Source organism: Seriola dumerili, unplaced genomic scaffold (genome assembly GCF_002260705.1).
Source record: "Seriola dumerili isolate Sdu_G_001 unplaced genomic scaffold, Sdu_1.0 BDQW01000319.1, whole genome shotgun sequence".
NCBI lineage: Eukaryota > Metazoa > Chordata > Actinopteri > Carangiformes > Carangidae > Seriola > Seriola dumerili.
Genome location: NW_019174574.1, coordinates 1,643,790 through 1,774,732, shown reverse-complemented (window position 1 = coordinate 1,774,732; position 130,943 = coordinate 1,643,790). Strand labels below are relative to the sequence as shown.

General features: G+C 41.0%; 4 protein-coding genes across 5 annotated transcripts in view; 1 reads left to right on the top strand and 3 right to left on the bottom strand.

The window, feature by feature from the left end:
• Positions 1–12,887: 12,887 nt before the first annotated feature.
• eps15l1 (epidermal growth factor receptor pathway substrate 15 like 1) lies at positions 12,888–58,459 on the bottom strand. The gene is made up of 26 exons (XM_022759019.1): positions 58,418–58,459; positions 57,591–57,632; positions 57,053–57,142; positions 52,085–52,132; positions 51,698–51,793; positions 51,419–51,487; positions 51,020–51,145; positions 50,181–50,240; positions 47,306–47,548; positions 45,823–45,980; positions 44,794–44,950; positions 43,850–43,912; positions 40,835–40,920; positions 36,561–36,633; positions 36,097–36,258; positions 35,620–35,817; positions 33,366–33,545; positions 28,635–28,740; positions 28,235–28,285; positions 25,494–25,630; positions 24,231–24,294; positions 23,393–23,538; positions 22,940–23,033; positions 17,430–17,588; positions 13,702–13,718; positions 12,888–13,056 (listed from the first exon to the last, which is right to left on the bottom strand). The coding sequence occupies exons 1-26, from the start codon at positions 58,442–58,444 to the stop codon at positions 12,910–12,912; spliced, it is 2,799 nt and encodes a 932-aa protein (XP_022614740.1). The 5' UTR covers positions 58,445–58,459; the 3' UTR covers positions 12,888–12,909.
• Positions 58,460–61,071: 2,612 nt separating this feature from the next.
• Positions 61,072–73,181, bottom strand: LOC111231859 (UV excision repair protein RAD23 homolog B-like). 2 transcript variants are annotated; one of them, XM_022759118.1, is made up of 10 exons: positions 72,994–73,181; positions 71,076–71,157; positions 70,364–70,443; positions 67,746–68,200; positions 67,132–67,178; positions 65,739–65,866; positions 65,542–65,659; positions 63,543–63,727; positions 62,899–63,045; positions 61,072–61,797 (listed from the first exon to the last, which is right to left on the bottom strand). In XM_022759118.1, exons 1-10 carry the CDS (start codon positions 73,060–73,062, stop codon positions 61,684–61,686), a joined length of 1,425 nt encoding a protein of 474 aa, XP_022614839.1. In that variant the 5' UTR covers positions 73,063–73,181; the 3' UTR covers positions 61,072–61,683. The 2 variants fall into 2 exon arrangements, with proteins under 2 accessions (XP_022614839.1, XP_022614840.1); XM_022759119.1 differs by lacking the exon at positions 70,364–70,443.
• A 2,390-nt stretch (positions 73,182–75,571) lies between these two features.
• On the bottom strand, positions 75,572–82,185 carry LOC111231847 (calreticulin-like). The gene is made up of 9 exons (XM_022759102.1): positions 81,979–82,185; positions 81,124–81,225; positions 79,733–79,936; positions 79,455–79,549; positions 79,151–79,360; positions 77,817–77,930; positions 77,557–77,700; positions 77,316–77,408; positions 75,572–76,462 (listed from the first exon to the last, which is right to left on the bottom strand). The coding sequence occupies exons 1-9, from the start codon at positions 82,070–82,072 to the stop codon at positions 76,247–76,249; spliced, it is 1,272 nt and encodes a 423-aa protein (XP_022614823.1). The 5' UTR covers positions 82,073–82,185; the 3' UTR covers positions 75,572–76,246.
• An 8,825-nt stretch (positions 82,186–91,010) lies between these two features.
• The window catches only part of arhgap39 (Rho GTPase activating protein 39), an 86,141-nt gene continuing 46,208 nt past the window's right edge, over positions 91,011–130,943 (top strand). The window contains exon 1 of the mRNA XM_022759040.1: positions 91,011–91,021. Within this exon, the coding sequence (XP_022614761.1) occupies positions 91,011–91,021 (11 nt within the window). The remainder of the gene's footprint in view (positions 91,022–130,943) is intronic.

Genomic DNA, 130,943 nt, shown 5'->3' with positions numbered 1-130,943 from the left:
ACACACACACACACACACACACACACACACACATACACATACACACACACACACACACATACACACACACGTACACGTTTTTGACTTTGTTTTCTTCTGAAATATTGGAGTTTGACTTTTTCAAGACAACAACCTACTAAATGACTAAAGGAAAGAATGTGAAGAAAGAACCTGAGGATGATACTGATGATGTGTTTGTAGACACACACAGTCTGTAGTAACAGGAGCTCCTGAGTAGATGAAGAGTAACAAGCCAAAAAGAGCAAGTAAAAATTTTTTTTTTTTTTTTTTTGAAAAAAGGAATTTTTGTAAAATTATGAAGAAATCCAGAGGAAAGAAGATTAGAATAGTAAAGTCTGTTGTTTTTTCCTCTTTCCTAACATGAGGTTTAGGGAGTTGTATTCTACATTCCAAACATACCAAAATGTCAGACTCAATTCTAGAGTACTGTGTATGAAATGATGCACAAGACCTGTAGATATGCTGGTTTGGAGGTTAAGCAAGCAACAGGTGAGTCATTCTAAGAAGCCGGTTCCATCCGGGCCTGAGCCCTGAGCGCCCAGCCGGCAGCACCCGGACTGATGCTTCCAAGCTGGGACAGAGCGACTGCCAGAGTGCTGTGGCAGCTGCCTATAAATACAAACATTACATTGACATAATTACAGAGGCTCGATATAGATGGAGTCTGCGTCAAGGGCACAGGGGCGAACCACAGTGAGTGGGAGGGATGGAGGGGTGAAGAGGAAGAGAAACCCTGTCTCAAATAAACTGAGAAAGAGCCACAGGCATAAAGGAAAGTTGTTTGAGGGACGAGTGTGTTCCGCTCTGCAAGGAGAGATGAACGATGGGAAAGATAGGGGCAGATATTGTTACCACTGCACGTGAGGACGGCTTTGTATCTGTTTTTATTTGAACAGTCACAGTTCAAAAGATGAAGTCTGGCACATTGTCTGCTCAGAAATCTATTATTTCACATGCGGAACAAACGTGACACATCCTGATTCTGTGCAACCAGAGGATTTTTCACCCTCCTGTAGGAAGCAGTTGTTTAGATGACAAAGATCATGTGTTACATCACAAGTCAGTGGTAGAGAGCCACAATACAGAGATGTACAGATAAGAAAATGAGTGTTGTATCAAAGTCCACTGGAGTGCGATGGAGGAGACAGAGTTTGATCCAGCACAGTAAAGCTCTTCATCAACCTTATTATGTTGCTCTGTATTTTGCAGGCAGGCGTGAAAACACTTCTGTAGCTTCCTGACTGTGATGCCACTTAAAGCTGTGACTGGTCAGCTGAGTGTGGGCTTTCTGTTTTCATTCATCACACAACACTGTGTTGTGAGGAGAGACTGAAAGTGTGCGCTGTTGTCTCAGTTTGTGCAGTTCGCCACGGCTCACCCTCCTCCCTGTGACTACGGGCCAGATGAGGTGAAATACTTTTGCCTTTACATGTGGACAGATGACAGGTTGTATGCCTTGGTTCGATTGAAGCACACTGAGGTCTTTAAGGGGCTATTTGTAAGTTCTCTCTGCTGCAGCGGTGGTAGTGATTGTCACCTGACAAGAGCTGCGTTTGTGTTTTCAAGTCAAGAGGTTATAATACGTCCTCTGAGCAGAGCTACGTCTTCAGAGCAGACTGGAGGCTATAATTAGTTACTATCTGAAAGTCGGTCTTGCTGGTTAAAGCGCTAATGAATAAAGTTTGATGCTGAACTCACAACATGTCTCAGTAAACAGCTGTTACTGCTAACGTTAGCTATGTAGCAACTGCTAAACATACACTTAAAACATGACACAATCAGAGGCTGGAAACAAGCTTCAGGTGAGTTACATTCATTTGGAAAAGAAAAGAAAAGTAAAGTTACTAGACTGTCCATCACGTCACCTGCTCTGTCATAACTGACATAAATAAATGATCCTTCAACTGTAAATGTGAACGTTTTCATACAGTTGATTCGGATTGTTAATAAACACATAAACTCTCCATTTCACACTTGCACTGCTGCAGCAGTCAGAAGGCCTGTGTTTATTTTGGGTTGTGAAAAGCCACACAGCTCTGTGTCATCTCCAGGATGGCCCCATGCCAGCCCTGAGAAAAGAGGAACCCCCCCCCCACCCCCTCCTATCATTAGTCCGTTTACTCAACTGAAAAATCAAACGTTCTCATTTCACTTTTTTCAGCTGGGTGCAGGAGGGTGGCTGCTGCAGAGCGTGGGAACATCCGACCTGAGGGGGTCAGATGGTTTACATGTTGGTTTCTGTGTTCCCTCAGATATGCAGCCGTGTGTGTGTGTGTGTGTGTGTGTGTGTGTGTGTGTGTGTGCCCAGATGGATGCAGGCAGGTAAGAGGACAGAGACTCCTGCACACTGTGGTGTGGTGTGGAGGAGTGACCTGTTGCCTGCCCAGGTTTTATTTGGATTTGAGTGGAGAGACTGAATTTTAATCAGTGAAGCTTTGGAACCAGCTGTTATATGTAATGTGGATGCAAATTATAAATACAGGTATTTTCTCAAATACCTGAATTGTACCTTTCAGTTTATTTGTCCAGGTTCTGAAGCATCTGTCTTTCAGATTTCTGCCTCCACCCCGGTGCAGCGGAGGTGTGGTACGGACAGCAGGGACCGTGGCAAGAATTTAATATATTGAGGTCATGAGTCAAAATTTCCTTCTACACGACCCCGCCTACCTCAGAAAATTCAATTATATTCAATTAGGCTATATCTCCTTTTTGCAGACAGATGAATGTTCCACTCGAGGATACTAAAACCTTTTATTATAATTTAATGTCTCATTTATTTATTTAGCCTCAATCAGCCTTAAAAACTCCTTCATGGTTAAAATGTGTAATTATGTTTTATGTGTAATAACAGATTTGCAGCGATACGATCAAACATGAGTCTGGTACCTCATCAGCAGCTCTGTATAAACATCAGGGCTGATTCTTTGGTAGAAACTAGTTCCAGTGGACGTCGTGGCAAGTCGTGAGAAGTCTGTGATTATCCAAGGTTACAGGCACTGTGCTGCTAAATGTGTAAATGTCAGTGTTCAGTGCTGAGCAGCACAAACAGACGTACTCAGGGAAAACTGGACACTACATAACCAGCAGCAGCTTTAATACATGTGACACAAGGTGTGTCACACTGTTTCTCAGCCTGTGTCGCTGTGGCACAGCTGCCGTCCTCTGACTGAGCCTCCCTCACTTTTCTGGCTCAGTTCAGCTGATTGAGAAACAAAAACAGGCTTTTATCTGGTTCTCTGATTGCACATGAACTGTTGTACACACACACACACACACACACACACACACACACACACACACACACACACACACACATTTCCAGTGAGGGCCAAACACAAAACAACTCGTGCACCTCAGATATATAAACCTGGAGTGTGTGACAGTGAAGCATTCCTCCCTATTCCAGTGTGAGCTCTGATGTTTTCAGTCAGTTAGAGGTTGTAAACAAGCTCGAGAGGCTCTTGTGCAACTCTATATCTCAGCAGACCTCCCCACCTCACTGTTTAACTGCATATTCTGCTCCAGCTCAAACACAGCACTCTCATACAACCAAGTGTGGAGCAAAGTGAGACCAGAGTGACCCAGAGTCATCCTCCTGACTCCTCCTGTCAGTGGGGTCAAAAGGTCACTGAGAACTGAGACAAACTGAACTTTGCATTTGAAACCAAAACTGTGATTCTTTTCAATGTTTTTGAGGCTCAACCCTTTAGTTAATCACATACTGAGATGGTTGCTCATCCAGGGACTGGAGGCTAAGACAAACTTGGTGTCATGACAGCTGAGTATTTACCAGAGAAGTCAATGAGGAAACCCTCAATGGATATAAAAACATATTTCTTGTGAAATTCAGTGAAGCTGTGAACTTGAGCTTCAGTCAACTTTATCTTATCTGAGAGATTCCCAGAGCCACAGGTGCCCAGCACTGTCTGAGGAAAAGTGGGAATTCTATTCCTGGGAAAAGGATGCCATCTACTGGAGACGGCAGCACTGCCGAGACCAGCAGGGAGCTCCGGCTGGAACCCGGGCCCTGAAAGCCAGAGACATGTTAGGAAGTTAGACTTTTCCTACAGTTTCCCATGTCCATCCACTCATTTCTCTCTCCTTGACGGAGTCAGGGAGGAGGGTTGTGAGGGAGAGGAGAGGAAGGAGTCAAGGGAACACAGACAGAGGGAGAGGATGGAGGAGGACAGACATGGATGCTTTTATTGTGCTCCCTCTCACAAAACATGAAAGATTTTTAATCAGCATCTTATTTTTTGAGTTGTTTAAACAAATATTATAATGTAAGTGTTCAAATGAATGTACAGGAATATTTTTTAACCACATTTAACCGGAGCCTCGTTTTGTTAACTGAGTCAGTACAGTCATGAACTCACCTGTATTCATTCATTCTTCAGTCCACAGCTGAAGGTGTGGCCGTGCTGCTTCAGGTGCCAGTGAGTAAACATCTCTGTGGATCACAGTGAAGTTAAACACACATCTCACACATTAACACACTGTACAGGCCTGATCTCAGGTCCTGCTGCAGAGAACATACAAAGCTGACTCTTGAAGGTTACACCCCAACAAGAAAACACAAATCAGAGAAAGTCTCCAAGCAACAGCCAGACATGTTCCAGCCTTGAATCATGGCCGGTGAAGAGCTGTGGTGTGTTCTAGGTCAGTGTGAATTTCACCAGCAGATTAAATGAGCAGGATTCAGGTTTTATTGGATCCAGGCTACCTGCCTGTGTGGAAGGTTGGGTGTGTGATTCTCTCTCTCTCTCTCTCTCTCTCTCTCTCTCTCTCTCTCTCTCTCTCTCTCTCTCTCTCCCTCTCTCTCACACACATTCCATTTTTGTGTAAACATGTGAAATCAAATATTTCTGGTCAGGTTTGCAGACCTGGTCTCTGAGCAGATCAGGTTTTCACTGTGCAGAGGAAGAGTCTGCAGTCAACCAGCAGCTGTGTGAGACCGTACTTCCTTTAATGCTAACATGAGCATGCTAACATGCTCACAGTGACGATGTTAACATGCTGATGATTAGCAGATATAATGAGAGTGTCAGTGAAAAATAAGCATCCTCCTCATGTGTTTGTAATGATGGAAGAAGTGTCCTTGGTAATCCTGTAAAAAGGTTTATTTCTTGTAAACAACAACAACTTACCATTAACTCACTGCTTCAATGTTACATGAGTCTGTCAGGAGGATTTCAGACTGAGCTCCGTAGTCAAAGTCAAAGTCTCTCTCTCTCTCTCTCACACACACACACACACACACACACACACACACTACAGAGTAACTTTCTTCTAGAAACTAGAATCACCTCCTCATGGTTGTCTGCCTCCTCCACTCAGACTAGTTTCAGGTTACATCCCTGTTTATCCAGAGTCATAGAAAATATGAACCATTTTTGTGAAATGTGTGAAGCTTTCATTAATGGCTAAAAAGTGCTCACTGAGGTCACACTGACCTTTGACCACCAAAGTCTAATCCTTTCGTCAATGTTTGTGTGAAATTTGAAGCAGTTCCTTCAAGGCGTTACTGAGATATCGTGTCCACAAGATTGAGACGGACGTACAGACAACCTGAGAACAATAAGTCTATAGCTCCGGCTGTCACCAATGTGGAGACATAAAAACAGACCTATAACATAGAGTGTTTCATTTCTCTGATATCTGTATTTCCAAGCTTTCTCTACAGTGAAAGGAATAAAAAAGTGAGCCTTTTATTTTGAAATAAGCCCTAAAAAATAAGCCCCCCCCCTCCATCATGCTATGAAACACCAGAAATACTCATTTTCACCCATTAGAAAATCTAACTCACTTTAATTTATGGTTTTAGCCCAAATGTAATTTCATAATCTGACTAAAAACACTCACCATGTAGAGTTTGTGTGTAACTGAATGAATGCAAATAAACTCCTCCTCAGTCTGTTCAGAGGACGGTGACTTCAGGGGTCAAAGCAACGCTGAAGCTTCAACTCTGGACACATTCTCTACTCAGAGAAACTTCTACTGGATGCTGTCAAACGAAACTAGTCCTCAGTTCAATTTTCTGTGGCTCTCCTGGGACTGAGTTGGCCCAATGCTGGAGCCTCCTGGACCCTCTGACCTCCAGGTCTGCAGCACCTGAGCTCCTTCATCTGGGAGCTTTTTCAGGAACTGTTCTCTGAATAGAAAGTGAGCTGAAACTGACAGGCATGACAAACACAGGCTAAACCAGCAATTACCCTGCAGCTAGTGTTATTTCCATCCATGTGTGTGTGTGTGTGTGTTCAAAGCCCTCAAGCAGTGAAGAACATCCCTCTGTTTCCCAGAATTCCTCCTCTGCACAGTCTGAGTTTCCACATGGAGGACACAGGAGAGTGCAGCCGTGCTGATGAGGCTGGAGTGGATGCTCTCGGCTCAGAGGACGGAGGGAGAGATGTTTACCCTCCAGTTCCCTCTGACCCACATTCCCAGTTAAAAGCCAATAGGCTTTTCATTTCCTTCTCTTCATTACCATTGGGTAAACACCAACCTAGCAAGGAATTTCCTGTTATTCCATACGGAGACAGTTAGCATTCGCTAACATAGCAGACTGCTTGGGTTTCAGCTAATACGTCCAGAAATGGCCGTTGTGTTTGCACAGCATTCATTTCACACTGCACAGCTGTATCCTTGAAATGGAGCTAAGTGTAATTTACTGCACATTGTGTCCGTCTGTGAGGGACAGACCTGTTACTGTGGGGTCTGCGGCTCGTGTTTAAGCTCTTCTTCTGCAAATCTATCAGAGAGCAGGACGTCTGAGTGTCCTGTCTTATTATAAGCTAAGAGGATGCTGCTCATTTAAAGGATGATTTTGGTTTATTACTATAGTGGATGTTATTCTTATGTATGTTCAGATCATTTCCATTGACTATGATAAGACTGTACCCACCACCTGGTCTAATGACCTGTCAGAGTTGACCATCTGTTTCTCTAACTGCAGGCAAGTTACGTTTTCCTGTCAGTCCGTCTTTACATGAAACTGTTTCCCAAAAAGTTAAATTAAATACAAAACCAAAAAAAAATAAAGTAAAAAGAAAAATCATATTCCTGACTGCATGGAGAATTATTTAAATAGCATTTAGACCGTTATGTAAACAGTTAATTGAATATGAGGCTGCTGCTTAAAGTCTCAAGAAGCTGCTGCACCAGCCAAATGTTTGTTTATGTAGGTGCGCCCACCTGCTCTGCTGTAATACCAAATCTGATATACAGATGTACGTGTAGGGTATCTGAATCTGAAAATGCTATTTCAGCCTTAACCAACCCTGAACTGAGCTATGTCAGGTTCTCATCTCGAATGTGGAACCACTGGTGTTGCTGCCTGTATGCAAATGTCTGAGTCCTGTGAAGCGTCTTTTGTTTTGATTTAATTTTATGTGAATTTCTTTTTGTCAGACGTTCTTTTTTTCCTATGGACGCCCCCATGAGCTGTGGCCTTAACAGAGATTGAATGAATGAATAAATACAATGTAAGCACAGCGATCCTCAGACACCTGCAGAGATCAGGTAGTAAAATACGATCCACCTTAATCATGTTAGTTCAGTAAATTAGCACAAGATGAACCTTCAGGGCCCCTGCAGTTCTGGGGCAGTTACCAGCTTTGCCTGGTTGGTGAGAGACTGGTTAAGCAGTCTGTAACCTGTGGTGGATGTTTACTTTATGTGTGTTTCTCACCTGTCTGAGAGGCAGACTTCCTCCTTCTGTTGATGTCACCATGTGAGAACGGTGTTATTGTCACTGATGGATCTGATAACCAAAACTAAGAAAACTACAGTTCACTCAGAGCTCTGAGCCCCACCAAGGCCAAACAATCCTCCACACTGAGTCAGATCCAGATTCTTTTCAGAATCTGCACCATATTCTACAAACTCTGATCAACACCATTAATGTGTCTGATTTCTCACATCAAGATCCAATCCATCCAGATTTCCCTCCACCAAGTCTGGTGCTAATCGGTTCATTACTTTTTGTGTGAATCTGCTGACAAACAAATAAACAATTAAATTTGATCTATATTTGTCTGAATCAGGACAGACATTTTTTCTTCAGGTCTAGACCGTCTCTTTATAACAGACCGAGGTGAGACTTTTTTGGCAGATGTAATAAAACATCAGGATCATTTCAATGTGCAACATAGTGTTTCTGGTGTAGTCATCATCAGGGCTGTGGTGAAGATCAACATACACTCACACCACTGTTTTGTTTTGTGCTGTTTGCAACAATGGAGTACTGTAAGTGGACCTGTGGGACACTTTGCACAGTAAAATGTCAGAAATGTGTAACGTGAACATGCAACACAAAATTTTCCAGTTAAGACAAAAAAAATGGATTACAGGACACATTCTGAAATATCCTGCTCCTGCATTGTTTCCTGTGTAGAGCAGAGCTTTAAAACAAACACTGGGGACACAGACTGGTTTTCACACTTCTGTTAGTCAAGTCTGAGAATATAACCCTGGTGATGTCACAGTGATGTCATCAGGTTTATCTCAGTTTGTCTGGGAACTACAAACTTAAAGATGATGTTACAAACTGGGGGTGGGGAGTTTGAGGGAGTGAGCCAAATGCTGCATTATGGGACATGTACAGAGGGACAGACAATACCCTGAGGGTAAGGTGTCTAATGTTTTTGTCTTAAAATGAGTCAGTCTTTACTTTTGTGAAACAGTCTGACTAACATCAGACTGATCTGTGACTGGACCAACACAACAGAGCAGTCTGACATCTCTCTGTCAAACAGGCTCCTGGAGACACCTACAGCAGCAGGAACTACCACAGAGGAGGTGTTGAGGACAGGTGTCTGTCTGTCTGTGGACAGATGTTATCACCATGACAACATCACAACTGTACAAGATGCAGTCATGAAACTTTACAGGTGTGTGGTTGAGATCAAACTGAAGGCTGAGTGTGACGATGGTTATGTTCTGAAGATTGAATACAGAGTACTCCTGTTATAATGTAGTAATGACCACAGAACAGCTACATGCTGATGGTCTCTGGATTTTGCAGGAATCTTATTCTCTTCAGCCGGTCTCCTGTGACAAATGACGCAGGTCCAGTGTGATTGAACTGAAATGTTTATTCTAGTAAACAGTACAGACCATGTAGAGAGGATCACTGTTCAAAAGAAACCAGTATCTGTTCTCTCAGCTATTAGTGTAACTGTCAGTAATCCTCTTCAAGTTTACTTCTTCTTCTTCACTTTTTATGGGACAAATATAATAGACATGATACTATACACACTGTATACACATTGTATGCATCTCAATAAAGACAGCTCAGATTATTTCACCTTCGTGTGAGGAAGGACAGCTGAGGAAGGCAGGAAAAGAAAAATCCAACAGGCCTCAGAAGAAAAAGTGAAATGAATGAAATGAGTCCCAGTCAGTCCAGGCTGCTCACTATGAAGCTGCAGCACATGAGTACAGACAGAATTAAAAGGCTCCTACCTAAATGAAATATCCCCCATGAGAGAGATGAACATAAGGAATTTAGTCATTTTTCAGCCGTTACTTTATAAATAGCTCTTTTTTTAAATAGTAACATTGCTGCTAATTTAAAATATTGAGTAATGAACATTGTGTTACCATTTTCTCCTGAAACAGACTGAGACCATTTAGGAATCCAAGGTTTTCAGATTCTGCAGCGAGCGGGAAACGTCCTCCACAGAGGCGGGACAGAGCAGGTGCATAAATAAACATGTTAAAAACAGACGCTACATATCAAAAACATCAGACTGCTTTCACAGATTACACAAAACAACAATAAAAATAAACATTATCTATTGCACAACGGAGGTATCAGATGACAGGTACAGTATGAATGACGGTACCGGTGTGGACTCGTCTCTCTGAGCAGCACGCAGCAGGCTGAGCTCACAAACACGTCAGACAGATGGATGGTCACAGGTCACACTGAAATGTGTCTCTAGCATCAAATACACGGCCAGATTCATCATATTGTAACTTCCTGTTTTTATCTTACTCATTTTAGACAACTTTAACGTTTCAGAACTCTGGCTTATTTTGTTCAAAGAAAAAAAAAAAGATTTGAGAGAAGGTTAAAAAGCCAGTATGTGTTTTATGACTCACGTGGAGCTGCGTACAGCTCAGAGGGAGGAGCTCACTAGCACCAGGACACTGTCTCCTACAGGAACACACACTGTAACAGCTACAGCAAAGTAAAAACTCATGATATGTAAACAAGACAAAAATGGCAGAGAGGCAGTTTACACTTCTACCTGACAGAATCAGTGAACATCAACTCCAGCACCTCTGTCCACTCTGGGTGAATTCACATTACAAGCAGTTAAGCATTTTTCCTCAAGACAGACAGGTGAGCGATACCTGTTCAATACTCCAGTCACTGAGCTCCTCAGTCTTCTTCACTGGGGAGGAACAACAGAACTGAGTAACGTGCAGTACCTTCTTCAGAGGCTTCACACTGTCTCAGCTGTTAATAATGATCCTTTGTTAAATTACAGGATTAAAAAGTATTTTGTTTGTCCTTCAGTTAAACTAAAGATACAGCTTGTTATCATTCTACAGAGGCCCAGTCCTGATCCAGGGCCATCATATTATGGATCATAGTCCTAGATAGATACACGTGTGATGTAGCCATTTTGGTAAATTAGGCGTTCATTATATCTGTTATGAACATATGATCAAACAATTCTAAACATCTGAGGCAGAGTTCAACACATCAGGTCTGTGTAGATGAAAAAACATGATTGAAAGTCCTGACCCACTCAGTGCTGCCCCGGTGGATGGAAACTATATTACAGACTCATTAGTCCAGCTCCCAGCGGCAGCTTGAGTCACTCTGCTGTGAAGAAAAGCTGCGTCATCTGTGATTTTACTAAATTTCTTCTTTCTCGTTGTCATTCTTTTCTGCCTCAGACGCTGTTGAGAAGTTGTATTTTCTAAATTCTTCCTGTAACAAACTGAACGAACATCAGAGATGAAATGTTCCAGTTCCGTCACCAGACGTCCAGCAGTGCATGATGGTCCTGCTGCTGATGTCAATAATCTAATACAATCTAATGTAAGAGCAGGTTATGGTAATGACTCAATGACTCAAACATCTCAATCCGTCATCCCTTAAAGTAACGTGGAGGAGAACAGGTGTGCTCTGAGCTGATCAGGTGTGATTGGTCACAGAACAGACTCAGAGATATAAAACATGTGAAGCAAAGGGGTTCAGAGTCCAATCAAACTCCAGAGTCAGGTGATCAGTCACCACTTCAAGTAAAGGGACAACCAACAGAACAACAAGGTGAGTGGTTAAATCCAAACTATGACACATCAGAAAAAGCACTTTTTCACATATTTCCAGTTTCCAGCTGAAAGACACCTGAAGTTCCAGCGTGAGCCTGCTGGTGTGTACAGCACTGAACCACAAGACACAGCACAAAACAACCACATGGATTCTGATGATCTTTTAAAACAAAAACGTGTCAAAAGAATCACATTAATGACGACAACCAGCTCGTGGAATAAACACAGAGTTAAAATCCTCGCTCTAAAAAGAAAACAAGGTCAAATGTAGAAAAAATAAGAAATCTTGCCTTTCACCTGGATGTGGTTCACCTTCACAGCATCGGGATCAGAGTACAGCTTTTGAGAAGAGGCATAGTTTATCTATGTACACTGGACAGCAGGAGAGAGGGCACAGGAGGTCATCACAGAAAACTCTCCACACGACAGCCTCACACTCTGGACACAGAAAATACATCTGTACAGTTTCTTACTGGATATGTTGACACTTGAAACTCTGCCTGCTCACATTAGAGGGAACCAGTGTTCCAGCCATATTAACCAGAGTGAACATATGTGAACATATCCCACTAATGTTGGCTTCACACAGGAGCCGGGGGGGGGGTCATTCTAGATGCTCTGGACCAGGGACCAAGGGTTCTCAGGGCAGAGAGCAGGCCCCTCCTGACGCCCTGGTGTGGTGTAAAATTAAAAAGAAAACTTAATATTTGGGGAACCTCTGCACCCAGAGTCAGAAGAGAGGATCAATAACAATTTCATTTCAGTACTCGCAGTACAGAGTTTAGCACAAAGCAGAAGGAGAGGTAACCAGGCAGCAGAAGTGAAAACAAACTCAACTAATATGGACCGTCTCACTTCTCATCTGAGCCTAGATCAGTGGCCCCTGATTCTGAAAATCAGATTGAACTCAACTGAAAATCCTCGATCCTGAGGAGTGGAAATCTCTCTGTGTCTGTATCAACAAACACTGAATGTAACACCTCAGTTCCTGCCAGAAAAACAGCTCAACATCAACACTAACTGACAGCCTAGATCAGCAGCCCACAGATGTCTCCATGTCTCCATGTCACACCTATCCATCAGGAGAAATCCACTGGCAGTTTGGATTGTGTGTTATTTTTCTGGATTTGCTCTTAAGCCGCTGACAGCAGCAGCTGTTGACGTCAGTGTGATTCTCTCCATCATTGATGAAGGTGGAGAAGAAAAACAACACGCTGATATACAAACTGTCAGCTCATCTTCTCAGTCCATCACCTTACTGTCCAGCCACTATAGTGCATATACACAGTGCATCCGTTTGTCTCCTTTGAACCCCCCCCCCCTCTCCGTCCGTCTCTTCATGTCAGCAGGAGTTTTGCAGTGATGACTTCTTCGTCTTGTTCTTTAATGTCAGGTCGGACTCGTCTGGAAGCCCTCTCTGTATCTTCAGTGAGTGTGTGGGGGGGTGTGAATAATGGAGGTGCAGGTGTCCGTCATGTAGATGTCAGTCATGTTGGTCTACACGTGAGCCTGTGTACGCACTGTGTGTGTGTGTGCATGTGTGTGTGTGTGTGTGTGTGTGTGTGTGTGTGTGTGTGTGTGTGTGCTGGGGGTTCCAGGTCATGCATTGGACATCTCGGCCTTGCTGAGGGCGATGGCGAGCTCCAGGTCCTCCTGCTCCTGCTGTCTGAGCCGCTTCAGCCGCTCACGCTCCGCTCGCTCACTCTCCCGCTTCGCCCACTCCAGCTGCTGAGCCTCATTCCCAAACTACAGAGAGAGGGAAAGAGAGACATGGAATCTGCCTGTTGTACTCCATTGTATTATACTAAAAAGCTTCCGGGGGCCATGTATGTTGACCAATAATGTCAAAGATGTTTGAGGACATTTAAAAACAATATCATCGTCTCACAGATTCAAGTTTTTAGCCTAGAAAAAGTCCCTCTCACTAAATGTCTTGGTCACAATATTTAAAGGTAAATAAATAAAAATCAAAGGATCCTTATTTTAAATGTTTGTTTATATTGGATGCAGTAGTAAATCAGTATGTGACACATACTGATTTAGTTGCCAAAGTAGGCAACTACATGTTTTTGTTCATGCTCAATAAAACCGAATTTTTAAAAGATCATATCATTTGTCAGACCATTTATCAGATTTTTTAAACTGTCAAATATTGATACTATTATTGGCATTGACATTCAGGTGAGTTCAAACTAAAGTAAACATCAACAATGAAACAACAATGTGACATGCATCATGTTAGAAACTGAGCTTTTTAATTCAGGTAAATGTCTTTTCCTCATTCAGCAACACATGATGTGAGATCTATTAACACAAACACTTGCCTTTACACTCATTTATTCAAATACTGTGTGATCAGATGTGAATTTGACTGTGTGTTCAGTCTCTTACCTTAGCTTTGTCAGGTCCTGTCAGAGAGGTGGATCACAGAACAGACATCTTATCAAGCAGAAACTCAACTCATGGATCTAGACTAGTTCACAGGACGTCACAGCACAGACACACACACACACACACACACAGACACACACCACACACACACACACACACACACACACACACACACACACACACACACACACACACACACACACACACACACACACACACACACTGAAGGGAAAACTGCAGAGCTCCTGTTCAGCCCTCCTCATCCTCTTCATCCTGTTCCATGCTTTTGGAATCTACTTGTTCATTAAAGTAAATCATGAATTATTACAATGCTAACGAGCTACTGACATTGTAGTAGACACCTGGTGCCAATAAGGGCCACAGGTGAGACTCATGGAAAGATGAAACAGAGCTGTCAGTGAAGCCCTTCAGAGAGAACTGAAGGACAGCAGCTGAGCAGGACTTCTACAACAGCAGTGACAGATGCTTTATCCACTGTGACAGAGAGATGAGATGTCAGACTCTGTGTCTCACCATCAGCAGTTTATCCACATTCCAGGATAAGTCTTGTTTTAATGATTTAATGATATCACTATGACGACTGACTGCTTCACCACATAACACTAATTCAGATTACAGACGTCAGACACCTTTTTTTCCCTCCTGATACAGATTCTGATAAACTGAGTACTGCTCTGAAACCACTGCACAGAAATAAATGAAATGAACAGCTGTACACTACTGACCCTGTATGGATGTGATAGGATTGCTGTTGTTGTTGTATGGCTCATGTTAAACCCTTTGTAAAACATGAACAGATACATGGATGTCTTTCTTTTATTTCTAATTTAACTGTCAAAATTATTTATCGTGAAATAAATAACACTTCCTACACTACACATACTGTACTGTACTCCTTTTCACTGTTGGGACTTTCCACTGTAACATGTAGCCAAATTGCTGATGTTTAGTAGATGGCTAACTTTACACAATTTACTATAAATCATTTCTTCTTCACTGCTCTAAAACTGTAGCTGCCAGTAGCTGCACAGCACAACATACAACATCCTATGTAGACTACTATTTTAGCAGCGAAGAAGAATTGATTTCCAGGAAAATTTGCCTGTTTATTTAGTTTATATAGTGTAGTGAGTGAGTGTGAGTGAAGCGTATCGAGGATGTGTGTCGAGTGAGTGTGTGTGTGTAAAACAGCTCACCTCAGATGAAATTACTGCTTCATCACAGGCATTTAAAGATATGTAACGTACAGTGGAGTCATTATTGGACTGTAAAGTAGTTCTACTGTAGCACTGAACTGGATGAACTTAAGTTTGAACAAATCAGCTGTCTGTCATACTGAGACAATAAGGCACAGACAAAAAACTGGAGCTATTGTTGCAGAGCTGGGTGATCCTCATTCTGCAGAGTGTAGGAGCATCTAACTATGATTCACAAAACCTAAAGCTACACTCCACAATCATCTGGCCACTTTCAGCAAGTGAAATTAAAGAATTCTTTTTGTGTCTGTTTGGATTTTGTCCCCATCACTGCCACTGGAAACACATTAGGAAGGAATCTTTTTATTTTAAAGCCTTTCAAGTATCACTTAAAAAAGTTTTTAAGTTTGAGTTTTAAAGAATACTTTATGTTTAGAGGCCAGGCTGGGATCAGATGGTTCTGTTCCAGAGGACTAAAGATGCTTTCACAGTGTGAGCTGTTGCCGCAGCAACATCTCCAGCTCCCGGCTGTAATCCTAGCAGCCTGCACAACATGCTGTTGCTCTCCACCAGCCATAAAACAAGGGAAATAGTTAGCAACATGATATCATTAACTAATGCAGCAGGTTTTGCTAACTAGTATCACTAAATATTTATTATCTCAGATCATATCATCATGAAGCTGATGTTGCTCCAATACAGCTTCTCTTCAAAGTGAGCCACTGTGGAGAGTTGAGAAAGTTGAACCATCATGAACTATGAGTAGCTGCCCTCCTTCTCCTGTTGCTGTCTGAAAGCACCTTTACATCCGGCAGCTTTAGTAGGACATTTAAGAGGAACAAATAAGAATATAATTTAATAAACATATTGTTATATAAAACTTGCAAGAACTTATCACACTGGTAACACTACATGTCTCAGTGTTTCATGGTTTGTAGATTGTTCCCTGAGGCTCCTTGTTCCAGTCAATAGTAATATACAATATTTCAAAGAGACTCTACATGAATATTTGTTTTAAGTCAAGCTAATCAATCATCATGAATAATTATTAGGTTCATCTGCAGTGAAGCAGTCAGTCTGAAGTTTTTGTGAAGCAGAGCGAAGCAGAGTGTTGTCAGGTTGCAGAAGCAAAACTACAGTAAGATAATAAAACAAAGACACGCAAATATAAAGCACTGAACAGTTACTAGCAGCAAGGCTAACAGTGAACTGAGAGAAACAAACACACACACACACACACACACACACACACACACACACACACACACACACACACATACACACACATACACACACAGCAAGTTAATGCAGAGGAGACAGACTTGAGAGCTGAGAGTTGAGTAGTGATACTGCTGTGTCTCATGTTAGTTATGTCTGTCAATCAGACAGAAACATCATTCCCTGTGACTAATGCTCAGTATCTGAGGGACTGGTCGGAGCTCCTGCAGTTATTATTTGCTGATGGGTTACAGCAGGTTTGAGTTCTGGTCCAGACTGTGAGCATCATGACACTGGGCCCTGAGCCTCTGTGAAAGTCCGGGGAAACCCTGACAAAGCTGCAATATTCTTTCTACCAAAACAAACAAACCACAAAAAGGGCTGACACCCTTTCCTGCACTAGAGGAGGCTCTGCTCTGCTGCTACACAGCTTTAATATCAAACTGCACTTTTTAAAGTGGGTTAAATGATGTGTCACAGTGGTGAACGGGGGTAAAGTTAGGTCTAATTTCTTTCTCATTTCTAGTCATATCATCTCTTTGATTGTCTGCTGCAGTTAAAATGGGACTTTTTAATACAGGGACACAGTTTTATAAACTCTATGAACTGTCCTGTAATTAGTCTTCACTTGTTTCAGCTGCTATTTAGATCTGATCTGTCATTGTTCTCACAACAGTGTGGGACAGCTTTTAACCAGGGCTGAAGTTTAAAGAGATACTCCAGCACTGTTCTGTCAACACTTTGTATTTCAATAATTTATCACAATTTATGGTTTTACATCCTGGAACTATTTCTTCATGAACAATAGTTTACAAACCCACCCAGGACTTTCCTCTCTGGCTACAGTCCGGTCCATCTGGTCTGATCAATTAATTTGTCATAAGTAATTTTTTAGTCTCTCAAATGTGAACATCTCCTCGCAGTCTCCCTCTTCCATGATAATAGACTGACTCTCTTTCCATTTTGAACAACATAAGACATTTGAAGATGTCACCATGAGTCTACATGATTACTCAAGAAAATATTCTTAACTTTAATCGACAGTAATAAGAAATTATGAAAACTGTTGTTAGCTGCAGTCTAATCTGTATAATGATAACTGATCAATGGCCTTTACATTCACACCTTGTATTAATGAGCCTTCTCGTTATCTGACCTATCAACGAACAGACTCATGATCACATGCCGTGCTCTGTGGCCTGGTCTAGACTCTGACACTTAAACAGTATCACCCATCTCAGCTTACAAAACTCAAGTCTGCAAACCCTGAGGGAAAGGCTTTAGGGGCTTTACTTGATGAGGATGGGGCAAAAGGGTCTTTGCCGCTGAACGGGTCTCCCAGACCCTTTTTACTCTGAAACGGGTCGATGGCGTCGCTGCCAAATGGCTGGAAGGGGTCGCATGGTTTGGAAGGGTCAGCTGCACCAGGCATGCTCACTGGTGTGCTCTTACCTGAGGACAGAAGAGACAGAGGTGAAACATTACTTTTCATATTATCCCTAAGTTTGTCTTTTCTGACATTGTCATGTGACAACAATGTAACAACTGGCTGGAGAGTAAAGAGTAAAATCTGAATTGCTAATGCTTGATTGAAAAAGATCAGGAGGGCCACACAGATATGTGCTGTTACAGCAAAAAAATAACCTGCTGTGTGGTGATGAGGACATCCTGAGAGTAAAAACAAAAAATGAGGACAGACACATTACAGGTTTAAAGTCTCACGTATCTCCAGAGGATGTCAACAGACCAAGTGCATGTGTTAACTGATAGGTGAGAGAAATACCATGACTCATCAATGCAGCTCTCATGAGCATTTCTCACCATAGTGAACTCATGTTGTATGTTGATAAGGCAAAATCGGACTGATGTGATCTGTTCAGATCTGGAATAAAATTCTCTGGTTCTCACAGATCTGCCCACGCCCTGCTTCACCTCCGTTCTCACCTCAATGATACCTTCCAGCTTTTGAAAGCCACACTAGTTTCACCTCCACACGTGGCAGACCAAAACAATTCATACTGAGACTTGTCTTTAAGCTATCACATGCACGGCTTCATTCTCCAAAGAAAGAAACTATATAAAAACAGCTGGTAAAGGAAAAAACACACACAGCAGAAGACCACACCCAAAGGACCAAAACCAAAAGTGATACATTTATAGACCACGGAACCATTCAACGGTTTCCTGGTACATGACTTGGTTGGGTTTCTGCCCACATTACCAACTGATGGTTCACCAGTTTACCAACTAAAAAAACACACCACTGTCGCTCCTGTTCCATATATACATATACATATATATATATCTATATATAGATATATATATATTTATATTTATATTTATATTTATCTATTTATATAAATTTAATGTGCCCAAGAGCAGATGTAATAAATATTGGAAAACAGATAATATTACCAGTTAATTAACAAGGAGTCTCAGATTTTAGAAAAATGAAGTGAAATATTTTTTAACATAACCTGACTGTCACAGTCCTACATTAGCTGTCGGGAAGACAAAAGAGAAAAAACAAGAATTTTGAATCTTAAGAATTTAAGTTCTTGACTTGAAATCAATTCATAACCCTAATTATTTTAAGTGCTCTAATAAATTTTAATACCTCTTACACTCTATTGAAGACTCTTTATGGACACCTCTAATGTGTCAGTATAACTGCAGACTCCCTGCAGATATCCTTGTAGAGTCCAGAACTTTAGTAAAAATAAATACAAACTTAATCTTTATTTAAAAAAGCTGTTTATCAGCCTCAGTGATGCTGGACAACCACAGTTGGATCTAATCATGAGCTAATCAGTACTAAAAGTAATCCTAGTAAATGGCAGTTACTGTTATTAACAGGGAGCCGATGCTGGGCCTGGCAGAGGATCGTGAGAACTTTAAGAGTACATCATGTTGCTTGTGTAGGTGTTAAACCACAGGACCAGTCAAACCGTTGTCATACAACATACACGTACGCATTTAGTCTTATTACCCAGATAACCCGGCTGATTGGGGTGAGCAGTTCATTTCACACTCCACGCTGAGCAAAAACTGCATGCCTGGCAATCAGTTTTTTCCTCTTTCAGTAAGCTGCATGCACACACACACACACACACACACACACACACACACACACACATTCACACTTGAGAAACCACAATCATGAGCTCCACCCTGTTTTAAAATAATCCTCTACATTAGTGGCATCTAATTTTAATGCCTGCCACAGGGGTACACATGCAGCATGCACTATTTTATCTATTGGAAACTGTGCAGATGCAGCTATGTGTCCTAAATAATGCCAGTTTATCTGCAACCCCACTCACACCAGCTGATGATAGAAAGTGACAGAGCGTGCGTGTGTGTGTGTGTGTGTGTGTGTGTGTGTGTGTGTGTGTGTGTGTTTGTGTGTGAAAGAGTGAAATGGAAAATATAAAAACTCCAAATTGAACAACAACTGTTAGCTTGGTGACAGTGGTGGCACTCGCTCGCTGCACACAGCCTGCAGCCTGACCTTCTCTGAACCACTCACCCTCGTAAACACACAAACATTCACACACACATAAAGGGAAGAGAGAGGAAGCAAGTTTGGGTGTGTCTGCAAACAACAGGGCAAGCAAACCACACATCATCGCTCTTACGACATCACCTTCACACAAACAGCAGAGCAGCAGTTTGTGAACAATTATGACACAAAATGTAGAGAAACCAGAGGAGAATGAGTGTGAGGTGCAGGCCTCAATACGGGAGCATCACAGATGCAACTGACTCCTCTCTCCAGTTACCTTCTATAACCACTGAGTCAGCAAGCATGTGAGTAAGTGTAGCAGCAAAATGTGGCCACATTTTAGGCTGAAACACAGAGAAGGGAATTCTGGGTAACTGTAATTCACATACTATGAGAAACAAAGTCACACTTCTCTGATCATGACATCTACTCATGAACAACTTTTTGAATTACTTCAATTTAAAGAATTAAATCGTTTAATTATCTAGTAATTATTTCAATGTCATTCATATAGGCCAGAAACCTAGAAAAATTATCTTTATGAAGTTTAATAAGCAGTGACAGTCCAAGGTCACAGTCTGACATTCGTCAACATGCAGACTGCACCATCTCTCCTTAGTGACCAACAATTAATGCCATTGATTTCTTATGCAGGAATTAGTAAAGGATTAGTAAACTGCACATACTGTATATACAGTATCTTTCTTTGTAATATAAAAGCTGTCATGTATGGATCGACTACATGTCATGTACATGCGCTGCTGAGATTCAGTGTGTGTTATCACTGGGCTCAGATCAACACTGAGCTGTGATGTTTCCCACTAAATGTTATTTAGTGTTTCATGGGAGAGAAGACTGTTTCATCTCTTGTACATTCAGGTCAAGTGAATTTGACACCACATTTCTATAACACAGTTCATCACAAGTGAACACACACACACACACACACACACACACACACACACACACACACACACACACACACACACACACACACACACACACACACACACACACACACACACAATAATCGAAATCACAATACACCGCCTTGCAGACACAGAAGCTTATTTCTGGCTTGATGTAAAATATATTGTATATGTCTGCTTTGATAGATTTTACCTGCTTCCAGTTCACACAGTGTTTGACCTCTGTTAGTCTAAACTGGCAGGTCTTTCCTCCCTTTTCCTCCTTCTGTTGCACAACAAGTGCTTCTTTTGTGTAGCTTGTTAACAGAACAAGAGCTGTGTGTTCACCCACAATACCTAAAACATGGAAAAAAGCACCTCTCATAAACTTCAATATGACATACTACAGTGCACATCACTCCCTGCCGGTTGCGTGTTTTATTTGAAAATCAACACAGTGCATACAGTGTGTGACAGCAGTGGCTTGCCAAGCACGAGAAGGCTTTTATCTTCTCTGTACCCACAATGACATTCTTTCCTGTTGACAGATCAGAGCAGAGACTGTACCTTCAAAATTGGAGGGAAAAAGAAAAACAACTGTACATGACATCCAAGTTCAAAAAGGTCAGAATATCTTAGTTTATTTTATCTCTTTTATTCTTCTATCCTGTTCTTCTCATTTGCATTCGATTATTGAACTTGTTTCAAGGTTACAGGTCTTTTCATAGTGACTTATCATGTCTGTGTATGAGAGCTGAAAAGAAACAAGTATGATAAGTTGTTTGTCAAACTAATATTCCCAGATTTGCATTAGATGTAGATGACTTTGTAAATGAAAAGATGTCAGTGACTAAAAACCTGCAGATGCTGACTGTGGTGCTGACCGGCCATGATAACAGGATACAGAATTACTGGTAGACGACAGAAATCAATCACACTCTGATTACTTATCATTTTAGCTTTTGATCAAACTCATGTCCAACATAGTATATTATGAGAATCTTGTGTTCAGACTCTCAGGTTGATCTGGAAAACATGGGGCCCATTCTTGGACCATTTTAACAATAGATAATGACTATGAACACATCTTATACCATGTCCATCATGTTCTGTACACTTCATCACTCATGTTTGATAAATCAATGTACACACACACACACACACACACACACACACACACACACACACGTTGTGTGCCAACCAAAGCCAGCAGTGTTTGCCCAGCTAAAGCTAAAAATAGACATCAATTAGAACGATACCAAAGTGGGTGCGATATCTCTCCTCAAATCTCAGAACAGCATCCTGTCCCATAGAGGATCTGATAGTTACTGTTTGTAATGTACTGCCTTCTGGAGGCTGCAGTAGGCTAATGTATCGAGAACCTAGGTGGACTACCAGCCGCTCTATCTATCATTTCTTATCATTTTTGTGGGCGTGGCCATTGGGACTTGTCAAGCAGAGGAGGGAGCAGCACTTTATGGATATTTATCCACATTGTAGATGATCCTGGGATCTTTGACGGGTGATGAGCTATAGCTAACTACAGATAAGCATGCTGGTCAAGCTGCCCTTGAGTCAGCGTCCTCTGTTCTGAGATCAGTTATGATACTGCAGCATTATTATACACATGTGCAGATGCGTGTGGAAACTGAACTTTTATTCCTGAGTGTCAACAGGCAGCAGAAGCAAACTACACTGTGATTTATCATCTCAAAAACCCTGCTCCTGTAAGATAACCTGCTACTCATACTATCTTGATGTTTCATATTCATTCAATTTACATATTTACAGTTACCCTTGCAACATAATACCCAAGCCTGTTGATTCTCTTCTGCTCTGTAGTTATCATATTAATATCTTTTAACACTTTGAATTTCCTTTATCATCTCAAATTGTTTCTCTCTACCTTTTCTTTTCTTTTCTTTATAATTTATTTTTTTTCTAATTCTTCGTTCATTCATTATTTGTCTGGTGATGGTCAGTGGAAACATCCTCTGCCTTTTAATTCGTCAGCATGTTTGTATTAGTCAGCAGGGTGGTGATTCTGGGCATGATGGTGATGTGGTAATCACACTAAACAAAACCTATCATGCATCAGGTTTCTGATAGAGAAAGCCAACATCTTCCTTCCCTTTTAAGCTAACCTCTGTTCCACTAGCTTCGGCCAGGATATGTATGATCGTACAGAAGATTTATCATCAGTCTCTGGAAAAAAAAAAAATGATGATGTTTTTGTACAATTTCTAAGCTAAATGATTATCTATTATTATACTGGAAAGTCAAAGTAGATCACCTCATTATCTTAACACAGACACAACAATTATTTTGTTAGCCTTCAATGACTAAAGCTGTGATAAGGTTCTGACAGGGCCGAGGCTTTTGACACTCACCACTGGGTGGTTTCGGTCTGGGGGGAACACTTTTCTTCGGTGGCAGAGCGGGCGTGTCATTCTTCCTGCTGAATGGGTCGTCCACAAAAACTGACTGGCAAGAAAGAAATAAGAACAATATGTGCTTCTATTAGCAATAATTTCATTCTAATATAATCTGAGAGCCAGTGACATCATGTAGGTTATGTAGAGTAAATAGAAATGAAATGACATTTTTTTTTTGGGGGGGATTTTTTTGCCTTTATTGTGATAGAGACAGTAAGAGAGAGACAGGAAGGTTGGGGAGAGAGAGGGGATGACATGCAGCAAAGGGCCACGAGTCGGACTGGAACCCATGGGCGCTGCGGTTAGGACTAAACCCATGTGGTACGCACTCTACAAGGTGAGCGACCAGGGCGTCCCGATTGCATTTTAAATATATAACCTTATATATTTAGTGGGAGTCTTTGTTACCTTCTGGTAGTCTGGCAGCCAGCTGGCTCTGCCTTCAAACGGGTCTCTGGGCTTCGACATGTGGCTGAAGTCTGCGAATCCAGCGGAGCTGTTACTGTTGCTGCTGAACGAGCTGCTGCCAAACGGGTCCAACGTGCCAAACAGGTCTGAAAATCACACAGACACATTTACGATCACTGACCAGGTAATGCAAGTTCAATGCCTGGCTCCACCGGTCTGCATGTCCAAGTGTCCTTGGGCAAGATACTGAACCTCAAACTGCCCCCATCATCCCTGTGTGAGTGTGTATGATAGAAAAACACAGTATGCATTGAGTGGTTGATAAGACTTGAAAAGTTACATGAGTGCAGTCCATTTAGCAAATGTTAGCATGATAGCACTCTGAACCTGGATGCTAAACAATAACCTTGCAGAACCTCTGCATGTTAACATTGTCACTGTGAGCATGTTAGTGTTGTGATGTTAGCATTTAGCTTGGTTAGGGTTGCTTTAGTAAATAAAAAATGCTTTGTATTGTCAGCTGGAAGAAAACATGATGTATAACTGTGACAGTTTATTACTATGGTGTTTCTAAGCAGCTACAGACCTGTTACAGACAAAATAACATGACAATTCACTAATTTGATAAAAAGTCAAACAGCCCATTCAAGTACGGAACATTTCCAAATGTCAGGTCTGCTGTAAACAACGCCCACTGATGCCATCATAGAAACTGTTCACACCGGGGCAATAACATTCATGGATGTAGTGTTGGCCTGTGGCCGGTCCAGCAAAATAAAGAAACTACATGATGATCAGAGACAGATCAGATGTGGTCGGACAACAAACTAAATCCTACCTGGTCCTCTGGGTTTTGGGTTACTTGAAGAGAATGGGTCACTGCTTGTGAAGTGACTGGCTTGCTGCAAGAAGCATAAGCAAAAATAAAATGTTAATTTATTAATACATTCACTCAAATAGCAGCCAAACTCATACATTATGCCTTGGGTGTTTTTACCCAGATTTTATTTTTTTTTTTATTGTTTCCATGTTACTTGTTTGCCTCAACTGCAGAATCAGTGCTACCACAAATCTCACAGATTCTTACAGAAAGGAATAAGAGATTAACAAAAGCCAGGAAAAACTATTATTCTCCACAGCAATCTTAACACCAACAGAGGGAACTGAGCACACAGAGTGTAATGTCTCAGTGTTTCTGACATTAAACATAGAACAAATAAACAATTGGAGATTTTAAAATCAAGGAATCATGGAATCTTAAATCCTAAATTTAATCTTAATGTTTGTCTCATCCAGCAGCTGAACTCACTCTGACCGTCTCTCAACAATGGAAATGAAACATTGTTCAGAAGGTTCCTCCCACAAGTTCCACAAGTTCCCATTAATGTGTGTCACTTGCAGGTTTCACTTATTTTCACCTGTCCAGTTCATCTCAGACCAGCTCCATGGGTTTCAGGTCTGGAGACTGGTCTGGTCTTCATCATGCGAAGCCTCCGTCGGATTCTGTTCTAATTAATGTTGTGGCTCATTATGTTGCTGTAAGATGAAGCTCTGACCAACCAATCTGTCCTTGTTACTGATCTGTTTCTCACCAGTCTGACAGCAGTATACAGAACTAATAGTAATAATAATACTAATACTAATACTAATAATGCATCAGAGGGTTTAGTTTGTACAGAATTAGGGTTTGTCAGTCATCGACCTGCAGGACTTTAACTTTCAGAGTTCAGATGTCATTTCTTCCACTGCTGCAAGAAAACTGGAACTTAACCAATTTCTTCATTCCTGAAAAACTGTTTTCAATGAAATTCATGTGATTTTCAGTTTTTGGTGACCTCGTTTTTTTCCCTCAAGCAATTCACTGCTGACTGTTGTATAATTTAAAGTTCATCACTGGACTTGAGCTGCTGAAATTTCGACACTATAAAAATTTGGGAGTTCTAATTCCTTTGACCACTAATGCCCATATGTTAAGACTACACAAGGCTCCAGGAGCGAGGCTCACACCTCCACATGATATACAACCACACAGTATTCAGGACAGTGTGGTACCTTACTTATACAGTTATATATGTTCTAGCCTTTGATCCACAACAAGTACCTTGGAAGGTAACGTAGCACTTTTACTGAAAGGGTCTGGCGTGGAGAAAGGATCCATCTTCGTGGTCTTCTTGAAGAAATCTTCTGACGAAGCTTTGAATGGATCTGTCTCTTTGAAAGGGTCTCCTCCAAAAGGATCTGCAGCAGACACGATGGACAACATCAGTTTTCATAATTCTCACTGTTGTTTCTCTAACTTGATCTTGATTCAAGAGTTTTGTGAGACGACTGGAAAGGAGCAATTGAATAATAATGACTGGGTGACTGATTAGACATTACTGTTGATGTGACTGGCCTCATGAATGAACTGAACTCCACAACACAAGGGCCTTGTTGCAGGTGAGATGTAAAAACCTTGTCAAGGCCTTCATGAGGAAGTTGACCCTTCTTAGTTTTAAAGTGGACAGCAACATATTCACCCACCTCCCCACACTGCAAGAGAGAACTCCTGGGGGAGGAGAGAGTTTAAGGAGAGAGTTTGTGGATTTCAAACATGGGAAGGTAACATGCTTTTGTTTTCATTTCCTTTCACACTTGATGTGGACAATGATATTAATGATATGCAGCTTGATCTTACTGATCTACACTCTCATGCTGGCAGAGATACTACACATCTCTCAAAGGGTCCGGCTCAGAGGATGCTCATTCTTTATCTCTGCATGTGTACGGCCCTGACAGCATGGCAGACTTCAAATTATTATTAATAATAATAATAATAACTAAATATAATATAATAATAATTCATTACAATTATATTTGCTTTGGATTACTAAGTAGATGAATGAAGGAGAAAATGATGGTTTCAATATGAGAAAACACAAGTAAAGGCCAAACAAACAATCATGGGCTGAATACGGTGGAGCAGTGGGAATGAGCCTGAGAAAGTCAGTGTGCTCACAGAGTGTTTCTGGTTGTGAAGTTCATGGCTGTGTTAAAATGATGATTTCTATCACTGATCTCCATCTACTGAGCAGAGAAGTGAAACTCCACAATATCACTGAAGTGTGACAGAAGCCACAGTTGCTCACGCTGTTGTTTCATACATGATATCAAAAAAAAAAAAGAAAAGACAAGCCTGCCACCCACAGACTGTAAATAAAGATGGACGTAACCTCCATGATGTCACCCGCAGGTTTCTGAAGAGTGGTTTTGAAGCTCAGAGTGAGCTGTTCCACTGTCACCATCTTGGCAGTGTCTGACTCCGCCTAACTCCAAACGAATACAAAAATGGTCAAAGAGGTGGGGCATGGGTGATACCATATTTTATAAATATATTTATCCATATTTTATCAAAAATATACATTTAGGAATGTATAATGTTGACATTTTGGATTATACTGTATTGTACTTTGAAAAATGTTTATGGTTTTATACTTGTTTGTATGTTTCATTTATTTGGTCACTGAATAATGTGGATGCTTCCAGATGGTCTAATTTGTGCATGGCTGGACAAAAATATTATAATTGAATTATAATATTTCACTCAGAATTATTTTTTTTCATTCTCAGATTAGTTCACTTAAGGAGCAGGGGACATGCTTTATTGTGCTGTAGATTTTGGAGTTGGCCATTAATCAAGTCTTTATAGTATAGTGGCAAGACAGATGTCACTTTGAGTGAAAGTCATGTGACAGCTTGGAGTTCACCAAACAGTATTTAAAGGACTCTGAGAGGCAGGCAGGCAGAGCTCCAAACTCTGTGGCACTGCTCATCACCTGGATAATACCATCCCTACGGTGAAGCATTGTGGGGGCAGCATTGTGCTGTGGAGGTGCTTCTTTGTTGCAGGGACATGAAGATCTGGTCAGAACTGAGGAAAGGTTGAATGCAACTAAATACAGAGAGGTCCTGGAGGACCACCTGCTCCAGGGTGCACATCACTTGAGATTGGGATCATGGTTCACCTTTCAGCACAGCAATGACCCCAAGCGCACAGTAAAAACAGAGCTGGAGTGGCTTCAGGACAAGTCTCTGAGTGGCCGAGTCAAAGCCCAGACAAGATAGCAGTTCACAGCATCTTCCCATCCAGTCTGATGGAGCTTTAGAGGATCCACTGGGAACCAGAATCACCACCTTATGGTTGTATCCCTCCACCAACCAGTCAAGCCGCAGGAGATATGGTCACACTCCTTACAGCATTGAATAATGGCCAGAAATGTTCTTACAGAACATTATGTCACACTGAAGTTGACCTTTGACGTTTGGATATAAAAAGCTGCACTTTACAGGACTACTGTGTTTAAGACACCTTAGAGGTCCTTGAAGTCACTAACGACCCCTGTCCTATTACAGCTCTGTTTGGAGAACCCTATGATGTCTACTCTTTGAACAAGCCCCAGTGACTTCTGTACACCGCTGCCTGAAAAAAAAAAGGACAAAAAATAAGGTGGCAAACTCGGTGCAAAAAATTACTGAATGAATGTGTGAGTTATGGCCAAAAACATGTTTTGTGAAGTCATCAAACATCCAAGTGAATGTTTGTGCCAAACCTGAAGAAGTTCTCTCAAGTTGTTCCTCAGATATCACATTCAGGACAGACAGACAACCAGAAAACATAACTGCCTCCAGTCACAGCTGTCGCCAGGGTGGAGGCAGAAAATGGGACAAACTGCCACATCCAGGTGAGCAATACTTACCCAAACCTGGAAGCAGAGGCCTCTACACGGATCTGAATTAAGGGTCTGAATATTTTTTATAAACAACAGATTTCAGTTTTTAAGCTCCTTTTCCCCAAGTAAATACCTGTGGTTGCTGATGGCTGCTTGGCAAAGGGGTCATTTTGGAAAGGGTCACCTACAGGAGAAGAATCAAGCAGAGAGGGAAGAGGAGGAGGAAAACAAAGAGGTAGAGAGGAGGAAGACAGAAGACAGTCAGAGAGCTACTCGAGCTGAAAACAATAAGTAGTCTGGAAGAAAGACAACTTAAGATAAACAGTAAAGAGTCAGCTAAGAGAAGATAGGAGAGTAAAGGAGAGGCATACTGTCGACAGTGAGAGGGTGAGGAAGACAAGGGGAGGCAGAATAACGGATGGCAGAGGAGAGTCACAGAGTAGAAGAAAATTTAAAATATATATCCTGAGGAAAAGAGATAGAGGATCACTGAAGTATAAAAGGGAACAGTGGAAGTAAAGGGTGATGATAACCTTTGAATGGGTCTGTGATGAAGGGGTCTTCAGAGTGAAAGGGGTCAGGGGGAAGCTCCTGAGGCTGGCTGTTGAACACTGATGGCTTCACTTTGAAAGGATCCTCCTGTGGAGAGAAGAAACACACGTAACATTTTCCTTTCCTGCACAGGTATATCTTGTCTAAACTGTCAGAGTGTAGGTCTAAGACTAAAAACAGATTCTTTATAAGAAACACACAACAAACACAATGTCTACAATAACACAATATCAACTGAGCAACTAGTGTGTTGTGGTTCGTGTTCATTAAATCTATATTTAAACTTAACAATAAGTGAATCTTTATTTTAACAACTGCATTCTTTGTTAACAGTGAATGTTTGGCTGCATTTACCATTTTACATCTGTGTGTGTGTGTGTGTGTGTGTGTGTGTGTGTGTGTGTGTGTGTGTGTGTAAATGTGGAATGTGGAAATTCTTCACATGCCATGCAGACTCTGTGGTGGCCTCTACGTTGTTATGGTTCATTAGAAGATCTATACTGTGTTTCATAGGAAACCATGACTCCAATCCCACTGTTGCTCCCAAATATATATATTACACACACACACACACACACACACACAGACAGACAGACAGACAGACAGACAGACAGACACACACACACACACACACACACACACACACACACACACACACACACACACACACACACACAAATATTCCCAGATTATATGAAAACTACTGTCAACTGTGCTAATTCAACATATTTGCACTAAATAAATCTTCTATGTGCAATTCACATATGAACTGACACCTTTGAACCAAATGAAGCCTGAACAGTCTGAAACGACAGGAACATGTGAATCTGTGTGGAATGTCAGCTGTGTGAGGGGCTGAGCCAAGCTAACGATGTTATTCTGAGTAAAGTGAATAAAAGCAGAGCTAAACTGCAATCACATTGGAGCAGAGGAACTCTGCAGGGAACTCAGTGTAGAGTCAGGGAGAGGAAATAATAACCAGGGTTTTCAAAATTGAGGTTGAAATGAGAAAAATGGCAGCTGAGGATTAGGTCTGCTGCACTTTGCAAACTGCTCTAATCGCTTGTCTAGATGATAATAGGCTGGAGCAGAGAGGATGAAGAAGAGAGGATGAAGAAACTATAAATAATAGAGGCAGAAGTGGGAATGTGGGGCTAAAATACTATAATATGGTGTACTTATGTAATACATTCTGAGATCATTTAGGTTTAGTATTGTGTTTTGTCCAGCAAAAATCTAAATAACACCAAAATGGAACCAGTCAGGCAGTGCCCACAAAGAGCCTGGAATCAAAAGTCTGTATTGATTTTATCTTACTGGCATTATAAGTAAACTAGTGCTTTTTGCAGACTACATAGTTTGACAGGGTGTTTCCTGAATATATAACAATATTAAGTGTGCTTCATCAAACTGCTTGCAACATCCAATTGTGGTGGCTTACAATAAAAACAACAACAAAAACTGACAATCCGACACTGACTCCCAATTTTCACTGTGAACACTACTATATTTATCACTTTTCATGTGTACAACACTATGAATGTCGTTGAGGAGAAACTGTCTGAAACTGTGAGCCATTATCATCATATTACAATTGGTTTTCTTTCCAACTTGCCTTCCAGAAAAACACCTATCAATGCTTAGACTTTCAGGGGCCTCCCCCTACATAGTGGCTTAAGGTGTGTGGTGTGTGCGAGGCGGCTGTGGAAAGTCTTGGTTTTCATTTTGGTGCATGTGTGAACAGGTTAAACCGACATACTGGCAGGGCAGCAAGTGGCTGCATTGCATAGCAGCAACATCACATAAACTGACATCATCCACTACAGTTTCTATGTCTAGGCTGAATCTGAATATGACACAGACATGAAAAAATATAAATATATTCTTAACACTTGTAGCAGCTGCATAGGGAGACAGAGACATTTTAGTGACATTTCTGTCCAAAAAAAAACAGAAATTAATTTTTAATATTCCAGTAACCTGCAAACTCTATGTAGAGAGACAGAGCTGCAGCAGCAGACAAACAGCAGGTGTGAACACACACACGTGATTTTCCGCAGCAAGTCAGCCACATCAGCCGATACGATCACGCAACATAGGCAGTGTGTTCCCAGGGAAGTATTCAGACCCCTCCAATTTCTTGCTTTATTCTGTTGCAGATTTAAATGTAAATAGATAATATTACCCAATAATCTCTATTCAATAATGACAAAGTGAAAACATATTTTTAAAAATGTTTTCAACTTTATTAAAAATCAAAAACTGAAATCTCTCATTTAAAAAAAGGATTCAGGCTTAATTCAGTACTTTGTAAAAGCTCCTCTGGCTGCAGTTACAGCTCTGAGGCTTATTGGTTCAGTCTCTACAAGCTTTGCACACCTGGATTTATTATTGTTTAAATTGTAATAAATTATTTTAAGCTCCCTCAGACTGGATGGGAAGATTTTGTCAATGGCCATCTTCAGGTCTGTCCACAGATGTTCTGTGAGGTTACAAGCTGGGCCACTCTGGGACAGTGAGAGACTTGTCCTGAGGCCACTGTTCTCCTGGGACCACTCAAAACTTTAAAAATGACTTTATAACCTTGCTCTATGCCTGACCACAGAGAGTTGCCCAAGCTTAGTCTCAGTCCTGACATGCAGTATGAGTTGTGGGTCCTTATATACACAGGTGTGTCTAATCTATGTCAATCAATTCAATTTGCTACAGGTGAATTCCAACTGGGCTCGAGACAAATCTCAAGGATCATTAAAGGAAGATGCGCCTGGCCTCGACTTAGATTAGATTAGATTGATTTTTATCAATTTAAAATAAAAAAATTAAAAAAATTAAAAGGTATCATATGCAGGACTTCTATAGACTCATAAAAAGTATCAATCATCACTTATGAGCCACCAGATGTGTGTGGAAGTTTGTTTGTTGCACATATAGAAACTCAGTCCACCCGTCACCTTCCTGCAGTTATGTAGTAGTACACTCCAGGGCGTGTCAGTACACAGTGTTACTATGGTTACAGGTGCAACATCACGCATTTATGGTGAAATAGACTTTCAGCCTGACAGGACAGACTGCTTTCCAGACTGGTAAAGAGAGGTTAGGTCATTTATTCCAAACCAAACCAAAGACAAGGAAAATAATAATACATAACAATATGTTTACTGGATGGATGTCAAGTTCACTACTGGTTGCTGGCACTACAGCCTTCCCTCTGCACTACCTCTGGGGTCACAGCTTCCAGCAGGAAACAGTCAGCTATCTCTCCCTCCGGCTGGCTGCAGCTCTCCTGACTCACCTTCAACAACTTAATAAGGACAAATATGGATTCAGCTAAAATAAATAAAAAGCTTTCAGTTCATTTCTATCTCAGAGAAGAGGTAAATTTACACTCAGATACACACACTTTTATCCTTGCGAGGACACTCACTGACATGACCCCAACCTTAACCAACACAACTAAATGTCTCATCTTAACCAAACCCTTAACCTGAAGTTGTGAGGAGCAGTCAGACTGTCCTCAATCCATAACTGTATAACTCAAACTGGTCCTCACAAAGATAGTATAAGTACACACACACACAAACACACACACAGGGAATAATCATGTCTTAACTACAGTTCCCATGATTAGGGGGCTACAAACAGGAAGAATAGTGTTGCTATGGAGTCAGTGAGTTGATATGGGCTGTGGGACAGAACTTTTGTTTTTTATTTTTTTCCATTAACAGCATGAATGAGCTTTTCGCAGGTTCTGTTTAGAGTTAACTAGCTTTTTCTAAGTGCATTTATGGACATCGGAGATAATACATTTTTTATGTAATAAATAAAACTATCATCTGTCTCTTTAAATCTGACTGATATATAACTCCAAGACAATTACATTTGACAAAAATAAATTATGGTAACTCCCCAGGAGCTGTGTCTCACAGCTGCTGCTGCTGCTGCTCCAGCTGTTGGCTGTGCTGATAAGTGAGGCAAACTCTGATAACTAACCTCCTCTTGTTAAAAAAAACCAGCATACACGTCTCTTTCACCTCACACAGAATCTTTGCCTCCCATGTTTCCACTCTGTTCAGCTTTGCTGCGCCCTTAGTTTGAAAACCTTCTCTCTTCTAGCTGCCATGTCTAATACTGATTCTTTTCCTCAAGCTGTATTTTCCTCTTTGTATTAGCATAAACAGCCATCTTGTGCAACATAACCCAAGTGTTCCAGAAGTCCTTTACAATGACTATCTACTACATTACCTGCCATACTGCTTGAAGAAGTCATGCATATGTAACAGAATAAATACAAATAGTGTTGCACCCCTCCCAAATGCAACACAAACAGCTTCATACTACTTGGTCTCTACACTGGTTACAAATACGTTGCTATTTTTAGGGGTCCTGTGTTACTTCTAAGTAAAATGTAAGTTATTTGAATACATAATTAGTACTCTTTGAATAACAAGCTTATGTAAAATAAATAAGTAGCCTAAACTAAAGAAAAATGTTTCCACTGCTGACAGTCAATATAGTGTTTCTGTTCTTTATATTTTGCAGTGGTGGGCTGCATCAAAAATCCATAGTGTTTACTGCCCTTGTCTGTCTCTGTACCGGCCTTCTCTTGTCTTTCTGGGTCTTTCTAGGTCTGCCGTTCTGGGTGTACGAGAGCATGTGTGTTCTGTGACACTTCACCAAACAAAGCAGGTAAAAGTTGTGATAGAGTTCCTGACCTGTGCTGCTCTCACCATGGCTAGGAATCCTCCGTTCTCTCTGTCACTGAAGCCCTCACTCATGTCAGCCAGGTTGGTCATACTGCCGCCATGGGTCCCATTCAGGGTGCTGTTGTACTGCTCGATGCTTTTAGACACTTCCTGTTGGCTGTCCTGAATCTGGGACAATTTACTGCGAGCCTGCAGGACACACAACACACACAGTTCAATAACAGGGGCACATGAAAGCTGATGAACCTGTTGGAGTTGAACCAATACACACATACATTCACATGTCATCTGATAACAGCAGGGAGACCTCATTCACATCTCAGGTGTACTGCAGTGTCAGCGGTGTTTACAGTATGAATGCAGAGGAGATGCAACAACCACAGTCAGCTGAACCACATGAACAATATCTTGAAGAGTCAAGTGGTGTAGTAGTGGTATTGGTATCAAGACATGCAGATACATTTGTTTTGATCTGTCCAGGTTTGTCCCATTTCTTCTTCTGCACCAATGAAATGAAGTTTTTTGTTTGTGGTGCTCACTATAGGTGTACTGAATAATATTTCAGTGCCATTAACAGACTCCATGCAAAGTCCTGGTTACTGTATATTCCATACATCACAGTACAACAGCAGTTTACCTGAAAAAATTTGGCCATTTAATAATCAGCCCAACCTCTCACTCTTCATCAAATTTCTTCAAATATGGCACTTTCCCATTGTTGAAGAGATCGGCCCCCCAGAAGTGTTTTTACAGAACATTATGATATCACAGTGAAGTTGACCTTTGACCTTTTGGATATAAAATAGACATTTGTGTTCAATTGCGTCATAATTAGTGAATGAATTTTGGCCAATAAAGTGTTTTGTGAGGTGACAGTGATTTTGACCACTAAAATCTAATCAGTTCATCTTTGCGTCCAAGTGAATGTTTGTGCCAAATTTGAAGAAGTGACCTCAAGGCGTTACAGAGATATCACCTTCATGAGAATGGGACGGATGGACAACCTGAAACATTAAGCATGTAGTGCTTGCTGCCTCCGTTGCAGAGGCAGAAAAAATAGTCCATATGAAAACTGTGTTCTGTGGATTATTCCACAGTAATGAGGAAACTGTAGAAAGAAATATTTGTCATTTTTAAAAGTTTTCAGTTCTGTGAGCACCACACATGAACTCCATCCTGCTCTATTGTACTGGGGTAAACTAATTCTCACACAACTAAGATGAACACAGTCACAACACCAATATTGTTTGATTGAAGATGCTGAGGATATACTGCAGGAGTGACTTTAGAAGTTTTGATACTTCACTAGGACCTGGTGGCCTGTATTACCCAACTTCATGAAAACTCAGTTGTAACTCACATGAATCCAAGCTCACCACAGCAGCTCTTCTCTGTTGAGAAAGAGAACACCGTCTTTCTACAGCCACCTTTGAGATCTAGAGACCTTGAGTCTAAAGCTTTGGGCTTTACTTTACTGTTTCCTCTTTGTATGAATGAGATTGGCATGAATTCAGACCTATGATGTTTCTGGTATATGACATGCACTTTAAACACTTTTAACAACATGAAAATCAACATGACTGTTCCTAGAAACAATACGACTGGATATGAGCTAGGAAATGATGAACTGCAGACACTCCTCAACTCTCTATGTGATCTTCTGGTTGGAAGAGGGAGCAGTGGCAAGGTACAGCCTTCAGTCTGTGTCAGAGTGTAATCCATAATGGATGTTATGAAAAAAGAATGGGCCAATTACAAGCCCTGTGTGTCTGCATTCAAGATGTGTATGTTAGCTGCAGAAGGTTCAATGGTGTGTGTGACACAGCAGCTACAGCTAAATGACACACCAGCTCCAGATAAAAGACACACACACACACACACACACACACACACACACACACACACACACACACACTAGTTGTGCTTCTAGCTTCGTGAGGACACTAGCTATTATGATGCATTCCTTAGCCCCTTACCCCAACCTAAACCTGACTCTAACACCAACCCTAAAACCAAGTATTAACCCTTAAACAGCCATTTGGACTTGTGAAGACCAGACAAAATGTCCTCCCCTCCAAGGTCTAAAACTCAAACTGGTCCGCACAAAGATAGAAGTCCAGGTACACACATGCGCACACACACACACACACACACACACACACACACACACACACGTACGCACGCACGCATGTACGCAGGCAGTAATAAAGAAGCAGATTATAGAGTGCACTGGCGCCCCCTGTTGACAGGCCTTGTGTCCTACCTGGTTTATCTCATCCTGTGTGGCCTTCAGAGACTTGATGATGGTCTCCAGTTGGATCTTCCCTGCAGCCAGGCTCTGCTCCAGCTGGTTCTCCTCCTGCTGCAGCCGGCCCAGGTCGGCCTTTGCCCGGCTCAGTTCTTCCTCCTGGCTCTGCAAGTCTGACTCCTGGGAGTGGATCTGACTCTGGAGGGTCGAGATCTGGAGGCAGAGGAAAATGAAGAAATGAAAATAGGATCTGAAATTAACACTGGGCCATACCAGCACTAGGTGGTAAGTTATTGAGACCATATGCAACCATTTCTTCCCTTCTGCACCATCTCAGCTGAACAGTTAAACAAAACCAGATTCCAAAATCACCACCATTAACAATAACATACATTTAATAAGTACATTTTCATTATTTAAGATTCCGTGGTCCCTGTGCATCACAGTGTTTTTAGTTTCACCCGAAACCCCAGTTCCCCCGCTCTTCCTCACCATCTGAGACTCTTCCTGGCACTTCATGCGGACTTCATTGAGCATGTCTTCTAGTTTGTGTTTCTGCTGGTCCATCTCCTCCAGGCGTTCCTGGGCATCCTGTTTCTGAGCCTCCAGCTCTTGCAGGCTGGCTGTCTCTCTGTCCAGGTCGTTCTGCATCTCCTGATGGGAAATTAATTTAAACAAGTGTCACATCCAATAGACAAGTGTTCACCATATTACAAGCAAGTAAAATAAAGCCAAGCTGTTGTGTGCACTACATACACACTGCAACCACAGGCCCTGTATAGAAGCGCAGTGTGTTTGTGTATGAAAGGCAAAGAGCAAGCAATTATGGTTAAAATATTATAACTTAGAATATAGAAATAGAAGGGTGATAGACCACAGTGTCATGATTCAATATTAGTTTAAACAGCCCACATTCAACAGAGCTGTGTTTACACTGTAGCTGATGTAGCTCTCACCTGAACCTCCGCACTCTTATATCTGATGGCCTCCTCTGTCTCCCTGATGTCCTGCTCCAGAGTGTACTTCTCCCTGAGACACAAACACACACACACACGAGCAAAATTATAACAACAGAAAAGAAAGTAACTTCTATCCCTCTGCTGTGCACACACATCAACAAGTCAGAGTCATAAGACACTGGACTGGGATTCTGTCAAATCTTTCATGACACAAACAGAAAGAAACTAAAAACTGTGACTCTGTGTGATCAGTGTGCCTTTCTAATTACTTAAATTCATTATCTGAATGAATAATTGATGACTTATGAATCAAATTAATCAAAAACACACACGTCATCTAAACATGTGTTGTGTTTATATATTCAATGGAACTGGAGAATGGAGAGACAGAATAAGTTGTGTCCAAAGCACAATCAGAAGATCAATACATCAAGCTCAGTTCCCAGAGAGAGAGATAGAAAAGCAACTTCGTCACAGATACAGAACTCATTAAATAAAGAACAAAAGACTCCGATCAGCAGGAGTCCTGTCAGAAGAAGCTGTCTTGTGGTGGATTGTAAGGAGACTCACAGCAGACAGAATGATATCTCAGTGAATTAAACCCACAGTGAAACATGTTGGTGGGAACATTCAATCCATTGTATATAGGCCACATTCACATGGCGGCCATTTTCCACTGACATCACACTAAGGGTTGGAAGCCCTTAGTGTCTCTGATTAAATCCTGTGTGAGAATGACCAGGTGGTTGAAGACACTGGAAACACTGTGAGGTAATTTTAGGCTAGCAAACATGAAGTTTGCAATTATCATAAATGTCAATGTTAGTGCTGCTAAAGTTGTCAGATGAGAAATCAGTTCATTGGCTTGTGCAAACGTTTAAGACTAACATTATACAGCTTCATGATCAACCTGTATCAGTGATACAGTAATGGCATCAGAGAGAGTGCATCACTGCTAACTTAGCCTTTCATTCCTTTATTTTATCTTATTCTGAGAACCTTGTTCTTCACAAAACATGACAATCACCAGACAGTTCACACTTTTCAGTGTTCCTTCTCGATGCTTTGGTTATTTGCAGTTGTCCATCATGTTCAATATGTCCACACACAAAAGGGGAGAATTACTCCACCGATCCTGAAGGCGGGTAACACCACTTGCTTTTAAGCTGTGTAACAACCCTCATCTGTGACTGACTATACTGGAACTTTATCAGTACCAATTGCAATATACATATCCCGCCAATGGATTAGATAAACAAAGAGAGAATAAAGATAGAAAATGAAGAAATTAATAAATAAAGTTTAAAAAAGTTACAATAATGAAATATTCAGAGGGGTGGTCGACACCTCAAAACTCCATCCCTGAGTATGTTCCATTCCTTTGTTTCCTTGCATTGTCTTAAGACACCGTCTCAACTCGTCAGATAATTTGATGTTATGGATGTGATTCATAAAAATTTGTCAGATTTTTTGTCAGATCTTCCTGTTTCTTCAGAGAATTAAATTTTCTCTAGTTCCAAATCTTTCATTACTTCTCTCATTACATTCAAATGTGTGGGTGGAGTTTTCTGTTTCCAATTTAGTAAAATCAGTCCTTGTGCTAAAAGGCTGGTGAATGATACCATATCACGCTCCCTGTTATTTCTTACTAGGCTTTCATTGTTTTATTTGTTGTGAATGACTGAGGCTTATTCTCGGCGTTTCTGATAGGTTTGACGTTGTGAGTTCATATTAAATGACAGTTGGAAAACCGAGTGACACACTACAAACAGTTTTGATTTGATTTCAGTCAAAGTTGAGGATGAGGGTAACCACCGATGTCAGGGTAAAGGCATCCCCTAGTAAAAACGAACCTCCCTACAGAGAACAGGTTATGACATAAATTATCAATAAGAAGAGGATCTTGTTTTGTTCTGATGATTCGTCAGATTCTCTACGTTCATATGACTAGCATCCTGGACCAGAGCAATACGACATCATCCTCTCAGTGACAGAATTTGAGCTTCCCATCCACAGCATGATGTCAGAGGATAATGGCTGCTGTGTGAATATGGTCTCTTCAAGACTGTTTTGCTACTTTTTGAGTAAGACACCTGCATGGAACTGACTCCACCCTGACCAAGGAGAAGTACTAATCCATTCTTCAGAGACATGCTCCACCTTCTGGTTTGTATCTTTGTAGAGAAACAGGATAACGACCGCAAACACACCTCAAAGCTTTGAAGAACTACTTGAATACACACACAGTAGGATCTAAAAGTCTGAGACCACTTTCCCATGTACAAATGTGAAAGTATGTGATGCCGACTGATCACCTCTATGCAGGAGCAGTGGAGGACAGAACCACCACTCACTCACTCTGTGTGTGTCACAGTAGATCTGACAGAATACCAGTCCAGGGATATTCAGTGGTTTGTGTTTTTACCTGAGAGTATTCCACTGGGTAAAGGCAAGAGTGCTGAGGCAGCATGGAGAGTAAGTGGTGAACAAACAAAAGATTGATAAAATACACACATCAAAGGAAGAGTGGATGTTTGGCTGGGCGGATGGAGAGATGGATGGATGGATGGATGGAAGAAGGAAGAAAGCAGCAGGATGACACAAAGCCAAGATGAGTGGTTCAGCTCATCCACATCTGTTAGTGCAGCTTTCCTTTTCAAGTGTGCATTTTATCACAGGGGATCCAGTGGACCATCGGTATACAGTCTATACAGAGCTGAGGGCTCTGTGAGGTTAGCTCTGCTGCTGCCCATTGTCTCTGGATATCAACATCTTCCTTGTAAATCCATGCACTGAGGGTCTGGCTCAGTACCCTCACTTTGCAGTAGACAAGTACTTGACACACTGGGACATGTGTGCTTACTGAAGCTCTCTCATAGATTGTTATCATACATGGCTCAGTCAAGCTCAGAGGATTTGCTGGTTTGATTTTAACATAAAAACTAAGGAGTAATACAACTATCAAAGCATTTAGATCAGGAGTTCTCGAGGCACACCCACTGTGCTTAAACGTTCGATAAAAATGTATGTAAAATAATCATAAATCATCACTGAAAATAAGACGATGGATGTCAAGTAGCTAATGCTGAAAACAATACATCAGTTTATATTAAACCTGAATCTGACATGTCATAACTTCAACTTACAGGTGCATTACAGCCAATAAATGGTGTGGTGTAGTGCCAATGGGCTCTGAATCTTACTACAGTATTAGTGCACATCAGGTGTGGGTTAAGTGTACTGTGACAGCATTTTTCAGAAGTGGACACACTTGTTAGTATATGTGAGAATATAGTGTGTGTACTGTGTGGTTATCGAGAAACACATTTTCAATGCCTCAGAATTTAGCTAATTTGCTAAAGTGTGACTTCATAAAGATGAAGGCTGACAAGGACAACAGGAGGTTCTTCTGTTACTGTATGTAAACACTGGAGTTACAGACGCATTGTAAACTGCCACTGAAGCTGACTCAGACACCTTTTTAGGCTTATAAGGTTTAGGAAATTGGAAACTTTCCTTGTACAAAATGTAATGACAATGATGATCAATTTAAAAAGGTGACAAAAAAACACAAATGACTCCAATAAGTGTCCACCAACAGTCCACCCTGTCAGAAGACGTTTATCCTGTGAAGACTTGCATTCTGTGTGGGTTCATCGGGATTTGCCAGGGTGAAAATGTCTTTTATCCAAGTTTAAAAATTGTGCTGTGATGCAGTTTTTATGAAACCAGTGAACTATACTAGACTTTTTCCATCTTGTGATCATGTTTTTAAAAAAGGCAGGTACATTTTAGTTTATCTAATTGTAGTTGTTAATTTGACTTTTTTGTTTGTTTTGTTTTTTTTGGTTCTGAAACACAGACATAGCTACAAAGATTCAGGTCCTATAATAATAGTTAAGTCAGTGTCTTTCAGTAAAGATAGTGATAAAAGCCTGGATGCAGATGATGACAAAGGATTAGTGATGGAGCTAATGTTAGAGTGACAGGAGATTTGACACATCAGCAGGTACATTCATCACAGAGTGAACAGAAGCTAACAGTGAAACCAGAATTGAATTCCAGGCTGCATCTGGTAAATATCAAGGTTATTACTTACCAAAAACATGGTAACACTGCTGCTACTGTTACTGTTGTTACTGCTGTTACTGCATTATGCTCTAGCTAAATGATTCATTTTCTGTGCAGCTTTAAAATGCTGTTAAAGTAAAAGCGCTCACACTTCTTGTGCTGTCATGTTAGTCCGATGCCGCAGTGACACTATTTGTTACCTCTGTAACTGGGTTATTTCCTGACTGATGTCATCCAACTCCTTGATGCCAGTGAACTCCCCTGACCCCACTGAACTAGAGCTGTCCTGTAGAGAGAGAGATGAGCAGAGAGAGAGAAGGAGAGGAGGAGGAGGAAGACAAAACAGACAACAGGTTGGCAAAGTAAACCATATTTGTTGAAGAAGGTGGGTTGATGAAATGGCACCAACTGAGCCATGGCAGACCAGGCCACAGGAAGGACAGAGAGGTAAAGAGAGGACAGGAGAGAAACCAGTGGTCAATAAGAGGAGCACCACAGAGGTGGAAGCAGGTGGGGGCTGGGCCAATCACCAACAGGTGGGGGAGTGTCACCACCTCTGCCATGGAGAGGAAAGATTCAGGATTTTACAATTTTATGACTTATATTTTTTCACTTCGAGAACATTCAAAATGTTTTCATCATGGTGCTTCAATGAATTTCCGGAACTTTTCTACTAGCATTTCTTTGTGATGCTAGTTGCAGAGAGTAGAGAAAAATCAAAGACCACAGCCCTTAAAAGCTGGAGTAGTATTAATGGAACTATACAGTATGCTCTTGATTTGATTGATCAAACTTATTTACACCAGAGCCACAAACAGCTGCCACAACAGACTGTACCTGCTTTGTCAGCGATACTCATTCTTGAAGTAACTAAATATAATCTTGAATCTTCCCTTGATCAGCAGACAGTTGATGGGGTGAGACTGTCACTGCACTGCACTGGAATAGAGAGAAACTCTTTTCAAATGCTTTCCAGTAATCAGCCTGAACAACCAGCCACTGAAAGCATTTATAGCTCATACAGTGTAGGTCCATGTTACCTACCCACAGCTTGAACATTATAGCCTGAGAGAGGAGGAAGAGGGAGAGGCAGAAACATCAGCAGCACAAGAAAAACACCACAGTACAACAGTGCGCAGTAAATGTGACTGGGTGAGTGATCATGATGTCACTGCTTTACCTCTCATCTAATTAGCCACTTTCATGTCTACATGTGTCACATTATAAAGTTGTGACAGGAAAGAGTTTGTGAGCCTGCTTTTCAACACTGATTGGTCAGAACCAGGGGTGGGCATGAGTACTCGAGTACTCGTTGTTGACGTCATTTTTTGAGTAGCGTTTCACTACTCGTGCACCTGCGCACATGTTGTTTTGGCTACATTAGTCAACTCAGTTGTTCAAAATAGGTTCTGCTTGTGTTTCCAGCCGGACACGGACTTCCCATATTTCTTTTTTTTTTTTTTTTTTTAGTAAAAAAAATATATACATACACATACATACATATATATAATTTGGGAGTAATCGAGTACTCTTTCATAAGGTAATGAGAGTACTCGAATATTGAAAGTACTGAAAATCCCCATCCTTAGTCAGAACATGTCACCTAATCATCTAAGCCATAAGTACAGACAAAGTTAATATCACACAGCAATCATCAGCAGTTATCATCTTTTGAGCAATTAAACATTCACAGTGCTGGTGGAAAAAGTAGGTGAACCCTTTGATTTAACAACTGGTTGAACCTATAACCTGAAACCAGCTCTTCAGTAGCTGCTGATCAGAGCTGCTCAATGTTCAGGAGGAAGTTTGGACCATTCTTCTTCTAGAGCTGCTTCAGTCAGACATGTTCTCAGCATGTCTGGTGTGAGCAGCTCTGCCCTCAATCCAGAAGGAGGATTTCTGTAGTAGATTTACTTTGATGTTTAGGGTCACTGTCCTGCAGCTTCTCCTGAGCTTCAGCAAGTGGACAGACAGCCTGACAAAATGAATTTTCCCTTCAGTGATGTGGAGCTGTCCAGATCCAGAGGCAGCAGAGACCCAAATCCTGATGCTCCCTCCACCCTGCTCCACCTGTGGGAGGATGTTTTGATTTTGGTCTGCAGAGCCCTTTTTACACCACACATAGAGCTGCATATTCTCCACAAACAATTAAACCTACGTTTTCCCAGTAGTGTTGTGGAGAGGTGAGCTACTTGGACTGGACAACGGGCCCTCGGTCCGCGATGAGGACAGTGGTTCAGGTTGGAGGATCATTGCAGGTGAACAGAAAGGAAGGAAGAACTCCTGCAACATCCTCATGCCTCGTTCAAATCATGGAGTAACAGCTGACCAATCTGCGCTGGCCACAGATGGAGGACATAAAGTGTTGATAGAAGGAGCCATAGCTTGATGGTGTCCGTTGGCTCTTACGGAAGCAGGATTGCAGAGGCATCACCAGGATGTACCAGAGCCTCATCCATCAGAGACATGAAACTGTTACAGAGAGTGGAGAAGCCATGTCCCCCTCTGAGCTGTGGTGCATCACCTCTGAAAAGACAGCTGAGACATCAGGGTGGACAGCAATCGGGCCACTGGTGTAGCAAGACTGGAGGACTGGACAAAGGAAATCTGCTTTGCCTGGGCAGCAGCTATAGAAACGAAGCCGTGGATCAGCTGATCCTTTTTCAAAGTTCCAACTTCAGGATATCCTCCTCTTACTGTCATTATTGAAGTTTGCAGTCCACACACAGCCATTATAGCTGAATTCAGTTCAAGAACAACTCACAAAATAACATGACTATTAAAATAGAAAACTTAAAACCAGGTAAAAGTCCCATGATGAGACCTGCACAAGACAAGTCCTCAACACAACTTAAAATCTACAAACAAAACACAGCTAAAGTCATTCATCCAGCTAAAAGATGTAGGTAAAACGACCAAGGTCTAAAAATGTATTAGAGATATGACTGAGCCTCTGATATAGACACAAACGCGGGGGTTTATTAGTTAAATTAAATCATGTTTGTTCATAAATGTAACTTGGATGAAGCTCTGACCATATTTCAGGATTCACTTACTTTCTCTGGCTACTGTGGGCAGCTTAGGCACATTGGAAAATTAGTACAGCTCAAGAAACAGGATGTCTACAGACAAAACTTCACACCTTAAAGCACCAATATGCAAAGAGCAGGAGAAAGATGAGAGAAGAGAGAAGAGAAGAACAAGAATGGACTCACCCGTCTCATCTCAGACAGAGCAGCCATCTCTGATCCAACTGGGGTCATGTATCCTGACATACTCTGCAGCCACAGAGAAATCACTTAGTTTCTGACTATGATGATAACAACAGGAACAGTTATAACATCCCACACTTCTTAAGACATGTTGAAAAAATCATCAGTCCTGAACAAGTTCTGTTCTTTTCCTGTGTTATCTAATATTAGTATTATCCCACGTTAATAGGACTCTGGTTTAGCAGCTGACAGTCATACAGTCATACTGACGACATGAAAAAGGTTGAATTAACATTTCTATGGTGCTCTGAAGAAATGATGATATAAAGACCACCTCTGCTACAAACACAAAAAAATGAATTACTCTCTGGGAAGAAGAGCAGAGGTGCTGTTGTATGATATTTCCCTCCACCGAGGACATGATGTTTTCACCTGTGTCTGTTTGTCAGCAGGAAAACGTACTGAACACATTTGCACCAGACTTGGCGGAGGGATAGACCAGGGAAGACACGTTACATTTCAGGACAGATCCAGATCGTTTACTATGAATCTGAATGTTTTTCTCTGAAGTCTGATGTGTTGTTTGACACTGGCTCTAGTTAATGAGTGTGCCTATTGTTTAAGCCATAAAGTCATAACGTAAGCACAGGGGATAGTAATATTAACAAATATTACATGTCTCAAAACACATAATACTAATGTTGAATGGATGGATGCATTTATATAGTGTTTTTATGCAATGCTCTTTACAATTTTCCCTTTATTCACCCATTCACACACACACACTCATCCTGCCACTCACACCACTCATGCAACGTGCTAGCCTGTCCTGAACCATCAACCCTATGATTAGTGGAAGAGCCACAACCACCCCATGAGATACACAAACATACAGGAAGCTCCCTAAGCTGTAGTGAACATGCAGTGTTTGTGTGTGTGGGACCTACTGGGACAGGAGTGCCTCTCTCAGAAGGGGGGATCATGTCAGCCGTGAGGGCCTGCGGAGGGTCGATGCCCTTGCTGACTTTCTGCTGAATGAGATGCATGGCGAGGGCAAACTGCTCCCTGGTCAGCTTGCCTATCTGCCTCGTGTCTGCCAGAGCCCTGCAGGAAACAGCAGGCAGTTAACAGATAGTCAACAGACAGACAGTCAACAGGCTCAGTTGTACTGAGCAGACTGACCACAGTGTGAATAAGAAGAATAAACTGCTGGAGTTCATAAACTCTCTTCAAGATATCCGTTTACCTTTCCACAACATTTGAAAAAGTGAACTTCTCCATGTTGCATGTTGCAAAACTGAAGTCAAAGAATCAACTGTGGCTCATTTATTTGAATAAATATCCACAATGAAACCTTCAAGGTCACCTTTCACCTTTATTGCCACTGGTTTGCAAACACATTACTATTAAGCGCTTAAGCACTAAGATGAGGTGATAGCTGAGATGAGGGTAAGTGAGATTTGTTCTAATATGTGACAGGGTGTTAAATTTGACCTCTGACCTGTTGAACATCAAATACTAAGCATGAATGATCCATTTTATAAAAAATAAAAACATTTTATGAACACTGGTAGATCTAACGGTACCGCTGTCTTAATAAGGCACCCTTTATAAATAATGGCTTTATCAGTGGTTAATAATAGATTTGCTTGAGTTTCATGGATCAGTGTTAAGGCATCAATAGGAACAACTTCTGGGTTGTCAGGTTGTGAAAATCCACTCGAATGATTAGCTCATATGAACACTTATTTCCAGAGAGGGAAAAAAAACAGCATTCCCACCTAACACAAAATTTCTTCTCATGACAGGTGTATAACTGATCTTTAAAGCATCAGTAAATGATTTATTACCAGTTATTAAAGACATTACTTACAACCTAAAAATCCTTTATAGAGGCTGTCTTATTAGAGCGTGATACCAGACTAATAATAAGCCAAGAAATAAATTATAGCAGGTATTAACGAGCTGATCTCTACCATATATGGGCAAGGACATTCTGAGAAAGTCCAGACTGCATGAAGATCTCCTTTACTTCCTGTCCACTGACAAAACCATCCAGGTCAGCATCTGTCTTCAGGAAGATGTCGTCATAGCGACCACGGTCTGACACTGGGACCACCCAGTTCACCACATGCTGAGACAGAGAGAAACTTATGTTACACACTGTATAAGCTGTCAGGATAAAAGCAACTGATGTTAGTGTTCTATGGAGGGAGGTTGGACTTTCTGCACTACAGGCTTTTCTGTGCGCAACCACCTGTGAGACGTTCAGGGAACATCTGTAAATTGTAGCCTGTATTGACAATCTGCAGATGAGGTGCACCTGTAAATTGTTTATTATTATTTATGTTTTATTTATGTCTTTGAGTATTTCAATATTTTTTCATATTCCATGTGTGAATATTCTTTAGAATTAAAAGGTCAATGCTATTTAAAAGGCTGTCCTTACATTATTACAGTATTATATTATTATATCAGTGGTATTTCAGTGGTCTTGACAATAACATGGTTTAACACACTTATTTTTGGGAAAATATATCATCCAACTACAGTGGATATCATGACAGGCCTAAATATGTAAATCACTGAATCATATCAAAGGCTCCATTTAGTTGTTTATCCACAATGTCAGTGTGTGTATTCGAGTGTAGTGTATCTGTTGTAAATAACTCAGTATATGTTTCCTACCCAGACCCGGTGCAGCAGATCTTAGAGATCAGTATCTGATCCAATCCGGGTCTATTCTAATGGATCAGTATCAGTTTAAATAAAGCCATTCAAAGTCCTTCCATTGATCCTTTCTCTACTGTACTACACTGTGTTCTGCTCCCCTCAACCTTCTGCTGTTGCAGTGTGGCACTCCTCTACCACAGCCAGGTTCTACAGTACAAGTATTTGAAAATGTGAGAGTGTGAATGTGAAAAGTATTTGGGTGCATCAGTGATGGATTCTGTTCTGACACCTGGATTGGTAAAATACACTGATTCACTGAGCTCCTCTTGGCTAGTTGTAGGTTCATGCGTCTGTACTCAAAAAAACATCCACTCTTTTACAACACTGTACACTGTACTTCTTCTTTTACACGCTGTTATAAGTACTGGTGTCTTACCGATTTTATGCTTTCCTGATTCATTTTTCACGTACCCAGTAATTAAGGATAATATAGGGATTGGAATATTCCTTCCTTCCCTTTATAAAACTAAAACTAAAACAAACCTGTTACTTGCCTTTAGTTCTGGACACAAAATCTATATGGATTATCTGCTCTTACTGATACTGACTGAATATTCAGTACATATTTCACTCACACTATGTATATTTAGCCCACAGTCAGCCTTGATCAGAGCTGAGTAGTTGTTGCTTAGTAAAATTCCACTTCTGGCTGTTGTTAATTTATTTCGATTAGATTTTTTCATTAAAATGTTTAACAATGGTTTGTGTATATCAGTGTAGCGTTACCTGTCCAGACTTGAGTGTGTGTTTGGGCGACAGGCTGCCAGTGCTGTTGAGTGAGTTCATGCTGCCATGGGAGGGTGTGGAGCGCAGCGAGTCTTTTGGTGGTGGGGGGCTTGCAGGCAGTCCAGGCACAGAGCCAGCCACTGAGCCCAGACTCTTCTTCCTCTTAGACGGCGGGATGAGGGCAGAGGGGAGCAGTGCAGGAACAGGCTCCTTCTCCAGGGCCCTGTACACCAGGTGCATGGCCTGGGGAAGCACGTCCTGCTATCAATACTGTCGTGTCCCCAGAGGGTGTCTTATAGAAGAGACTGAAGCTGCAACTTGTAGATTCAAATGAATTCACAATCCACAATCCACACTTAGGCACATCCACTATACCATAATACACATTCACTGGCTGCATATACTGTATATCTTTTATAAAAGTCATTATGTCACAAACCTTTTATCAGTCAAATAAAGAATCAAAAACTGATCAGGCTATACAAAACCAAAGCTGAACCACAACACAATTACAACAGAATGCACGTATTTCAAGTCATTTCAATGTTTCACTGTTTTTGCATCAATATGACTAATTATGGATTATTGAATGTTCACTGATTAAGGTGAACCAAATACTTGTTTTCAAATATCTGACATATGTGACAGCAGCTTTAAATGTGACTTGCCTGAACAGAATCAATAACTGAATCCATCAGTTGTTGTTGCACAGGCGCCCTCCTGTGGCAGAACTGTGCAGATGTGCTGTCGAGCACATGGAGCTGTGCAGTCAGTAGTAAACAGCAAATAGATGTTTTAAGAGGCACGTTGTCAGAACAGAGAACTTTCCAGCATCCATGTGGTGTGAGTTGTGTGTGTGTCTCTGGTATTTCTGACTGAACAGATATTTATGTCTTTCACTGCCTTTTGGTTGACAGATGTTAAGCTAATCTACTTACCATGTGGCTAGTATACACTAATGCTAGTGTCACAGCACGTATCAGGTGTAAGTGTTAGATTAGAACAATGCTGGTTGTTCTGTGTGGTGGAACATTGTTTGCACTGAAACTTAAAGGAGCAGTCAGTAAGTGATAGATTCCTCCCACATGATGGAAATTTAATTTGTACTCCAAGTAAGAAGTCATTTCATTTGAGTGTATTTGGTTATTTGAAGCCTTGTAATATTTGGCTTCCTTGTATTTGTTCTTGTCATAGACCATACATCGCTCTCTCACATGAAGCTTTTCAGAAGAGTTACGCGAGTCTGAGCACCATGTGTTCTGACCGACACCCTGAGGCGAACATCACTGTCATCCACCTACACAGTCCTAAGTAATCACTGATCCAATAATTCTATTAATCATTATGCAGCACAAAGACATACAAGGCTGTTTGTGACTGATATATCAACTTCATATAGGAAAATACACTAAGCAGACACACCTCCCTGTTAATGCACATATCTAATAAGCCAATCATGTGGCAGCATGTGGCTTGATCAAGAGGTTCAGATGTTCAGGTGTTTCCTCTACATTCATTTAGCAGTGGCGGCCCGCGCGGCCTTGAAAGTGACGTCACATCAGGCACCAGGTCAGAGACAGAGAAGTGTAGTCGTGAGGAATAAGGCAGCGAATTACCGGAGAAAAGGTAGACTTATTAGCCAACTCAGTGACGCTGAAAATCAAGTGCTCTGAGCCTGGGTGCAAACTTTGCCACTGACTCTACAGCCCCATCTAGCTGATCTTTATATGTTTATTTATTATTTTTATTTATTTAATGTTATTGTTTTATTTATTTTTTACTTTTTACATTTTCAACTGGTTAGAGTTGAAGTAACATTTATTTTTCACAAACCAAAGGTATTTATTTTTCTTGACATTGTATATGGCTGAGATATATATTGTAAAAGTTCAATGGTAGCGATAAAAGCATTTTCAACTGGCCAGCCAATAAATAGGTTTTGAAAGTAAAATCTGCTGTCAACTGCTCATTTGGTCATTTGTGTATGTGCCCCCCCCCCCCGGAGAGCATGCCCCCCACTGCTGAAAAAAATCCTAGAGGAAACACTGGATGTGGTATAAACACAATGATAAAGAAACGTGATCTAAGTGACTTTGAGCAGGGAATGATTGTTGGTGCCAAAGAAACAGAGGGACATTCTACACAGAAGAGCATGTCTGAATGACCAACACATGGAACATTAAAGTTGGTTGGTGAAATCGGCAGAGACCACAGCAGGTTCTACTCCTGACCACTGAGCTCCTCACTACTGAGAACTGGACAGTAGAAGATTAGAAAAATGTCACCTTGTCTGACGGATCCTGATATCTGCTGCGACTTTCAGTGGTAGAGACAAAATATGGTGTAAACAGCATAAATCCATGGATGTATCCGGTCTGTGGCAACGCCTGAGGCTCATGGTGGTGGTGAATATTTTCTTGGCACACATTTGGTCCCTGAGCTCTGTTTAAATGCCACAGCCTCCCTGCATGCTGTTACTGACCATGTTCATCCCTTTAAGGCCACAATTTACCATCTGGTAATGGCTACCTCCAGCCTGATAACACACCATGTCACAAAGCTCACATCGTCTCAAGCCGCTTCCACCAACATGACAGTGAGTTCAGTAAACCTTAATGATCTCAATCCAATAGAACATGTTTGGGATGTGGTGGAACGACGTCAATATGGACCAGAATCTGTTTCCAGCACCTCATTGAATCCATGAGATGGAAGAATTCAGGCTGTACTGAGGGACTAGAGGGTCCTAGCAGGTATCAGAAGGCTGTACCTAATAAAGTGGCCACTGCATATCTATCTAGTTATCCACAGTTAGTCCAGGCTACAGAGAATAAAAATCACATACAGTAACAATGAAGAAAAAGATAACACTCACCACTGCAAACTCATCTTTGTCCAGATGGCCATCTTTATCTATGTCACTCAGGTCCCAAACCTAACAGCAGAAGATAAGCAGGAGGATCAATGAGGCTGTTCAGCGTAGTTCCAGGAGAAACTAAAATATCACACATATCTACTTAGCTTTGAGCTTTATTCATCTTTGCTTTCTCAGATTAGTTTATAAATGTATCAACAGTTCAGCTCCAGAGTCTCTCTCCAGATATATTCAAAGACAAGACAGTAACAGAGTAACTTGTTTCTCTGCATGGTGAATGACAGCTGTAAACTATCACAACAAAGATCTAAATTTGGACAATCAGCTTTTTCCATAAAGAGCTGTGAACACATCACCAACTGGAATCAAATTAACTCCAGATGCTCCAGTGCTAAAATCAAAGCAGAGCTGTACCCATTTCTAGATAACTGACATCTATTGTTAATTGTCTTTGTTTGACTGTTTGTAGTTTGTTGTTGTCTCTTTTTAGACTGAACATCTGTATATCTTTAGCTAATCGTAGGATATTATCAATTTTGTTTTGTGTTGTTTTTGCTTTTGACTGTTTTAATGACATTACACAAGTAAAAGCCCAACTAGGGACAGGAGTGGAGAATTAGCAACAGCTATGAACTCTTTGTACAACACATTAGTTCCATGCTTTGTTTTGAAACTATGTTAAACTGCATCGTCTAAATCAAATCAACAAATAAACTTAAAAAAAACTAAACTACACACTATAAATCCACTTGGGAAAAAAGTCAGTCATGTTACTTCATATATTAATCATGGAAACAAAAAGTGTGATGTAAGACCTAAGAGACAGTTGAAGTCAGTACCTTCCCAAGGATGTCCAGAGGTAGCTTGGAGTTGATTAGGACTGGTTTGACCTTCTCCCCTGACAGCAGCCCGTTGACTGGAGCCAGACTTTCAAAAATCCCATCAAACTTACTCTTTTCCTCAGGCTACACACACACACACACACACACACACACACACACACACACACACACACACACAGTATGTTACACTGAATGAGCCTGACTGTCTTTTAACTTAACAGAGGAGCTCATGCTGATTCACAACTGGAACATTTCAGTGTAAAACTTCTGCTGGACTAATACCAAAATATACTAAAATGTTGTATCAGTAAGACTCTCATCTCTCATTACCAAAATGCGTGTGTGTGTGTGTGTGTGTGTGTGTGTGTGTGTGTGTGTGTGTGTGTGTGAACACACCCTGACAGCCCAGTGTAGTTCAGAGGAGGCAGAAGCTGTGCTGCTCAGAGATGGACTACTGGTGTCCTTCTGAAATCAGACAAACAAAGATGGCCGTCATAGCACTGTCAGGATTAAACACATTTTCTTCTCTCATACTGATCATACTCAGAGTTGACACATGGCTGAATAAAAAAATAACAGAAACTGTTTTTGTGCATAACAAGTATAATGATTGTAATGTTAAAAAACATGGATTGATTTGATTGGTTTGAGCTTTAATGATGAAGTGACACTCACAAACTTGGGAGGAGGGACTGTGAGGTTGAGGCTGGAGGAACTGACTTCCTGTCCGCTCTGAGCACAGGCCACCAGCCGCAGAGCCACATAAAACCCCTTAAAGAGACAACACAGTGGTACCCATCACCTATGTCATTCTCTACCTAACATATGGAACAATATTCTTATTTAAGAAAAATAAAAATATTCTCTATCTTTGCCTGCACAAGTTAATGTTTGCCGTTTGAGCTGGACATGCTAGCATTAGCTAATTCAGAGGCTTTATTACTAATACAAAGTATTTTATCTGAGTCCAAAGTAATGTAATTACATCCTCTTTTTGTTGACTTGTCTATGTGAAGTCGGCATAGCACATCATCACAGACAGAGCAGCTGATGAGGACTCACCTGTTTGTCCAGGTAACCTTTGCCATCAGGATCAGCCAAATCCCAGATCTGAAAAACAAGAAAACAGGACACACAAACAACTTTACAGACTCCGTCAGATGAACAATACATTTTCCAAGCTTGAATTGTTCCTGTGTAAATAGTTCAATTATGTAACAAAAATCCTTTTTTGAGGATTTTTATATCAAAATGCTTTTTTTTCTTTTCCTGTAAAACCTACAAATGCTTCTGATGACTCATCTTGAACTTGGGGGGTGTTTCTTACATTTTTCTAATCTCATGTAATTTGGGCTGACAAGCTAACCTTTTCCAAAATATTAAAATGCACTGAACTGTAAGCTAGTTGATAACTACCAGAACAAAATCATAGTAAACCTATAAAAACAAACAAACTGGTTGAAGTCTAATTTGTTCATTTAACCCATGTTCTCCTCCAGCAGGGAGGAATGTCTGAACAGTCCTCTGCAGCTCCATCTATGTATCCCATATCTTTATCTTTTTATTTGATCTATTTATTTATTGCATATTTTTCTCTCTGCTCCAAATCTCTTCAACAACATGAACGCTGGGGTATGAAAATAAATAATAATCTAGTTTGAAAAGGCTTCTATTACAGACAGGGAGTGGAAGTGATGAATCATACAAATGTGATTATCAGTGCAGACTCTCTGCTCACAGACATTCATGGCACTGCATGTGCTTGTTCATGTGAAAAGTGACAGCAGTCTTTGTGTGAAGAATCAGAAAGAGTTGTCATCATGATATGAACATGTGCAATAAACCATCGCAAAAGACTGAAACTATTACTATAATTAGAAAAATCGTAGTATTTACAGGCACCAGGCATTCACACAGGGTTTTCACAAAAACAACTACCGTCATATTGCTGAAAGTGCCATCAAAACCTTTGCAAGTAAAAAGCAAATCAGTGTCCTTCAACCCCACACCTGTTCAACAAGATTTAAACACTTAGAAAAAACACATTTTAACTTCTCCCATCCAGGTTGTTTTACATAACCACAGTGCGCAAACATTAAGCTGAGGAGACAACAGACCTTTGTGTTCTTCATTCAGCTTCAGCCAGTGTTTTCATGTTATTTATATGAATATTATCTAGTTAACTGACAGTTTAGCATGACATATCTTCATGGCAATACTGAACAGTGCTAAAAGACATCACATTTCCTCATATGGTGCAGGTCAAGTGGACAGACAGGTTCAAATGTTACTGCTGTCTCTCCTCCTCACACCTCACACCAATCAGTGTGTAAAGTGGGACTGACAGTCCAAATAAGACAGCTTAACTAGTGATGTCACCAGGTCGCTTCTTTAACAAAAAACAAAAACAGGAAAAGTGAAACAAATTAATGCTAGAAATGAATGACCCCAGTAACAATTATAAATCCAGTGGAGGAGCTTGTGCTGTCATTACTGTCATCAATCACTTCCTGTGGAGGGACGTACATGTGTGTGTGTGTGTCTGGAGTAATCATGTCAGTGTCTTTGCATTCATGTCCCTGTGATGTTTTAACTGATTTCAACTAATTACATTTGTTCAAGAGAAAAATCAATTTACAAGGAACACAACAGGAAGAAAGAATACACATCAGCATCATATCTTTTCTCTGAAAGGTCCTGTTCAGCTTTTGACTGCTACTGCTGCTGTACGCTTTGGATGAGCGCAGAGACAGGAAAGATCAGTGATGCTCAAAAAAACCTTTTTATACCAAAATTAGAGCATTTTTAAAACACAGGTAAAAAGGTGATTAACTCCTTTCACACTGCCAGATGAGTCTGTTCAGACTGACAGGACACAGACTCACAACTGCAGTCAGTACACGCAGTTATGGATAACACAAACACGCACACACACACGCGCACACACACACAAGGGAGGAACATCTTCTCAGATCCAGACAGTGAGCTGTTAGCTGCCATGCAGACTGGTAAAATGTTGCGTCTCGTGCCTGGGTTGGTGCTCCTGTCAGTGTCTGAGCCTCTGTGTCGGCGATTATGTGTTTTTAAAACTTATCTCTGGGCTGCTCTCAGAGGAAGGTGTAGCCGCAGTGTTTATGGTTTAACAGCACCGTGCTGGACAGGTGACAGGTGTGTTTACAGTGTTTGTTCTCTGAAAGACGTCACAGCACAGAGAAGGGGTGAAAGTTAGCGTGTTCACCCAGGTGTTATGTTTACATCAATGCTGTTTAGAGCTGGAGCTGATAAACACCTGAGACTACTGCAGAGTAATTTGAGTCAATGCAGGTAGAAGACAAAAGCCTGATATTGGCGAGCGTTAGCATGTTCATGTAAAGTTTGCTCTGAAGACACAAAGTAAAACACACACTGTACATGAAAGATGCATAAAAACTGCACATCATGTAAGACAGCATGTATTTTAAGGTATTTTGCCTCTCACGGGATGCAGATGCCCTGCAATTGTTTATGTGACAGGGATAATAATTACAAATCTAGCGCATAATTATGGAGCAATTTTAACATTGTGGTAGAGTCTGAAATGTATCAGCTGCTGTCTCCACGTACATTCTGATCTGGAGACTGATCTGTTTACCATGTTTACAAGTAACCAGGTTTCTGATTGGCTCTTTACACTGAAACATGTGCGGGACAAGAGTCTGGCAAAGTTGAGTGGTGGATGAAGCAATGTGTTCTCATATTCAAAGTAACTCCATAACAGAGACTGACAAAAACTGACATCAAGTCTCCTCTAAAGTCTAAATAAGTTTCTTTCCACTTTTCACTGATGAAAATGAAACTATTTGCTAAATTCAGACACTTTGATGCTGTGATGAACCCCCCCCCCCATACACACACACATACACACACACAACCCCTCAAATGAGCAGCCTCTTCTGTCATTAATATAGTTCACTAATATACTGTAGCTCCAAATAGCCACTAGAAGTAACCAAATATGAAGACCAGCAACTTCTATCATCACTACTGTTAAAATAAAAAAGCCATGCTTACAGATATGGGGAGGAGAGACACCTGATTTCTGAAATTCTGCATCTATATGCAGTTTTACAGCAACCAGCTCACTGCAATGCATGAAATTGTGATGTGTGATTACCACTGTAACCTGATTAATGAAGTGCACTGAAATCCTCTGACCACAGAGATGTTTTAAAAGAAGAGAAGAAGAGATGCAATGACAGCTCTGCCTCTGTCGTCTCCTTCAAAACAACCAGTGAACCTATGTTTGATTTGTATAATGTCACACTCACCACAATTTAACACAGCCATGTTTATTTAAACTGAAAACTCATCAAAAAACTCACACAGTGATCCTTCAGTCAACAATGTGACTGTGATGGCATCAACAACAATCTGCTGGTCTCCTCCCTAGCAGCAGCAGCTGGTGCTCATCACTGTCACAAACTAAGACCTGTGATTGGACAGCTTGACACACAATGTACGTCTCTGCAGAGCCAGTAAAACAACAGTGAAACTGCAGAGCTAAACCATTACAGTCCTTGATTTACAGGCATGTAACACAAGACTGAAAATAAAAGCCAAAGATGGAGGATGACGATGATAGTTAAGATTGAAACAGTCCACTACTACCACTACTGTCTTAGTTTTCACAGTTTAAAAAAAAGATTAATCTGTCAAATCTTTGTTTACATGCTGTTTACATATTTAGACTTTAACACACACTACGACACCTCTTACAGCAGGCCTGCCTCAGGCTGGCTTAACAACTTCAGCCCCATGTGAAAAAAGCAGATGAGGCCAGTCGGAAGGCAACGCAGTGGGCTCCAGCAAAAAAAACGCTGCTTTGTCCGGCAATAAAGTTGAGATTTAAAAGTTTTAAAAACACAATGACAGATCAAAGCGTCTCACATGGAGGCTCTGACACTGACAGGAGCAACAACCTGAGGATGAGACATGACAGATCTGTTTTACCAGTTTGCACTACAGGTAACAGCTCACTCTGTGTGTGTGCTCTGTAAGTGCATGTGATGACATCACTCCTTGCAGTTGTGTGTGTCCTCAGCCCAAACAGACAGACAAACTGACCGGCAGTGGAAGAGGGGTCAATCAGCTTTTATTAGCAGGTTTACTCATGTTTAAAAAAAACACTTTTATCCTCTAATTTTGGTGTAGAAAGGGTATAATAAAGGATTTCTGATTCTGAAATCAAAAATCAAATAATTGTGCATGCTTAAATATGTTCCAAATGAAACAATTTACAAATTAACATTACATACTTCATATTGTGATTGGCCAGTGAGCCCAGCACACACACACACACACACACACACACACACACACACACACACACACACACACACACACACACACACACACACACACACACACGTTTTCATGCTCACCCTGAATGACAGGCACACAGAGAGGGCTGGTAAAAACTTTATGGACTTTTTTTTCATGGCCCACCATCGCAGCTAGATTTCTCCCACCTTTAACTTCACAAATTACAACATCACAAAATATAACACGGCAACTGTGCTCAAGTTTGAAGCTGCAATAATTGATTTTTTTGCCAGATATGGCAGCAAAACAAGCTGTAAATACAATATGATCTGCTCTTCACCAACTCATTACATAGCTCTTCATCATAGCTTCATCATAGTCATTTCATCTGTTGTTTATAAAAAGTACTAATGCAGAATTATCTTGTTCGTGATTACAAATTGTCCAATGAGCCAAATATCAATGTCCTACGCATATAAGGTCTGCAAAGATGTCAGGACATAATTCTGTAAAGTAGTGTACACATACACACCAGAAGCACTGGAATGTTCACCTTTCACAGACACAGACCAACATAACCACAGACCAGAGGCTGACCTTCAGTCCTTGACAATCAACAACTTCAGTAAGAACAATAAAGATCTACAAGCTGCAGAATTAATTTATGAAACAAACATACCTGTGCAGCTCTGTGTGATGTAACATTGACACCACAGAGAACAAACCTACCTTCCCCAATGTAATGTCAGGGAGCCCAGACTTCTTTAAGAACAAGGCAGCTTCTGTTGGTCCGACCCTCCCTGTGTTCCCAGGATCCACCTCAAAACAAACACACACATGTAGCAGTGTGAGTGCAGCATGACATGCTTCTATTTTCATTTTCTCTCTCAAAATCATGTGATCTGTCTTTCATGTTTACATACCCACAGTCTAGAACTCATATCTGCATATTACAAAAGAATTGGTGGCAAACTGCAACAACCACTTTTTTATTTCTATATTGCACATGTACGTAACAGCCTACATAGCATTGGGCATTGTTATTGTATAAAGTATTTCTAATGTATCTTATTTATTCTAGATTCTGTTTATATTCTTATTTTATTTCTTACTACATTTCCTGTTGTGCTGCTACTCTTTAGTACTGCTGTGTCAAATTTGAATTTCCCCTGTGGGGGATCAATGAAGGTACATCTTATCTTATCTCATCTCTTTTATCAGTTATAAAGAGTTATTACAAGTTATATGCATTGATTTATACACTTACCTGTCTGTAAAAGTTCTCATATACAGGGTTCCCACTCGACAACTGTGGCAGAAAGATAATGTTATTAACTTCACTGCTGATCAGTGTATTCACGTGTGGCTCATTTAAATATTCGTTTAACGCTCATTTCGGTTTTGCTGACAGAGCGACTGAACTCTGATGTTCATCAATGAACTGGATGTCTGAGTCCAGCTGCATCACCATATTAAATGACTGCTGCGCTAACGTAGACAATCGCCATCAGCCTTCACATTCACTTTTCCACTAGTGAACTGTACCAGTAAGACTAGAACTCACATTAGCATCATGAATCAGAGTTCAGTGTACAGTGTGTGTACTGTACGGCCTGCCCACCAGTCCTCCAGCCCTCCAGCCTCAGCAGCGTTCAGCCCCATCCTCTCTCACTACTTGGCATCAAGGCTAGGCTAGCTAACGTTTGCTAGCTTAGGGGCTGAGCGTTATCAGTTTCTGATGCTTTGTCACGTATACATACACATACTGGCCTCTGCACGTACAGAGTCCACGGCGCTTATTATTTTTAAATTTACAATTAGTAAGTTATCTGTATGTTATGTCGTAGATAAGTAGCTACATGGCTAGCTAGAACCAGCTGGAGGCTAACAAGCCCGCTACCTAACGGTAATGTTACTGCAATGGGCCTTCCCCCGACCAGCTGACTGCCTTATTCTTGCTGCATTTGAGAGCGAGTTCGTGTTTCGTTCAGAGTAAAATTAAAATGAGTTGTCACGAATGAGACATACTGTGTCATGCTATTAATTATCTTAATATTATTGTTAGTGAAGAGTCATAAATTGCTGCATCTTTACCTGGGTCAGAGATGTGAGAGCTGCCATCTTCCCTGTTGCTGCGGGAACGCACCCACCCTCCCTCTCGAGGGCAACACTCCCCCTGGCGGGCAAACTAGGGCTCACAGTCCGGAAACAGAAACCCCTTTAAACATCTCCTAACTTCATTTTTCTTAAAAAGTCTGCTTGATCATTTCTTCAAACATGTGGCTCTTATTTAGGGTAACTACGGAAGCGTAATGCACTCACTTCAGAGTGCTGTTTTTCTGAATTATTCTGAAAAAATAGTTTCTGATAGACTATCTCATATCTGAATTATTCAGAAAAACAAGATTTTTTTAGAGAAAAGTTTTCTTTAAAAAAGAAAAATCCTGCTGTTTCTGAATCAATGATACGATTATCTTGTCAGTCAGAAAAACAGATTTCTGATATATGAATTAACCAGTTAATAATCCCAGAAATCTGAGATCATTATCTTGTTAATACAGAAAAACTGGATTTTTTTTTAGAAGTTTTCTTAAAAAAATAACAAATACAAAAGAAAATCCTGTTTTTCTGAATTTAGGACATGATTATCTTAGAATTCTGAGATTATTATCTTGTCAGATTTCTGATATCTGAATTAAGATAATTAAGATAAGATTAAGATAAGATAATTATCTCAACTCAGAAAAACTGATTTCTGATATGAAAAACAGAGGACTTTTTAGAGAATGTTTAAAAAAATAAAAATAAAAAAAAAATCCTGTTTTTTTTTTAATTAACAAAATAATTCAGATAAGGATAATGATCTCGTTAATTCAGAAAAACAGAGCAGAATTAATTTTTCTAAAGTGAACGCATTACGCTTCGGTAGGGTAAACTCTTCAGTGCAGCGTAATCATTTTACAGTTTAAACTGGTTCACTTTTCAGTCATGTTGTTGTCCAAAAACATCTGGATTGACAAATCCAGATATATGGCTCTGGTTTGTTGGAGCTGCATTCGTTTAAAAAAAATGTTTTGAGGCATAATACTTGACTGAATTGATGTTGTCTACACTCTGACTGCCTGTCTACAACAGCTAAAACAACCTGACAGTGAAAACGTGATTGATGATAAAAACCTCATCTGACCTCACCCACTTTGTAAAAGCCATTTATTTTACACAATGGTGAAACAAAAGTTTTTCACAACTATTCAGCAAAACCTCAACTGGTGTTTTTAAGGTTGTAAGTCATTTTTTGTAAACCCAAAAAGAAAACAAAACAACGACAAACTGCGATCAGAGCAACACCATACTGGTGCTTTCATCAGTCCTGACCCACTGCCATGCTATAAATATCTGTAACAATCTCATGCAACCAACAATCCCTCACAGCTACAGCAGCATTAGTCACAGTAAAGTGCCTTTTTTCCCCAAAGTTTATACTGTATACCCTGTGTACAATATGATACAAAACTTCCAGTCATTTCCAGTTCAAACAAAGAAAAATAAAAGGAGAAACAGCAAAGCACATGCTGAATGCTAAAAAAAAAAACACATTTTTTGTTTTGGCTTCTAGCACTTATTCCAATTCCTTTGAGTCCATTTCTGAAACTGTAACTACTAAATTATTAATAATTAAAAGTCTAATGATGATTAACAATCCTGCAACACTCATCTGTGAGATATCTGAAACACTATATTGTAAACTACAACATCAGTAAAACAAAATGTGTTCAAGTCTTTAACTACCAATAAGGCATGAAGGAGCAATGGCTCAAATTGTTACAGTTTTAAGATGCATAGAAGATGTGACATGACACAAACTGAAAAGAACCCGATTGCCTGAATGTAGGAGGTGGACTATTTGTGATCATGTTGAGAAACAACTAAATTTTTCTTTAAAACAAAAAAAAAGAAAGAAAAAAAAAGTCAAAAATTTATCTCACAAAGTCTGTGGCACTTCACAATCAACCTTAAAAAAACCTTCAATCTCCAGATTAACAAAACAAACCCTCCACACTGAACGACAAATTCAAGCTGAGTGCTACATCTGGATGTGCCCACTAAATACATACACGTAACCTTGGTAACAAGTAATCATAATGTACTGCAACTGCCCAACTGATTTATGGTATATGCAAACTGTTTTAATACTTGTGGCGGTAGAGTCAACCACTCACTTACACCAGACACGCTGAATGTCTTTACCTATGGAATCCTATTTGTGCCAAAAAAAGGTCTTAAAAGTCAAAACTTCAACTTTCTGAGTCAAAACGATGAGATAGTTAAACACTGTTAAAAGTCGAATGTTTTATTTTGACGTACTCATGGTAAGTCAAAATGAACAAAGTAAAATATTTACATTTTAGGGCCAAATTAATAATGACTGTGATCCAAGACTAAATTTTGTGACAGTAAATTTTGACTTACAAAGCCAAAATTATGAGACAATCACTTACTATTTCATATTTTGACTTAAATAGTTGTAATTTTGAGTCATTATCTTAACAATTATTTCTAACATTTCACCTCATTTTTCTTTTTCTGGCATGAATGGGGAGCAACATCTCAAATACTTAGTCTGCAGCCTTTTCATTTCCATGGACAGACCCAGAGGCACATCTGAAGATTACATCAGTGCTATTTGGACTCTGAGATATAGTAGAGAATTTGGATTTTTTTTCAAAAGACAAAAAAAGCAGAAGAAATGAAATGATCAGACCTGAACTTTAATATAAAGCAATGTTAGCTCTCAAATAGTGAAGTCGACAGTTTGCATCACACTTTCAGGTAAATCCAACATGGAGGGTTTGTCAACACACATGTTGAAAATTTGTTTTTCTCATGTTTGTATTCACAAGAAATACACTCTTGTAGTGTGTATTCTGTATATGTACAGTAGTCTAAGTTCAACACGTGTCCTGCAGGCAGCCTGTGAGCCGCCTGCAGTGGAAACTCTGAATAAAAGCCTGTTGGCCTGTGAAGGTGATGCAGACTGTTGCATATTGACTTCTATCAGTGGGATCACTCAGCACAAGCGGCAGCAGTAATAATGTAGCAGCAGTGAGGCACAGCTCAGTGTGAGCTCCTACAATGATCATCACAGCTGAATGGAGAGGAGGCAGCACAGCTAACTTTGAACATCATCATCATCATCATCATCATCATCATCATCATCATCATCATCAATATAGTCATCATCATCACCATCATCATCAGACCACAGTCACATGGTGTGAAAAGAAATGTTGTCTTCCTCTCCTGTCCCTGTTAATCCCTGGTGGACCTGGTGTCTTGGTGATGTGTCAGCTGATGTCCGGTTACTCATCGTCCCATGTTTGCTGTAGCAGGAAGTTGGCAGCCAGGTTCTCGTTCTTCTCACAGGCAAAGTAAGCCTGGATGACTAAGCCTTCAGGGAAGCCCAGCGCTTTTAACTGGAACACAACACACACGTTCTTGTCACTTACACACACACAAAAACACAAGTACAGCTGTGTCTTGGACAGTTACTGGGCACACACACTTGCATACATGTAAACACATTATCTATCATAGGTTTGTGTACTTAAGCTCACTATTAACAAATCCATTTTTATGCTACTTTTATGAGAGCGCTAAGTTGTGCAGTTATCTAAAAAACAATTCACTTTAAGTCACATTTTTGGGGCTTTTGGGAGCTGCTGTGGACAGGGTCATCCACAAAAATGTATTTTAGCTACTAACAAAATGCCCACAGAAGAAAAACAATATCAGTTTAAGTGTGTGTTTTATTTGGAATATTTTCACTTCATCTGCCATAAATCAGCCCTTTATTTGGAACTACAGTTTGTGAACCCTTGAACTACCATATTCCTAATGTAGTTCCAAAGTAAAGGGCTGATTTACGGCAGATGAAGTGAAAATATTCCAAATAAAACACAACTGATATTATCTTTTTTCTGTGGGTATTTTTTTAAGGATTTTTTGTGGATCAACCCGTCCACAGCAGCTCATCACTCAGCCTCTGTCCCACTGCTCCTGCTACTTCTAAAAACTGGGAGCTGAACTGAATCTACTACCTTCAAATCATTAAATGGCCTTGCTCCAAATTATATCAAGGACTGATTAACCCCATATGTGCTCTGCTGGTTATTCCTGGGTCTCAGTTGGTGACTAAAGGTGACCGGGCCTCTGCTGTTAGAGATTAAAAACTGTGGGACAGTCGACCTACTGAGATCAGAAAGGAAGCATCATTAGTATTATTAGTATTAGTAATTTTCCCACGATCGGGACAATTTCTATTTTCATATAACTTACTTCTGTTTTATGATGTGTTCATTTTTCTTTTGTTTTTAATTGCTGTTATTTTATTCCCATTTTTCTTTCTGTAAAGCACTTTGTAACTTTGTTAAGAAAAGTGCTATATATATAGTTTATTACATTATTATTATTACTGCACTGACTATAAATAAGTACCTCACAACCCTGCATTAAATAACCTGAACCATCACTGTAATGAAGACAGTGGTAATAGTCAGTGTTTGTGGTGGACTGACCCTCTCAATGGCCTCCTTCTCCTGTGGGGTGACCTGGATGTAGTTGGTGTGTGGTGACCCCTGGGCCTCAGCACCTTCACCTCCCGTGTCTCCTCCTCGTGGCTCATTCAGCATCTGTACAAAACGCTCCTGGTGCTGCGTGATTTGCTGCAAATAACACATTCAGTCAATATGCATCCTGCCATACAGCTGATACACAGTACAGGCTCCCAGAGCAGCTGACTGCAAACTGACCTCCTTGATAGCGTGAGATGTATTTGGTCACAGCTACATCATTCACAATCTCAAACTTATATTTTAATTTCTTCTTATTTGTTTCTTTTGTATTTGAACTAAATTCATTTTTCATGTAAAATATCACATTCTTATTTCATAACAACATTTTTCACTGGGTTCAAATTTCAGGAGAAGATTTATATTTTTTTATTATACATATTTTCTTATTCAAGTAAGTTTAGCAGTTCATGAGAAAATAACAAAAGTGATCAAAAATGCCCTTCAATCTTTCAATGTTGGGTCTTTCTTAAAGAAATACCCATGATCTGCATAAGAAACATTTCTTGGGCTCACAGACTCACTGCGCTGTAATCAGTTTTTTAAATGCAGAGACCCATGGCAGCAGAGTGAGTGTGGTGCGTCTGTACCTGCAGCAGCTGTGGGTTGTCTCTGCCAAGCTGCTGCAGCAGGGCTGGTAGGAGGGCTGGGTTCTGCTGGATGATCTGTCTCATCTGCTGGAACTGAGGCTGGTTCCTCAGGAACTCCAGAGGGTTCGCTGTGGAGACAGAGCCTCCGCCGGCAGAGGGAGGCTGACTGCCAGACACTGGCCCTGCTGGGGAGTGGAAAGCCAGTTACTGTTGTTGTTCTTAAGTGTGATAGAATACAATAGAAAACAGATGGGAAAACCAGTTTCTGAATAGTTCAGTTACTTAAATACTTTACCAACAAGGTACTAAATCCAATTGATGCTGAAATCAAATAAAAAATCCACTGTAACCATGAAGAAGTCAAATCAGTGATTTGCAACATTCCCAATGCAGACCTCCCTCATGGGGACCCCAGGTCTGAGAGCCAATAAGAAGAGCATACAGTCCCCAGGCGTGACATCCCTTCCTCTAGCAGCCTCTTTCCCCCCAAAAAAACTTTATTTAACAAAATTTAACAAGGTAACTGTGGAGGAGCAGGGATGTCACAGGACAAGTAATAAAGCATTTCCTTATTTTCATATTTAATAGGCATTAAAAAATAGGAATTGTAAAAAAAATATAAATGAACAATTAATCCATCAATAAATACTTCAAATTTAAAAATTGATTTACAAAAACAGCATAAAACTCTCAATAAATTAACCATTTATAAATGAATGAAATCCAGGTCTGTATTCCCATATTTAAAATGCAGTTTCAAATAGTTTTTCAAATTCCATTATTTATTCATGAATTATTAAATGTATTTATAAATATAAATATTTATAAAATCATTTATAAATTCTTTTTACAATTCCTATTTTTAATGTCTATGAAAATATGAAATTAAGGAAATGATTTTTTACTTCCCCTGTGACATCCCTGGTCCTTCATATGTAACAGCCAGAGCCAATCCCAAAATCTAGATAAACATTGTCAGTTCAAGGCACAGATTGTATAAACCTCTCCTGTGATGTCATTGTTAGTGTTTTATTTTCTTCATCCTCCTCTTTAAAACATGTTTTACTTTCACTAATTTCTTTAGAGAATGAGATGTAGAAGCAGTGACGTCATGTCAGGGACAGAAAACATTTCACCTCCTGCAGCTGTCTGACCCTTACTGACATGTTAGCAACCATATGTTTTCCATTAAGTCATATTTAGTGAATCGTACTTGAAAATTCCCATAAGTTGTTATTCAAATCAAACCATATGTTTTCCAACCAGCATTACTATACTGTAACTGTCTCATTCTAAACACACAGGAGTATAACGTCCGTATTGTCCATCAAATAGTTCCAGGTACTGAGGAACTAAAAGTCAAGTTAGTGTTTCCACCACACAGTAAGAACAAACATTCATGTTGTTGTTTGCTGTTCAGCTGTTACATGATGACAACTGAGCAAAGTCCATCCACTGATGAAGACTGTGAGATGTGGTTGAAAGGTCCAGGAAAAGCTAGTAAGTGGATATTTGTCAGATTATAAATAATGTCTATGCCTCCTTCTAGAATGTTGTTTAGTTTGTAATCAAAGCTCTGCACAATTTGTAGCAGCAGGTTTATGTTTGAGCAGTGAGTCACATTGAGCTCAGCAGACTCCACCCCAACAGTTCCTGAGTGATGTCCAGGTCCTGCCCCCCAGAGCAGGCAGGAACCTGTCTGGGTTAGACTTAAGTTCCCCGGGTCGAAACGCAGGTGAGGAAAACAAGCAACCATACCACATGACAATCAGACAAACTAAGTGCTGAAGAACACTACACTCACAACACTGGCTCTCAGACCTGGGGTCCCCAGGAGTGCACACACACACACGCATGCAGGCGCGCACACACGCCCCCACAAACACAAACACACACACACACACACACACACACACACACACACACACACACACACACACACACACACACACACACACACACACACACACACACAGAAGTAATAAATGTGTGCTCTTACTGCTAGGGGCTGCTGGGGGCTGCTGTGGTTGTTGTGTAGCAGGGGGGGGAGGGTTAGATGGAGCACTGTGTCGAACTGGCTCTTGAGGTGGCAGATCACTGGCCTCTGCTGGAATACCCTGCAGCACATAAACAGTTACAACACAGCCAGTAATACAGAGACAGGTGGGGCAGCGACTAAAGCTGGTTAATCCTCACCATGAGCAGATACTCCACAGCTCGGTCTGGGTTGTTGTAACTGGCTCTAAGTGCAGCAACCACCTGCTCCCGCTCATAACCCATAGACATGATCTCCGACACCAGGTTCTCGTAGGCTGGACCCGTCACTGTGGAGACAGCAGGACAGGTAGCACGGAGGAGATGAATGCTACAGTCACTACATGACTTATTTTTGCTTTATCTGATAGAGAAGTAGAGAGAGACAGGAAAGAGGGAGAGAGATGGGATGACATACACCAGGCCGCTGCAGGAAGAACTCAGCCTTACTAAGTGGTACACGCTCTACAAGGTGAGCTACCAGGGACGTCCATCCTCTGGGATATTTTGATACAAAACAGTTCATTTGAACTGGGGATAACGTTGGCCAGTGGAAAGAACACTTTGAGAAACTCCTGAACCAAACCAACATGTCCTGAGGAAGGGGCAGGGTCTGACTCGGGGGAAGCCTCACCCACGCAAAGGTAGTCAAGGTGCCAGGGGTGGACAAGATTTGCTCTGAGATGCTGAAGGCTCTGGACATTATCGGGCTCTCAGTCTGCCAGTCCTACAGCCTGTTTCATCAAAATGGTCTAAGTGGCGGCACAGCGGCGGCACAGCGGCGGCACAGCGGTTAGCACTGTCGCCTCAGAGCAAGAAGGTTCTGCGTTCGAACCTGGAACCTGTGAGGAGTTTGCATGTTCTCCCTGTGCCGGCGTGGGTTCTCTCCAGGTACACCGGCTTCCCCCCACAGTCCAAAGACATGCACATTAGTTAATTGGCCACTCTAAAGTGCCAATGGGTGTGGATATATGTCAGTCCTGTGATGGACTGATGGCCTGTCCAGGGTTTCCCCCATGATGTAAGCTGGGATTGGCTCCAGCCCCCCCTGCGACCCTATAAGGATAGGCAGTGCAGCTAATGGATGGATCTCCCGCTGAAACCCCCTGTCCAACTGTGGAATAGCGGCTGCTGCATTTCAGACCTCTCGGTCATGAGGACCCAAGTTCAATTGTGCTTCTTTATCCCTATTTGGACAATTCATCATGTTGACTCTACAAAGATGCATAAAAGACACAGAGTTGTTGGGGAGAGATCAGGGAGGCAGTGAGGAGGAGGAGGAGACTATGACTATGAGCAGGCTTTTCATTCAGTGTGGCCACTCATTACAGGTCTTAACACATGGCTGAATGACACGCCATACAAACTACTTCATTTGATTCATACTGACGCCTTTACCATCAAAGAATAGTGCTCTCACTGAAATAGCAAATAGTTCTGGTTCCAGCAAGCTGAGTGCTCTGGTTCTGGACATTGATGCAAACTCTATCAACCAGGAACGAAGGGTTAAAACGAAAAAGAAGAAAGCAAAATATACCAGTATGTTGGTACATACCCAGTATTGATGCTGCTTCTTCGAGGAGACCCAGTTCATCAACAAGGCTGAGAGAAATGAACAGAGAGAAAGATGCTGATGTTTAACAGGTATAATGCTGAGCATGTTCGCCATGTTCACTTAATTTACTATGTTAGCATGCTAACCTTAGCTAAACACAAAGTGAGGCTGATGATGTTAGTTTTGGAGGTATTCAGTCATAAGCCAACATACTGGACAAATTAAAGGTTTGACCTGATGATGAAGCTCTTCATCAAAGTTCATCCAAAATCAATCACCAATGCTTGAACACAATGAAACAACAGCTCTTCCAACGCTTGGACTGACCACCAGAGTCATGCTGCTAACAAAACTACAACTAAAAAAGGATTGACATCATCTCCATGAATGAACAGGACTTTGGCAACAGTCATATTACTAAAGTCTCATCCAGGTTTCACTGATTATTATCGAGCTGTAGACACATTCCAATACTTGAACTGGACAGTTCTGCTCAGCTACATGCTCACAGTTTGAGCTGACCTCACTAACCCAGATTTCCTAACTCATTTAAACTAGATTTTTGGAGACCAGATCATGAATTAAACTCTCATTAAACACAGGTTTCATCCAACCTGGAAGCAGAAGAGTGGACTGGTGCTGTGGCAGATGGTTGACTCTCAGGGTCTTCCGTTGGCTTCTCTTCTGGCTGGGTTGCAAGGGTGGGGCTGTCTGCAGTGGCTGAGCCTGTCTGAACAGGTTCAGCAGCTGGGGCTGGGGCAGAGGCTGGAGCAGCAGCTGAGGCCACAGCTGGAGCTGTGTCTGGGGCTGCGTTCGAGTCCAGAGCTGCTTCTGCTGCTGCTGCTTCAACAGAATCTGACAGGGGGTTTTCTGGGACTGAGGAAGGGGATTCAGACGGAGGCACTGACTGTGGGGCGGGCGTGGGTGCAGACACCGTGTGTGTTGGCGTCGAGGGCGCCGGTGCTGGGCCAGAGGCCGGTGCTGTAGCTGAGGCTGAGGCTGGTGCTGAGGCTGAAGCTGTTTGGGGGGTCGACTGAGGGGCTGAATGTGGAGGAGGGGCTGGTTTAGGCTGAAAAGACATTTGAGAATTGATCATTAGTGGTGTGGATATTCTGACCAAACAGGAAGCAGCACTAGACCAGACTGTTAATATTATACTTCAGCTAAAACAGGGACAGCAACATTCTGACACTGAAAACGAAACCTGATCTCAAAAAGGAAACAACGGCATTGAAAAGTTGCAATGGTACAGACGTAAATATTGGACGTGAAAAAGGTTCCACTGAAAAACGGCGTTAAAAAACTACAATCTTATCTCATTTCATTTTGATATTTTTTGTGTTGTATGATGTTTTTCAATGTCAATCTTCGGTTTTTTTCTTAATGTCTGTCTTTTTTCAGTGACAGTTATTTTTTACGCTGTCACTACTTTTTCAGTGTCACTGGTTTTCAGCTTCAACTTTCTGTCACCGCTTTGGTGTAGAGAGGGGGGACTTGAGGGGAAGAGCAAGGAGCACTTGATTTATTTACACTCAGACGCCTGACAGATATGCATACCTAGGCAATGGCTTACACAAGTTCACCTGCAGGTAAGTCTGCCTCTCTCTATCGCTGTTTTCTTCAGATGGGACCCATTTAACAGACATAATGTTCTTTTGGCAGAGGTCTACTGGAGCAAACGCTAACTTTAGCTGATACAGTCCTATGTGAAGAATACAGCGGCAGAAAGAAACAGACCTTCCTGCAGTTCTGGAGACCCAGGTGAACTGGTGTAAGTTTTCTTATAGAGCTGCTTCAGTCAGACATGTTCTCAGCATGTCTGGTGTGAGCAGCTCTGCCCTCAATCCAGAAGGAGGATTTCTGTAGTAGATTTACTTTGATGTTTAGGGTCACTGTCCTGCAGCTTCTCCTGAGCTTCAGCAGGTGGACAGACACCCTGACTTGGACAAACCTGGGAATTCATCTTCCTTAGTTTCATCAAACGAATTCCCAGCAGTGTTGTGGAGTGTCAAGGTGCTCTGCTCCACTTTGCTCCACTCTGCTCTGTGCGCCGTGATTCAAGTGTGATTAACCAGCTCCAACGATTCCTTCAAGCCTTCAGCTGTGACTCTGAGCTTTTTTGTTACTGATCATCTGTGCTGAGCTGCTGCAGTCTCAGCTGGACGTCACTTCACTAAATCATCTCCTACAGACAGTTTGTGTGACTATGGACAGATGAAGATCTGAATTCTGTAACACTTTCAGCTTCATGCTCATCAACTCTTCATCCTCAGTCTCTGAGATCTTTGTTGTGAGGCCTGGTTCACATCAGCTGATGTTGCTTATAAGCCAAAGTGTCTCTGTTCCAAACCTCCAATCTGCTTTCATTGAATCTGGTCTGTGCCAAAAGTGATCAGACACAGAGAAGAAAGACGAGGAAGAGGAACAATTTCATTGATTGTAAAACTGAGGTAAAAATCTGCATCAATTTACTTTAGTACAATCACTCTGATGTAAAGTCCTGTTTTACTCTGAACTTGATTTATTTGGACTACAGAGTCTTAATGAGGCTCCACAGGCTCAAACACTGTGATCAGTCAATATTCAAATAGTATCAAACAGTTACAGAATGACTCACAATAAATAATCAGGACATTAAACATGCTGAAGGAAACACTGAACACAGCTAGTTTCCAGCTACACTGTGACTGTTTGAATGATGTTTTCAATATGAACAAGAACAACCCAATGATATGTGTTTTAATAGTTAAAGTTAAAATAGATTGCGTTTGTTCATACCTGTAACTTGGATTAAGCTCTGACCACATTTGACGACAAATTTATACATAACCTGTTAGTAGCTGCTTCAGCCATGAGCCTGGACCAAACACCTCAACATTTCACCTGTACTTACTGTCAATACTCACCACCCTGCTGCTCTGAGTTTCTCTTTTTAACAGTTCTAATTCACTTTTTTTTTTTCAATCACTTGTACTTTTCATTTTTTGCAACTGTTGTTAAACTACTGTCATATAAACTCTATTGTTCTGGTAAATGTTTCAAATTAAAAGCCTACCAGGGATGAGTTACCACTGTCAGTAGCTGAACACAACCACAAATGGAAGAGTAGAAGTGATTGAAATCATTAGTGGATAATAACAGTATTTCTGTTAAAAATAAAAGCTCAGGGCAGCTGTGCGGTGAGTGAGTATGACATAACTGTCTAACAAAAACAATCTGAGGAGACACTGACCTTGGTAACCATGACCACCACAAAGTTTTTCTCATCGATTTTGTACTCTTTCAGCGGGGTGTCATCGTTTAAGATTTTGCCTGTGACATTCAAGCAGAAACAGTAAATGAGAAAAGATTCATGACACGGAGAAGCTGTGATGGTTTTAAACAAGGGAAAGTATCAAACATCAGACACATCAGAGTTATTATCCTGTGCAGAAGTTTCTAGTACTGTGAACGTTTGATCTCTGAACATTTTATATCTGAACTTTATTTATGCCGATGTAACTTTTTAAAGTTCTGTAATACACACTCTGCACTTTGACAGCAGATGTGACACATTCTCCTGTCCATGAAGTTAAATACATGGACTGATAATAAGCCCAGTCATATTACAACTTCTTCTGATGACCTCATTGACTCATATGCATTATGAATTTTCTTGCTGCTGCTTCAGTGAGGATCCTCAATGTGGCTTTAAGTAAGCATCAACGTATGAAGTATGATTTTTTATTTTTTAAATAATTAATGGGGGCCACGATGTGGAGTGCTGCTTTGTGGCTTCATACCAAAGAAAAAACAGCTCCTCTGTTTAAAATCAACTGACATTTTTAATTTATATTTGTAGTAACTTTGACTCACCCTTAGGTTAGTTTCACAACTGAGTTACCTGGTGTGAATTATAATCATCACCTGCCAGTTATACAAAGAAGCTGAAGAGTCTGTCTCACCTGCATAGATGAGTTTTTGTCCTGCAGCAGGAAATGCATCTTTTCCTCTGTCTTCCTCTATTTTCTCCTTCAGGGTTTTCACCTGACAAACATCAACACATCAAACATTGATGTAACTGGGAGATTTTCTGAAAGTGAAACAACTCCAGATGTGACACTGTATCACTGAAAATTACACAATCACAGAGGGGTAGTGTAAGGTCTGTTGTTTTTGTAAATAAGTCCTACCGTCAGATGTTATGGGAATGTGTTACTGTGCAAAGACTGATGTTCTCCAGAGAATAAGCACTGTGACAAAAAGCTGCACTCAGCCACATCTGGTCAAATCAACAGTGTAATAACAAGCTGACTATAGCAAAATGTGGATATTCTGTAAATGGAGAGATAACGTCACTCTGACCATTTATGACTGGTTAACAGCACCGTCTGAAAATGCTTAACTTAACTCATTTTTAACAACCCGTTCTCACCATCCATGTTCTAAGACGATGATTTTTGTGAGCTCAATTGTTATTAGTAGTCTGAGTACTTTAGACTAGTTGTTATGGTGTAATTTGTTCATACAGTTTCTTTTGTTGTTTGCAGTTGAATGTGACTCACTGTTTTTACTGATTTTTTTGTTTGTGTAAAAAAGTTTAAAAGTTTAGTTTCGTTTATTTATTGATTTGATCAATGCAATTTTAAAAAGTTTCAAAACAAAGCATGAAACTAATGTGTTGCACAAAGAGTTTATAGCTGTTGCTAATTCTGGACTCCTGTCCCTAGTTGGGCTTTTACACGTGTAACTTAAAAAAAGACAACAACAACAACAACAACAACAAGCTACAAACTGTCAAATTACAACAATTAACTGTAGACAACTAGAAGTGAGTAAAGCTCTGGTTAGCTTTTAGCAGCACTTAACCTTTTTTGTAAAGGAATATATATCTAGAGTTGAGTAAACGTTTTGAGCAGTATACAGTGCAAGACGGTGCAAACAGGTACACTACAGTGAAAATGAACAATGGACCAAACGAGCAGAGACAGAAACTAACTGTAACTGTGATGGATACATGTAGATTATGCCATGAAAAAGATGCAATGAAGACAGTATCATCAGTTTATTTTGTTTTTAACAGAAAATGTACTGCAGTTTAATTCTACTTATTATGATGTGTGTGTGGCGCCAATCAATGACTGTTACAGTCATTATGGTCACACAGGAAACATTATGAGTTAAATAAACCTAATATAAATGACTATGTATTGCAGAAAGCTCCAAAAGGCTTGGGGTTTTTTATTAATAACGATTTAGTGATCAGTCTTCCCATCACTACATAAACAGGCAAGATTTTTAAAATATTGCATCGTCATTCATGGTGTAACACTGAAACAAGTCAAACACCATCAAGCTAAATTAAGGTACAGACACTTCTGGTCGGGGTTTTCAGAATAAGACCTTCTTAGTGCGCATACATAGTGTAGTCCTGAGGAAAACAGCCAGTGGAGTACAGACAATAACCTCCACTGTATTATTTGTATTACATTTAGCTAGTCAAACGCCTGACGCCACAGTGTTATTAAAGTGTGAAATGCTTGTAATTGAATTAAAGATGTTAGGCTTTTACTTTAAAGGATAACTTGCTTAGTTCCGGTCTTGCTCGAGCTAGCTGTAGCAACATTACCCCACATGAACTCAGTTACTGTGAGATCCTGCTAAATTACTAACTTGTTTGACTGCACATTTGTCACACTGACCAAACGTTACTTTCTAAATAACAAAAAAAAAAAAACTATAGAATGTCCTTTACAGAGTTGAGCAGCCCGCACCGCCGCCATGTCTGAACGTTAGCTAATATTCCCGAATGCTACAGCCTATATGGCAGCCCTCCCTCCCGGCCTGAGCGTGTTTACTTCAGCCCCGTTAACTTCTACTCACCGTCAATTCTGGGTCTATTTCTATTTTGAACGTCTGTTGTTGGAGGGTCTTTAGTGTTATCGTCAGCATCTTGCGACGCGGTGTCAGAGGCAGCTGGGGTCAAGATTCGGTGGAGTTGGGGCAATTTCTCGACTGAAGCCGCTCTTTTTGCTCAATATCTATTTAACTGGGTCCAAATGTATGTGTGACTCAGCTGTCTCAGTGCTGCGGAGCGGGCTGAGCACGGACGCCATCTACTGCTGGAGGTGAGGTACAGCACAGTGCCGCCTTCAGGTGCTGTCGGAAATAAGCCAGAGTCCGAGAGCGCAGGTAAATGAGACAATAAAACGGTGTCTACATATAATTTGTACATATATATTATTGGAAAAAATTTTAAGTACTTGGTATTGGCATTTTGCATTTTTTATGTCTCACCTCTTCATCTCCTGGTTCAGCTTCATCTGACCCTGCATCTTCTTTCATCCTAAATGATGTGATGACCCAGACAAAGCATCCATACTATGTAAGAAAAAAAAAGTTCCACATACTTTATAACTCACGGTGGTGATTCTAGAGTTGGTTGGGGCCCTAAGCAAAAAATTGCCAGGGGGCCCCTCCAATCAGCACTCATCACCATTATGGTAATAATCTGACACTTGTACAAAAAATGTACAAAATCTAAACATTTTTTTTTTTTAAATGTTCACAACAGTCAATTTTTTAAAAAAGAATAAAAACATGACAAAAACCTCTTAATTTTCTAATATTACACATGAAGAACAATAAAACCCCAAGAAACTAAATAAATTCAACATTGTCACATTGTAAATAACCGACATTATAAGGCCAGTGATCATCAACAAATAAAGCATTGATTCTAAAAATGCTGCCACTATTGCTCTCTACTGACGAAGAGCTGGTGTTCACATTGGTAGAATGTAGTAAGTTGGCACAATATAAATATATAGAACAATAAAACATTGCAAATAACTTCAAATAAAAAAATAATAGTAGTGTATGCCATCATGCTATGTTATCTTATGAAATGTGGCTAGCTGCTGTTGATCACTAATATTCTCCCTGAAGATATTTAAGTTGTGAAAGTGTCACCTGTCTTATGGTTCTGTAGGCTCCTGGTTGATCTGACACCACTGTAGCAGATCATTTGGTTCAAACCTAAACCGGGACTTTTAATGACTGTAATGAACATGGATTTTGGCTCTATGATCCACTTGTGCTTAGCAGAGCACACAAGAGGCACTGGAGGAAAGAACAGTGTCCAAGTCCTCTTCATGTGTCTACATCATGAATGAATGAGTTCAAAGATACTTGTCTCATTTTCATACCAATATCACATGGAGGTACTCCTCCTTCTGATACTGTTGTTTGGGCTTGATACTCAACTGTGGTCACACTCCACAGAAGTGAGGCTTCACTGTAAAACACTTTTTAAGTACTGACCTAAATGTGTGTGTAGCATCATGTATCATAAAGTGTCAGTATTAGAATGTATGTTATCAAATGCTTGTGCTCTAATGCTGTGATGAGACATTTCCTGATATCAGTCACAAACCTTTAAACTATGGAGGCTACTTTAATTCATTCTTCTTTAACACTGATGGACTCAACAGTTTGACACATTTTCTGAAATGAAAAACAAGATGTTTAAGTCAATGGAGAGCTGTAGAAAGTTGAGGCTTACAAACCCATATACAGTATAAACTAGATCCATATCTAAACTATTTTATTCCCCTGTACTGGCGACATCAGTAACAATATCTCACTAATGCCTTGAAAGAACTTATTCAAATTTGGCACAAACCTTCACTTGGACTCAAGGATGAATGGATGAATTAGATTTTGGTGGTCAAAGGTAAAGGTCAGTGTGACCTCACAAAAAACTTTTTAGCCATTACCTAAGACTTCACAGCAATTATGACAACATTTCACACAAATGGTTCATATTTTCTATGACTGGATAAACAGGGATGTAACCTGAAACTAGTCTGAGTGGAGGAGGCAGACAACCACCAGGAGAGGATTCTAGTTTACTATTGTCTTTGTAATAATGCGAGTCGTATAGCTGTCTCCACACCTATTTAACACACATGAGAGACACACACAGTGAGAGGTGAGGAGAGGTGGAGCTATGGAGAAAAATAATTCTTCAGGGGCTGTGAGGCTAGAACGGCTGGTGTGGGAGTTGCACATAGAACATGACATGCCACTCAGCGGTGTGAATTTACTGCTTAGGACTGTTGGGTGTAGTTGAAAACTCAGAAAAATCTAGCAAGTGACTGAGTTGAGTAGATTTTATCAAATATTCAGTTACCAAGGTCAAAAATAAACTGATAATATTTAACTTGTTTACAGTAAATTCCCCAAATTAAAGGTTAGGTAATCTTATCTAGGTTATATATCAGGAAACTATCACATCAGTACAGATACTGTTTTTTTTAAAGCCTCTCAGCAAAGATCTGAGTGGTTACACGTTTGTTCAGGTTGTTGTTTGTTTCCATTCTGTCACCCATAAAATCTTTTTCACATCACACTCAAATAAAGCCAACAATGTTCACACAGTCACCACTGAACACCAGGGTCAGGTTGTTGAGAGAAGCTTCAATTTATTCACTGAAACTCAAAAGCAGTGTGCGCCCATGGGACAGTCACTCATCCAGAACAATGAGGAAATGAGAATTGTAAAAATCACAGTTTCTCTGATGCAGTCTCACTCTCTCACTCTCTCACTCTCTCACTCTCTCACTCACACACACACACAAACAGAGTTGGAGGAAGGACATATGCACAAATCAGAGCTTTGTGTTTTTAGGGAATGAATGTGATGATTAAATAAATTATGAAGGGGATCAACCAGAGACGAACAGTACAACTTCACACAGGAGAACAAAAAAGTGCATGAACCCTCGATTGATTGGACATCCCAACAAAGGCAATAATAAAAATGACTTGGCTCTGTGAGGAACTGCAGGGTGCACACACACACCACGTTCAGGAAATCACATTAAATTAGAAAACACACAGAACAGGAGGAAAAACATGTAAACCCTTCTCAACTTTGAACACTAAAAAAAGCAACAAGGGAATCAATAAAAAATAAATCTGATCTGACCCCACCTTCCACCCTTCCCCCACCCCTACACCTGAATAAAAGGCTGCTGTATGAAAGGCCAGAGTCCATAGGGCTTTTGCTAATTTTCTGTCATTAGTCTGAACCTGCAGAGAGAAGCACACAGCAGTCCTCCGGCCAGCTCCTCTACAACTCGTCCTTCTGTGTGACGTCGCCGTCCTCCTCTGTGCCGGCGTCCTCCTCTGTCTCCTCGTCCTGTTCCTCATTGTCCTCCTCACCGTCCTCTTCATCCTCCTCCTCCTCCTCATCACCCTCAGCGTCCTTCTTCTTGCTCTTCTCTTCCTCCTCCCTCAGTTTCCTCTCCATGTCCTCCTGCTCATCCTTCATCTTCTTCTCTGGTTCCTGATGGGAAAACAGGCGTTGTTTTAATGTTTTGAACAGGAGGATGCTGTTGTTAGACTACAACTATCTACACACTGCAGATGATATTGTACATTAATAACTTACTTCGTATTCAATAAATTCATTATAATGTTTTACTGTGTTTCCACTCATCAATGTCATTGTGTGCACTGTCAGTAGTGAGAGCAGTCACTATATAAATTCATTACACTTTACTCTTTCCGAGTTAAGTCTGAAGATGCATTTAAGAGTTCAGTTATGGAAAACAACATATAATAAAATTTGCCTCTGAGACCAAAGTTCATCTTCCAAAAAGAATTACATTTCCCCCTCAAGTCTTACACTTCAGCTTGTGGACAAATGGAGCCAGAGATAAAAACCTGCACCCTACGTTTAATGGGTGAGCCTGAATGTGACCATGACAGGTCAGCAAGAACCAGTTCACACGAGAATGCAGTGAGAAAAGCCTTTCTACTTTTTTTCCTCTGCCTTTTCCTTTACCCATTTATCTATTTTTGGGATGGCCAATCACTCTCTCCTGATATGCTTCACCAAGTGACCTCAAACAACAACTACAATGATGTCAAGTCAAGTACATTTATTTATATGATGTCAAATCATAAGAAGTTCTCAGGGTACTTTTTGTATAGACCCAACACTCCCTCACATGGTTCACTTGGCTGTCACTGTTGTGCGCATTGTGTTGTGTGTGTGTGTGTGTGTGTGTGTGTGTGTGTGTGTGTGTGTTAATACGCTTATAATATAAAGTGCTACTGGGAATCAAACCCTGCAGATGTTTTATTTTGTGTTGAATACACACTTCTGTGTTTTGTATTTCAAAGTACAGTCCTACCTTAGTAACTCCCCAGGTTTCCTTCCCAAACTCCTCAGCTTCTTTGACGTCATCGGCAATCAGGAAGTTGTCAAAGATGGTGCCAGATTTAACCTAAACAAAAACACATTCACATTATTTATTCAAGAAATAAAGACGTGAAAGAAGTGATTATTCTTCTTATCTTGACTCGGTGCTGTCATTGATTTCAACACATACAGTAATTCATTATTACAGTTCTCAGTGGGTTAGTGGAAATTACCTGCCACAAATCCAGGCCCAGGACACCAATGCTGTCAAACTTGTACATTGTGGCATCTTGAGTGTAGTCTGGGTTGTCGATCTCAGGGTGGACCCAAGATCCCTTGTAGTCAGGGTTGTCAATCTGCTTGGGTTTCCACTCTCCCTGCGAAGACAAGACGCCAGGAGTTAGAACTACTGATGGTGTTGGTAAGTTAGATAGAAGTAATGCCTTCACAATATTAAATGGTGATCAATCACAGCTCTGCCCAGGCCCTGTACCTTATACTCTGGGTTGGTGATCATGGCAGCTTCCCACTCTCCATCCATGTCCTCGTCCCAGTCATCAGGCTTCTTGGCATCAGGGTCAGGGATGGTCTCTGGCTTGTCCCAGTCCTGGAAGACAGCAGGACCGGAGTTACTAAAAGTACTTTGTCATAACATGGTGCACACTGGGCTATGTACATGAAAACTAAATTAGCTTAATTTGACCCTTGACTATTCGACACAAGATTATCAGTTCTTTAAAGCTGGTTTCGAATTAATTTTGAACAGTTGTGAAAACATTCAAGTTATTTAGACTGAAATATGATTTCAGATGAGAACATGTAAGATGTAGAGGAATCATCACAATTAATTGATTACAATCAAACAAAAGCAGAAAAGATCAAACACACTGATTCTGAGCTTCAGTGGTGACCAGTGACGAGAGGCCAGTAGAGCTGTGGTCACGTTTCTTACAGTGAGAACCTCACACAGTCTTCTTACAGTTTGAACCAGCTGAGACTTATTCCTACAAAGTTCTGTGACAATTAAGCAAATAAAGGATGAATTTTCGTCTCCAAATCTTTAACAAACAGGAATCATTTATATTCACAAAGGCCTATGAGCGCTGATTGTGTTGCAGAGTTGTCTGCACCTCAGTTTTATTCTAGTTTAGCTGAAATACAGGATTTTTAAATCCTCAAAAATTATTTATGCTAATATATACCATTAGCCTCAGCAACACATTATGTTCCCCTCACCTGGTTCACTGTGGCTGTCACTGTTTGTGTGTGTGTGTGTGTGTGTGTGTGTGTGTTTGTGTGTGTGTGTGAAAATACGCTTATAATATAAATAGTATAATATATTATAAGATAATATAATAATAGTGAAAACCCTGCTGTTTATTCTGGCATCATGCTAAAATATTGGTGACACTTTTGAGGTCAGCAAAAAAAAAAATCTAGGTTTTTTTTTTTTTTTTTTTTTTTTTTAAATTATGGTGACAGACATACGTAGAACAAGAAATCAAGACTAATGTCCAGGAATCTAGTCCCAGTGCATGCTGGGAGACTTCACACCTTGCACAATACACCTAACTAATTGTGCTCATCCAGACACATGATTGCTGATCATGCTTTCAACTCTCTAATCATTTTGCTTTTATTTCAAAATAAGAGCACATGGTCATTCTAGACAACTTTATCCATCCAGGATTAACAAATCAATCCCCAAACTGTGTTAAAAGAACCAAATTATCTGTATGAGAATTAACAGGATTAATTAAGTATGTTTTAAATAGAATCAGGTCAAAAACACAAGCCATGACACATGAAAAGGAAGGGATCTCCCACCTCAGGCTTGGTGTCGCTGGGGTCATCGATCTTGGCCCTGTCGTCCCAGTCACTGGGTTTCTTGGCCTCGGGGTCCTTGATCTTCTTTGGGGGCAGTATGTCCCAGTCCTCCTCCAGGGAGCCAGACTCAACCTTCTCATTGTTGATCTTCACCTCGTATGTCTGGTCTGGATTCAGTATCAGTGTGTACAGGTGGGTCAGCTCGTCATCCTGGGGAAAGGGGGTAGGAAAGTTAGTCAGCAAAAAACTTCATGTTCAGAAGACAAAAGTTTAAATAATTCCAGATGCTTTATGCAGAGACTACCTTGCATTTGATGTCTTTCTTGATGAGATGGTTTTGGCCCTTGTAGTTCAAGATAACATGAACCTTCTTTGTGCTGTATCCACAGATGTCAGGCCCTGGAGACACAGGTCATGGTATATATTTAATTTCCTTTATTTAACACTGCAGAGGAGGCACAATAATGACTAAACTTCAAACAGCTGAATATAGAAATCACTGCAAACATCCCTCCAAATGCTCGCCAACAGTTGTGTTCTATGGTGAACCTCGGTTGACTCTACAAGACAAACATGACTCACCAAACATGATGTAATACTGAGAGTCTCCGTGCATGTCACTCTGGTCAAGGGTAGAGGGGAAGATTTTGACGTAGCCACCTCCGCAGTCAATCTTCTGCTCATGCTTGACAGTGAACTGAATGACCAGGGGCTTTCCCTCATTGCTGAAGGGCTCAAAGCGGGCAGACATGGCGTAGAAGCGGGCGTCTTGGCTGGTCTGAACACCTAAATAGAAGCAAACAGCTGTTAGCATCAAGATCTCAAGGCTTTGTTTGCAACTGTGTAGTAGTAGTTCCAAGTTTTATAATGTCTGTAAAGAATTATTTATTCCTTGGACCTTATCAGATCACATCTCTTCCCCAGTTTGATGTTTGGAATTTCTTATTGATCAGGTTTCCCTTGTTTTTAATATTTATCAAAAGTGATCATGAATTTTTGTGTGCCAGGTACTCAGTGAGTGAGATATAACCAGCTGGGCAAACTGGGAAGCTGCCTTAAAAGTTCAGGTTTATGCTTCCTTCAATAAATATTTGTTTATGAATACACATCACCGTCTCTGTTGACTCTTCCCATCTTAATCCTTCAGTTAGATATGTTAGCCTTTACCTCTCTTTTGGAAGATGACATATTTTACTTTAATGGAAACCTCCAAAAGCTCCATCTATTTCTCTGTGGCTTAAGGATGTCATGTATTTTCTTAAGTTAGAAAAGATAATATTCTCTGTGAAAGGTGCCTCAGCAAAGTGTTTTCATAAATGGAACTCTTTCATAGATTACTTATTTGATATTTGAAATATATATTCATACATTATAATCTATTATTGGTGTTATTTTCTATACAGAGACAGTGTTTGTGAATTCTTGACCTCAAGGCCTTATTTGAGGGCCTGGTGGATGTTCCTGCCATAAAAAAAAGGGAAATACTTGTAATCATATATTTCTATATTCATTGTTGTATCCCAAATGAAGATATTAAAAAAAAAAAAAGTACACATCACTATACTATAGTATAGTATAGTATCAGCAGACATCAGTGGGTTGATGTGGAATCTTGAGCTTGTGTCCTAAAAACGCGCCTCGTCAAAAATGTAGTTTTTATGTTAAATATTCTTTGATTCATTTGTGTTTAATTAAACACAAATCACAAATTCCACAAAGCAAGGAGCCAGGGAGAGGTCCAGAAAATTGTACCCAATACATTAAGAGGCTGGGCTGTTAATAGGGGCCCAGGGCCTCTGACAGGTTATTCCAGTCCTGGAAATAATCTCTGCTAAGAGCAGGTCATACACCAAACCTGTTTTACCTACATTTGCATGATAAGACACTATCACCAAGCATCTGACATATGCAAACATGCTAATTTCAGACAAATCCATTAGAATCAATTGTGTCTGTGACAGAGTAAGAATTACCTTTATCAGCCTCGGCGTCCCCGTAGAACTTTCCAGCGCTCAGTTTCCATTGGCCGTAGTCTGACTTGTGCTTCGACTCCAGCCACCGGCTCTTCCATCCATCTGGAACACAGCAGTCACACTCAGCTGGTCACTCACGGCAGTTGCCTACTTCTGCTAGTTAATGCAATATTACCAAACTACATTACACATCTATTGTACTGCATGTTTCACATCTACATTACATTGCTGCACTGCTTTTGCAGCACAGACTTCATAATCAAAGCTGATGTTTAAAGAAAATAAAGTCTGAAAGAGGTGTTCGATGACAGGGGTTTTGATTTGACACCAATACCATTTTCAGTCTCCAGTTTGTACAGCTCACATCTGATCTTGTTAGTTTTTCCATTGAAGTTCTGCTTCTATTCTGACTATTTTATTCTATTTTAACAGAAGAGCTGAAGCAGCCCAGCTCGATTTCACCTGAAAGACCTCAGCGCTGTTCAGAGAGATATCAAAAGTGAAAGGAACTTATGAGGATGTCACTTCAAGAATTATTTGGTATTCTAGTTGCTTGACAAGATAAAGAGAGCTTACAATTTAAAAGCAATATTAGAACATTTACTTTATTGCTGTATTAGGCTACTTTACCTGTATTTTTAAGCTAACATTATCTCTCACTTGACTAATAGAAATGAGATGGCCTAGCTCCATTTTAACATGCTAAAGTAAAGCAGTAAGGTTATTTTATGTAACAGAGCAAACACTGAGGAGAGAAATTACACTGTTGAAGTCGGTTAAAGCAGACACTTTGACAACACAATCATTCAAAGGCCTACACAGACTACATGAGACGTGGAATTGGCTGTACTGCACCTCCATCCTGAAACTGTTCCTTGAAGTAGACGGTGGCGTCAATAGTGACAGCTATCGATGCAAAAACTGCAAGAATGGCCACTGGAAGCTTCATGTCTGCAACTTGAGTCCAGCTCCTTGGGGTGAAGAGAGCAGAGCCGAGGAGGAAGCAGCTAATAAAGACCGGAGGAAACGTAACCCGAGAACTTCAACTGCACCGAGCCCTGCACAGATGGCCGCTGCTCATTGGACAAACGTCCAGCCAATGAAATGAGACCACGAGTTATATTTCGGAAGCGCTCGGGTGTAAGCGGACGAGATCGGAGAAGGGTGGGGGCGAGAGAAGTCCAAAATGTGTGATTCATTCGTACCTGAAAATAGGAGCACCTTTCAACCAAACAGCAAACACACATCGGCCTTAATACTACAAAATAAAGCTTATGTTGATCTGATAATGATATTATAATGACATTATAATGCCAATGACAGGAACAGGATTAACTGGTTTATTCAAAAAAACTGGTTCCACTGAGTAATAAGTAAACTCCTGATTCATTAGTAACGACTGCGGATGACAGGCTGAAGATGTCCCTTTGTTTGGTTTGTTCAGTCCTATAAAAGGTGTGTTACAGGTTACAGATGTCCACATCCTCCACACAATGAATATCATATGGTAACCACCGTGTGTGTGTGTGTGTGTGTGTGTGTGTGTGTGTGTGTGTGTGTGTGTGTGTGTGTGTGTGTGTGTGTGTGTGTGTCATCATGGTAAATGTCCCTGGACACACGTACAGTAGCAGGAACTACTACTGAGGTGGTTTTGGGTACTTGGGCAGCAGGGTGTGAATTAGGGGGGCTTTGGGGGAGTCTCACTTGGACCACTTTACTAAGTGGACCATACAATTTCTAAACCTTGATATTAACTTTTGTTTAAGTTACAGTTAATGTCAGCTAGTTTCTAACTTTAGCCTTAGTTTTCAGTTTAGTTACCTAATGTTAGCTAGCTAGCACCGTATCATTTCCAATGTTGCCTCAGTCATTAGCAGCGAGACAATGGAGGATTAGTTGTTGTAGAGATATGTTTTGACATCAATATAGAGTTTATTATTTCATGTTAATAGTCTTTTGTACAGCTGTGGTGGGTTAGTTATTCTTTTTGATGGACCACAACAGCAGGGGCCAGCCCTATAATGGCGAATGTCACTGACTGACTGACCAAGTGATCATACTGGTCAGCCAAATGCCACGAGAGAGGAAATATTGTACTTTCTACCCCACAACAGCCTGTGGACAGGTTTTGTCACCATGATACCATCACAACACACAGCTTTACAAGATACAGTCACGCTGAGATCAAAATGAAGGCAGAGTTTGGAGATGGGTCTGGGTCGGCCCCTGACTCATTTAATATACTGTATATGTAGTACATATGTAGTAATGACTACTGAGCACTCATATAATAATCAGCCTGTGCATATTCTTATTTGTCCAGGTCATAGTATCCTAAAGGAGTTTAAATCGAAAAAAACAACTGGACTTGATTATTTGTCTGGGAAGACGTTTCACCTCTCATCCAAGAGGCTTCATCAGTTCATGTACGCATCTGACCAGGCTGGGACTGGTCCAACTTTCTGGTGTGGAGACCCAGGTATTTAACCTCTTGTGGGCGTTCACAAGGCTGATGATGTCACTGGTTCCCTTTTGTGCTCCAAGTGTCAACGACAGTCGTTTGCATGACTGTCGTTGGTGGAAAGTTGGTTTCGACTTCGTTAGTTCTCTATTGTGTTATAACGACAGTCGTTGGAGTCACTTGCCACTTGTGAACAGTTGTTATTCTTTGAGGCTAGATTGTTGAATCTCCTGGGAAGGGATGAAAGGGCAACATTGTAAATTGGAGATAGATGGTGTCTGAGACCTCCTCCCCTGTTGAGGGATGGTTTCTCTACTTTTACATAGATGGCCTCTTTTACTCCTCTTTCGAACCACCTGTCCTCTCTGCTTAGGATGTGAACATTGCTGTCCTCAAAGGAGTGGGCTTTCTCCTTGAGATGTAAATGGACAGCAGAGTCTAAGCCTGAGGAGTTAGCTCTCCTGTGTTGGGCCATGCGTTTACGCAGTGGTTGTTTTGTTTCTCCAATGAAGAGGGCATTGCATTCCTCGTTGCACTGGACTGCATACACCAGATTGCTTTTGCGGGTGTGTGGTGTTCTGTCCTTGGGATGTACCAGCCTCTGTCTGAGTGTGTTGCTGGGTTTGAAATACACAGGGATACGGTGTTTGTTGAAGATCCTCCTGAGTTTTTCCGATATAATAATGCAATAATGTAATAATATAATGTAATAATGCAGTTCAGACACTTGAAATTTCAAGTGCTTGAACTGTATTATTACATGATGCAGTTGACATCACATAGCAAAGTGTATGAATACTAATGTCAATGTGATATTTCAGTTTTTCCTTTTTAATAAATTAACAAAAATTTCTAGAATTCTGTTTTGACTTTCTTTTTATTATGCTGTATTGACTGTAGATTGGTGAGGGGAAAAGGATTTTTTTAAATTTTATTTTGGCATAAGGCAGCAACATAATAAAATGAGAAAAAATGGAAGGGGTAAGATTAATTATAATTAATGATTAATTAAGATAATTTTGGGCTTAGCTTTATAGAGCCAAGTTCTATATACATCTAAAGGAAAATCAAATTAAACTGACAACATTTAAGAGAGCCACAGCACAGGGTCTGAACACAAGTCTAAATGACAGTTGATTGACTGAAGATTTTTCTAATGGGTTTTCTGTCTGATTAAGAGGTTTTTAAGTGACTTAACTGAAAGGCATCCATACAGTGTTTTTTTTTAAGGGACTTATTTCTTTTTATGAAAATGTGAGTTCAGGGTGTACTTATCATGATACTTTATTTAAATTTTAAATGTTGGTAATATTTAATCTGTGGATCTTTAAATTCTTAAAGGTCTGTGCACAAAACTCATTATAGCAAAATCCCCAATGTATTACAATCCATTTATTCATCCATTACAGGTCCCCCAAGTCTGGGGTTTTCAGTGGTTAAACCACTTCATGCACTTGAAAATATTTCATTCATAAAAAACAGCATCTTATTGATCATATTGATTTCTTAAAATGAAACATTATTAATATAATTATTTCTGTAATAAGAAGAAAATTAGATAATAGAAAAGAAATAATTAACTCTTTATTTATGCTAAAACATTTTTCTTTTCAGCATCTTGCTGACATCTTGAGTGAAATTAGCAAAAAAATATAAGTAGAGTACATGTCCTGACTTAAAAACATGATCAGATTCTTCTTCTGTCACCATGTTGACAGGTTATACACAAAGTTTCAGATTGGACACGATAGAATTAGACATTGCACAACGTTTTAATGTCTGATTGGATGTGGGGAACTAGAGACCAACAGATAAGGCACAATACAAGTATTTGTGTAATACTTCCATCTTTGAGGAAGTTATCACTCGAACCTTTATAAACTGCAGACAGGCTGTGATTGAGTGTGAGTGAGTGTAATGCATGTATTGTGGTAAAAATGACTAAAAATGACCAAAGTCAGAATATTTTATGGCACAGAGTCTTTCAATCAAACTTTTAACTTAAGAGAGTCAAGAAGAATGTCAGCCATAGGGGATGAGTTGTGTATAATTATTTCAGGATGTAGGTACAGCACCTGTTTGTATCTGTCTGTATGATACATAAATGCTTCTCTCCATATAAAGCAATAGGATTTACAATGTAAAAGACTGAACTTTGGTTTGAGATAAAATTATACTGACACTTCAATAAGTTTGTCCAGGCAGTACCAACAGTGGCCACAGATGGTCCCCATAGTCTGTACTAGAGGTCAGAGTGAGTTCATGATAAATGAACAACACTGATCCCTGCATGGAAACTGAAACTCAACCTTGGATAACTAATTAGTTATACACTCAAATTCAGATTTTGTTTTGTTAAATGACAAAGATAAATTTCAGGTTAAAGTTCACAGCAACAGAAACAAAAGATAGTGTGAAGAATTCTGTCAATACACTGTACACATGCCAAGTAGATAGATAGATCGATGCATAGATAGATAGATAGATAGATAGATAGATAGATAGATAGATAGATAGATAGATAGATAGATAGATAGATAGATAGATTAACAATAATAAGTAAACAATAATCTGTTCTGCAGCGCAGTGAGATGAGATGTTTGCTGCAGCTGTAGCTGCTTCTCTGTCCTGCCAGAATGTTGTTGGTATTGTCCAAGATGGCCTCCATCTTACATTGCATGTGTCTCTCCACAACAGTCCTGAGTGAGTCCAGACTCCTGCCAAGCACAGACCCAGCCTTTTTGACCAGCTTGTCCAGTCTCCTTGTGTTCATGTCGGACATGCTGCTGGCCCAGCAGACTGCAGTATAAAAGAGTACACTGTCCACCACTGACTGATAAAATATGTGCAGGTCAGGATCTGAAGCTTCTATAGTTCCAGTACCTGATTTATCCTGTCAGGCCAGAGGCAACCTTCAGCTCACAAGCTCAAATGAAGGAAGCAGGAGCAGACAGCTGCAGACAGGTGAAAAGGTTTATGATAGGGTTCAGGGAATCAAAAACAGTTGTTGACATCCACATTTTCCTTCCCCACCAATCAAAAAACATTCTGCCAGCTGGACCCACACAAACTACTAGCTAAATAAGACCATGTGACTCACAAGTGCTCCTCCTTTCCCTAAACTCAACATAGGTAACCTCAGCGATGGTAACAGGTTGGTGCAAGAGCAGCTAATGCTTATAACCACTTTTAGCATTTAAAAGCTCCTGCTTGCTGTATTTCTGCTCCTTGTTTTTTTTCTTAATCTGACCATACACGCTTTACTCATCCTCACTTAGCAACAGCATTTGTGAATGATGTCAGACCATTGACCACCAAAATCGAATCAATTCGTGCTTGAGTCCAAGTGAATGTTTGTTGCCAAATTTGAAGAGATTCCTACCAGGTGTTACTGAGATATTGTGTCCACGAGAATAGGACAGGTGCCCGTCCTGAAAATAGTATGGCTCCGGCTCTGGCTGTTGCTGGCCCAGAGACATAACAAGCAGCAGGAAGCAGCCGAGACTGAGGAATGTTACCAGAGCAGAAAATGAATCCTGGTCAGATATCATGTTTGTGATGAAGTGTGAAGGTGAGACCACAACAGATTACACAAGAACAATGTGTGGATGTATGATACACCCTGACTGATGGCATGTTGTCCTCCAGTCATGAGTGAGGTTAAGTAAATTCAGACATCAAGGTGTCAGAACACCAACTCTCTACAGGAGGTGTGTAACACACAGCAGGGAGCTCTGTCTGGAGCTTGTTTATAATTACAGCTAAAACAAGGTCACAAAGTCCAGATGCAGAACACTAAGAGACAATGTCACAGTGCAACATACCCGGTCCTCTGAGGGTCTCACACCAAGACAGTGTCGGACCAAAGAAAGAGTCATTAGAGGAATCTAGAAAACACTGTGGAACTGAATGGAAAATGATACAACCTGCTGGTGGAGTGAGAGAGTGACAGCTGGGTGGTTTCATGTATATGGAGCATCCCCATACAAGAGACAGTAGACTGCCTCATCACTACTAGACTACTACTCCCTCCATCAATGTTTTCATCTGAAATTATTACATTATTCATTTCAACCACAGTTACTTGATGATATTGATGGATATGAGATGTTTTATTAATGAATGGATAAAAATAAAGAGCGGTGAGCTGCTTTACATGTGTGCTAAACTCACATGGACACGAAACATGTCAACACAATCTTTTCTACAGTTTCTATTCCACAATTACAATTTATATAATAAAAGCAACACTTGCAATGCTGCAGTAGGATTTCAATGTAATTGAAGTTAAAGCAGCAGGTGGATGCTCATAATGATGTTAGTAACTATGTACCAATCTTTATAACCCTCCCTATGAACTTAAAACTTGTCAACTAATATGACATAAGACCAAGCATTAACCTCCAAGGCTGAAAAATAAAGCCAACACTGAAGTGTTAAAACCTGCAGTTCCTCTAATGGCCACTAGAGTCTCGCTCAATCCCCATAGACTCCCATGTTAAAATGTCCAACTTTACGGCAGAAATAAACATGTTTACAGCCTGGTACAAAAACAATTTTGGTTCTATGACTAATTTCCTCCTTCATGACAACTGTTTATACAACTCACCTGTTTACATTTTATTAAGGCTTGAAGTTATAGAGAATTGAGGGCGTGGCCTCTTTGAGTGACAGGTGGGAGAGCGCTACATACTGATGTCTCAGCTCCACGGAAGCCCCACCTTTTCAGGCACTGCCAAGATGGCTCTTCAGGAACCTGTGGGGGCGTCACAGAGACTACGTACAACTACTTGACAGGCACTAGTGGAGGAATTATCAACTAAAGTAGAAAATAATGAAAATAAATTTGGGTATTTCTTGAACTCAAAAAAGCGTTTGGTGGCTACAATAACACTTGACAATCAGACACCTAACAACATGTACAAAGGCTTCCAGGTATGAGCCTTAATTCAGCAGGTATCTTATTTGACAGTTATCACTTTGTTTGTTGCTATTGTGGATGAAATTTAATTTATAGGTTTACAGTTCAACTTCATATCTATCATTACTCTTTTTGTTGAAGTCAAAAGCATAAAATTTAACTAACATTTGTAGATGTGGTTTCTAAATTAGGCTCAAATATTTATGACGCCAAATATTTACATATTGTCTGCTGAATGTCCACCTGGGGCCGCAATCAGGCCATAACTTTTACACTTATGTTTTAGTTTTATTTATGTTTACACTTACATATTTTATATATGGAAATTCAATATATGTACATATATTATGTTTGCGTAAATGTAGGTGCAACAGAATGTCGCACATCTAATTTTGTAATCTTGTGTGTATGTTAGATTGTGAACTGAGATTAGATTGTGAGTGATTGTGTTGTGCTGACTGTGTCAGCTCAGTCACTATGGAGAAATGTGAGTTAGTGATTGTACAAAAAACTGGAGGTGCAGATTTAAGACCAAGGGCGTGGTGAGAAGCAACAGACCAGGATCAGGAATTATGTTTCGTTTAATACTGTGACAATGACGTGCATGTACCTGTTATGTGATGCTGATAGCATCACATAACAGGACTTCAACTTTTCAATGATCATATCCCAGCACATTTAGAGCCATGATAACAAAATGACTTTGGTGGTGAACAGGTTGAACGTTGTTCTGATGAGGTTGTTGATTCCTGCTCTTCCATGTTGTGAGTTCATGTTTCCTCTGTGCTCTCATGAGTTTCATCCCACAGTCACATGGGAGGATGTCTCCAAACCAAATAGTCATCAGACAGGCTTTGAATAGGAGAGTCTGTATTTCTGTGGTAGCCCTGTGATGCATCAGAGACTTGTCCAGGGTGCCCCAGAGCATGCTGGGATTGACTACCACCTCCTCCACCCCGACAGAGGAACAAGAATGCAGTGAAATCTCTGGTGATCTCTGCGTTAGTAACAACAGTCCTATATGTACTGTCGTTTCCATTCAACATCAGTGCATCACCACTTGAAACAAGCAATACCCGTTTTCGTTTGCGTCAAGGTAGCTAGCATTAGCAACACGAATACCGGAAGTTCTCAAATGTTATCTTCAGAATAAAATAGTAGGTGTGGACATTTGCTTTTGTTGTTGATGCATTTTCTCTAACTTTGGTGAATCTGTGAGGAAAATGCTGAATTTTGTAGTTTTAACTTCTCTTGACTGATTCTTTCTTTCTGATGTGACTGTACAACCAAAACAGCTGTGGCTATTATTATGAGAAAAATGATCAAATTGGGGAACATCTGTTGGAGCAAGTTGCCAGTTGTGTCTGAATTGTTTTACCTTAACTTAAATAGGTACACAAGTACGTAGTGTAGACTCATAAAATACACCCAGTACAGCCACCTTATTATAAAAGCTTTTGGGACATCAGGAAATTGTCTATTAGGTTTTGTAATTGACATTCTTTAAGGGATAAAATACTTTCCATTAAATTCATAAAAAAAATGGTAAATGGACTTGCACTTAAACAGTGCTTTTCTAGTCTTAATACCACTCAAAGTGCATTACAATACTTGCCACATTCACACACTGATGGAACAGCCATCAGGGGCAATGTGGGGTTCAGTATTTTGCCCAACAATACATACATACAACAATATTACATAAATGCAGTAAATTAAGCTTTTCAAGCTACTAATTTGTTATTTTGTATCATGAGTCTCTCATAATTTTTTCCTTTTTTTTATCATACCTGTATATCTAAATGACTATGATATTCTAACTTAAAACTAGTGTACTGCTTCAGTACTGTATCTCATTTATATTTTCTGGGATATTTTTATATTTATGTAACCCTTATGTCTTAGCGGTTGGTAGTGTTCTCCAGTCTCGCCAGGCTGTGGGTGACTGCTACAATTTTCTTTTAACTGTCTAATCACCACCAACACAGCAGGACAGTTGACTCCACTTTATTCTTCTCACTTAGCAGGACATGTGCATCCACACCTTTCCCACTGCAACAATGCCAGGTGGGAACCAAAAATGTAAATAACCAATTTAAATGTTAAAACTACAAATTATATATGAAATAAAAAAGTACTGCAACTGATAACAAAATTATACAATAAACTAAAGAAGACGTAATCTTAATTAAAAACTATAATAAACTCAAATAATATTGCACTACTTAATATAGCCTACAACACAAATTAATATGGTAAACTTATAATTAAAATAATCCAAATATGTACAATAATTAAGGTACATTTACAAAACGGATGGTACGCTTACACAGTTGGTGAGAGGCTTTTATTGTGAAGGCGCTGATCAGACCCGGCGTTTATCGTTGTTGAGAGCTTGACGCTGGTCTGGCAGGAGTGACTCGTTGACTGCGGCGACCGCAATTTCGGCAACATGGGAGACGTTGTGGGATTTATTCTAAACGGATTTTAAGAACCGTCGGGAAAATGGCAGAAAGGTGAGTCTCTCTACATCTGAGGTGTGTTTTTCCCGCTCGCTGTTGTTTTCGATGTCTCCTCTGAGAGGGAGGCAGCCAGCCCAGCGACGAGGTTAACAGCGGTTCGTATGGTCGCTGTGCTGAAGCGGGTGTTAGCTAGCTGGTCACTTATCCGCTCACACGCTTCAATTTGAATTTCATTACTCATAAAGGGAAACATATGTGTGAATCCAGGCTTGTTGTGTGTCCGCTCGCCGGGTCGCTGGTTGCTGGTTTGGGCATTTTCCTCAGGATATTCATCAAGGTGGAGGGAGCGGTAGAGGGAGGCTGTACGGCTGGATGATGATGATGATGAGGATGATGAGGATGATGCTGTTGCACCTGTCGGTCTAAATTGCCGTCTCTTTGCTGGAATGCAGCTAACCTGCTTTCCTAGCGGGACGCTAACAGCAAACCCACCGAAGAACCATTATCAGTGCGTGTTGACGCTCGGCTCGCCAGGTTTATCCAAATCCACACTCGCAGCAGCATCTCTCATCCTCATGATGGATGGAGGCGCCTCCCATGAGAGGAGCCACTCGAAATGGAGAAGTGTGGCACCATCCCGTCATCTTTGTAACACCACCTGATTTAGCTCTGTAGTTGTCAATATGCAGAAATACTCTGGCTTCCAAGTCTGTGCCGTATAGAGAGACCCGGCACCAAATTCCTTTACAAATCTCTGTTTCATATGAAGTTGCTCTCTGGCAATCTCGCGTGTTTTATAACACGTAACCTAACAGCCATATTTGTATCAGCACTTCCCTGTGGGAAGTTCGGCATTCACATTATCTATCAATGGATGAAATTACTAGTAAAATGTCCATTTTCAGATTTGCATTGTTCGCTCTAACCTCCCGCTGATGAGGGCGGCGAGGCAACGACTAAAAGTCCAACTTGTACTGGATGAAGTGTTGCCTGGTTTACTGGATCATCCCGGTAGTGGAGAGAAGATGATAATGATGCTGATTAATGCTCCCATGTTGTATACAGGGCATGTAAACCTGCTGTTGGCCAAGGAAACTTTAAAACAGGCGGAATTTGAATTGAGTTTGGTGTTAGAGCAGAGAGAACAGGTCTCTTTTTAAATGATGTTTTTACAGTTGAATATAGACAATGGCAGTTTCTCGGCAGCAGCAAGCTGCTCACAAGACTCTGTTAATATTTGATGGCTGTTAAATTTGTAGGGCTCATGTAAATCACCACGGCAGGTCTGCCCTGTGGGATCTGGAGCATTATACACACACTGACATGTTTGTCAGAGGCCTATCACACAGATGGGCCAAATCATTATTAACAAATGTAGTGATGACTGACGACTGATTAGACAGCATTTGGTGTGGTCACAGATGTGGGTCAAAATATTATCAGCTTGCAAGGTCCGTTGTGGAGATAGTGGCTTTGATATATACTTTATTTAATCAGGAAGTCACATTGAGATCAAGATTTCATTTATTTTTATACCTGAGAACATAAAAATAAAATAAATAACAAAAATAAATATTAATAGCAGAAATACAAATGCAAATATACATTCAGGTATTATTACAAACAAGTGGACACATGTTAATATAAACAACAATCAATATTGTCAAAACAAATGATGAATCATGATGAATCAAAACAAGATGATGACATAAACACTCATAACTGCAAGTTAGAAAAGAGAGTTAGTAAAACAATTGCACCCCAAGTCAGTAAGACTTCTCATCAAATTTTTGAATTTTCCTGTTGGTGTCAGTGTGTCCAGTTTTAGTCTTTTCTGCAAGTTATTCCACACAAATGGGGCGTGGCTCTGATAACAGTGTTTCTGCACTTGGACCTGCGGTAGCCTGTTTGTGATTTTTATCAGAAAAATTTTACTATTTATGGATTTTGAACAATCCAGAAGAAAAGCATCAAACCAGTCTGTTTCAGACCACCTGCTCCTCACCAACCAGAGGAAGGAAGCCCACAGGAATAATAGCAGCATATGAAGTCAGTCAGTTTCACTGTGAGCATGCTGATGTGTTGGTTGAGGTTGGGTTATAGTGTTTGTATATTTACATTGTTGTATTGACTGGTAGTGCCGAGATGGCTTTGCTTAAAGGTCAAGAAATGAACCTAGTAAGAAGTGCTGAAAGGATTAATCAATTAATCAGTGGTGAGTAAAGGGATAAAGCATTTTGATAATAGATTGTTGGTTAAAGTCATTTATTAGTCAATACTGTCAAACAGTGTCTGGCTCCAGCTTCACCAGTGTGTGCTTGTGTGGCTTTCGCTGTATTATATGAGTGTAAACTGAATGTGTTTGGGTTAGCTTGGGCTCTCAAACCTCTGCTGAGCAGTTCTCACTGTTTCATGAGACTTGATGGACAAAACAATCCAAGTTTTTGTGATTCTGGTTGATGAATTGTCAAAAATAATGAGTAATTGTTATGTGAAGCACAAAAAAAACAAAACAAAATATGGAGCATTGAACTTAATACTTCATCTGTAGCAGTGAGTATTGAAAACTGTGAAGCACTGCATCTTTGTTAAGATAGTTCCTGATTTCAATCTAATCTATTATTTAGACTAATTCTTGTTCAGCGGCTTGTGTTTGGACTAACCCTGCCCCAGAGGAGTTTTAGGGCCAAATGATCATATGACAACATTTTAAGGTGGAATCACAATCCAGGATCTGAATCGCGAGTCTCCCCACAGGTTTTGTTGAACTCATGTGATCACATGATTAGTTGTGCATATGGTTGCCTGGACACACCCTCTCTGATTTTATTCTGAAAGTCCTGACTGGAAGTTGTGATTCATATCTTTCTGCTGCTTTGACGCTTGTTTTGGATGTTTGTCCGCTGACAATGCTGTCTTCAGTTTACGAACTGTCACAACCAATCAGGCTTTTTGCTTAGTTCACATGGAGTATTCATTTATTAGTTATTTATTTATTTATGAGGTATTTATGAGGCAGTTCTCTGGTCCTGCAGGCCGACTCTAACTCCACCATCTTGAACTACCGCTGGTGACGGTGGTCCTGGTTCTGCTCAGGTGGAGAACTGGTTTATGTGGAGCTGCACCAAAGTCACTGAGGCTGCAGAGCAGAACAAGGACTGCTGTCTCTAGCTGCAGTTAGTGGGCTAGCTGTTAACAGTTAGCAGCGATTGGACTAGGGAAATGAAATATCTAAATATATTAGCTTTTAATGACACTATCTGTAGATCATATGCCAATATCACCCACCACTAATTACATTCATGTTGTACTAATTTGTTTTCCCAACTATGTTGTGGATGCAAACGGATTCACTTGCCAGACACATTAATTAAAACATCTCATTATGCTGAAAGAAAATGTAATTTGTTTGGCAACATGTTTCCTTCAAAATGTATTTGGTGTTACATGGAATTGGAATTAACAACGTTGGTTTGTGCTTAAATGTAACATTTGAGAAATTTGGCTTCTTTTGTTATGTGAAAAAAGGGTTTTGTAATAAGAACATGTTTATTGTATGTCTCTAGAAATAGTTTGGTATCAATACCTTTGATCAGGTTTCGTATCAGCACTGGTATTAAAAGCCCTACATCATGATCATGAGGACTGGGACCATGCCTCCCTGGGAATACTTTAACAACATATAAATAAAACAACAGACTTGGCATAAAAAGAAAATCAGTCATTTGTGAAAGTTGTTGCACCCAAAATCTGAAACTGGAAAAATATGTGTGTGCTTAAACTTTACACCAGAACGGTGTAAAATCAAAACTCAGACAAAATTCCTGGTTTTATTTTGTTGTCTTTGCATGTAATTGGTCAAACTCACTGTGATAATGAGGGTTTTGTGATGTGGGTTCAGTCAGTAATGATGTGAGGAAGGTTTCACTAACTTTTGCAAGAAACCACACAACTCCAAAAGTATTTTTTTCCTAGGGGAAAAGAAACACTGCTTGGTTTTGTGTGGATATCTAAATTTGCAGTTATAAAACCTTTAACTTGTTTTTTACCCAAACTTGCCCCTAGTTAGCAGAATGCCTTTCAACAACTGTGCATGAATTTATGAAGTTTTTTTTTTTTTTAAGTTATGTGCATATGAATAGTGGAGCTTAATGTGATTGCAGCTGCTGTCCAAACTCAAAGTCTCAGCATGTGTTGAGGTTGCACTGAATTCTAGTCTGCTGAGCTGCTGTGGGTGAAGAAATGATGTGCACTCTTTCTCTCAGTGTGATTGTTAAATGGTGCCACTAATTAAAGGCTGTTTTAAACGAGGCTGTAAAGAGGAATTTCTCCTTAAACTCTGTGTGTGGCTGCAGTGGAAATATTAGTCACCAGAATGAAAAGAAACCAGGTGGTATGAGGGTACGAGGTCTAGCAGCAGCTGATGATTTACTGCTCCTGATTGGTTTAACGATCAGTGCTGAACTTGGAGCAGTCCACACACACATGGCGTCTCCACAGTGCTCCGTCCACATGTCTGGCAGTCAGCTTGACATTTGATCCCAGCTGTAGGGTGGGGTGCTGAGCGTGTGTGTTGTGCCAGCAGCACATGGTTGAAATATTCATATGATAATGGTTGAGCCACTAGGCTGGTGCCATGTCTGTCACATACGCTCCTGTTGTCTCCAGCATCTCCTGCTCGAGGACATGAAGAGGTCAGGCCTGACTGCTGAGGGAGGGGCGCTGGACAAGTATCCAGCTCCAGACACAGTTGTGTCCTCGGCGCTGTAGTTTGTAACCAACTGACTCAACATGAAGAGCCATTATTAACACTGCTCACATATTTACATCACATGTAAGTCTCACTGAGATTTGACATAATTATTATCATTTCAAAATACTGTTCTGTTACACTATGACCCCACCAGATATTCACTTGTGATGTGCACCAATCAGACTGTAAATAAAGATGGACGCAGCCTCTGTGACATCACCCACAGGTTTCTGAAGCTCAGAGTGAGCTGCTCAGAGTGAGCTGCTCCACCATCGACATCTTGGCACTGTCTGATTCACAAGTCATATTATCATATTATATTTGCATGAAAAATCCTCCAAGAGCCACCAACACCACAAACATGGCCAGGAGCCAACTGTGATTGCACCCACCTGTCACTCAAAGAGGCCACGTGACACAACTTTAAGTCTTAATAAAATGTAAACAGGTGAGTTATATAAACAGGTGTCATAAAGGAGGAAATTAGCTCTAGAGACCAAAACAGTTTTTGTACCAGGCTGTAAACATGTTGATTTCTGCTGTAAAGGTGGACATTTTAACATGGGAGTCTATGGGGACTGACTCACTGTTGGAGCCAGACTAACCCTAACCCTACCAGTTTGAGAGGGTCAAACAAAACACACACTGTTCAGTTGCATTATGGGAAATGTAGGATCCAGGACTTTTGAAGCTTATCAAAGGGAGTGTTGTAATAGTGTTGGCAGTTTGAGCCTCAGCTCCTTCACTCCATATGTTTGAGTGTCCTTTAGCAACGGACATAGTAACGTATATAGGCTGAATGGCGATACATGATACGTATCTTGGTATTTTCTATAAAGTGGGCTTAAGGTTTAGTTATGTCACCAGCACTTTTATTAAGACGGATCAAAATATAATGCAAAGACAGGGTTTCCTTTCCTGTTTGAAAATAAACAGCTGCAAAACATGTAAATGAAAATTTATATAACATAAATATCCTATAAATATTCAGTGTTTCTCAGAAGTTGAGAATTTAATTGTGGTGGTAGGGGTCACGTGTGGCTCAAGCAGTTTAGATGGGAGGTTATTTTCTGTAGCTACAATTTACAAACGCCTCACATGCAGATGATACAATGTACAGATGTTCCCTAAACGCCTCATGTAAACTATCAGTAGACACTAGGTGACTGTGCACAGAGGAGACTCTAGTCCATACTCAGTTACTTAGGCACACACAAGTCAAACAGGCATGTGGCCAAAAATGAATTAGTTTGAAAAGATTGAAATAAAACGTTCTGGTGTAACAAATGGAGTGATTTTATCTACCTGGGTGGGAGGGAAACGCTGCACTGCCTCTGCCTCCATGTTGCAGGAGCACGGTGGAGTGTGTGGGGCTGGGTTTCCGTGCAGAGGGAGAGTGGGGGCGGGGTCTCACAGGATTGTGTGAGAGAGGAGAGATGCTCACACTGACACAAAAAGAACAAAACAACGGGTTATGTAAAACTATATCAATATAAACGGTGGTGTCTCATCCTGTATCTTGTTTCAAATATTTCATCAGAGCAGCTGCTCATAGTGTAGGAAGAGATCATTCTGAGCTCGGACCGCTCTCACCAGTGACCGATGTCACTGTAACTACCAGCCATGGATATTTGCCTCTTATCTTAACCTCAACCATCACATCTAAATGCCTGACTGCAACCCCTCCCTCACACCTGTGTGAAATTACAGTGGAGCTGTGACCTTTTCCAAACAAATGATTTTCACATTTACACTGATTGCTAAATAACTCCAGTACGGGTGGGACGGCTGTTAATGTCTCTGGTTTAGTTCCTGCGCATCTGTTTTGATGTGTATATGTGTGTGTGGTTATAGAGACAGTGAGCACTGTGTGTGTGTGTGTGTGTGTGTGTGTGTGTGTGTGTGTGTGTAGTAGCACACACCAGGCTGTCGGCTTCATAAACTGCTGATATGCGCCTCGTGGTGGTTGTGTTTTGCTCTGTCAGGCTCCATGTTCGTCCCACTCCTCCCTCCCTTATTAACCACATGACAGGATCAACAGACTGTTCAGCTCCTATTGATGTTGTGACATGAAAGGACAGCAGTTTTAAAGGGCTGCAGTGTGAGCTCTTCATTTTTCATCCATGTAATCAGTAAACAGAGTGGTAGGAAGAAGCATCAGGCATACACATATCACTGCATCCTGGAAAAATACAGGAGGTTTGACTTCAGTGTAAAGGCCAGTGAAGGCCTCACTGTGCTTCAGATGTAGTGGACTGTATGATGTGCGGGGTGAGAAGCCTACTGCCTGCTTGAGCCCTCTCCAGTAGCCGTTTCCATCTTGGATCTGGTGGTTGGTAAAATAGCCACATTAGCTAACACAAGCAAATCTGTATTAAACCTTTTTGCCTCTCGCCACATCTTCTGATTAGTTAAAATGTCAAACAGCAGCTTCTCATCTTTAGTCCAGTTAAAGTGACAGACATCTGTGGCCAAAGGTGAGGAGAAAAAAACTGTTGTGTGACCAACAGAGTAGAGACTCTTCTCTACAGGAATTATAAAGCTGTGGCGTCACATCAAACTCATTAGAAGTCCTCACATAAAGCTTTACTCATATCACAATAGAGCTATGCAATAACTTGAAATATTATTATATACAACAGACCATAAATGAAGTGTCGTGGTGCTACAGAGACGCCCTGACCTATAAATGATATTCTCCAGATGTAAAGGAACATATTTGTTTGGTACAGAAAGAAATATGACATCGTCCCCATTTTTTTTTTTTCAGTGAAAGTGAAATACAAAAAATGACCAGTCCCACTATAATCATGACTAATATCACAATCACAATATCTGTCAAAATAATTGCAATATGATTTTCTTTCAGCCCTGTATCACATCAGTATTTGAAGTTTATCAGCCTGTGAACAATAAAGTGTAAAACCAGCAGTTTTTTAACTTTAAGGAGGCTGCTTTATAACTTTACCTCAGCGTCTTGCAAATGTTTGTTGCTGAACTTAAATTATTAGATCAGTTGAGGGATTTTAGCTGATTTGGATTCAATGAGCAGATTTGATGCTAAACCCCCCAACTCTACTGTCCACCAACTCTGAGTCTTTTGTGTGTTTGTGTTCTTGCCTCAGGGAATTGTATAAATAGCACATATTTCCAAAAAGTGTCTCCTTGAAGGCGTTAATCTGTTTTTCACATGAAAAGTGACAGAAACAAGGGAACAGAGTTTAAACTTAGGTAAAGTCATTATCAGATTGTTTGTTTTGTCAAGTTACAAAAATGCTAGACACATTTTCAATCATTTTGATCCCAGCAAATGACCCACCGTCTGTTCAGCATTTCACTGGAGCGATTTTCCCTAAACTCATGGTTGTGAATTTGACTAAATGGTATGATGATCTTGATTCTGAGGCGTCAGAGGGACCATGAAGGAGAGGAGGAGACTGAGCCAACATTCATGTTACTGAGTCAGAGACAAGTTAGATGGGGCAAGAACCATGAAAAGTGATAGTAGAAACCAGAATTCTCCTTTTACCCACTTACTGTTGATGTTGGTGTACTGGCTGTAAGTCCTGAGCAGTCATGTGCATTAAGGCTGTTCATGCAAAGTGTCATTTTCCCTGTTCCATCAGTCAGAGTCAATGCAGAGGTGTGAGGAGCGTGTGTGGGTGAATTATTGACCTTTCTGTATTCACATGCACTATGTGCAACAGAACGATGATAATGAATGGTAATCAATCGAGCACACTGTAACTCTCAGAATAATGATGAGAACAGTGAATGGTGAAAATGTGCTGATACAGAATAGTGATCATATACTGATACCAGTGTTTAAGTTAGTTATGTTATAATTTGCAGAGCCACAGTCACCACTGCAAACACTGGCTTTACAGATGTTCCTGGAAAACTTGTTAACTTGTTAATGACAACAGGGATCAGCTGTTCAGGCAACATCTGTCTGTGACTGACTGAGTGCAGCCAGTTCCTAACTGCGACTGACCAATCAAAACTGGTCTATTAAGACTTCTCTCATTGACTGTTTTAGTCTGTGAACCCAGTTGAGTTCTGCTCGGCTTGTGAAAACAGTTGCGTGATGTTTTCTGTGTCTCTGGAGGAACTTTGTCAAGTCTGAGAAAATAATGCTGCTGGTGTCGTAGTGATGTAACTGTGAATGTGTCAGCTTCGGCTCAGGGAGGAGTTTATAACAGAAAGCCTGCATCAGTGTTCTTGAAGCTTGACCCATACTAGAGGCTAAATGTCTGTATATCTCAGCCTCTGCTCCTTTGACTTTGACCATTCAGCCCCCCAGCATCATAGAGGTGCTATACTGGAGCACTCATTTAAATAGTGTATGTAGGTCGGGTTCTAGTAGCAGACACACAGGGGCAGGCTGGGTGATGCAGGCAAGAACAATCATAATGTGATTATTTTGACAGATATTGCGATTGTGATATGAGTCACGATTTCCAGTTGGAACGGTAATTTTTACATTTTATTTTCACTGAAAAAAAAAATATAAAAATGATGATGGTGTGATATTTGTTGGGTTTTGTACCAAGCATGTTTCCTCACGTCTGGAGAATATCATACAACACCACGATGCTTCATTTATGGTCTGTTGTGACCATTTTTATCAAAGGAAAAATTGCAGCTTGTTCGACTTTGATATTACACTTGGCCGTATCGTGATTTCGATTAAAGGTCCAGCCCTAATGAGAAGGCAGGTGAGCAGGAGGATACACAAGATACATGAGGAAACAACCAGGAGGACGTTACCACAGGTGAGAAGAGACCAAGGCCCAATTCCAATCTGGTGACTAAACTCCCACTCAGAGACGGAGTGTAACTGTGTGGAGTCACACTCGCGGCTGTGGAGGGTCTCCTCGTTAAAAGGGGAGGGTAGCTTTGGGGCACCCTCACCTTTCTCTGATGGAAACAGGAAATTCTTTGTTACCCAAAATATTTCAGAAAAATATTGTAGCTAAGGTAGTAAAGGAAAATGATAAATTGAATAAATAAAAGTTCACTCCCGTGCTTCTTCGGCTGCATTTCTTTATCGTTGAGCATTTTTTAATTTTATCTCAATCTGATTAGATCCTTGTTGTTTCATTAGTTCTTACAGTGATCAAGTCAAATAAAAAACCCTGTCCTGTTTTCTCGCGTACACAGCACCATGTTCATTCCAAACTACAATGTAACCTGTAATTTCATCATGTGTGTGTGAAAATAGTCAAATGTCTGTTTGAGGTCATTTATGACTTCTCCTTTGGAAATAAACACACAACTCACATTAGTAGGTTTGTGGCATTTCATCCATCCTGGACTCAAAGCGATGCTGCACTCGTCTGGGAGTGTGGTTTGTAAGTCTGCATCGATGCAGAGTCTGTGTCGGAGGTTTTATAACCCACTCCAATTTAAGGGTCGTTAGTTTGGAACGACACTCCGTGGCGGACCCTTCACACGAACGCACAGAGTGAGAGTGGGGAGGGGGAGTGTGTAGGGACCGGATTGGAATCTGGCCTTAATACACATGGATGGCGAGAGTGAGGGGGAACAGGTGAAACTAAGTGCGGCGGGGCAGCCGATCACAAAGATTGGAAACACACAAGGTCAGGAAGTAAAACAACCAATAGACACACAACAAAGTCATTTCAAAATAAAAGAGGAAAAAGTCTGACAGGAAGTCACACAGAGGGCAGACTTTCACAAAAGGACACTCCTGCTCAACGGGAGGGGAGGGGTGGGGTGGGGGGGGGCATGACAGGATGGACAGGAGGACAGAGGGAGGAGACACAGAGACAAAGCCATGAGCGAGTATTGACAGGTTGCACAGTGGAGGAGTGAGAGTTGTACTGAGCGGACTACAGCACAGTGAGAGCAGCGTGTGGCCTCCATCACTTTGTGGCCCAGAATGAATGTGACACAGTGTTGTGCGATCGAGCTCTCTGCTGCTATAGTGGCGCACAGATTGCTTGTGGCTGCAGCAAAGCCTGTTTGAACTAGAGTCTGAAAGTGAGCAGAGATAGCAGCATATTGACTGGCACTGACAGTGGATGGAGGGGGGGTGGGGGGCAAGATAGAGGGAGTATTGACGGATGAAGAGATTGAGAGAGAGACAGCACTTTCTCCCTCTAATAGGATTATTGTGTAAATGTGTTTGATTTAAGGGCTGCCCCCAGAGGCTCTCAAAGGAGGGGGGAGGGTGTAAAGAGGGGGAGGGGGAGGGGGCACGAAGATAAGGAAAGAAGACAAGGAAGGAAAGCAATATTGAAGTATAAAATGGAGAACAACTTGGATGTAATATAAAGTGTGACTGGGTGTGTAACGTCCCCGTCAGTGTGTGGGAACCTAAAGATCCTCCATCCTCAGACACATTAACACTGCTGAGTGTCCTCATGTTGACTTCCTCATTTAAACCATGAGCTGACACTGTTCAGCATGTGTATCGGAAACATTAGATTTTCTCTCACTGTCACTGCACCTCCGTGAGGCCCGCGTCGCTGTGGAGCTGCATTCATCACAAACTGTGATGCTAATTAATGTGAGGAGGAAACAGGCCTTGTGTGTTTTTCCAACACGATCCATCATTTTCATCATCATTTTGATTGAAAAGAAAACTGAGGCACTTGTGACTGAAAGTACCCTGAGCACAGCCACCTCATCTGTAGTGAGAGTATCTGAGGATGCATGAGGGCTGGAGACATTGGCTTTAAACAGAGGTCCACAGAGATGGGTGGACATTGTTTTTGAAAGAAATGCAAAAATAAGCATCACATACCTCCTGCATGGGCTACAGTCTGTTTTATAGGACATTGCATGCTTTCTGTTTACACTGTAAATCTTTTTTGGATAATTGGTCTTGTGGCTGTGGCTCAGGTAGTAGAGCGGGATGTCCAAAGATTGTAGGGTTGGCGGTACGATCCCCGGGTCCTCCTCTGTGTGCTTAAGTGTCCTTGGGCAAGACACTAAACCCCAAGTTGCTCCGGATGTCAGGCAGGCTGCTGCATGCTGCCATTGGTATGTGTGAAGGGGTGAATATGACTTGTAACGTGTTTTGAGTGGTCGATAAGACTAGAAAAGACAGGGTTTCCCTCACATAGACTTTTCTTGGACGGGCCGACCAGGTATATTTGCGGACTCATTTTGACGTTTTATTTGTATGGTTTTTAATCCGTTAGAATGACGCCATCTGTGATGGATTAAGTTTCGTTCTGCTAACATGCAAAGACAAGTGCAAGTACTAGAATTCCCTATGCAGGAAAACCCCTGGTTGTTATCATACACAGACAGACAGACAGACAGACAGACAGACAGACAGACAGACAGACAGACAGACAGACAGACAGATGATAGTTAGGTTTAGCCTGCTGCTGCTGGAGTGGGAATAAAAACCAGCCCTGAACTTTTGAGTTGGACTGACCCACCAGAACCATTTGAAGACACCATCACATACAATCTGTGTCACACTGTAGACGAATCACATAGTAAACAGAGGATGAATTAATGATGATGATTTGTGGAACAATACATGGAATAGAACGACCGACACTTTCCTCTGTGTAAATTAGCAGCTGTAGAGAGGGAGAGATTAGACAGTCATATATGTTGTTAGAGACTGATCCTGGGTCAGAGGTATTGGAGGCAGAAACAATGCATTGATCAGGCTCACTCTGTTTCTAACACCACAGGGGTCTCATATTGTCACTGGATGGGTATTGATTAGTTTAGTTGGGGGGGGGGGGGGCAGGAAGGGTGGTTGAATGTGACCTCAGCTGCAGTTAACAAATCCATTGAGTTTGCCATATGCCGTGCACACATTGCACACAACACTGTGGAGCTCAGACCATCAGGTTCTTGGTCTCCTCTCTTATCAAGGCTCTTCTCCTCTGGTTGCTCAGTTTGCCATAATACAGAGACCTCCTATCTTACGTCTTAAGTTTACACAGGAAGAAAACATGTATCTGACACGGATAGATGTTTTAGAAACACTGAGCTGCCTCTACCACTCACACGTCAAGCTGACAAAGTCAAGTTAATGTCACTGTGAGGCTGAGATCATTTATATTGGAATGAAAGTTTAAATTGTGAGCATGATAAGGTTGTTGGTTATTAAGACATTAGACTGAAGATAACTGCTGCTGTGTTGAAGCGTGATGTCTCTGTTTTGCCAGTCAGCATGGTCGGTACAAGCCCAGTTTAACTATGGGCCAGCGGCCATGTCTGTGAGCATGTGATTAAGTCCCGATAATAATCTGAACAAATGTTAAAGACGCTATGAAACTTGTACTTCACGTGGTGACTAAGGGATGCAACAATTTTAGATGTTGACTTTGACTGATGAGATTATAGTCTGAGGATTAATCAGTTTCACAGTAACATGTTTATGTTGTATTAATTCATTTAACAGGACTACTGATGTATTAAATCACATCGGCAGTCTTTAGAGATTTTAATGTGTTATTTATTGCTGCCTTTTGAAACAGAAATAATACAGCAACCGAATAATATAGTACAAAATAATAAGATAAGATTAAAAAAATGAAATATTAGCGACCTTTGCTCTATAAACATCCATGTCTGTGTGGAGTCAAAGGCTGCAGGACGTCTGTCTGCAAATATACCACAACATTATTTAATATTTTCTGTTGTTGTGTACCTTTTCAATTAAAGAAAGAACATCTCCTTTTCAGTGTTATTAATAACTGAAATGTAATTAATTAAAACCTGTGGTATAGTGCTTGAAGTTTACAAGCACCTAGTGTTAAGTTAGTAATTTACACCTGGCATATTTACCTACCATAGCATTTAGTCAACACAGATGGAAGGAAGCAACATAATGTAAATGGTCACAGTGACTGAAGCCCTTGAGCGAGCTAGACGCCCTGTTTACTTTTCACTGAAAGCCCATCTCTCCCTCCCGCCTGCACAATTAATTGAAATGTAATCAAAATCACAATATAAGTGCAATATTCAAACGCGTCACAGGGTTGTTCATTGTTAGCACCATAAGTGTCGTGGTGCTACAGCGACGCCCCAACCCACAAATCAGGTTCTCCAGATGTAAAGACACAAGACCCAATAAAAATCACGTCATCATCATTTTTAAAACTTTCAGTGTGAATTAAATGAAAAAAACAATCATTCCAACTGAAATCGCAATATGATTTTAATTTTTTGCATATCATGCAGCTCTGAACTCTAAGTAAGTAAGTATTAAGTAACTTGCCACTAACGTAATCTAAAGTTTTCATTTAAAATTCAAGTTTGATGTGTTAGACCCTTTAGCCGTGACTGTGTTCCTGCAGGTGCAGACAGGTGTCATATCGGACCTGTGTTCAGTTTATTCCTCCACAAAAACGTGTCTCTAATATTTAACACAACACTGTCAGCTGTTTGTGTAAGACACAGGACAGGCAGTCAGGGAGGAAAAGAAACTGTTCAACTTCAATCCTCCTTATCCCAACAATATGAACATTCAGGGTTTGTAGGAGATTTAACAATGTAACAGGACACAACAGAGGTAATCCTGGCCAGAGCGGAGCAGCACATCGCTCCTTTTGTAAACACATGTTCAATCCATGTAATCCATGAAATCAGACCTGAGGATGTTCTCTTACTGATGATTCAATCCAGCGTGACAAAAAGCTGTTTCATTAAAAACGACGTGTGCAGCAGCCGGCTGCACGTCATGCATAATGACACAGACTCAGCCTGATGTCGCGGTGATAAAGGGCCAATTCACTTTTTAAATAGGATTATGGTAACTTCTTTGATGCTGCTTGAGTTGTGTCTACTGAATGATACAGTGCTTTCACATTTTTACCCAAGTACACTGTCAGCCTAATTACCCAGATAGCTTCAGTGATGAAAACATTTGTTTCTAACTGAAACTCCACTTCATCCGGAAGGTTTTATTCCAACAGAAAGCTGCAGTATCATTTCCCCCCAGTAAATTTGTATCATTCATGTAGATGATAATCATGATCATAATAGATACTGAAAACATAAAGGGTCACATCAAAAATCTGATTAATCAGTTTTTTCCTGCTCCACACTAACTCTAACAAATATAGCCATTTGCGTGTGCTGTGTTTTGCATGTGCTGTGTTTTGCGTGTGTTATATTTTGTGTGTGTGTGTGTGTATGTGTGTGTTTTGGGCAGGATGAATTAATGATGAATCGGAGTCTGTGGTCTGGCAGGATTTCTGGTGAAGCTGGAGCCTCAGAGCTTTACTTTGTAGAGGGTGGGTGGGAGCGTGGGGTTTACAAGCAGGAGGCAATTTTAATTAGCCATGCTGCTGTTGAAGAACTAATCAGCTTTATGCGGGGATCACACACGCGCGCACACACACACACACACACACACACACACTCAGGATGCTGACAGCTTGTGGAAATAAAACATCCCCGTCAGGCATTGTTGTTTTTCTTGGGGAGAGGGGGGGTTTGAAGGCAGCAGAGCGAGACAGGAAGCTGGGGTGGGACGCTTTGATTTGTACACAATTAACACACACCAACAGTTTTTATTTAGTCCTCAACCTCTGTGCATCATTGTTGTTCCCCTCCTCTCTCATTGTTGGTTGGTGGGGGCTTCTACAGTGTGTGGCTTCATTGCACAACATGGCAGCAGTGAATTGAGAGTACATACAGCTCATATGTAGTGTTGAACTTGACCAACATCTGAACTCTGGGTTTTTTCATGATGTGAGCCTCAGCCATAACCCCACTGTTCAGGGAGAAGTGTGATCACAAGTGTCATGGACTCGTGCTCAACAACTGATTTTAATTGAATTAATATTCTATAATGATTTGATTCATTGTTTCCGTGTCACCTACATTTCATCTTCTATGTCAAAGTGATGTGTGACTCCTGTCCATAATGCAGTATAGGGTTGGGCATTGCCACTGATTTCCAGATATGATTCAATTTACAAGGTCCTGATTCCATTCCATTCGATTTGGATTCAGTCGGAGATATATCACTTACAAAATCAATTTGCCTTGGATATGAATGAGATTCTCAGAGAACTGATGCTGTGAAGTGTTCCTCTGGTGCATTATTAAAAATATTAATGTTTAAATTACAGATGGACCCCAAAGCAGTTACATTATTTATTTCTATTTTGCATTTCTATTTAACATGACCAACAGTTAAGACACTGTGTATGAACAGGTACACATGGCTTCTTCTTCACGTCTTACATATAGCTTTGCTTTTGTCCAGCTTTTCTCTGTCTACATAGTTAGATAGAAATCTAAATCTGAATGCAACCACATATCTGTCTTCAGACCTGCTGGTGACTTGCTGCTTTTTCAACTCAGCCCTAATGCAGTACATTCAGTGTAGAGGCCCAGGCCAATGTGAGACATCGTGAGGCCGACAGCAGCAATAGTGCTGCTTTTTTTTCACAATCAAATATAAAGTTTCACAATCGAATGTTGGGGTTTTTTGGTAAATTTGTTGTCAGCCCTGTCCCACAGTCCCCAACAAAACCTTCAAATTTACAGATTTATCTAAATAGCAGTGTCGTGTATGAGCTGTGACCATCTAATGATGGATATTTCTTTGTACTGATCAGTACACACAGTAGTAGAACTGAAATGATCGGTTGAGAATTGATAAGCATTTTATCGATTCCTCATTTTTCAAACTACACTGCTCAAAAAAATGAAGAGAACACTTAATCATCACAGTAGAACACCAAGTCAGTTACACTTCAGGGATATCAATCTATCCATTTAGGAAGAACAAGTGATTGTGAATCAGTTTCAGCTGCTTTGGTGCAAATGAAAGTGACAACAGGCGCAATGGAGGCAAAAGCAAGACAACCCACAAAAAGGTAATGGTTTTACATGTGGTGGCCACAGACAGTTGCTCTCTCCTGATTCTTCACTAATTTTGTCTTTTGCTAGTGTCCTTGTCACTACTGGTAGCATGAGGCAGCACCTGCAGCCCAATCAGGTTGCACAGGTAGTCCAGCTTCTCCAGGATGGCACATCCATACGTACAGTCGCAAGAAGGATTGCTGTGTCTCCCAGCACAGTCTCAAGAGCATGGAGGAGATACCAGGAGACCAGCTGTTACACAAAGAGAGCTGGACAGGGCCAAAGAAGGGCATCAACCCAGCAGCAGGACCGGTACCTGCTCCTTTGTGTGAGGAGGTACAGGAGGAGCACTGCCAGAGCCCTACAGGATGACCTCCAGCAGGCTACTGGTGTACATGTTTCTGACCAAACTCCATGAGGGTGGCATGAGGGCCCCACGTCCTCTAGTGGGACCTGTGCTCACAGCCCAGCACCATGCAGCTCGGTTTGGCATTTGCCAGCAATTGGCAGGTTTGCCATTGGCGCCCTGTTCTCTTCACAGATGAGAGCAGGGTCACACTGAGCACTTGTGACAGGCGTGAAAGAGTCTGGAGACGGCGTGGTGAACATTATGCTGCCTGTAACATCATCCAGCATGATCCAGGGTCAGTGAAGGTCTGGAGAGGCATATCCTTGGAGGGTGGCACAGACCTCCATGTCATAGCCAGCGGTACCCTGACTGCTGTTAGGTATTGGGATTAGGGCTGTCCCAAACGATTATTCTTTAAACGATTAATGTAGCGATTATTTTTTCGATTATTCGACTAATGTAACGATTATTTTTTTTATTAACCTAACAGTAATTTTATTGCAATTATTTTCCAGTTAGTCATTTAATATAACAATTTGCCCCGTCCAGCACACACACACACAAAAAACAAACATTTTTAACAGTTCAATATTTATTAAAACATTTCTTAAACACCACCATGAGCTCTTTATGTGCTCGTGCATGACTGTCGTGCTAGAGTGATATGCCAGATGCACTTTGCAGAGTCTGCAGACTACCGCACTGTTGGTGTCAAGATTAAAGTATTCCCAAACTTTGGAGGACCGTGTACGAACCTTTTTTGCCGCGTGTTGCTCCACACGCTCCGTCGTACTGCTGGTAGATGCCGCCATGTTGTTCAAATAGATTACACAGACGCAAATCATTCACGTAGTCAATGACTTCAATTACGTCACCGCGTTGTCCCAGCCCTTGCGCTGCGTTTGTATCCGGGTAAACCAAAGACGATGGATATAAACGGTCCCATTAGAAAGTTCTGGTTTTGTTCTATGAACATTTACCCTGTGTGGTTTTACACGACGCGTCAACACTAAAATTCCACGTCGAATAATTTTTGTAATCGTCATCGTCGATTACATCGGATAATCGTCCCAGCCCTAATTGGGATGAAATCCTCAATGATTGTCAGACCTGACGCTGGTGCAGTGTTCAGGCTGCCAGGGTTCCTCCTGGTGCAGGACAACGCCCGGCCTCATGTGGCCAGAGTGTGTAGGCAGTTCCTGGATGACGAAATCATTGATGCCATTGACTGGCCCTCACGTTCCCCTGACCTTAATTGAATTGAGGATCTATGGGACGTAATGCATCGGTGCATCCGACGCTGCCAAGTCCAGCCACAGACTGTCCAGGAGCTCACTGATGCCCTGATCCAGGTCTGGGAGCAGATCCCCCAGGACACCATCTGCCCTGTGGTTTAAATTTTTCACTTTGATTTTCTGTGTGATTGTGAATACAGCCCTCAATAGGTTGATGATTGATGGTTTCCATTGACTGTTGTTCGACATTTTGTTCTCAACAAATTATACAATGTACATCAGTAAAGATTTTATACTTGAATAATTTGTTCATCAAGATCTCATGTGTGATTTAAGTGTTCCTTTAATTTTTTTGAGCTGTGTATTTAACAACTTTTCTGCTTTTTATATGGTCGCAAACTGGATATCTTTTGGTTTTGGACTGTTGGTCAGAACAAGACATTTGAAGACATCACCTTGGACTTTGGTGACAATATTACACTGACCAAGCACTTTATTAGGAACAGCACACTAACACTTGCTAGTTCCTCAGTTCTTCATGTCATGGATCCTCCAGATGTTGAAACTTTCCTCTGAGACTCTGCTCCATGTTGACATGATGCATCACATCATTTCTGCTGATTCATCAGCTGCACATTCAAGCTGCCAATATCCTGCTCTACCACATCCCAAAGGTGATCTACTGGATTCAGGTCTGGAGACTGGGGGGGGGGGGGGGGCTCACTGTCATGTTGATGAACCAGTTTGTGACATGGAGCATGATCCTGCTGGAAGGAGACATTAGAAGATGGTGAACTGCGGACATGAAGGATGAACATGGAGTACACTGAGACATTCAGACCATGATTGATTATTATTTATCCCCTAGGGGAAATTCATCTGTCCATTAGTTCATTGTTGATAACAATAATAATAATAATAATAATAATAATAATAATAATAATAATAACAGTTATTAAGAAATAAACAATAATAATTAGATTAGTCCACTTCCTTTGGCTGAGGTGTTGTATAGCCTGATGGCAGTGGGAACAAAGGATCTCCTGAACCTCTCTGTTCTGCAGCGCAGTGAGATGAGATATTTGCTGCAGCTGTAGCCACTTCTCTGTCCTGCCAGAATGTTGTGGAGAGGATGGTTGGTATTGTCCAAGATGGCCTCCATCTTAGATTGCATGTGTCTCTCCACAACAGTCCTGAGTGAGTCCAGACTCCTGCCAAGCACAGACCCAGCCTTTTTGACCAGCTTGTCCAGTCTCCTTGTGTTCATGTCTGACATGCTGCTGCCCCAGCAGACTGCAGCATAAAAGAGTACACTGGCCACCACTGACTGATAAAACATGTGCAGCATTTCACTGCAGACGTCAAAGGACCTGAGCCTCCTGAGGGAAAAGAGCTGGCTCTGCCCCTTCAGGTAGATGGCATCTGACTTCAGGGACCAGTCCAGTTACTGCCCAGGTGCACACCTAGGTATTTATAAGTGTGCCCCACCTCAATGTCCTTCCCTCGAATGTTGACTGGCTGAAGGTGGGCCTAGACCTCTGAAAGCAATTGGTATTAAGAATAAAATATTCCCCACATCATCACACCACCACCACCAGCCTGGACTGTTGACACAAGGCAGGTTGGTACAGGTGTTCCTAATGTGCTTGGTGAGTGTACATTATTATTATCAGGGTTTACAACCATGAAAAGCAGCAGGTAAAGAAACTGAACTAATCGATCTCCTCCATTCTGTAACAGTCCACAGCTACAACAGACAGGACTGCTTATGGTTCTGAAACAACAGCTGAGATACAAACCTGTTTAAGACACAGGTCTGTGCTGAAATACCAGAACTAAAAAAAACATAATGTAATGTGTGTCTGCTTTTCTTCCTTTGTTTTGAGGACAAGTTCCTAGAAAAACCTCATTTTATTTTTCCATTTTGAGGACAAAGCACAGAATGATGTCGTCCTGCTGTTACTGAAAATACTTCTGTGTCTGTAAACGGCAGTTACAAAGGTTGTATTTTGTTGTTTAATTTGGAGGAGAGCTGCAACAGTTAGTTGATTGAAAGAAAATGAATCACAGGTTATTTTGATAAATCCTATAAAGTTAAAATGTCACATTTGATGGTTTCAGGCCTCAGATCAAAGACTTCACCACTTCTCCTGTGTCACAGTAAATGTTTGTTTTTGTTTACCTTTACACATACTGTATACACATCAGTTATTATTACCATTAGAACAACCAGTCTGACAGTGCTACAATACAACAGTTTATACAGCTGTTCCTGTTTTTGTTTCTTTCCTCTAGTCTCAGCCCAGCTGCTTACGTTTCTTGGTGGTTTGCCAGCTGACTTCTCAGTTCTAACATCCATCTCCTTATACCCACAATCCCTTGTGTTTTAAGATGTTTTCCTCTGGTTGCTTTAGGTCAGGTACTCCCTGCTCCAGACTTATCTCAGGTGAGGACAGAGACTCATGTTACTTGGTGCCATGCAGTCTTCAGTGAACTGAAGTAGAGTGATGCTGTGATCAGTAATGTTTAACTGGTTTAGAGCGCAGCCTTAGCTAACAGCCTGTATTTAAACATGGTGAGGGTAACGGTGCAACTATGACTCTAATTTCACATGTCCATCCATGCATGACAAACGCCTGTGTGTGGATGTGTGTGTGTGTGTGTGGGTGTGTGACTGACAGTTTGAGTTAATACCGTCTGTGGCAGGTATTCAGTTTCCAGACACACCACACGTGCAGCACTCACAGGATCACAGAATTGTGAAGGCCATGGTTGCTAGGAGACCATCTCCCCACGCTTTTGTTCAAAAGCCTCCAGTATAAACTACTGCATCACATCTACAGAGACACACACACACACACACACACACACACACACACACACACACACACACACACACACACACACACACACAGTGTGAACAGAGACAGATGGATGAAGAATGGCTGTGATGGAGATGTTTCCCTGCTGCAGAGATATCTGTGGTGCAGTGCTTAGTGAGGCTGTTAATATTATTTAATTAACAATAGGTTTATAGTTGGAGAATCATTTGAAAGTTAGTCCTGAGTAGTTCGGCTAACCCTAAATACAACTGCAGTCATTACTGGGCTGGAACTAACCATTACTTTCACTATTGATTACTGCTGATCATTTCTTTGATAAATTAATTCATTGTTTAGTTTATAAAATGTCAGAATGTAGTGAAAATATCAGAAAAAGAAAAGCAGCAAGTCCTCAGAGAAGCTGGAAAAGAGTAATGTTTAGTTATTGATTCATTTAAGTAAGAAAGAAATTATTTTAGCTTTATATGGTATATGTAATTTTATGTCACAAAAGCATTTTTTCATGGCAATCCAACCATTGTTTAAATATCGGTTTTGATTTAATAATTGACAATTTTATATATATATATATATACTGTCAATTATTAAATTATTATGTGTGCGCTACAGTCTGTACTTGTCGAGTGTGGTACAGAGTAACCTTCAGTCTTGATTGGTTATTACTAATCAATTTGTTTTAGTGGCAGTTAAAAAATTATAATGGTGGTAATAATAATAATAATAATAATAATAATAATAATAATAATAATGATCAGAGCTGGTCAGAGCTGAAGGTGTGTGGACTTCATGCTGCTGTTGGGAAACTGTGTGTCTCTGATATTTGAACACACTGCTGTTTCTTCTGTTGCTGCTGCAGCTATTTTTAGTGTGTGGGTGTTGAGAGGTCCAGATCACCCTACCAGATCATGGAAGCTCTGTAGAGACTCCACCACCACTGGTGCAGGAACACACACACACACACACACACACACACACACACACACACACACACACACACACACACACACACTGTGTGTGGGGGTGGTGATGATGAAACAAGACAAAATAGCAGCACTGCAGGTTCTCCACATTCAGAAATCTCCAGTAGCTTAGATTCAAATGGGAGAAATGGGAAACTCCACCAACACCTGTAGCATAAAAAGCAACGTTATTGTCAGACCAATGTATTTCATGCTGATCCCTGCTGTGAAGGAGCTGTGAGTGTTCTAACATCTCCTGTGGGAAAAATGAATGAGGCTTTCACTTCCAAACACCTCCCACTGTAACTCTATTAGCTTTTATTTAAATAATGAATAACAACACAGTGGAGCACAAGATTCCACATTAATGAAGTTAACTACATAAATAACTTATCTAAATAAAAATGTGCACACATCCTTCTCTGCTCTCCTATGCTGGAAGCAGTGTGTTTTTGCTTTCTGTCCCTCCCCCTCTCATGAATGTGATGTGTGAAGAACACTTTGCTGGACTTTTCTCAAACCTAGTACAAATATTCACTTGGACTCAAGGATGAACTGATTAGAATTTGGTGGTCAAAGGTCAAATGTAGGGCTGGGCGATATGACTTTAAATTAGTGTCACAATCCTTTCAAACTTTGACCTCAGTTATGATTAATTATTGATTACTTTGGTACTTATAGTTTCTCTTTTTGAGCCATTGACTCTTCATATTTAGCAGTGTGATTGTGTCCAAGTGACTAAACTAATTGGTGGTGTTACCTTTGGCCGCCATCCATGTTGTATTCACCACTTTCTGTTAGTCATGACTGTTAGGGGCCAATCAGAAGGTGAGGCGGGTGTCTGTGTTATCGCTTCCAAAGTCTCCGTTGCTGCTCGTCCAGACGACAGCAACACAACCCCAGAGTTTTTAAACTAAAACGGGCTCAGTAGAGTTTTTGAAAGTCTCTCTTTTAGTGGCTTGAAATACTCTGGAGTCATGTGGACATCAGGAGTAAATGTAGGAAAAGAGATGTGTTTTAAAACTAAAACGTAGTAGTGTGGATATAGCCTAATGTTAGTTGGACGGGTTGAAGGCTCAGCAGTTGATAAACGGACACATTGAGGAAAGTGTTAACTTCTCCACATTAAAATGTGTAAAAACAACTAGACCCGTGTTGTATATGTTGTTGAGTTGTGTTCTTACATTATCACAAATGTTTCCATCAATTCTCAAACCAGAGAAATCTGTGATTTTAATGAAGGTAACGCTCCGTTTCATTGGTCGCCTGTCAGTGACATCATATCCTCTATGATCATGTGTCAGTGTGTTTGTCTGACAGAAGCTCAACATTGACTTTTATCTAGTTTTAAGCCACATACACTTTTTCCACCTTGGTGGTTTTCAGCTCTGTATTTGAAGCAGATGAAGGATTTTAGTCGTCGGACGTCTGGATCTGAAGTTATCAGAGAAACAAGCTGAGGAAATGTTAGACAGCTCAGCTCCCAGCTGCTGGAGACGTCCTGTCCTGTGTCACTGAAGAGAGGAGGACACCTCTGTGGATCATTCAGCTGCTGGTAAAAACCTGCTGAACGTCTGCTTCATAAGTTATCAGAGAAACAATCAGAACAAAGGTTAGCATCGATCTCAGCTCCAGCTCTTCCCTGAGTCTCTGTCCTCCGTACAGCGTCGCTCAAACACTGACTTTAAATGTCAAACTGCTTCATTCAGTGTTTTTAATGGTTAAAATCACCGGGTCTGTTTGATTTTCTGAACCACTGACACTGAAGGAATCCAAACCAGGAGGAGCTTACAGTAATGGTGGTGAAGACAACAACTCCCATGATATCCCACGCTATTTCATGACGTCACCCAACGCCATCTTTTGATTTATAGACTCCTAGAGGCAGAAGTAACAGACTGTGTTTAAACAGGTAGTAATAAACAGACAGTAATAAACAGATAGTATCTGCCTGTGTTGCTCCTGTATGGCCCGTGTTAAGTGTTTGTGGGTTACAGTTTGTTGTGTGTGTGTTTCCAGTACTGTATCTTTTCTGTGTGTCCTCTAAGGAGGACGTTAGTGGTGGGACCACATAATGATGTTGTCATGTGTGACCTGAAGTAATTACATCGTCACGGTGACAGAGAACACCAGAGACATTCACACTCTTCACTGTGCCTGTCCTCCAGGGACCAAACCCTCTGTGCTTGTTTTAATTCATTGGATTTCACAGCTGGCAGCCACAGGGAATACTTAGCAGGATAATATGATGAGGATGAGGAGAGCGAAGAGTTCACTTGACTTCTGAGCAGACAGACAGGCAAGCATGTGCTAGCATGCAACACATAGACAAATACAAGATGTTTCCAAGCTGCCAGCGTCAGCCTCTAGCCTGGCTGCAGTGTCGAGGACAGCTGCTGGCCTCAGTATCACACATGTAGCTGTGAGAGCTGAGCAATACATGTTCTTCATCATGTTCCACACTGACACCAAGCTTCTGAAACCAGGAACTGTTTAAATGACATCAAATAAAGATGCTGTGCATTTAATGAGCCAAAACTTACACGTCAAATCATTTAACAACTTTAACATCTTTTAAAACATGCCTCACTTCAGACCCCGTTCTCTCTCTACCAGCAAGACAGATAATAAGGGCAGCAGCAGCATCTCGTCTTTTGAAATTTGTTGAATCACTATTTAGATTTAGAGGCAGTGTGTGACGGAACTTTAGTCTGGAGTATCTGGAGATCAGGTGATGATGGTCAATCAGGCTGATAATTCTACCTCCAACTATGACGCAGGTCACTGTTAGGTCAGTACTGACTAACAAAAGACATCAGTCATGATTACCAATATTAAGATAAGAGGGTGCTTGTGTGTGGGTAGAAAGTGAAAGAGCAGGCCATGCATTTAACATGAGGCAGCTTGAAACTGGACAGAGCAGCCATGAATGTTTCATTAGATCTGCTGAGTTTATTAGTGTGTGTGTGTGTGTGTGTGTGTGTGGGAGTATGTGGGAGTGAGGGAGCAGTGGGGTGTGGTGGCAGCAGTATCTTCACCACCAAGATAATGAGGAACCGTGACGTTGCATCATACTGTCTGCTCATGTTTTACAGTGTTCTCCTCCTGGTCCTGTATCTCGCTGTCTGTGGTGCAGTCTAATTGCTGATGTCACATCATGGTGTGTGTGTGCGTGCGTGTGTGTGTGTGCACGTGTGTAAGAGAGAGAGAGACCAACACAGGCCTGCTGACCTTTCCAATTTTAAACTGCTGTTATGTTGTTTTTGGAAAATGGGCTCCTGAGGGATCACGATGATGATGTGGAGGACGAGTGTCACATAGACTAACTAGCATTAGCTCTGGTCTTCTCCACTGGCTCTGAAACAGCCCTACATTAACAAACTGCAGCAGGGCGCGGTGCTGCAGTTTAAGGTTCTCATAAGACGATAAGTTACAACCCAGACAGTCCAGTTTGGGTTAACAGGTCCATGACTTTTATCATGAGATTTTCCCACAGCAAAGCACTGCACAGCAGCTATAATACTGAGAAAGGAATTACTTTGTTCACATTGTAAAGTAATCTACCAGGAGTGAGCTACTGCATTAAAGCAGCAGTTCCTCTGAAATGAATTAGGGGGCTGCATTTTTTTCGTGCAGTGCGAATGTCTGTCTGAACACAGCCTCACAGTATAAGTAACGCAAAGTAGCTTATGGGTTCTTCAACTGTTGCTGTCAATCATGTAATCTCCGTCTAGCACGTTGTAGCAGTATCTGACTGACTGAAGATGCACCATATTAACAGACTGACACAGTCGCACCATGGAGGCCAGAACCCAGACAACGAGAAATCATATTAATATCTGGTGCAATTACAAAGTCTACACAATCAGATGTATAGACTGTATAGACATAGTCGAGATAATGTGTCCACATACAGATCACATGTTGATAGCAGGCGGAGATGGGGTCATGCATCAGTGCTATCTAAAGAAAACTGCTTGCAATGTTGCAAGCCAGTTGTAGAGCTGCATGACGGTTGTTAGGTGAATTTATTAGATGATCGACAGGAAATAAATAAAATTAATAAAAATGCCAAACAGCTCCTCCAGTATCTTATAGTTAGAATAGTTCAGGATTGTTGCTCAGACAAAACACGACATGCTTCACTATTTTCTGACAATTTATGGACTAACAATTAATAGAAAAAAATATTGACATATAAATAATGTAAATGATTATTAGTTGCAGCCCGATTTTAGGTAAGCACTCATTATTGCAAATATTGTATTGGTGGTACATCGCATCACCGTCCAAAATTTGTCAACTTCCATCCTAAAACCCTCATCAAGCTCTGTCCACGTGGGAATAATTACCTCGGTACATCCAGTGATTAGTCATTTCTGAAGTGTGTTGGTGATTTAATTCCATGTAAATCTGCTCGGCTTGCAGTTTCATGAAATAAAGATTTTAACGCTTAATTAAATATTTGTGAAGACTGACATCCCCAATAATACTAATCCCAGTGATTCAACTGTCAGCTGTTCCTCCTGCTCCTCAGGGTCCACACTCCTGTTGATTACCCATCCTACCCGCCAATAGATTGAATTCATCCGGTAGGAAAAAACCCCTCAGTCAGGATTAGAACTTAGTGGGAGGAGCTGTCTTCAGACGGCAGAGGTCGTTGATTGTTCCATTTGGTAAGGTCTGGTCTGATACGGTTTGTTTACACTTCTTTGTTGGACTGAATCCAATTTTTGCTTTTTCTACGAAGAGATTCTACTGTTGCACAACTGTGGCTGCCCTACAGTCAAACTGGACTGTCCTGCTCATGAACGCCTGCTGTTGTACCACCAGTGGTATCTGCTGTGAGCACGGGCTTGTTTTTAGCCAAAGTAGCTAGCTAGTGCTGCAAGGCAGACTTTCACTGGGATGAATCCTACAGCTCAGATCATCGGTTGAGAACATTGCCTCCCTCACTCTAACTGAAGTCAACTGTCACTTGTGAGAGGAGTTGAGAAAGAAGGCTGAGCTCTGAGCTCCCGCCAACGCAGATTGCTCTTGCCCGGTAGACGAGCATCACCCAGGACCTGGTATGTCCACCAGGGCAGTTGTTGAGGGCAATCATACCAATATTCCCCCTGTACTTGTTCGGTCATCCATGGTTCATCATGTCAGGTGTCGCACCTCCTGCCACCCATCAATGATGTCATTATGGTGACAGGCCCATGGGTTTGGTCATGCGCCTGTTTAGATCAACATGTGGCAATATTGTTATATAGTTTTTAATTGAAAGATTTATGGCATATCCCTTGGTCATATTTAAAATATTTAGCCAAATCATTTGTGTAGTGTGTAGCGTGGCGGCAGCTGACTCAGGATCTCAGCTGGAATTCAAGGATGAATTCAAGGAATTCAGTGAGGAGATTGTGGACTGGTGACAAGAATGTGACAGGAATGTGTGGTGTGTGGTGGAGCAGATGGAGGGGGCGGGGTCTCTGCTGTCTCATTATAAAACCTTGTGGTTCCCGGGACAACTCCACAAAAAGAGGAATGAAATCCTTTTCCCAGATGGTAGACCATGTACTTTTAAACATGATGGAGGATGATTCCTCTCCTCCTCTCCTCCCCTCCCCTCCCTCTGTGTTCTAACCCCCCCCCAGCATCAGGCCTGCTAACCCTCACAGGGACACCGATTAAGCCAATTGAGGGCAGATAAAGAGAAACAAAGGGCTGAGTGAAAGGAGAGGCCTGATTCCTACTGGTGCTCGGCCAACAGGGAATAATAACACCGGAGGAGTCTGGATGAGGTCTAGACCCCCATACTCTTAATCCGTATGGACTAAAGCTCCATCTGCTGAAATCCACAAGAAGCTGTTCTGGTTCATGTGGCCTGTTTTTACTTTCATACTCCACTGAATTTAACATGGATTCACATCTCTTACATCATCAATTAATAAGCATTTGTTCATTTAATTTATGATAAAATTACCAAAGCCAGTTGAGACATATGGCTGCCAATGTTTGAAAGTTTTAATAGCATCTATACTCATTTTGTTTAGTGTGCCTGGTCCAGGAAGAATCAGGCCTTTAAACAGGCTGTATTGGAGACGGCCTTTATTCCTGCCCCCTCCATGTTTACATGTAATTAAATTTCCACATCACCGATTCCATCAGTACAACATGATTGTGTTGTTTATTCCATGTGTTTAGATTAGGCAGGCAAAAACAAATGAGAAAGTCAATATATATTGTCAAAAATCTTTGCCTCAGAAGAGTCTACAGCTGGATCAGGATCTCAGCTGGAGGATTCAAGGAGGAATTCAAGGACTTGTCTGCCCGCTCATCCACTGACATGTCTGCTATTGCTTCTCTAGTATGCAGACATAATACCTGCTGCTGGTCAGATGGCTACAGTGCACTAGTGTTAAATGATCAAAGTCCTTTAGGTCCTAGAGCGCAATTTTAATGATCTTAGTGCATGGATCCAGTGCATTTAGGACGTGTGAGCAGACAGCAGGATTAAACCAAACAGGCCCAGGTGCAAAATACTAAATTCTGCAATGCATGTTTTTAGTTCAGCCTCAGCTTATTATTCTGCACCCTTAGTTGAAATTTGAATAAGAAATGCTAATCTCAAGGTGGTAGGAGCACGGACTGTGTGGACATCTCCATGCGGTTATAACTGACCAGAGAATGTATGCAGAGGTGTGTGTGGTTATGGACAGGAGCTGTTTTCAGGTGATTTAATGAAGGTAAACATGGTGAGCGGTCACGTGTAATGGCACTGGCAAATTTCAGCCAGTGGTACAATTATGTCAGAATTCACCCTCAAAATAACTGTGAAATACTGCACCACTGACTTCAGACCAGGGGCCAGATGCGTAAATGATACCAACTTCATGGAGCTTCATTTATTATCATCATCAGTTTTACTGTTTACACAGTTTTATACAAACTGATTGATTAAGGGAGTGTCTTCATCCATATATGGCTAATTGTGGGAGTGGAAGTGAGGCTTGTGCACATGCATCCAATTTATTAATGAGTGAGATTTATAAAGCAGAACTATGCGAATGCATGGCTTTATAATTCTGATGAAAAGAATGTGTATGAATATTTCTGGTTTTGTGCACACACATAGTTTAAGTCATGAATCTACACAGTTTTATGCAGCTGGCTCCTGGTGTTTGTTGGTCAATCGCTTTCCACTTCCTCAAGATAGCAACATGCCAACAATGTGCCTGACCACACCACACCTCGTTTTGAGACCATGAGCGCTCAGATGTTTAATGTTTTAGGGACAGATTCCTCAGTAAGAGATCTGGCAGAAAATAAATACATACTGGTTTTAATTTGTCTTCCCTGTTTCTGTGTGACAATTTGGTCAATAATTTTAACATTTCGGTAACACAAATTATGGATGAAATTGCACCTATAAAAACTAAATAAATTTCCGGTAAAACAAAAGCACCTTGGAGGAACATGGAAAGGGTGAAGGCACTTAAAAGAAGCTGTCGTCAAATTTGAGCGCAAATGGCGTCAAGTCCAAATTGCAAGTCGATTATATTAGTTATAAAGACCTACTCAGTAAATATATCAGAGAAATTAAACAATCTAGACAGTGTTACTTCTCTCAGATTATTACTGAAAATGTGATTAATTCTAAAGTGCTGTGGACTAACCAGAAAAACTGGTTAGTCCACTTAGACCAATTCCTGCTGAGCTCCATTTGTTCAGAGAAATTTAATGAATTTGCCACATACTTTAAGAATAAAATTTCCAATATTAGAAATAAAATTGTCACTTCCCCTGCTGGTAGGTGTGATCACTCTCCTTCCTGTCATCGCCATACTGCTAACACTCTGTCCAACTATGCCCTAAATCAATCCAACGAGCTTCATGATGTGGTGCAGCAGCTTAGTTCTGCAACATGTGCTCTTGATCCAATGCCTGCTAAGTTCTTCAAAAATATTTTTAGCTGTTTGGTGGAGGATGTCCTTGAGATTGTTAATGCCTCCTTACATTCTGGAATCTTCCCTTCAAGTCTCAAACATGCTATTGTAAAACCACTGTTAAAAAAGAGTAATCTGGATCCATTAGTTTTTGAGAACTATAGATACCAATATCAAACATGCATTTTTGGGGAAAATTCTTGAAAAGGTTGTTTACCAACAATTACATACTTCTCTGTCAACTAATAATTTGTTTGATGCTTACCAGTCTGGTTTTAGAGTTAACCACAGTACCGAAACTGCCAGAGTTGTTAATGATCTTAAAATTAGGAAGAACAATCATGATGTTTGTATTTTGATAATTCTTGACCTCTGTGTTGCGTTTGATACCGTGGACAATTCAATCCTTCTTCAGCGCCTTGAACACTCTTTAGGCCTTAAAGGCACAGTTCTTAAATGGTTTTCTTCATATCACAGGACGATCTTTCCCTGTAGCTATTGGTAAATGTGAATCAGATGAGATTAGCATTCCATATGGAGTCTCTCAGGGGTCAATCCTAGGTCTTCTGCTGTTTAATTTGTACATGCTTCTACTTGGGTCCTTAATACGCAATACAATGTTTCTTATCAAACATGCCGATGACACACAGTTATACATATTTGTTTCTGCCAATAACCTTAACCCAGTGAATGATCTCATCCAGTGCATTGCAGATATCAGATTTTGGATGGCCAAAAAGTTTTTACAACTTAATCAGGACAAAGTTATGAGATTCAATCTCTGTTACCTCCTCTATCTTTAAAACCATGTGAGCATGTCAGAAACTTGGGTGTGGTTTTGGATGCTGATCTCAACTTCCAAAAGCACATCTCTAATATTTCTAAGACTGCCTTTTATCATCCTAGAATTATAGCAAAAGTCAAAAGTTTTTTATCTCAGTCAGACTCTGAAAAGCTGGTCCATGCTTTTATTACTAGTAGGTTGGATTACTGTAATGCACTTTTTGCTGGACTGTCAAAGCAGTTCAATAAACTCCAGCTTTTTCAGAATGCAGCAGCCAGATTATTATTATTATTTCCCTTTTAGAATGATGATATTAATAATACTTTCCTATTCTGTATGTTTTTTGCTCTATGTTTTACTTATATGCTATTTTATATTTTGTCATGTATGATGTATTACTTTTATTTTGAAGCACATTGAGTTTACGCCTGCCATATAAAATGTGCTATATAAATAAAACTGACTTGACTTGACTTGACTATCCCACACACATATGCTCTCATAACATCTAAATGCAAAGTGCACACAGGCCAATTAATAACCTTCCCCCACTGTCTTTCGTTTTCTCTCCCTCCTGTCTGTCCATTATTCTTCTGCCTTCTTTATTCATCTGTAAACACCAGTTGCCTTCCCACCCCCACGCCCTCTATCTCCATCTCCATTCTTATCCCCTTTCACCCCATGTCTCCACCAACCTCTGTCTGCTCTATCATGTGACTTTCTCTCCCACTCCTCCATCCACCTCTTCATCACACACACCACCCTCCCCCTTCATCTCTGTTGCTTCCTTCCCCACCTGACTCACTGCAGACCTATTAAGCATACTGATAGTGGATTTAAGGCTTCTTTGTGTGTGTGTGTGTGTGTGTGTGTGTGTGTGTGTGTGTGTGTGTGTGTGTGTGTGTGTGTGTGTGTGTGTGTGCACTGCAGCAAAAATCTCATCTACTTCCTGTCTCCATATGCCTGTTGATTCCAGTAAGATGCTCTAACTGTCTGACTGAGCCCCAGGGGGCTATAACCCACTGAGCAGCAGCGAACATGTGTCTGTTGAGACCAGGGAGGTGTGGACGTACGTACAAATAGATGGTCACCAAAAAAAAGTCCAGGTGAAAGTGAATGCACAGAAAGCTTGTGCATTAGTGCTAATTTGTAGCTATTCTCAGGTTGAAACTTTGGGTGTTATTCTCATTTAGTTAGTGTTGGCAGCATTAGCAGTGTTAGCAGCATTATCATGGTTGGCAGTCCTAGCAGTATTAGCATCATTAGCAGTCCTAGCAGTGTTAGCAGTATTAGCACTGTTAGCAGTATTAGCACTGTTAGCAGTATTAGCAGTGTTAGCGCTGTTAGCCATATTAGCAGTACTAGCAGTGTTAGTAGTATTAGCAGTGTAAGTAGCAGGCGAGAGAGAGTGGTGATGCTGGTGACCGAGGGTCGAAGCAGAGAGTTAACTAGTTTGTTAGTAGTAAGCAGTACATTATATGCGCACAACCAATCCAAGCTGCAAGGACTGCTGCAGTGACACCTTTAAAGCAACCTAGACATTTTTACAGTAGTGTGAGCACCAAGGCCATGGTGGCTGTAGGATGTATAATTTTTTTCAGGGCATCACTGCCAGCGGGAGGGGCCACCATGGCCGTCGTGGCCGCCATGAAATTCCTACCATGGTTGCAGCCGTACAAGACCCAAATTTCTCCAAATGTATGTGTGGTAGAAAAGAAATTAAAAAGTAAGTTCTCTTGGATAAAAGTCCAACTGCTCCACAGTTTGCTCTGTTACAGTTCTTCACAACCGGAAATCAATACAGGGATTTTAAAATGATGCAAAAAGACTGTTTGCAGATGGTTTACAGTACAGTACAAAGTCAGAGTCAAGTTCTAGCAAATTTGAACTGGTGATTTGTTCACTCATTTGAACACAATCCATATCCCTTTTAGTTATCCTAACCAAAAATCAAAGAGGAGTGGAACTAGGCTAAACTAGGCTACACATTCTGAGTCCAGCTCTGTACATAGCACCCATGAGATTGATATCCATCTTCTCATTCCACTCAGACAGAAAGTGAATAAACATATTCTCCGAAGTGCTCTTTTAATTGCGGCTGGTAATTGAGAGGACAGTAATTAAATAGATTTTTAAATCCATTCAACCTTGGCACAAATCTTTCAAGTAGCATGTTCATCTCCTTGACACAGTGATAGTTACAGTGATTATCTGAAAGTCTTTAGTTCTACAGTAGACGTGTGAAGCACAGTGTCTGTACAGGAGACAGTGGATCTCTTTCAACACATTTACTAATAGAGAGAACAACTGAGTGAGAGGAGGAAGAGCTGAACTGAATAGTCCTTTGTTTTCACATGCAGACTGCTGAGAGGCGTTTTCATTCACACACATTAAAGTGTGACAGAGGAGGTGGTGACGCAGGAACCTCTGTGGGTCAGAGGACACAGAGGCCTTCCACTTCCTCTCCACAGGATGAATGGGGACCCATGTACCCCTGCCTACCTCCCCTCCTCCTCTCCTCACAAGGCCACCAGGGTCAGAGGCCATCAAATGCCACTGCCACAGGGTGTGTGATGTGTTTGTGTGTGTGTGTGTGTGTGTGTGTGTTTGTGCTGAAAATAGCAGATAATGACACAGGAGCAGTGAACATCAAATCTGACTGAGATTGTCCTGAATGAGAGAAGGTGAGAAGAACAGGACAGATGAAGAAGAACGAAGGCAGAGACAGAGGGGACATCTGATAGGGCCGCAGATGCTCCATCAGCAGTCTGCCTTGTAAAAGCATTGATTGTGGCTGGTTGTGTTGTGAGGACAGTAGAGTGATGTCAGACATGTTAGAGCCTCACTGCAACAGCTACATCACATCCAGCTCCAGAGATCTGCTGTCCTCTACTGTACCTGTGGACACACCTGTTAGCTGTGTGCAGTGTTGTGCCAGTTCGCACTCAGAGAACTAGTTCAAAGTTCAGTTCATACAGATGAAAATGAACTAGTTCACATTCATAGTTCATTTTTTAAAATTTTGAACTAAGTTCACAGTTCCCAGAAATGAACTAGTTCATGTTTATTTGTTCCGTTTTTCTAAAATAAATGCTGCTGTTCTCTTTCAGTAGAACCTCCTTCTACCCATCCATCACCAGCCCAAAATCATTGCCACTCCCAAACTAAAGGAATTATTGTATATGTCTGAAGAATCACAGACATGAGTGACTTTTAAAATCTGTATATAAATATAATCCGTCTGAGTCTTCACTTGTTTGTTAATAAATATGCTTCAAATGCTCAAACAAACTGGCTTCAGCAGTGGTAGATGTGTCTGTACCGCTAGTACCAGCCATGCCGAGCCGTGTCTATGGAGACATCATGCAGTGTGCAGTAAAACTGTTCACGTTCATCATTTGTAAACTGCTTCATTCAGTTCAACGTTCATAAAACGTATGAACATGTTCAACACTGGCTGTGTGTATGACTGTATCAGGCTTCCAGGGCTAAGGAAGTTAAACTGGTCCCACGCTAGAGAATAATTGGACAACATGTGAAAAATAGGCGGGATACAGAGTCTCAAGATCATGCGACACAACCACACAGGCAGTGTGTCCGCTGTAACATGGGCACCAAAATGAAAACTAAGATGTTCCACAGCCACCATGCACACGCCATGCAGCCAGTGTGTTCCTGGCCTTTGAAGACATCATGGATGTAATTAGTGCAGCATTAAGCAGCAGGTGAATGAACCCAACAGTTTGTGTTTTGAATGATTTCATGTACTGCATTGGAAACATCATCCTGAGGAGAAGCTGCAGTGCAGGCAGAGGTCAAGCTAAGCTAACAGGCTAGGCTATGAAAAAGTGGCGGAGTGTCGTTCTGGTGGCTTTGGCAGCACTACATGTATGTTGATGAAGTGAGCCCAGTCCTGAACCACACATGCTGTACAGTCTCATGTGCACCCTGAGTGACAGACACACAGAGAGGACAGGTAGAGAGTGAAACAAACTTTGTAGAATTCGTTCATTGTCTAACGTGTGGTGTGATTGGATATGTGAAGGAGCAACAGGTTTTCAGGTTAATCCCACCTCCCAGTGCACATCTATCAGCCTTTTCTTCTCTCTGCTCTTCACTGTCTGAATATGCCACCTCTCACAGCACACACACATACTCTCACACAGATTACACTGTTTAATCTTGATTAGAATCACAGAGTCTTGTGCTGCCGAATGCTGCTTAGCAGAGCAGAAAAGATGAAGCGAAGGAGGACAAGGGCAAAAAAGACAGCTATGTGGCGCAGTAGAAAGACTGCAGGAACACAGAGGGAACAAAGGGAGTGCGGAAAGACTCGAGGGCTGCAACCGTTGTTTTCATTATCAATGTAACAGAAGGTTATGTCTTTAATTGATTGATTAATCATCTACTTCAACAAACTGTCAGAAACCTTCACTGAACTGAAGGTGACATCTTCACATGTTGTCCAGACTTTGTTATATTTTGGGATCATGTGATGAGTTTGTGGTCAGGGGCTTTGTCGGGTTGTCTGTCTGTCCTATTCATGTAAATGCAATATCTCAGCAACGCTGTGAGGGAACTTCTTCAGATTTGGTACAAACATTCTCTTGGTCTCAAGGATGAACTGATCAGAATTTGGTGGTCGAAGATCAAGGTCGCTGTTTTCTCACAACAGTGGTCATTCCAGAATCCGTTGGGCCCAAGGCAAAAAATTGGCTGGGGTCCCCTTCAGTCAGCGTTCATCACCATTATGTAATAAGTAATCTGACACCTATGAAAAATTTACAAAATCTAAACAAGTTTTGTTCCAAATGTTCATGTTAGTAGAATTTTCAAAATATAGATATAAAGAACAATAAAAACCTATGTAAATAAATGACCTTCAACGCTGTCATATTATAAATTAATAGTGTGAATGAGCTGTGATGTGGTTCTGGACTGACAGTGTTCAGTGGGCGGGACAGAACAGCAACACTTTCAGTCTACCAATCACCAGCCAGATAGAGACGTGAATGAGGTGTGAGTGGGCATCCCTAACGACCAATCACCAATCCTCATCATTTTTATTCCAAATGGGGCGCTTTTAGGGAGGTTTACTACTGAGATGTCTCAGCAAATCGTCCATTGGTTGTTTAAGGGGAAGGAACAACATTTTGAGACATTGCTGTGGAGTTAAGTTAGTCAGCCCTTGGGGGAACCCCTAACAGCCTGGGGCCCCAAGCAGTTGTCTGGCATGCCTGCGCCGCATGATGCCAAAAATATACTGTAATTTGGTTCCATGTATCAATACTTGAGTAGGTACTCAAATAAGGGTGGACCATAAAACCTGGCTCTGAATGAAAACCAGTTCAGAATCAACGAAGACCTCATATTCTGCTGCTCTTTAAGTTTATCAAATGATGACTCGGTCTGTGTACACAGATATACAGAGCTTCTGGTATGAACAAGCTAACTACATTTTTATTTAGCTAATTTATGACATCTTCTCAAATAGACCTGGAGGCTGAGACCAACCAGCCTCACCTCCCTCCACCCTCCACTAGCAGCACCAGCTCAGCAGTTAATCACATACTGTAGCCGTAATGAGCTGGGCCTGTGGCCAAGAGACATAGAGGAGCCCGTCCTGACCACTACAGAGGTCCCAGGAGACAGAGTAGCACTTTCACTTTCATACGGAGCGGACATGTTTGTGGAGTTCATTGTGGGTATAGAGATGAGGCCAGGTCAGTTACAACACCCTGATGTCTCTCTGGTACAGAGGGGACCGGGCCTGTCAGGTCTGGATCGTCTCTAGATCTGACTGGACTGTAGCTGACAGTAAAATGTGCCTCTGGTTTCGACACAGTCAGATCAGGATCACATGTCTCTGTGCAGACTGTCATCTCTGTCTCGTCATATCACATGCAAAGTGAAAAAGAAAGTGTCTCATGTCTTGGCAGGTTGGAGTTTTAATGTAATGTGTGTGTGTGTGTGTTATAAGCAGCTGGAGTGTCCTTGCTGTCTTTCTCTGCCTGATGTGTCGGTGTGTTCTGTTTTCTGTCCTGACAGCAGAGGAGAGGAGGAGCTGGAGTTTCCATCAGAGTCCATAGATAATCAGATAGAGTTTAGGAAATCTTATCAGGGAAAGAGATTTACTGTAAGTCTTGTACACTGTTTGAAACAGTTACTGACATTGGGATAGAACAAGATCCAGCTGTAGTGTTTGAGAATTGAATTTAGATTTACTGTCAGTGAAAGGTCTGTCACTGAAACTTTCTGTGACATGTTGGAGGAGGAAACAAAGACAAAGAGTAAAATTAAGACTGTTGTAAACACCCATCACAGGTTACAGACCCACTCTCTGCTTCAGGTTTCACCTGCTGTACTTAGTGTCAGTGCTACACCCAATGTCGCCTCCAACCAGGGGCTTCACAACTACATTCTGTAAAATAGTAGTAGCTTGTCATGTGGGACAGTCTAGTTACAGACACCTTGAAAAGAGCACTGTGCTGCTGTGATCAGAGATCCCCCTTATACACTATATCGTGACACTCTCACATACACATATTGTGACCATGAAGCACGGTGGGGGTCACTGCAGCTCGTATGGTCCTCACTACTCTGCCATTGTTTGTCATTTAATCCACTTTGTTAGTGAAATTCAAGGACATTAAAAGTTACACACCAGATCTGTCTCAAGTCTGAGAGTCATGAGGACACTGTGTATTTAGGATTCCAACAGTAAATATGGGCTGATGGCTGTGGATGAACTGGCATCACGTTTTTACTCTTCATGTCAAAATGATGGAACTTTTAATGTGTTTTCAGTGCGGTGTTGGCTCCGTTAGCTCAGTCTGCAGGCAGCATGGTGACTCAGTGGTTATCTCAGTTGCCTCACAGCAGAAAGATTGTGGGTTTGAATCTAGAACTGGTTTGCCACCTCTCTGGGTGGAGTGGATATCTTCCTGTGCCTATGTGGGTTTTCTCTCTCTGTGTGTGTGTGTGTGTGTGTGTGTGTGTGTGTGTGTGTGTGTGAGAGAGAGAGAGAGAGAGAGGTTCATGTCCTAGAGCAAAACTTAGCTATCACAGGGACATTATAACAAGCCACCACATTAATAAAACGTTAGATTCTTAACTAGACATTACATATAGTGATCAAGCATTCTTTACTAGCATTAATTAGCAAAACTAGCAATCATACTGATTGCTGTTGTTAACTTCATCTCATGTCGGCTCTGTGGAACTGGATGTGTGGACTGGATGTTTTCTGCTGAGATGCTGAAGCATTGATGTTGTGCTATTGTGGTCGGCTAGCTCCGTTTTACAATGGACAGAGTTTTCGTTTTATTTTTTTCAGCTTGAAATGATCCAAACTTTCTCTCTCTCTTTCTCCCTTTTCCAAACTGCCCCCACAAATCACGTATCAACAGCGTTAGAGCTTCATATGGATTAAATGAAGCTTTGATGCAAAGAATTTGCCTCTCAAGGAATCGTTTCAGCCCCACATGCAGCTGAACTGTTGACTCTAAATTGTTAATGGGTGTGAATGTAAGTGTGAGTAGTTGTCTTATCTATTACCTCATTTACACTCAGCCATTTACACATATTGGTCTGTCAGGGTTCTCCTAACTGTTCTTGGAGACATGACTGATAAATGATATATGAAATGAGTGTATGAGTGGACCACAAGGATGGTCCACTCCATCCATCCTGTCAGCCAGCCTCATCCCATAATCACGAGGAGGCAGACAGAAGGTCTCAGGTTCAAGCTGGACTGAAGGCCAGCCCACAGTACCTTCTCTCAGATGGAATGAGCTGAATGAATAAATTACACGTGTTCTCTCTCTCTGGGAGAGTGGAAGGCAGCGCAGCATCCTTTGTTCTCATCTCTTTCCCCTCACACGATGGCCACAGGAAAGAATATTAATGTGCTGCACATGCAAGTACAGACATACTGTGTGTGTGTGTGTGTGTGTGTGTGTGTGTGTGTGTGTGTGTGTGTGTGTGTGTGTGTGTGTGTGTGTGTGTGTTACTTCCCCTGAAGGCCTCATGTTGTTTATCTCCCCCTGAACAAGGTAGAAGTGTTCCCTGGCTGATTATTGTGTTTCATTTGCATAATAAATGGTTATTCATTTCTTTTGCATCAGTGTGTTGTTAATGTGGAATCTAAATGAGAGGTGAGGGTTGTCTGTAAGAGTGGAACAGAAGGATGAAGACTGTCAAACAAGAGGTGCAGCACAAACAACAGCAGCTGTTTACAGAGTCACAGCAGTGAGGAACTGGTCCTGGAAAGACAGATCCAACTCTTCATTTTACATATATTGTACTAAGGATGCACTGATCAATCAGCTGGTCACTGGACAAGGCCTTTTTCAGCATGATCAGGTCAATGATATCTATCTATCTATCTATCTATCTATCTATCTATCTATCTATCTGATCAGCTATGATCACTAACCAGCCGATCAGTGTCAGATATCTGATTCTCTTACACTCATTTGCCATACAACAGCACAGACAAAGCTATACAAACACAACATGCATCAGCGTGGACGTTGTTCACTGTTAGTGAAGAAGACACAAAGATCACAGTTTGTAAAACCTGTGAGGTCAAAGTAAGAGTGAAGGAAGAACCACAAAAACATTCAGAACAAACTGTAAAGATGCTGAAACACCAGCACCTGCTGAACAACTCCACTTTCAAGAAGCTAGCAAAGGTAAAGTGGCTAAAACTAGAGCCACAATGCTGACCTCACCTGTCCATGACAGCTACCTGCTGAACTGCTGCTGTAGCTCACCATAGACTGTAAATAAAGATGGATGCAGCTTCCATGACGTCACCCACAGGTTAATGAAAGCAGTTTTGAAGCTCAGAGTGAGCTGCTCCACCGTCGCCATCTTGGTAGTGTCTGACTCCGCCCCTAACTGGCTAATCCAGAAATGGGCAAAAAGAGGTGGGGCTAAGACTTCAGTGAATGGTGGCTTGTGGCAAGCATACGCTCGCCCACCTGTTATTCAAAGAGGCCACGCCCTCAATTCTCCATAACTTTAGTCCTTAATAAAATGTAAACAGGTCAGTTATATAAACAGGTGTCATGAAGGAGGAAATTAGCTCTAGAGACAAAAACTGTTTTTGTACCAGCCTGTAGACATGTAAATTCCTTCTGTAAAGTTGGACATTTTAACATGGGAGTCTATGGGGACTGACTCACTGTTGGAGCCAGACTCTAGTGGTCATTAGAGGAACTGCAAGTTTTTGTTCTTCAGTGTTGGCTTCATGTTTCAGCCTTGGAGTTTGATGCTTGTGGCTCACACTCAGGTGT

Bases quoted from the DNA above. Each gene is read 5' to 3' on its own strand.
- eps15l1 (XM_022759019.1), bottom strand. From the start codon at position 58,444: ATGGCAGCTCTCACATCTCTGACCCAG. The intron at 47,549-50,180 runs GTGAGTGTTATC...GTGCTTCCCCAG, and splicing joins ACAAAGATGAGTTTGCAGTG to GCCATGCACCTGGTGTACAG. The intron at 25,631-28,234 runs GTATTTACTTGG...TGTCTGCTGCAG, and splicing joins GCAGCCATCAGCAACCACAG to ATCCTTTTGGAGGAGACCCT.
- LOC111231859 (XM_022759118.1), bottom strand. From the start codon at position 73,062: ATGCTGACGATAACACTAAAGACCCTCCAACAACAGACGTTCAAAATA. The intron at 71,158-72,993 runs GTGAGTAGAAGT...GATGTTTGTCAG, and splicing joins AAATAGACCCAGAATTGACG to GTGAAAACCCTGAAGGAGAA. The intron at 70,444-71,075 runs GTGAGACAGACT...TGAATGTCACAG, and splicing joins ACAAAAACTCATCTATGCAG to GCAAAATCTTAAACGATGAC.
- LOC111231847 (XM_022759102.1), bottom strand. From the start codon at position 82,072: ATGAAGCTTCCAGTGGCCATTCTTGCAGTTTTTGCATCGATAGCTGTC. The intron at 81,226-81,978 runs GTGCAGTACAGC...GCTGTGTTCCAG, and splicing joins GGAACAGTTTCAGGATGGAG to ATGGATGGAAGAGCCGGTGG. The intron at 77,931-79,150 runs GTGGGAGATCCC...GCTGTCTTCCAG, and splicing joins CCAGCGACACCAAGCCTGAG to GACTGGGACAAGCCAGAGAC.